At 45.3% G+C, this 143,123-nt stretch overlaps 4 protein-coding genes, 1 long non-coding RNA gene and 2 pseudogenes across 7 annotated transcripts in view; 2 read left to right on the top strand and 5 right to left on the bottom strand.

Moving 5' to 3' along the window:
* Jph2 (junctophilin 2) overlaps positions 1 to 42,087 on the bottom strand; it is a 73,920-nt gene extending 31,833 nt beyond the window's left edge. Inside the window, exons 1-2 of one of the 2 annotated variants that reach the window (XM_021239083.2) lie at positions 41,227 to 42,087; positions 18,489 to 19,275 (exon numbers count right to left, since the gene is read on the bottom strand). In XM_021239083.2, the coding sequence (XP_021094742.1) occupies positions 18,489 to 19,275; positions 41,227 to 41,605 (1,166 nt within the window). In that variant the 5' untranslated portion in view covers positions 41,606 to 42,087. The remainder of the gene's footprint in view (positions 1 to 18,488; positions 19,276 to 41,226) is intronic. The other variant, XM_004858199.4, reaches the window with a different exon arrangement.
* A 5,696-nt stretch (positions 42,088 to 47,783) lies between these two features.
* Positions 47,784 to 59,725, bottom strand: Oser1 (oxidative stress responsive serine rich 1). Of its 2 annotated transcripts, XM_087197858.1 has the most exons (4): positions 59,615 to 59,704; positions 58,946 to 59,034; positions 56,476 to 56,589; positions 47,784 to 49,050 (listed from the first exon to the last, which is right to left on the bottom strand). In XM_087197858.1, the coding sequence occupies exons 2-4, from the start codon at positions 58,987 to 58,989 to the stop codon at positions 48,363 to 48,365; spliced, it is 846 nt and encodes a 281-aa protein (XP_087053984.1). In that variant the 5' UTR covers positions 58,990 to 59,034; positions 59,615 to 59,704; the 3' UTR covers positions 47,784 to 48,362. The 2 variants fall into 2 exon arrangements, with proteins under 2 accessions (XP_087053984.1, XP_004858255.1); XM_004858198.4 differs by lacking the exon at positions 58,946 to 59,034 and having other exon boundaries at positions 59,615 to 59,725.
* A 7,980-nt stretch (positions 59,726 to 67,705) lies between these two features.
* LOC110344569 (uncharacterized) lies at positions 67,706 to 103,367 on the bottom strand. The gene is made up of 4 exons (XR_002387223.2): positions 102,359 to 103,367; positions 98,887 to 98,976; positions 83,747 to 83,925; positions 67,706 to 77,466 (listed from the first exon to the last, which is right to left on the bottom strand). It is a non-coding gene; the product is annotated as an uncharacterized LOC110344569 (long non-coding RNA).
* LOC101713532 (tumor protein D52 pseudogene) lies at positions 83,924 to 88,941 on the top strand (annotated as a pseudogene).
* A 286-nt stretch (positions 103,368 to 103,653) lies between the features above and the next one.
* On the top strand, positions 103,654 to 126,987 carry Gdap1l1 (ganglioside induced differentiation associated protein 1 like 1). Its single transcript, XM_004858193.3, has 6 exons — positions 103,654 to 103,833; positions 111,385 to 111,577; positions 112,459 to 112,632; positions 115,040 to 115,137; positions 115,854 to 115,968; positions 126,614 to 126,987. Exons 1-6 carry the CDS (start codon positions 103,654 to 103,656, stop codon positions 126,955 to 126,957), a joined length of 1,104 nt encoding a protein of 367 aa, XP_004858250.1. The 3' UTR covers positions 126,958 to 126,987.
* LOC106010528 (ran-specific GTPase-activating protein pseudogene) lies at positions 120,977 to 126,590 on the bottom strand (annotated as a pseudogene).
* A 9,188-nt stretch (positions 126,988 to 136,175) lies between the features above and the next one.
* Fitm2 (fat storage inducing transmembrane protein 2) lies at positions 136,176 to 142,208 on the bottom strand. The gene is made up of 2 exons (XM_004858192.3): positions 141,947 to 142,208; positions 136,176 to 140,032 (listed from the first exon to the last, which is right to left on the bottom strand). Exons 1-2 carry the CDS (start codon positions 142,117 to 142,119, stop codon positions 139,417 to 139,419), a joined length of 789 nt encoding a protein of 262 aa, XP_004858249.1. The 5' UTR covers positions 142,120 to 142,208; the 3' UTR covers positions 136,176 to 139,416.
* Positions 142,209 to 143,123: the final 915 nt, after the last annotated feature.

Here is a 143,123-nt window from a genome sequence, read left to right as displayed (position 1 = left end):
GGCAGTGATGACGGGAAAGGTGTTCTGACTTTGGCTGCAGTGAGACCAAACGGTCTTGCACGCTTCAATCATCTCCACTTTGGGAGGTGAAGAAAGCACCCCACGATGTAGGCCCAGTTATACAGGGCAGGCACACGGCCCTGCAATGCCCTGCAAGGCCTACAAAGGCACTGTCCAGCACAACTTGCAGCCGTGAGGGGAATGTTCTACATCTGTTGCTATCGAACATCTGAAATGTACTCCCACCACCAAGGAATGGAACTTCTCATTTATTTAATCCAAAGTGAAGGAGCCACATGTTGCCAAAGGCTCCCATACTGGACAGCACAGCAGTCTTTTTCTGCCCACATCCTGTATTCCCTCCGACCACCTCTCTACTACCCTGCTCCCCTTTCACTCCACCTTAGCCACAATGGTCCCCTTGCTGTCCCTAAAGCACACCAGGCAAGTACAAGCCCTAGAGCTCTTCCCTCTCCTGTGCTGCTCTTCCCAGAAGGCCCCCACTGACTCTTCCAACTCCTTCATGTCTCTCCCTAGACATCAATGAAGCGTACCCTGGCCACTTATTTATAAAGGCCACTTGCCCCCTCTCAGTGCTCCATAATTTATTATATCTGCTGAGTTGTCTCCCCAAACTAGGATGGAGATGCTATGAACGTCAGGGTCTTCAGGCTTTCTTCCCCAAGCATGGAACACTGTGGGGCACAGAGTCAACTCTATAAATATCTGCAGAATTTGCTTGAAGGCATACATAAGTAAAGCAGAGGGCACCTCTGTACACTGGTTTTTCCCAGTGTAAGATGACTGAAAGCTACCATCAGAGAGTCAACCTGCTTCCTAATGCCTCACATATGTCCTGGGTACTGTGCCAGGTGCTGGTACCCACGCCAACATGCCAGGAACACATAAAAGAGGGGACCCAGGCTAGAAAAGAGCTCAGAGCTTCCCTAAGGAAGAAATAGTTGAGCTGAGTGAGCCCAGATGAATGAGCAGGTGTTAGTGAAATAAAGGGAGGGGAAAGCATTTTAGGCAAGTGGAACAGCATTTGCAAAGGACCATAGGCAAGAAAGAGCATGGCCTTTGGAAGAACTGTGCTGAAGGTTTGAGTGACTGAGGAGACTGGTGTGAGACAGGGATGCTGGGGCAAAAGAGCCAGAGAGGAAGGGTCATGTGGGTCAAGGAGAGAAGGTGGAATCTCTCCTAACAGCAGACATCCCTGGTGCCCACATCATAACCCCTCTGCACATCCCTATTTTACCCACAGCTGTGGAGGATGGTTCCCTGTGAGGTCAGACTCACCCACCTCTGTCAGGGTCACCCAAGTACAGCTGTCCACTGTCTTCCTGGAGCCTACTCAGATGGCTGAGGAAGTCTCTTTATCCTCACCCAAGTGCAAGCACAATCCAGAAGTGGGGGATTTCTGCCCCAGGGGAGATGCTCGGCAAATGAAGGAATGAAGCCAAGTTCCATCCCTCAGGTGGAAAATCCTGGGGGTGCTGAGGTCCCAGCCAAGTCCTGTCTCTGTGGTCTCCTGTGTTGTGGCTTGTATATAGATGTTCCCCCAACGCCTCATGCACTCATAAGTGGGGCTTTTTGGAAGTGGCTAGATCTAGGGTGTATGAATATGGATTAAGGGTGTGTGATAATAAATTGATTTAGCACAGTTCTGGGTGTGGATAACGGAACCCCCACCCTGTGTGTGGGTGGCACCAATGAATAGACTTGTACCCTGGCTGGAATATAAACAGACAGAAAGAAAGCAGGCTCACTGCTTGCTGCTTCCTGTCTGCCCTTCCATGGACTGTTTCTCCTTTTTCATGTCCCTCTGGCATGCCATCCTGCCCTGGAACCAGCTGACTATGGACTTAAACCTCTACAAACTGTGAGCCAAAATAAACCTTTCCTCCTTTAACTTGTGAGTGTCAGGTATTTTGTCTCAGCAATGAGAAAAGTAACTAAGACAACAGCAATTACTCGATAACACAGACTTATGCTGTCTTGTCCTTCCCTGTCTTACCCTCAACATTCGCTCCCTCTCATCATCTCCTTCCTGGCATCACTTCCCAGATAAACTACTTGCACTGAATCCTTGCCTCAGGCTTTGCTTTTGAGGGAACCCAAGCTAAGGGCCACACAAAAGTTTTGACCACCTGAGCAGCATGGTCAGTAGGTCATAGCATCCCTCTGGATGCTATGTGGGAAAGGGAACAGGGTAGGAAGAGTGAAGAGCCAGGAAGTCCCCTGCAGTTGGCAGGGAGAAGGGCTGTAGTGGTGGCAGTGGAGGGAGAGGGCTGAAGACAAACAGGGGGAACTGGTTCCCCTTAGCACCAGTGACTCAACAGGCAGGTGATACACACTGAGACTCACCCCCAGCCATGCCTCACTGGGACAGGAAGCCTCATCAAGCTCCATCCAAGCCTAGCCTGGCCCCAGAAACCTGCTGCAAGGGGCTATTTTTAGAGAGCTGGGTATTTACTTGAAGGATTTAGGGCCTGGTTTTATTTTTAACTCCCTTCCTAATGGCAGGGACTTGCTGGTGTGGATTTAGGAAGGCAACCTCAGGAAGTTAGACTGGGCTTTGGAAACCTAGCAGAGCAAAACGGTGCCTGGAGAAGGCAGAGGAAGCTACTGGAATAACCAATTTGCACTTGCCTCAGTTTTGGGTAAGGAAAACTGGCCATGGGCTCTGGTGCTTGAGCACCGCAGAGTACCACAGTCACCCTCCACAGGCACCACCTCATTCCATCCTCACCATAATCCCAGAGCCAGGGCTGTTACTGCCCTCATTCTACAGACAAGGAGAGTGAGGCTCAGAGAAGATCAAGCACACGCAGTGAGCAAGTAACAGAGCAGGCAGGATTTAACCTCAGCTCCTTGATGTCCTCAGCCAGTGCGCCCAACTGCTCTGCCAGAAGAAAGTGTGCCCAGCACCAAGTACCAGGCCACTAAGGCAAGACAACGGCTTTCTCTTGTGACCTGGTAAAGATGAAGAGTCTGGACCAGAGAACATAAAGCGTGGCTGTATGAACTGATTTCCTCATTTGTGAAGTGGGTTGATATAATAAGCAGCTCTCACTCAGGGGGATTAAATGAGATGAAGTCCATACATGGAGCTTAACAGGTGGTAGTGACAGGAACATCATCAACAACCCCTTGCCCCATCCTGTGCCAGGCCCTGGTCTGAGCACACCACATTTATGAGTACCAGCTGGATCCCCTTTTATGCCCATGAGGCAGGTCCTCTCCTGATCTCCAGCCTAGAGATGGCATACAGAGGGACAGGAAGCCAAGGAGAAGTCACTGTCCCTGCCCCTGAGCTCTCTCATACTTGCCCTGAACCACCCCTGTCATTCTCAACACTAACGGTACTCCAACATTCTTGTGTCCAGGCCCTTCCAGCATTGACCCGAGTCCCTGGTGCCAGCTCAGATGTTAGCATGGCCTCACTGGAAAGAAAGTAGGGAAATTTTTGCATTTGGGATTAAAGTGACCTCTCCCCCCAAAGGTATTGCCCTGTGTGCTCTGACTCAGCTTGTTAGACTGAAAAATGAAGAGGGAAAGGCCCTGTAGCTGGACCTGAAGCACAGTCCTAGCCTGGGATGTGATAAAAATCCCTTTCCACTTCCCAGGGCTCTGTCCGCTATCTGCCAGATTTATTAATGTGGCCCAGAAGCCAAATGAGCTCTGATTAGCTCCTCGCCCTGTTGTCCAGCTGCACCCTTCTTGGCTGCATGGCCCTAGTAGGATCTCCCCGCTTCTAAGCCTCAGTTTCTTCACTGTGAAAAAAATCACACCAGACTCATTCTCTCTCCAGCAGCTTCCACTTGAGGGCTGACAGGAGCATGATGGGCCTTTGTTCTGGCTCTCTGCTCCCTGAGTTTGGAAGGCCTGACTCCCCCAGACACACTGTCCTCTAGTTCTAACATTTTCTGGCTGCCAGGGACTCCAGAAAGCTCTTCTCTCTCTCCCAGACCTCTCAGCCTTGGTATGCTAGTTGCCTCATATACGTCCTGAGAATCCTGCCCTGACAACTCAGGAAATGCCACTGAACGTCTTCTGTCACCAGGTACAGAGGAACTTTGTCCATTTGGTGACTCACAAGGAGGGACATGGGAAGGGCAGGAGTCTGGAGGCCTTTCTGCCTCTTCAAGCCCATCCCCAGATAGTTGGAACCCCATCTCCCGGAATGTTGGGAGGCAAGACAAGGACAAACCTTACCTCTGTGGGCACAGGCAGCTGCCTGGAGGGGTGCTGGCGGCCACTGGACTCACACACGATTGTCTCCAAATCACATGGCAAATATGCAGAAGATGAAATGGGCAGTGCACTCTCACACACCGTCAGAGGGGTGGAGGGGCACTTCTGGCACATCTTTTTGTAGGGTAATGGGTTCTAATAGCAGTACAATATGCATTCTTTTGACCCTGCAAATTTAGGTCTAGGAATTTAACCCATAAAGGTTTCTCTCTCTTGTAGCTATTATTCTTTAAATATTTGTTAAACATACATTAGAGGGATGGTGTAGACAGGGTTGTTCAGAGCTCCACCTGTTTCTCTGTGTAGGGCCCTCTGGACCTTTAGGAGAGTCCACTGAATTTACCTTGGACAGCAAATGTCAGAGCCTCAGGTGAATGAACATTATTCTGTAGTTCCCTGTTATCTGCAGTTTCACATTCCACAGCTTCAGTTACCCAAGGTCAAACATGGGCCAAAAATATTAAATGGAAAATTCCAGAAATAGACAATTCACAAATTTAAAATATCTTACAGTATATGCTTGTCATTGTTCTATTTTATCAGCAGTCATTATTAATCTCTCACCATGCTTAATTCATAAATTAAACTAGCCAGGCATGGTGGCACACGTCTATAATCCCAGCCTCAGGGAGGCTGAGATAGGAAGCTGGTGAGTTTGAGGCCAGCATGGGCTACACAGCAAGATACTGTCTCAAAAACCCAAAACAAGCAAACTAATTAATTAATTAAACTTTATCACAGGCATGTGTGTGTAGGGAAAATAACCAGTGCATACATGGTTTGGTATGATCTACAGTTTCGGGCACCCACTGGGGGATCTTAGAATGGATCCTTCGTGCACAAGGAAGGGGGAGCTTCTGTATTTCCCATATATTCCAATGATACTTGAGTGTCCCTGACAGGAAAAGTTTCCTGGTGAGACCATCCCTATAACCAGGTCTTTGAGCAAGGTTATGGGTCGAAGGATGCTCTCTGCAGCCTCACTTGTGAACATGAAAACTTGAAATGGTTTCAGTCTCCATCAAGAGAGATCTGGTTAAATAACTTATGGTACCCCAAAATTATGGAATATTATACTGCTGTTAAAAGAATATGCAAATCTATATATGTAAGATGAAAAGGTGTTAAAATCTATTACATCAAAAAGGCAAGCTGCAGAACATTATATAGGCAGTTCCAGTTACAGAAAAACAACAAAACCAGAGGGAGTAAGTGGAATAATTCTTTAAGTGAACTGTTAACAATGGTCACCTCAGAGGTGCAGATGGAGCCAAAGGAGGACAGGGAGGGATTTTATTAATTTTTAGTTTTTATTCTGACCTGTTTTAAATTTTAACAAGTATGTTGCTTCAAACAATGCTAGAAAGAGTAAAGGAAGAAAAAGGAGAGGGAAAAACTCACGGTATTTTAAGTGGCAGAACAGCATCCTGGCTGTTAAAGAACAGAGACTCAAGGGTCTGAATCTCAACTCTGTCACTTACTAGTTCTGGGACTCCAAGAAGGTTAAAAAAAACCTCCAGGTGCCTCTAGAATCAGATACGTTAACTCGGCTAAACACTTGGAACTGTGCCTGCCACACACTGTGTCCTCAGTAAATGTCATCAGATGGTGGCAGCCGTACAGGGCGTTGCATCTGTCCCAAGATGACCAGGCTGCGAGGTGCAGACTATGGAGCTCACTGTCTCCGGACTCCTGTCACAGCGCTCCTTCTGCTCTATCTGCCTTCCAGTTTTGCCTCAGTGGACTTCCCCTAGCAGAGGGTAAGGATGGGAGGAAAGAGGGTGTGAAGAACGAAGGAGTCTTGGTTTCTGACCCACCCGCAGATGATGTCCTGGAATGCGGAAAGAAGAGTGTGCCGCTGGTCCGGGGTTCCTGACTGGCCCTCCCAGTGGATCTCCTCCCACACACGCCCATCCTCTACCCACCTCCCGTCTAAGGTGCTCGCATCCCTGCACATCCCCAATTCGGCTAAGTGCCATGTCAACCCTCTCCTTCCTCCAATTAAAAACAAAATAAGAAGGAAAACTGATCCACTGTGCTAGGCTTCTAAAAACCCACAGCTCTGGCCAGGCCCTTCCTCCCCACCCCAGCAGCCCTGCCACATTTCAGGTTTCTGTCATCTCCTCAAGATCCATAAAGCAGCCTCCTCACTGGCTCCCAGCCAGTAGCCTGGCCACTGCCACCTAAGCCCTCATCTTCACAGCAAGAAAGAAGTGGTCAAGCTAGGCATGGTGGCACATGCCCATAATCCCAGCTACTCAGGAGGCTGAGGCAGGAGAACGGCAGATTGAAACCCAGCCTGGGCAAACTGGACCCCATTTCAAAATAAAGACAATAAAAAGGGCTGGGGATGTAGCTCAGTGCAAGACCCTGGGTTCAATCTCCAGTAACACACACACACACACACACACACACACACACACAAAGAATGATTTGGTCATATACATGTATGCAGGTCATTTCCAGCTGTCATCACTACCCACTGCCTCTAGAAAGAGCCCACCAAGGGCCCAGGGGCAGCATACAGCACGCACATAATTTTTTGGCCTACATAATAGTTCGCGTGCACCCATACATGTGTCTGTATATGTGTATGTGTGTATGAGCACATGTTCACGTGTTAATGGATTTTCATGCAAGTATGTGAGCACTCAGAGTTTAGTGAAAGAGGTACCAGGCTTCTCTCCCTGTTGCTCTAACCTCCTTCTTTTCTCCTCTCCTTCACCTCTTTCTTCTCTCCTCTTTGACCCCTCCCCTATTCCCAAACAAGTGCTCGGATTTGTTATGCAAAGTCCTTAGGAATCAGAAGATTTCCTATCAACCACACAGTGTGTGCCTCTCGACACGATACAATATGAAGTATATAGAACCATTTAGTAAGTGTGCATGCCAGAAAAAGTCAAACCTGATCTATTTTAGATGGAACTTACAGGAAGTACAGGAAAGACAGGAAACAGTTCAACAATACTATAAGGAACTAACTAGGCAAATCTAGAAGATGTCATGTTATTTAAAAAGGGAGGAAAAGGGTTCTAGATTAAAATAGAGTTAGGACACAGTTCCCATCTACAAGTGAAACTAAACAACTCTATGACAGCAGGAAAAAGAATAAAACTCAGGCTGGGGTTTTAGTTCAGTGGTTCCACCGCCTGCCTGGAAAGTGAAAGGACCCGGGGTTCAATCCCCAGTACAGAAAAAAAAAAAGAACAAAACTCATGAATAAATTTAATAGAGGAAATGCAAAATGTGTACACTGAAAACTACAAGACATCACTGAAAGAAATTAAACTGAGTAAATGGGAAGGTGTCCCATGTTCACAGACTGAGAGACTTAAATTTGTTAAAACGACAATATTCTAGGGCCAGGGATTTAGCTCAGTAGTTCTGCTGCCTGCCTCGCAAGCACAAGGTCCTGAGTTCGATCCCCGTACCAAAAAACAAAAACAAAAACAAAAAAATGACAACACCATAGAGTCAACACAATTTAAAACAGTATTTCAAAGGACTCCATCAAGAAGGAAACAAGGCAATCCATAGAATGGGAAAAATACCTGCAAATCACATATCTGACAAGGGACTTGTATTTAGAATATGTAAAGAACACTTACCATTTGTTAGTAAATAAAAGACAATCCACTTTTAAAACAAGCAAAAGGGGGCCGGGGATTTAGCTCAGTGGTTTCGCCGCCTGCTGCGCAAGCGCAAGGACCCAAGTTCAATCCCCAGTACCAAAAAAAAAAAAAACAAGCAAAAGATATGAATATTTACCTCTCCAAAAAAGAACTACGAATGGTCAATAAGCCCAAGGAAAGATGCTAAACATCATCAGTCATTACAGAAATGCTGATCAAAACTACAATGATACAACTCCTCATTTGAACAAATCATACATTACATGAAACTGAGAAAAAGTATTTATATGGATTATTGATATGCTACGTACAACAGTAGATTTAGGGGTATGTAGGAAATGCCCTTATATTTTAGTGGTACATTCTGAAGTACTTTTGGGTGAATTCTTTCATGATATCTAAAATTTACTTTGGACTATATCAAAAAAAGATGAAGTACAGCAAGACTGCTGTTAAATCCAGTTAATGAGTCTAAGAGTGTTAGCTATGTCAATCTCTCCACATGTTTAATTTTACCATAATGAAAAGTCAAAAAGGGGGAAGATTTATGTCAAAATACAAGTTTCTAGTTTTTCTTCAAACATCAGGAGCTATGCTTAAAACAGCTGAGTCCTGGGGCTGGGGATTTAGCTCAGTGGTTCCACTGCCTGCCTCACAAGTGCAAGGTCCCAAGTTTGATCCCCAGTACCAAAAAAAAACCCAGCTGAGTCCTTGATCCTACAGGCAGCCACGGGTGACAGCCAGGGAGTGGCAGCCCCTCCTAGCAGACTTAAGGAGGCGAGGTCCTAGGTCTGCCACCCTCTAGCAAGTGAGACCCAAGCCTCCTACCTGCTGGTAAAACACATCACCTGTAGTAATATTTCAGTTTGCGACATCGGGCTCCCACTCCTGCACTGAGCGCTTAAAGTTTGACCTAACCTGGTCCTGGCTTGAGGCTGCCTTGCCAGCCTCATTTCTAATCTCTCCTCCCGCCTCTCCAGCTTTCTCAGTGACTCTCTGATCCCAAAATACACCTGGCACACTCCTACATCGAGGCCGATGCCCATCCTAGGTCTTATCTGGAATCACCTGAACCTCTTCTCCACCTGCCAACTCCTGACCAGCAGTGGCCACCTGCAGGGAGCTCTCCGAACCCAACCCAGGGAAGGTGAGTTGCTGTGGGCCCTCCCACCTTCAGCTCCTTCCTCCCTCTGTTCCACACTGGCTGTGTCCATCCCTGTCCGTCTTCAACACTTGGCTGGGAGCCCCTGAGAACGCTGACCCCAAAATCCAGCACTGTGTGCCCAGTGGCTCAGCACAAGCCCTGTACAGAGAAGGTAGTGGTCAGAGTTTGCAAAAAGAAGCCCAGCTTTTGTTAGGTCACAATGAAGACTGTTCCTACACCAGAGCTCCTGGTTTCAGCTCCCAGCTGTGCCTTCACTCAGCTTTAGGACCTGATTGAGAACCTTAATCTGTGCCGGTTTTCCATCTGTAAAATGAGAACAGCAGTACCTCTGCACAGGATTGTTTTCAGATTTACATAAATTAATATGTAAGGTACACAGACTCATGCCTGCCTGGTTTCCAGAAATAAAGACTATAAATAAACAGATTTAAACATGGCAATTACTTAGATTCTCCTTTAAACCTCTTGCAGGGCCAGCTCTTCTTTTCCCAGGGCGGCCTGCATTCCCTGGTGGTACAGAAATGAGGATTGGCAGTGTGAATGACACCAAATCCATTCTTCTTTTTGAGACAAGGTCTCGCTGTGTAGTTCAGGCCAGCCTGGAACTCACTATGTAGCACAGGCTGGCCTTGAACTTGCATTGGCCTTGATCCTCCTCCCTGGCCATTCTTATCAGTCAAGGAAAAAGCTTCAGTTAGGTGCCTACAGCTCTTGTATACCCTCAATCTTTGGCCAATGTCTCTTTTCAATAAAAAGAGAACAGACTTCAGGCATGGTGCCTTTGATTCTCAAAAGCTTGACCTCAGACTTGAATGACATTGTTCTATTTTCAGAAGTTCCAGAGATAATAGGTTTCTCATTACAGCAATCATTAGAAGGGTTTCACTATGTAGCCCAGGCTGGCCTCAAACTCATGGTCATCCTCCTTCCTCTGCCTCCCAAGTGCTGGGATCACAGGCATGTGCCACCATGCCCAGCTAGAAGGCTTCTGTTATGACTTGTGTTCAGATGCCCCCCCCAAAGCCTCACACAGTCATAGGTGGGGCTTTTTCAGAGATGGCTAGAGCTTGAGTGTAATGCTGGAATTGATTCACGGTGCAATACTAGGCTCAAGGGCACTAGGATTAAGGGTGTGAGTGCTACCAGCCCTAAGTAGTCTGGACAAGATATAAGGGGCAAAGATATAAGGGGCAGACTGATGCTGTTAAGGTCGCTTGTTGCCTTGCTGACTTCTGCCTTTCAGTGCACAGTGACCCGAATCCATTACTATGAGCCTGTGGTGAAGCAGAATCACCAGGCAGATGGGCACAGCGAATGAAAGGTCATGGCAGTTCAGGCCACTTCAGCCAGGGAGCAGAAAGAGGAAGGGGCTGGCAACAAAATCTACGCTTCCAAGGCACACACTCGCAGTGGCCTACTTCCTCCAAGTAGGCCCTACCCCCAATAGCCCGTTCCGCTGCGGACTCATCAGTGAGTCCATGAATGAGGTCAGTGCCCTCATGATCCAGTCACCTCTCGAGCTCTTCCCCCTTGAGCTTTGTTGCCCTGGGGATCAATCCTTCAACCCTTCAGGGGACATTTCATATCCAGACCATAACAGAGACTGAACTCAGATTCAAAGCAGAGCTTGTCCAGTGTCATAGCCCAAACACAGCCAATGTACCACACAGACCTGCACACCAGAGACTCGGCCTCCAGCAAGCTGCAAAGCTAACTTTAGCCCCACACTCAATGTGGGAGTTTCCAGGGCCAGCTTGAGGGGGGCAGGGGCAGGGAAGGCATGGGAGGAGAGAAGGCAGACCAGTCCAGTGATGTCACCCCACTACCAACCCTGAGACATTCCAAACCTCAGGCACTAGGGGAGCTGACAACTCTCCAAGGGTATCCCCTGTGTGTGGGGGCTGTGAGTGGGGACACAGTGGCAAGAATACTAGACAATGACTGGAGCAGCTGACATTTATCCAGCCTTTCACATACACAGTCTGCTTTATCCTTCAGGAAAACACTTCCAGGTAGAAATCACTACCCTCTTTTTAGAAATGAAGAACCGAGGTCTGCAGAGAAGCAAAGGGCTGTCAAAGGCTTAGTCACTCACTGAGCTCCTTCCAGAAGGGAGCCATATATCAGGGGGATGGTGTGACAACAAGGGAAATCCAGGCCCTCCCGAAATTTTCCAGCTTTGCTCACGAACCCAGCATCCACGACCTTAAAAGGCATTACAAAAAGAGTTCTTCACCACAAAATCAGAAGGTGTGAGCCTAATCCCCTTCCATCACTTGGTGGTTGTGGATTTGTCTTTACTGCTTTCCATGCCTGTTTCACATCTTCACAGAGAAGGGGCTGGACTATCTCCTGGACCCAAATGAGCCTAGAACAACACTGGCCAGAAACAATGGAATGGAAGTCACATATGTAATTGTTTTGTAGTAACCACAGTCAAAAAAGTAAAATGAAAAAAAAAAAGAAAGAGATGAAATTATTTTGATACATTTTCCCTTAATTCAATAGATGTAAAATATGATTTCAATGTGTAATCAAGATTGTCAAAATTATAAACAGACCACACTCTTCGCACACAGTCTCTGAAGTCCAGTGTGTGTTTCACATCTCAGCTCGGACCAGCCACATTTCAAGTGCTCTGTGGCCCCTGTGGCAAGTGGCTGACACACTGGACATTGCCAGTCCAGAATCTTTCCTGATCCGTAGTCCACCTTAAGGGAATGACCTGTCTCGGCTTTCTCCCTTCAGTGTCCTGATCACAGACACTGCCACTTGTCACAGGTGGCCACCAGAGCACTTGAAATTGGCTGGTCCGAGCCAAGCTGTGCTGTGAGTGTGAAACACACACTGAATTTGGGAGATGTAGTATGAAAAGGTTATAAAGTAACCTATTCGTAATTTTTAAAATATTGATTACATATTGAAATTATTTTAGATTTACCAACTTAGAGAAAAATATATTGTTGGAATTAATGTCACCTGTTTCTTTTTACTTTTTAAAATATGGTTACTATTAAAAAAAACTTCTCTAAAGGGCTGGGGATTTAGCTCAGTGGTTCCGCCACCTGCCTCGAAACCGCAAGGTCCCGAGTTTGATCCCTGGTACCAAAAAAAAAAAAAAAAGAATTCCTCTAATTACATATATAATCCTTTCCTTCTTTCCTTATTGCATAGTATTGCTCTGGACTCTTTCAGGCCCTTAGAGACAGCCAGGCCCCTGACACAGTCCACATAAGCAGAGTCCTGAGCTAGAGGCCAGGATGTAGTTCCTCTGGGCTGGGAGGCTGCGGGCTGCTGGAGGCACTTCCTGCTGCCCTGCAGCCAAAGCCGTGGGAGGGGAAGAGCCTCTGAGGAAGACAGACAACCGAAATCCTGTGTTTCCTGCCAACCGAGAGACTCCCTTAATTGGAAATGCAGCCTGAGCTTGAACAGGGGCCAGGCAGCTACTCCCCACATGGCACCAGCCCCAGAGCACAAGGGCTCACACACAGGACTCGACATCTCTCCTATGCTCTGCTCACAGCAGCGCCGCATGCCAGAGGCTGGATACCAGTGTCTCACTCCCCTCCTCAGTGCCCGCTGCAGGGCTGGTGACCTTCTCAGTGAGAGCACAACACCTTCCTGACTCAAGGGTGCTGGCATCAGCGGGAAAAGCAAGGAGGGTAGGGAAAGCAGAGAGCAGAGAGAGGCAAGGTCTTGCCCCAGGAGGGAGAGCACCTGGGGACACATGCCCCCTTCCTCAAGTCTGCAATCAAATGTGGGAGATGGCTTGCACTGCGAGCTGTGGTGGTGCACACCTGTAATCCCAGCATTAGGAAGACCGAGGGAAGAGGTTCACCACAAGTTCAAAGCCAGGGCTATACAGTGAGTTCAAGCCCAACCTGAACTACATAGTGAAGCCCTGTCTCAGAAAACCAAAATACAAGAAATTAAAAAGGCTGGCTTGTGCTGCTGGCTGCTCTGCACCAGGCATTGCACAGGCCTAGCTCATTGCCTCTTCCTGACAACCCTATGAACAAACAGGATCCCAGGGCCAGAGTGGTGAAGCAACTCGGGTGCATTCACACAGCCAGTTAGTAGAAGAGGTATACAGAGCCAGAGGCTGGAATGCAGACACCCAAAGACCACCTAAAGCATGGCATCTCTGCTTTCATTTTACCTGCCTTGGTTATTACCTTAAAATTTCAGGGGCTGGGGATTTAGCTCAGCGGTTTCAGCGCCTGCTGTGCAAGCGCAAGGACCCGAGTTCGATCGCCGGTACCAAAAAAAACCAAAAAAACTTGTCAGGTCCCTGCTCTACTCTGCACATAGGCAAGTTAATCACCAAAGGCGTGTCTCGTATCATGAGGATTATTAGCCCTAAATTTACCCAGCATATCTCATCCTCCTTCAAGACTAAAGACACTAAGATAACTAAGTAACTGAAGTAATTTTCAGGGTTTGCAGGGACACCCAATTGACAGCTTTTACAAAGCCCAGTTCCAGACCCTCTGGAGCAATGTCCAGACGTCTCCAGTCACTGTCCTAAACCTGCAGTCACCTCATACCAGAAAAGCAGAGCCTGCAGACCACCCCATGATAAGGTCACCCCTCCAAGCAGAAGCAATCACCCCATGACAGGAACTGAGGCTGCTCTCTAAGCAGTAGCCGGCATCTCATCATGGGAACCCAAGGTCTCCTGAAGCAAGGATGGTTCACACAGGAACTCCTAGAAGCAATGCTGAGATGTTATCTATCAACCACATTGTGACCAGACCAGGACTACCTATGCTATGCAACACGCCCGCCCCCCCAGCTATGCCCTTGATTTCGTTCCTCTTTTCTATAAAACCCAAAGCTCCTGTCAGCCCCTCAAAGATAGATCTCAAACCTCTTTATGAGTGCTTCCCAGTGTGGTCATGCTGATTTTTTTGTTTTTTGTTTTTGAGACAAGGTTTTTCTTGAGGCTGGTCCTGAACTCACTGTGCAGCACAGCCTGGCTTTAAACTCTTGGTAATCTTCCCACCTCAGCCTCCTGAGTGCTAGAATTATAGGTGTGTACAACCACACCTGGTTTCGATTCCATGATTGATGTTATGGGACAGGTGGCTCAGCCTGTGGGATCCCCAGAGGAGAGGCTTTTGCCCTACAACTCTAGTAACAGAGCCAGGGTTCCATTTCATGGTCGTCAAATCCAAACCCTAAATTCTTACCCATTCCTCTCTGCAAGTCCCAGGACAGTACTGGCTTCTCTCTGTTGTGACCATATACATACATCAGTGTAGTTACTAAAAATGTTCTCTTTTTGGGCTGGGGAGGTGTGGTACAGTGGTAGAGTTCTTGCCTAGCATGTGTGAGGCCCTGGGTTTATAAATCAGTCAATCATCAAATAAAAATGTTCTCTTTAGAAAAAGGGACCAATGTTACATACAGAAGAATTTCAAATGATATATGTGGATATGCCCCCTCCAAAAGATGACGCTGAGTCCCAGACTTTCTCTTCTTGATTACGGGCTGACTTTTATACCTGGATTCCAAAGATCAGAGCAGGGAGAGGGGAAAACAGTAAGCTTACATCAGAAAGTCCTGGCAGGGGCCAGGGATTTAGCTCAGTGGTTCCGCCGCCTGCCCTGCAAATGCAAGGACCCAAGTTCGATCCCCAGCACCGAAAAAATAAAGAGAGAGTCCTGGCAGATGCCTCCTGAGTCACATGATCATGGGTAGTGAAAAGGCATGAGGGTTTCACAATCCCCAGTGTGACGTGAGGGTGAGAAGGGCACTTTACTTCTGTAGTCTACTCCAAAACCTATAACCTCAGTCATTCGGACAAAAATGTCAGGCAAATCCAAATAGAGGGACCAGTAGTTCTTCAAAACTGTCCAGGTCAAGAGAAGCGAGGAAAGGCTGAGAAACTGTCAGAGATCAGAGGTGACTACGGAGACCTGACAAGGCAATATGCGTTCCTGGAACAGTGGAAAACTAGTAGAACTGATATAAAGTCTAGAGTTTAGTGAGCAGTAATGTGTCACTGTTGACTCTGATGAAAGTCATATGGTAATGTACAAAGTCAACATTAGAGGAAATTGAATGGAAAGTATATGGGAATTATTTGTATTATCTCTGCAACATTTTGTGACTCTAAAATTACTCCAACGTAAGTTTTATTTTTAAGAAATGACCACCTAATTATAAGCCTGGCTCTCCATCTTAGTCCATTTGTACTGCTATAACAGAATACTTGAAAATGGTAATTTATGAAGTGTGATAAAAAAATAAGCTGAATGCTTAAATTTTGAAAAATTTTATTACACTGAAAGATACACCGACATTAACCTCCCCCACCAAGAATTCCCCTTTACTTTGAATACAGTAATCCCATTGTTCTTGCCACCTTCTGAAGCAGTTCTGGAAGTCCTCTTTCATGAATGTCTTTTTGTGAACACAAGTCAATGTCCTAAATCAATTCAAAATGTTTACAGCAATTTCTGTCAAATGAAAACATTACAGTGGGTCCTCATTCACCTTAGGCACCTGATCTGGTCCTGTGTAACTGCTGGTTCTTCCTCAAAGTCAAAATGACCGTGAAAGGTAAATGCTTCAAATTGACTCAGGACACTGAAGCAGCCATAAAAGACTTCCAGAACTGCTGCAGAAAGTGGCAAGAACAATAAGTGTGTTCAAAGTAACAGAAAGTATTTTGAAAAAGATTAATGGCAATGTGTCTTCCTGTTATAATTTATTTTTAATTTAAACATTTGCCATATTTTTCACTCACATCCCTTATAACCAACAGAAAGTTACCGGCTTGTAGTTCTGAGGGTTGAAAAGGCTAAGTTCAAGGCACCAGGAAGGTCAGTGCTTGGTGAGGCCATTTTTTTCTTCCAAGATGGTATTGTGAATGCTGTATTCTCTGGACGGGAGAAAGTCTGGATCCTCCAGAAGGTGGAAAGTCAAATAGGCAAAAGGGATCTAAACTTACCATTTTACAATGGCATTAATCCCACCCACAACGATGTAGTTCTCAAGGCCTAATCACTTTGTAAAGGCCCCACCTTTTAATGTTGGTAAAATCAATGTGAATTAAATTCCAACATGAGTTTGGAGTGGACAAACCATAGCAGCTTCAAGCCAAGAAGTCTTAAGAAAATTACCTATAGTTTCTTTCTGCCTTAATAACATTAACATTCATGGCAATTTTAAGTTCACAAAGTTTAGCAAAATGTATAGGTTAAAGCTTTGGAATCAGAAAGCTAAGGGCTGAAGCTTGGTTCCCCACTTGCTTGGCAGGTGGTGGTCTTGGGCATATTACATTTTTTCTTTATGCCTCAGTTTCTACAGCTGTCAAATAAATTCATTAAATGATGACAATAACTAGTGGTATTTCTTGAGCCCGTGCTTGGTGTCCAGCATGTGCTGTCCTGCTCCCCCCTCAGGACCGCTCTGCAGGGAATGTAGAGAGCTGTCCACCCCGGGTCATGCTCTTTTCCGGAAGATTGCCCGCATCCAATATAGATGATATAAAGATCCAGTTCATGCTGTACTTGAGACCACTTTAAAGGTCATCTCCGCCACAGAGCACCCCTTGAGGTTGGCTGAGCCCTCTGCAAAGACTGCACTTCTGCCCAGCATCTCCCTGCCTTGCCCTGCTTCCTGACCTTCCCACAAGTGTAGGTCCTGAGAGCACGTCCATGGATGCCCTGCATGCTGATCTCCATCTCAGAGTCTGCTTCCTGGGGAAGCATCCACAACAGGACTCAGAACCACTGGACCTGCACTTCTTTCTCAAGTGTTGCATAGATGAAACACTGAGGTTAGAGAAGAAAACTCAAGTGGCCAAGGATACACAACTAAACAATGATGACACCACATACTGGGGAAGCTGAAACTCATACAGCCAAGCTGATTTACCCAAGGCACTGAGCTATCAAAGAGAGTAATGCCAGGATTTGTCTCTAGGCCACTTGCACCAATTTTAGCCCAGGCTATTTAAAGCCTCCAAAAGGATCACTATAGCCACTGGGATAGGTAACTGTCTTTTGCCACCTCACACCACTTTCCCCACAGCTACTCCAAGTTTGCAAAACTCGAATAACAATACTTCTTAAGTGGGCAGCAAAAGGAAGGAGGAGCAACCCAGATAGAGAAATCAGCACGAGCAATAGCTCACTGGCAGGAGGAACTACAGAATGGTGATAAAAGGCCAAGGGGACAACCAGAAAGAGGGGAAAAATCCAAGCCCAGGATGTGAATGGTAGAAAAGGCCACGAGGGGAGGACGGAAACCAGATTATGAAAGGCTACTCACTAACTGGGTGACTTGGGGCAAATAACCTTATCTTTCTGAGCTTCATTGAACTGGCCTGTAACATGCCAATAAAATAGGACCAATCCTGAAAGGTTGTTGAGAGGAATACATGAGTCAATGTAAACCAAATTTGCCATGCACACAGCAGGTACTATAAACATTTGGCAACAACAACAACACTTTAGATGAAGTAGAATGAGAAGGCATGGAAGGGTATGAATGTAGATGACAGGGTGGATACTTAGTGGATAGGAGATTTTATATATGCATAGCTGGGTGGTTGGGAGGGTAAATGGCTGAGTGAATAGAAGCATGGTAGACTGTTGGATGAAGTATGGTTGGGCAGTAGAGGTGGCTGGGTGATGGGTGGGTGAATGCAGACGATGGTTCAGTGGATGGAAGTGTGGCTGGGTGATGAGGTGTTTGGATAAATGGAAGTAGATGGGTGAACGCAGACATGGTTGTATGTTAGGATAAGTAGCTGAGCAGATGGGATCGGTTGAGTGAATGCAGCTTATTGTGAATGAGTGATGAGTAAGTGGTCGAATGGATGTCTCAGTAAATGGACGGATGGTTGGGTGGGTGGACAGGTGGATAACTGGATGCTGGGTGAGTAAAAGGATGGAAAGGTAGACGAGTGGTAAGTGTGAACGAGTAAATGTGGGAATGGGTAGCCAGCTTGGTGGATGTTAGAGAGATTGAGTTACTGGGGTGGTTGGTTGTTTGGAAGGGTTGGGTAGATGAAGTTGTTCGGGTGGATGTTAGAGAAGTTACATGGATGGAGGGACTGAAGAGATGACCGGGTGCTTGACTGTGCGGCTAGGCAGACAGACGGACAACTGGATGGCCAGTTGGGTGAACAAAAGGCGGAGCGGGTGTGTGGGCACGGTGGGTAGTGGAAAGGTCGAGGGAATGTAAGAGGCCGATGCAGGGGTGGGAGGGACAAGGGTTAGTGGCAGCACGGCAGAGAGAAGGGACAGACGGACCAACTGGGGACACCAGCCGCCGAAGCCCCTCCAATGAAACCCCTAAAGGTCAGGAGAGATCCCTCCCAACGGAAAGGGGAGCAGAAAGGCAAGGCCTGTCCGGCTGCCCTGACCCAGGACCAGCCCGCACCGGCCCATCCCCTCGATGCCCACCCTGCGGCCCACCTGGAGGCAGCGATCTCGGCCTTCTGCCGGGCTATGGCGGCCGCGCGCTGGGCGCCCTCCACGCTGTGCTCCACCTTCTGACGGACCTTACTGCTCCTGAGCGGCAGCACGCGGCGCTTGGCGGCCTTGACCAGCACGTTGTGGCGGTACTTGCCCTCCTCGCGGTGGCCGTCAGGCAGCGTGGTGCAGCCGTAGCCGTGGCGCAGGTTGTCCAGCCACTCGCCCTCGTAGCGGAGGCCGCTGGAGCGCTCGCTCACGCCGAAGCCCGAGCGCTTGTCGTTCTTCCACTCGCCCATGTAGGTCTCGGTGGTGGTGGCGTCGATGTCCGCCTCGAAGGGTGCGGCCTCGTCAGCGCCCTCGGCGCCCTCACCCAGGCTGGCGGTGGAGGCCGCGTCGCTGGCGCCCGAGCTCAGGTCGCTCTTGAGGAAGCTGACGCGGCTGCGCTGGCTGCCCAGGGACGTGCGCGACTCCGCGCGCCGCAGCTTGCCCAGGAGCGCGCCCCGCTGGAAGAGGCCGCCGCCCTTGGCTGCGCGCGCCGTCTCGGCGTTGGCCAGCAGGCTGAGCGCGAAGCCGCCGCGCGGGATGGCCGGCGAGGGCAGCGCGGGGCCGTCGGGGGCCGGCGACGCTGGCGAGTCCGGGGCCACGGTGCCGTTGCTGTGTTCGCTGCGCAGGGATGAGAGCGACGTGCGCAGCGGCGAGCGCACCACCACGGCCATGCCGTAGGGCACGCTCTGGCGCACCCCGTAGCCGTGGCGCATGCCGTTGGTGAACTGGCCTTGGTACGTCCCTGCGGGCAGGAAAGGGCATGTCAGAGCGCGGCACCACGGGGCACGTTTGGGCAGTGACCAGCGTGTGTGCGAGGGCTGGAGCTGGCCAGGCCATCTGAGTGGCAGAGTGCACGTTTTGAGGAGTCCTTGAGGTTGCCAGTGTGGGAGAACACAAGCAGAGTGAACAAGCTAGGTGAGTCTGTGCAATGGTGTGACTCTCTCCTGGTGGGAACATAGCAGGATCACAGATGCACAAGCAAGGAGTCTGTGAGTCCCATCATCCCTGTATGAAGTTGTATAATTGATGGCTCTGAGAATGAATGAGGTTAAAGGAGTGTGCTAGCACAAGAGCAGACAAGCCAGAAGGAATTTGCCAAGTGGTGTGAATATTCCCAGAGAACATGCTGAGGTCACAAGTATGCAAGATGGAGCAAAGTGTGTGAGTCGGAGTGTTAAAGTATGAAGTTATCTGAGCAGATGAGGCTCTGGTTGAATATAAATGTGTGTGCACAGCGTTTGGATCACACTGAAGAGCATGACTACACAAACATGAGTGGACAAGACAGGATTGTGCAATAGCATGATTGTTTGCAGATGTGGGAGTGTGCAAGGCAGTGTGTGCACAGAGGGTGTCTGACTCCAGGTGAGCGAGGCACAGTAGGACATAGCATAAAGTTAGGAGAGCATTCGAGGTCTCAATTGTACAGAGAGAGGTAGAACTGAATGAAAGTGCAAGATCAGAGTGCAATGCGATGTGAACAGGCAAGGCCCTCCATCTCACTGCATGAGGTGAAGTACACATGCACAGCCAAACAAGTGTGCAAGAGGGTGTGAATGTTCAAGGCCATGAACAGGTCAGACTGAATTTGCATAGTGTGAGCGGAAAAGCATGGGATTGTGAGAGTGTTTGTGCAAGACTATGTGTGTAAGAGACCGGTGGGCATACACATCAGTGTCTTTTGACTGAATGAGATCATGAGTGTGCAGCATGTACACAGGAGGGGAGTGCCCACAGTCCCATGAAGGTGACATTATAAATGTTTATGAGGTTCTGAGTGCACAGGCACATCTGAGTGTCAGAGCACAAAGTATAGGAGGCTCTGAGCTGAGTGTGTGAGGTTGTGGGCATCAGTGAACTGAGACCACACAAGACCATGCGCATGCAGGATGGTGATGTGTACAGGTCCTGCATGGACACAGATACCTGAGCTCCCAGGAACAGGACAGTTTGTGTTAGTAGCCACTCAAGTCTCGTGTGAGTAGAGAGACAATGCAGAAAGGAGCTCAGACTCCAAATCCTGCTTCTCCCCTCACTAGCTGTGTGACCTTGGGCAACTGACTTACTCTCGCTGTGCCTCAACTTCTTCCTCTGTCAGGGACGACAATTACCTCTTACCTCTTAGTGTTTTTTTGAGGTTTAAATAAGTTAGTATCTCTGAAAAACTAAAAGATAAGATATGAATGTGATACTGTGATTCTACAAAGTTGTTCCCGTGTGAGATCACCTAAGTTGTACAAACAAGCTGCAGAAGGACTTCACACTGCAGCCCCAACCTCCTATGTGGTTCCTCCCAGGGCTCCATCCCAAGCCATGCCCCATGCTCCCTGGACAGCTCCATCATCTTGTTTCTTCACTGCCCTCCCTGTGTGGCCCTAAAATATGCACCCAACCCCGTCTCTGCTGCTCCAGATGTCAGCCTGGAGGTAGATGTCACACAGCCAACCCTTTCACCTCTCTCACACACACACACACACACACACACACACACACACACACGCGCGCGCGCCCCTCTGCTCCACCCTCTTGGTCATTCTCTCCTACAACAGCCCTGAAAGCCAGCTCTCTGCCCCGACGGGTAGAACAACACAGAGATACAATCTTCAGTCTTTGTTTTAAACACACACTGATCCTTTCCCCTGGCTAAGGAAAACCTTTGCTGTAGTTTGGATCTTAGGGTCTCCCAAATATCTGTGAAGTCTTGGTCCCCAGCATGAAACATTTAAGAGGTGGAGGAGGAGGTCTTCAGGTCTTTGGGGGTCCTCAGTGGACACTGGGATCCTGGGCCCTCCTCTCTCTCTCACTCCCCAGCTTTGCTCCACCACAAACTGCTTCCATGATGAGCTGCCTCACCGCAGGCCTAAAAGGCAGCAGGGCCAACTGATCATAGACCATTGGCCATGGGCCCAAATTAGCCTTTCCTGTCTGTAAGTCACTGTTGCTGGTATTCATTCTGTAGTAACGGAGCGCTAACTAAATGGCTGTCTTCCCAACCAGTGTTCGGCTGGGCAGCAGAACCAGCCAACCAGGGAAGGGCCCAGGCTCAACCCAACAGGCTGCTCTCCCCTAGGCCTTTGCATGGGCTGTTCCCAGCCACCTGAGACTCTTTTTCTTCCTTCCTTCCTTCCTTCGTGTTGTTACCTAATGGGGCCTACCTGACTGCCCTATTTAAAACTGCAGTCTTTCCTGCACTCCGCACAACCTTTCTCCCTGATTGACTTTTTCCCCATAGGCTGTATCCCCTCTTACTGCCCCTCTTGCTCTTCTCTCCAGGCCCAAATGGAAACTCCGTGAGGTCAGGGATCAATTCTCTTTTGTTCTCTGAGGCATCCCCAGAAGCCAGAGCAGTGCCTGGCACCTGGAGGTGCTCTGTTAATCTCTCCCAAATGACTGGCTGACCTTTCTGGAAACTCTTATCACACTGAGTGACCTTGCGCAACTCCCTTCCTTTCCTAGGCCTTCTTGCTCAAGCTGTCAATGACACATGGGGTGGGATGCTCTCTAGGGTGTGACCTAACACTGAGATCCTGGGGACTAGGGCACTGTGGCTCTAGAGGCGATACATATCCAGGTGTCTCACCCTGCCTGGTCCCTCTCAGCACAGGTTACTCCAGCTCCGGGCCCCTGCTACCCGGCCCTGGCCCTTTCTGCCTAAGAGCCCCGTGAAGGACCATGTACAGTGCCGAGGGCTCACTTAAACCTGTGAGCAGTCCTGTGAAATGAGTCCCTGACTGTGCCCAAGTCCAGGAGTGGAAGCAGATGGTCTGAGAGTTAAGCGCCTTGACCAAGGAAGCAGGATCCAAACTGTCTTCTACCAAGACTCATGCTTAAGCCCGTGGTTCTTAATCCTGGTGCACATTAGAAGCATCAAGAGAAATTTTGAAACTAGCTAATTCCTGGGTGTCCCCATCAGAAACCTGGGTTAATTGTGAGGAGGGTCCCTCTTGCTTCCAGCACTCTGTCCAGCAGGCAGGAGCAGCTAGGGGTGAGAGAGACCTCAATGCTCACCTCTGTACAATGAGCGACCATGGAAAACCAATGGTCATTGACTGTCTGCTGTACACAGACCAGTGAGAAGTGGTCTGAGATCCAGGATCTCAGGGAGGAAGATGGAAATAGGACCTCTCTTGCATGGGTAGATGGATGTACAGAGAGCATCTGTCCAAAGGCTTAGACCAAGGGAGGAGCAGAAGGGCAATTTGAACTGAGGTCCAGTTCAGGCTGAGGTCCAATTAAGTTCTGCCCCAGAACTCCCAACGCAGTAACTTCCCTTTGGCATCTCTTAGCACGGTTCTCTCAAGTCCTGACCTCATTCACTGTTGTCTTTCATGTTTCCCCTGGTAGTGGGCCACTACCAAAGCCACATTTTTCTCCACGTGGGCACATGGCAAATCCCAGCATGGGATTGTGTGGCAGGTGCAGTGAACAGGGAATGAGACTGTGGTACCACACATGAGGAAATGGGAGATGGAGAACGAACTGTCCCCTTTCCACCCTCATTCACATGTAACCCCACTGGACAGGAGGTGAGGGACAGAGTGAAGCGTGACTTCCAAGCTGTGGAACCCTGGACAAGATCTTTCTTTGAATTCTCAATTTCCTCATCTGGAACACAGTACTCTCCTTCCAGGGTTTTCTTGATGATTGAAAAGGACACAGCCAAAAAGGGAAATGACCCAACATCCTGGCATATGAATGAACTGCACTGCAGCCACCTGAGGGGCTACCTGTCAAAATTACAAGGAGGACTACTGTGACACCCCTCAGGAATGGGCCTCAAGATCGTGCCCAGTCAGTGAAGCCAGAGACAGAAGAGCACAGACTGTGTGACTCTTAATTACATCAAAGTCTGGAAAAAGCTCACTGAAGCGGCAACTTGTCTGCGGTTGCCGGGGGCCGACTGCACAACGTCCAGTCTCAATGGAGCTGGTGTCTGTGTATGTGGACATATGCATCTGCCGAGACTGTCCACTTAAAACGGATTTTGTTGCATGGAATTACACCTCCATACAGTTGATTTTTTAATTTAAATAAATAAGTAATATATGAATATGCTTTTTGAAAAAACAAAACCACCCAGTGTGGTGTTCTGCAACTATCCATCGGGACATCTTACACCTAGAATCCAGCCACGGCTCAGCATCCTCTCTTGCACTGGTGGTCAGAGCCACGGTTCTGACTCACCCGGATTTTCCTAACAGCCGCCACACTGGTCTCCCAGCCCGGCCCTGCCTTTGCCCCTCCCGGCAGTTCCTAACGCAGCAATCAGAGGGACCCTGCTCCAGCTGCTGGTAAGTCAGCTCTCACTGCTCTGCTCTTCTCACTCAGAGGAGAAGCTCAAGTTCCCAGTGACCCACAGTGTCCCACTTAATCTCATCCGCCTCACTCTGCTGTCCTTATCACCTCACATTCTCCTTTCCCTTCCTCCACTCTAGACACACCGGCCTCTTGCCTGTTCCTCCCACACACCAGCAGCGGTCCTGCTCGGGACCTTGGCATTTGCCCTTCCCTCTGCCTGGAGTGATCTTCCTCAGATACCTACATGCCTCGCCCCCTTGCTATTTTCAAGCCTTTACTCATCTTGTCAGTGAAATTTCCCTCGACCACAAGTTTAACATGATAATCCTCACACCCAAAGTTTTCCATCTCCCTTCTTTGCTTTGTTCTTCTTCATAGCAAATATAATACAACATATATTTTATTGACCACCTCCAATAAATGAATGAATAGCATGCATTCCACAACTGTCTATTCTCTCTCTGCTTTATCCATCTGAACACGGCTCTGTGAAAACACCTGGAGAGGTATTTAATGGTTCCAGTTTCACAGATAGGAAGAAACTAAGGCCCAGCAAGGATGAAGGACTCACTCAAGATGATAATGCACAACTCCCGTGCATGCCTAGTGATGCTGCTTCCCCTTCTCAGAAGAAAGAAGAAAACTCATGAAAGGAGAAAGTGAACAAGTACAGAGCACAGACAGTGAGCAAGGGGAGAGAGATGAGACATTTAATCTCTGGGTTGGAGAAGTTTGTGAAACTAAATGAATCAACCTGATGTTAGCTGAAATTTGGCATGAGATGGGCTGACGTGGTCCCTTTAAACCCAAGGAAATCTGAGATTGCAACAGAGAGCGGCTCTTGGCCCCCAGTTGAGGAGGAAACGGCCAGGCTATCTTAGGAAATTTACAAACAGGTGGCAAGAGGCACAGACACCCAGGAGAGGCTTGGAGTGACAGGTCCCTGAGAAGGGAGAGAAATCAAGTGTGGGGCCATCTCTCTAGGCCTGTCTCTCTAACACCAGACGGTCCTCCCTGGGGACAGAAGGAGCATAGCTGAAGAGCGACAGGAGGGGGAACCTGCCCACAGCCATCTGGCTGGGAGGGGCCCTCTGTGGAAGCAGTGCCTCCTCTGGCAGGACTGGGCTGCCCCTTACTTGGCCTTGTGATTCCCATAGGGCATCCCATTTTCCCCAGGGAAAAACCCAAGATCCCAGCAGCCCATGCTGGCTGGCACTGGGGGGGCCTGTCTGCCTCTCCTGCCTCATCCTGAACTGTGCTCTAGTGACACTCACCTTAGCACCCCAGGGCCTTTGCACAGGTTTTCTCATTTTCTTAGCATGCTCTTCTCCCTCTCCCTCTAGCCAAGTCAGTTGAGTCAAGCTTCGGCTTAAATGTGACTTTATCCAGGACAATGTCTTGATCCCCATCCCTGGAGAACTGCCAGAAACAACCAACTGCAGTCCTGTCCCCTGCTTAGCACTTGCCCCATGTGCAGTTAAGTAGTGATTGCAATCATTTGTTCGCTGTGAAACTTCCTCCCTGGCTTTGGCTCCCAAGAGGGAGGAAGCCATGCTAGTGTCTTCTGACCGTGGTCTCAGCAGCTCGTATAGTTCCCAGGCCCAAAGAAGCCCTCAGTAAACACAGGATGAACTTGTGACTGTCTTTTCCCCAGTGACACTTTTATGTCCTTCCATGGAGAGGAAACAGATCTCTTTTCCCTCCGACACAGATTGAAATAGGGGCCTAGTAGTGGGTAGCAGTGGCCGCCAGCCACGTTCAGATCTAGATTCAGCAGATAAACTCCTGGGAGTTACTGAGGTCCATTTAAGACTGGTCAAGGCTGTAACAAGAGTAAATACGTATTCCTGAGACAGAACTTTTGAATCTAATAAAACTTAAATATAGCCTGCTTTCCTGGTTTGGTATAGAACAGTAATGTGGATTTGAGGCCTGGGGCTGTAGCTCAGAAGTAGAGAAACTGTCTAGCATGTGCAGCAGTCCAAGCGAGAGGTGATGGTCCAGGTCTTCAGTGGCATAGAGGGGAAGGGTGGTCGGCTGAAGACAAGTGAACTACATAAGGGGTACGAGTGCTGCCACACAAGTAATGCCCCAGAAAGACTAGAAGACTAGCTGCTTTTGGGGGGGGGGTTGTGCTGGGGATGGAACCCGGGGCCTTGCCCGTGCTAGGGAAGTGCTCTACCACTGAGCTAAACCCCCAGCCCCCAAAAGCTAGCTTTTTGGCAGGTCAGTCTTTGCTCAGAAAAGCTGGCCCAGAAAGGATTAACTGTAAAGATGAAAAAGATCCAGGAAGGACAGAGAGAACTCAGAGGGACATAAAGATACCGGCTCCAATGTTCTGCCTCAGTGTGGTGGCTTGTCAGAAAGCACGCTTGGAATCCCTAGGTTTTGCTAGTATTCTCCACTCAGGATGAAGTCTCAGACCTTCTATCCTGGGAGGAAAAAACCTGTTCCACTCTGTTCATCTGCCTTTACATCCCTAAATACACACTGCAGATAGTTTCTGGAAATTACATCTATAGAACAAGATCCACCTTCCTGGTCAGAGATTATGATTTAGTTGGCATGGGCACTGCTGCTTTGAAAGCACTGATATGGTTTGAATATGTTTTGGGCCCCCCAAGGGATTAAAATCACAGTCTTCACAGTGGCGATTTTGGGACATGGAGCAATCTTTGGGAGAGGCCAAGTGGGAAGTCCTTAGGTCCCTGGGGGGTGCCCTTGGAAGGGACTCTCAGGCCCTTGCCTCTCTCTCTAACCTCCTGTGAGCTCTTTACACACACTCTTCGCCACAATGTGTGGCCCTCACCAGAAGCCAGATGAATGGTTCTGCCCAGCCTCAGACTTTGACCCTCCAAAGCTGTGAGCTCTAAAGAAAGAAAGAAAGAAAGAAAGAAAGAAAGAAAGAAAGAAAGAAAGAAAGAAAGAAACCACTTTTTTTCTTTATAAATAGCCTCCTTCAGGTGTTTCGTTATAGGGATGACAAGTTGCTTAGGGTTAAGAGTGCTTGCCTAGCCTGTGTGAGGCTGTGGATTCCATCCACAGTATCAGAAAGGGGGAGGGAGGGGAGAGGAGTGTAGCTGACTAAGTCCCTCAGGTGATTCTAATACGCATCCTCGGATGAGAGCAGTAAACCTCTCTTCTGACCTCCAGTTAACCAGCCCACTCCATTCCTGCTATAAAACCTGTTAATGGATGCCCTTCACACATGGCTGCTCCCAGCTGGTAGACTGTAAAATAATTAATTGACTTAATATCTCTTGACAAAGTATCTCAATAATTATATCTATATGGTAGTAATTATATATTGATTGCACACAGAAGCGATAATATTTTGGATAATGGTTAAATAAAATATATTATTAAAATTAATTTCACCTTTTAAAATTGTCTACTAGAAAAATTTTAATTATGTATTTAGTTCTTATATATATATATATATATATATTTTTGATCGAACTCATGTCCTTGCGCTTGCACAGCAGGCAGTGAAACCACTGAGCTAAATCCCCAGCCCTAGCTCTCAATTATATTTCAATTGGAAAGTGTTGGTTTAAGTCATTTGGAGTTGGAGTTTTCAGTTACCTGCAGATTGAAAGCAAAAAAAATTTTAACAGGTATAAGTATCATGATTATAATTTTACAGTTGGAAAAACTGAAAATAAGAATTCAAAGGACTTGCTCATGATGACACAATGTAACAGTTGCTAATGGTCACATTCAAGTGTCCTGACAAATGTTTGCCCCTCTAAGAATTTGAGAATATCCCTGCCAAATTAAAAATTTGGAAGTTCCCACTCAAATTGAAGAAAGCACAACTATTTATGAAAGCTAAGGGAAGGAGATCTAAGATCCACTCTGAGACAGGAAAAAGACCTGTGTGCCATCTCCTGCTACAGAATGGTCATGCAGAAGGTCACCCAATCTGGCCAGTAATACTTTTCTATTTCTAGGAAACTATCTCAGGTTGGACTGTCATTGTCTGGGGAACTGACCAGAGAGATGGAGAGAGAGGAACAGAATAGCTCCTTTCCAGGGGTCCTCATGGCCTCTGGATGTCCTTACCTAACAGTCCAGTCCCTCCACGACCTGGCCCACTCCCCTTGCCAGAATGGTCTGCCCATGTCTTTTGCACCCCAATGTCAGTGCTATGTCCTCAGGACACCACTTCCCCTTCTCCAAACTCTTATTGCCTGAGACATTTGTCACTTCTTCTCTCCTTCCTTGTTTGTATCTTGTCTATTCTGTCTAACAGCCATCCCTGATTGTTCCTCAGGTCTGCCTATGTAATCCCAGAAAGTAGCACAAGACTCTAGGATAGCCCCAAGGAAGTGTCATCCACCAATTTCAGACAGGGTATAAGATGTAGCATAGTAAATGTGGAGTGAGCATCAGAGGGTCCACAGGTCAGTGGCTCTTGTCCAAAGGACACCGAGGTCAGACCAAGTCAACAAGCCATGCATATTGTGGTGAACACATAGGCCCATATCAGTGACACTGTATAGATGCTCCTAAGCCAGCGGTGGCAAACCTATGGTATGCATGCCCAGGTAGCTGTTTGTTATCAATGAAAGCTCTATAAGGTTCGCCATCATTGTCCTAAGCAGAGGGGACAAATCCAGTCTTGGCTCTAACCCACCTTGATACAGACAATGAAGCCAGCATGCCAGAAAAGCAGATCAGGGTAGAGATAATCTTTGGGGGCAGAAAAAATAATGAAAATTGCATGTCCACTTCTCTGGGGCACAGAGTTGGCCTGAGATTGTGTGCAGGGATTTGGAAGAGAACTCTCGAGAATGCCTCTGAGGAAGGAGGTAGGATCTGGCAGTGGAAAAAGTTGGATATCATCAACAGAGGCCTCAGCTGATTCCATGGGATATCTTGAGTTGGTGTAGTCCTTCAGAGTCATCTGACATCACAGCACAGAGTCAGGTCTCTGTACCCCTGTACTGGCTATGGATGAGCCAGCTCCCATCCACAGAAGGCAATGCTCAGCGGGGAGCTATTGGCAGCTCACACTCGGAGCAGTTAGGGAAAAGAGGATCTGGGTCCTGAGGGAGTAACCAGAAGCTATCATAAGGGTTAAGTCCAAACTTCAGTGTGACCCACAAAGCTCTCAGGATCTGGGCTCTGCCAACATGTCCAGCCGCCCCCCCACACCCGCCCCGGCTCTGGCTGTTTCTGGAACTCAATATGCTCCATTCCCACTGTCCAACCTTCACATTCCTCTGCCCACCACAGTATGGTCTCCCCTACCACCACTCAGTGAACCCTAGGGTGACTGTTCTCCAAATTTATCTGAAGCTAAAGGGTTTCCCAGGATATGAGACTTTCAGGGCTAACACCAGGACAGTTCCAGGCAAACCAAGAGGTTGGGTGAGAAGGGCATTTCGTATTAGCACAATATTCAGCGATATACTGGCGAACTAGCTCTTCAGGTAAAACAAACCTGGGTCTGTAGCCTTAGCCAATGTCCACCACATGCATACTCCCACTCTGGCTGGTCAAGTTGCCAAGGGTTGAACAGGTAATTTGAAAATTTCCTGAAAATGTCACAGTGGGCTCTTATGAGCCAGGAGGGGCTGGTTCCAGTAGGCCGTACTAGTATGGACTGCCATATTCCTAGTGTCTGCAGATGTGAAACACAGGTATTAACAACTGCAACTCTGGAAATGAGAATCTAGCAGGAGTGGAGCTTGGAGACCATCTAGTCAAGTGCACAAGTAATCTGTAACATGGATCACCCCTTCCCCATCCAGTGTCCACGACAGACATTGCTAATCGGTCATGATGCTAACTCCTAATACAACCTCACAGTCTCCTCTCACCATGTCTCCAGGTAGCCACAGCCAGAAAGTTAGTGTTGCATGTAAGAAAAAGTGAATTTACCTTTAAGAGTGTGGTCCGGCCAGGGATTTAGCTCAGTGGTTCTGCTGCCTGCCCTGCAAGTGCAAGGACCCGAGTTCGATCCCTGGTACCAAAAAAAAACCAACAAAAAAAACCCCAAAGAGTGTGGTCCAGTCCTCTTATTATACAGATGAGATGCTTTGGCTCAGAGAGAGACCTGCCCACGGTTACACTGCAGATAGTAGCTCAGCTGGGACTAGAGAATAGATTCCCTGCCTCACTTGCTTTCTTATAAATACTGTTTGTGCCAGGTGTAGTGGTGCATGCCTGTAATCCCGGCACTCAGGAGGCTGAAGCAGGAGGATTGCCATGAGTTTGAGGCCAGCCTGAACTACGTAGTGAGAGCCTGTCTCAAACAAAACCAAATAAATAAATAAATACTGTTTGTGAGTTGGGAAGGGCACACTTTTTTTTTTGGTACCCAGGATCGAACCTGGGACCTTGCGCTTGCAAGGCAGGCAGTGGACCACTGAGCTAAATCCCCGGCCCAGGGAGCACATTTTTAAATGACAGAAGTCATACATGCTCTTTCCAAAAAGTTTCAAACAGATAGGAACATAAAAGAAAAGACCTTTGCACTTTCTCCTCAAGGGTGACACTGTTAACAACGCAAGTCCTTCCAGGCCTTCCTCTACAGACAAATGTGCACATTTCACTACTGGACTGAAAGGTTTGCTGTTTATCACTCTACGTCACCCCATCTCTGAGAACTGGCACGTAGTAGGCACTCAAGACCTATTTGTCAAGTGGCTTTTGTTCACTTAAAGCCTGTTAGGTTCCTTTCCCTAATGAGAGTAGGTAAGCCTACCTTTATTTTACTTCACTGCATGGTCTCATAAATTAATAGCTCCTTTAGTGAGCGGTTGGACTGCATTATGTTCTCCCATTACAATCCCAGGGCCTTGCTCTCTGGCTCGCCTACAAGGCTGGCACCAAAGTCCCTTCCCATGGCTTCCAAATGCTGCCGTCTGTCAAAGCTCCATGGTCTCTGATTTCCTGGGATCACCGAGAGACAACCCTAAGCAAAGCAGAGGAGCTGGCGGCATTTGTGACAGCTCTCAGGAGAAGGGTCAGGTTGCAGTGGGTGGATGACAAGTCCTCTTAACTGCAGGGCTTTACCACCCCCACATCCAGAGTCTGCTGCCCCGGATGACACCCCACAGTTCACACAAGAAGCTGAGGATTAACTGGGTGACATCACCCGGGTGCTGACAGCTCGGGCCTGAGGCCTGAGTGGAAGCCCCATTGCCAGGCCCTGGGTAAGCTCCGCACCCTGACGGCTGCCAGCAACTCTGAGTACCTTGGAAACCAGAACCCAGTGGGTGTGTGGAGGCAGAAAGGGTCGAGGGGAGAGGGTCTGGGTTCAGAAAGAGGCCCCTGCCGGTGTACCGGCCTGCCACCACCCTCGGGCCCACGGGCCTGTCCAACAGGCAAGGCATGTCTGAACGTGGTGTCCTACAGTGGACACCTGACTTCCCTCCTTAAACCCTCATCCAGTCTCAGTTCACAGCATCGACACTCTTCCACAGTTCACACCAAAACCTGGGACCAAGCTTGACCCCCTTCCTCTTACTGCTTCTGTCCAATCTTTCAGCAAAATCTACCAGTTCTTGCCTGCTTCACAAGCGCAAGGTCCTGAGTTCGAGCCCTGGTACCAAAAAAACAAAAACAAACAAAATCTACCAGTTCTTCCTTCAAGTATCCTTTCTCACCATCTTGACGGCTGCAAGATGAAGGCCCAAGCCACCACCATCTATCACCTACATTATTGCAAGAAACTTGCTAATTAGTCTCAACACAGTAGCTGAAGGGAGCCTTTTCCATGAAGGAATCCCTTTCAAGCAAGTCAAGTTCTATCACTTTTAGGGTCCCCATTTTTCTCAGAATAAAAGCCAGAAGTTTACCATGGCCTACACAGTGCTGGACAGAATACCTTCTCTGTGCCTTCCTGGCAAACATTCCATAGGTGATATCATGTCCCGCTCTGTGTGTCCCACGGTCTGTTTGTCCTGCCACTGAAGGTGTTAAATTTGACCGTGCAGTCAAGAAGGTATGCATTGAGGATTCCAACTTAATTAAAAATAAAAGCAGTGAGAGCTTGATGCATGCCAGACAGCATATCTTGCAGGCTCCATCTGCCTCAGGCCTAGGCATGTGGCCCCACTCCATGGCATGGGCAACAATGTGTAGGGCCAGGGATTTAGCTCAGTGGTTCTGCCGTCTGCCCTGCAAGTGCAAGGACCTGAGTTCGATCCCTGGTGTCAAAAAAAACAAAACAAAACAGTGTGCAGCCAGCAAAAGCTTGCAGGCTCAAGGTGCTCACACTGGCTGGCAGGGAAGCATCCTAGAGTCGTCCCTCATGCCCCTGGATTGCTCTGTAGATTCTGCTGGCGCACATCTGGACTGACCCTTAAATAGGGAGTGGAAGTCACACAGGAGTGAGGAGGACCAGACCTCATTGCCCACCTTCTCTGGGGCCCCAGCGTGGGAAGGGATAGGAGGGAACAAGGACGTCCCTCTGGTCCATTGCAGAAAGCAAGCCTGTCCCCCTCACCCCATACTGTCAGTCACAGCCCTCAGAAAATGAGACTAGACATTCCTCCCTAGGGTGTGGCGGGCAAGGGCTGGCCCACAGAACAGCTGTGGGGGCCCTGGAATTAGCAGGTCCTGGAAACAAGCAAGCTTCATGAATCCCAAGGGCCTGCCTTGGACTGGACATATCTACAGAGATCTGTTCAATTGGACACATGGATCACAGAAACAAGGCCACAGAGAGGAAAGACTTTCCACTTTCCAGTCTTGCTGAGGGGCGCTCTGGTCCCCTGGGGTCTCCAGATAATGCCAAGAAGCTGCTGAGACAGCAACACAGCCCACTGTCATGCTGATCCCTGGCTGTGAACTGGGACATGAGATTTTCAAGATGAGGTTAAATTATGCTGATTCTACATTCGAAATGGAATCATGCCTGGCGTGGGTTCCATCCATGCTGCCAGGACACAAGGAGAGAACTAAGCAAATCAACATCTTGGCTTTTTCACTGTTCCAAAGTCAAAAGCTAGTTTTGGGGCTCAAATATTATCCCAAAGTCAAGGACAGCTATAGTTCAGGCCATTCTGAACTAATTTACCTTTAGGGGTATGAAGAAAATAAAGAAAGGATAAAATATATTTTGTCATTTTTTACGTGCCAAGCATTACGCCATGTGCTTTATATGTATGATCTCATTTTCATTGTCTCAATTATATTTTGAGAAAGATTTTAACATTCCTAGTGGGAAAAAGGAAATATTTGCCCAGGTGCACATATTTAAGAATTGGCAAAGCTGGGATTTGAACCCCCAACTGGCTACTCTAAGGCCTCAATGTCTCCCTTTAATAAGTACCATATGTGTCCCTTTAATATCGTATTCTTAGGACCTCTAAAGTTTATTTTTGATAGCAATGAAAAAAAATTTGAATTAAATAAATTTTTAAATTTTTAAATCTGAAAACCAAAAACACTCCACTAGAACTAAAAAATGAATTGAGCAAGCTAAAATAATTCAGTCACCATTAAATTTCTTCTATAAACTAGCAATGAACAATTGGTAAAATGAAATCTAAAATATCATTTAAAAATCATTTTAAAAAATAGCAAAATATGTGGGAGTCGTTGAAAACTCCGTAGCATTGCTGAGTAGCATTAAAGAAGATCTAAATAAATCAGGATCTATACCATGTTCATAGATCAAAAGGCTCACTACTACTAAGATATCCATTCTCCCAAACTCATCTAATGCCATTGTAATCAAACCCCAGAAGGATTTTTTTGGTAAGAAACTGACAAGCTGATTTTATAATGTATATGCAAGTAGAAGTGATCTAGACTATTGAATCTTGAACAGGAAGTGAGAAGTTGGCAGATATTCTCTATCTGATTTTAAGGCTTACTGTAAAGCTACCGTAATGAAGACAGTGCAATATTAGTACAAAAATAAATAGATTAACAGAAAAGACATCCCTTTGGGGAGCAAACAAATAAATAAATATGGAAGTTAACTTCCTTCATGCTCAGCTCTGCAAGGATCACATATCATGGATTGAGAAAATATGACACCGAGTACTACTCAGTCAATTGTCATATCACTGAGCTCCCACATTCAGAGTCCATTGGATTGAAATGAGCCTAAGTCATTAGCTTTCAGCAGGAGAAATAACCTGGGCCCAGAGGTAAACAGAAAAGTCTTATCAATTCAAAATACAGTGGTTATAAAAAAGCTTGAACACATGCCAAACTCTGTTCCAAGAGCTTTATACATATCAGTGCATCGTTTAATTCTCTCAACAAAACAGAATAAGGGAGAAAGTGGCCAAAACTGAATATAGAAAGGGAAATGTTTTATGGATTTGTTTCCACTTTTTCATTTTTGTCTGTGGGTGTGGGTATGGAATTACAATGTGAAGTGCCTATTTTATAGTGTTTTTGCAATCATAAAAGTTCGAAAGCCAATAGTATAGTACACAAGAGAGATCTTTTTTGTTTTTGTCTTTTGAGATAGGATCTCAGTATGACGTTCAGGCTGGCCTTGAACTCAGTACGTCGCCCAGGCTGGCCTCAAACTCAAAATCCTCCTGCCTCAGCCTCCCAAATGCTGGAATTATAGGCATACATCACCATGCCCAGCTACCATTTTGAAATTCTTAAATGATTTTGAAGAATGAGCCCACACTTGCATTTGCACTGGGTCCTACAAATTATGTAGCCAATCCTGACTCTTTTGTATCATTGTGTACCATTTAGTAAAACATTTATATTATAAAAGATTTAATCATTACTTGTTATTATCAAGTTCCATCTCTCCCTCTTACTAGCTTGAATGAGAATATGTATGTGATCAGTCTCAGTTTTCTCATCTGTAAAATAGGGGTAGCAACAATACAGTACTTCCTCATAAGATTGTTGCAAAAGCTTACATAATACAACCAACATAAAGTGCGAAGAACAGGGCCTGGCACATAGTATGGGCTTCAAAAATGCTAACTTTATTATTATTAGCTTTATGAAAAATAGTCAATCTTGGGCCTTGTTTTTCCTATGAATATTTTGATGATTGAACTAATCAATGGTTCTGGAATTTATTTGCGCATAAGCATTGCTAATCCAATGACTATCTGAGAAAATACCTCTCAGAAAAAACACAGGCTTTCATGCACATAAGCACACACCTCATGAGCAGTATCAGGGTATATATGGGCCCCTGAGGTCGAGATCAGGAACCTCAGAAAACAAGGATCACAAATGGCCCTTCTAAAAGGTCTGAAGACATAGGGGAAGTGGGAGGGGTAGGGGAAAGAAAAGAAGGGAAAAGAAAAAATATGAGAAAAGGAAAAAAAATGGAAACAAAGTCTTTGTAAATAGGGAAGGGTGGAGGGGGTGAAGGGAGGGCGGGGGAGGGGGAAAAATAAGAACCCAGATACATCATGTAAGGGCACAAGATCCCAATGATGAATGTAACTCTATTCTATACCTAAAATGTACCAATAAACTTCATGGAAATAAACAACAACAACAGATGGCCCTTCTAGTGCTGGAATCCATGAGTCTTGGGGCGGTGGGGGTGGAAACAGCTCAGCGGCCGTGCAGCACATTACTCCTTCAGGCCTGGGGTATGTGTGCATGAGCTTTAAGTCAGCAGCTATTTTTAGCTTTGCTTTATATGGCCATGGGAGGAATGAGGGCTAAAGGATGCAGAGGGTGCCAAGAGGCTCGCAGCAGGGTTTGAGAGTCTGGAGCCCATTCCCTCTCGTCACACCAGAGCCGAAGAGTTTAACACTCAACCAAAGCAAGGGCTTAGAGGAAAGGGAAGGTCTATGAAGGTAGAAATGGCAAGGGCTTCGAAGAAGATGCTGGGTCAAGTCACTTTACTGTTTGTTTGTTTGTTTTCTTTTGGTTTTGTAGACAGTGTCTGCTGTATTTCTGACTGGCATTGAACTCATTGTGTAGCCTAGGTTGGCCTCAAACTCACAGCAATTCATGAACCACTAGGCCCGGACCTCAAGTCATTTTAGAACAGTGATTTTCAAATGTCCTGACCATGGCTTATGGTCAGAAATACATTTTACATCATAACACACTTAAACACAGATGTTTTTAAACACACCCACCCACACACACTCTCAGCTGAACAAATGTCTCAGGAAATAATACTTTGTCTTATTCTCTGTGAAAACTCTGATAGTTTCTATGTTATTCTGTTGCTAACCTTCCATTTTGAAAAAGCTAGGTCTTGACCTACTAAGTTGATTTCACCACCTCTTACTGGCTCGGTACCTGCAGTTGGGAATCCTGACGTTTTCCTTGGCTTGGAGCAGGCAGTTTGGCTGCAAGGCCAGCAGAGACTGCTTCTCCATCTTTGGATAAATACTAGCTTCAGCTCTGTCTCCTGGATGAACAGCACGCTTTGGCCCTCCTGGCCTACGTGGACTTCGTTCTTTCACCCTGGAGTAGGTAGGCTCACTCCACCAAGTCAGGGCACTTACTCCAGGAAGCCACCCTGAGATCCTAAGTCTGACAGTTTCCCCCGTGCTTCCTTGGTCCCTTGTCTGCCCCTGCCTAGTCTCCTGTGCTGTCCTGCATGTGGTTTCCCCTGAATTTCCCAATGAAGTCAGGGACATGCATGCCATTTCTACACTTCTCAGTGTAGCACAGTGCTGGTTTGATAATAATCATGCAATATGTATTTTCTAAATGAATTAATCATAGGTAATAGTAATAATAGCAATTGCCATTTATTTTGTGTCTGTTTATCCTGTGAGAGATCTTATGAGAGATTCAGATAGGTCCATTTTATGGATGAGAAAATTAAGAATCAAAGAGATTGCAGAGCCCAGTGACTGACTCGAAACTGCTCCTAATCACAGGATCTTATTTGTTCACATTCCCGTCAATGCTACTTGGGATAGGGCAAAGGGCAGGTGGGGGGTGGGGGTGGGGTGGCTGATGACAGATTGATTAAAGAGATTTTCCAAAGCAGTGTCCATGTCTAATTTTGGAGAGTTACACCTCATGTGTGGCTTGGAAGAGAATCCATGAGGTTTCCAGGGCCCCTAGATATAGGGCCATCTCACTTGGGAGAAGTCTGGGCCACTGACAAACCAGAGTGGCAGGTCTTCTAGTTACCTGGGCTCAGGAGCTCCTGGCACCTGGGATAAAACCCAAGGCCTGTCTAGCTAAGGCACAGTTCTGCATGCCTCTAATTCCAGCTACTCAGGAGGCTGAGGCAGAGCACTACAGACTTGAGTTCAGCGTGGGCAATTTACTAAGATCCTGCCTCAAAATAAAATGTAAAAGGGCCTGGGGATGTAGCTCAGTGGCAGAGCACTGGCCTAGCATGTGCAAAGCCCTGGGTTCATCCCTAGTACTGGAGGGGGAAAAATCCAGGCCTGCAAAGCTTGGGTGATCAGGCCGTGCCCACAATTCCAACTTGCACTCCTGTCTGTAACCCTCATACACTCAGTTCCTGCGATGCCTGTGGTCTCGCTGCTCTTCAAGTATGCCAAGCCTGGCCCTGGAGCTCCGTTCTTCTGCCTGAAAGGCTTTGTTTCCTCTCTAGTCTTACCCATCTTTCTCTGAGACTGCCTTATCTAGAGGCACTATACTCTTGTCTCTCTCCTTTGTTGCTGTAATGCTAGTAACTTCTGGAAATTATATATACAGAGTGCCCGAAATATATGGTGAATGTTTAAATTTTAAAAATGTATCACAGTAAAAGACACATTGCCATTAACCCATCTCAAAATACTGCTTCTAGGGCTCGGGATTTAGCTCAGTGGTTCCAGCGCCTGCCTTGCAAGCACAAGGTCCTGAGTTTGATCTCCGGTACCAGAAAAAAAAAATAATGAAGTCAAAATACTGCTTCTCGCCCTGAACACACTTATTCCATCATTCTTGTCACTTTCGGTGTTTTTTTTTGTTTTGTTTTGTTTTTGAGACAAGGTATCACTATGTAATTCAGGCTGGCCTTGAACTCACGGATCCTTCTGCCTCAGCCTCCTGAGTGATGGAATTACAAGCATGTGCCACCATGCCTGGCTACTTGTCACTTTCTGAAGCAGTTCTAGAAGTCCTCTCTCCTGGGTATCTTTACACGGGTTGATCAAAAATATGGTGAATTCTGCTAAGTGACATCTAACAAAAAGCCAGGCTCATGAAAACATTACTGTGCGACCTCCCCCACCTAACCACCCAATCTGGCACCATACAACTTCTGGCTCTTCCCCAAAGTCAAAGTGACCATGAAAGGTAAACATTTGGAACTGATTCAGGACAACAAAGCAGCCACAACAGTGCAACTAAAGACACTCATGTGAAAGGACTTCTAAAACTGCTTCAGAAAGTGACAAGAACAATGGGATGAGTGTATGATAAGTGTATGAGAGATGTTTTGAGGGGGACAAATGGCAATGTGCCTTTTACCATAATAAATTTTAAAACATTTTTCACATTCACTATATTTTTTATCATATTGTGCATGAGTGTTTTCTGGTTTATTTCTCTCTTTTCCACTAGACAGGAGGTTATACTCAGACCTTACTATGGGACAGTGCCTGGAACAGAGTAGGTCTCAGTAGCACATGCTGTGTGTGTGAGTGAGTGAGTAAGTAAGTGAATGGGTTTTCCTCCTTTTAGACATTTTAGGAGATCAGCCCACTGGTTCCCATGCTCATGTCAGGCCAGCAATGTGTGTCCCTGGTCTCACATGAGTGTGTGTTGGTTTATCCTTGGTTTGGAGAGAAAGGAGAAGGGAAGGAACACCGGGCAGGCCTACCACCTGCCACTGAGGCTCGCTCTCTGCTGTGTCTCCAGTGCATAGCACACTGCCCAGCATAACCACCTGCTGAGCAGAATGGTACCACATTGGAGAAGGTCAGCAAGAGGCTCAAGGTCACCAAACTACCAAGCGGTAGAGCCAGAATTTATCCTTAGCACTGTCCAACTCCAGCCAGTGCTCCGTAGCTGCCACAGAAACTCAGGGACACAACCTCACCAACATTCAGACACACAGAGGGCAAGTCCTCCCCCAGACTCCAGCCCACCCTCACCTCAGGCTGCTCTCCAGGGTCCCAAGGGCCTTGGCTTGAGCAGATCTTGCAGGCTGAGGGCTTCTCATGCTTCTTCCTGTCCTTCCCCCATTCCCAGAATGCCCACTTCCTATATTCTACTATAAAGAGGGGGACTAGTGACCAAAAATAATGTTTTACAAATTCCTTCTATTGCCCAATAGAATTATTTTTAATTAGCCAATTAATTATTTTTTAATTTTTTTCAGTCATGCAACACAGTAGGAAGATGCCATAGAATTATTCTGTGCCAGAAGGAATCTAATGACCGTTAAAAGCAGGACCAACTTGGGCCGGGGATGTAGCTCAGTGGTTCTGCCACCCACCTCACAAGCGCAAGGTCACCATTTTGATCCCTGGTACCAAAAAAAAAAAAAAAAAAAAAAGCAGGAGCAACATTTCTGTTTTACATTTTTTTGAGACAAGCTTTAGCTGTGTAGCTCAGGCTGACCTCAAACTCCCTATGTAGCCCAGGCTGGCCTAGAACTCATGATCCTCCTGCCTCAGACTCCCAAGGACTAACAAACTGTTTCTGTGAAGAGTCAGAAGGTAATGCTTAGGCTTTGTAGGATCACAGGCCAAATGGAGGACATCACATAGGGACTACCACATAAATTTCACATGTCATCAAAAATTGCTTTTCTTTTGCTTTTTTTCCCCCAAACAATTAAAAATGTAAAGCCACTTTCTGCTCCTAAGCTGTACAGAACAGGCAGCAGGCCCATTTGGCCCATGATCTATAGCTTTCTAGCCCCTGATTTAAATCAATACTTTTCTGCCGAGCGTGGTGGCACACACTTGTAATCCCAGCACTGGGGAAGCAGAGGCAGGAGGATCACATAGAGTCCGAGGTCAGCCTGGGCTACATAGTGAGCCCTGACTCAAAAAATCAAAATAAATAAATACTTTTCTTTGTTGTGGTGCTAGAGATGGAACCCAGAACCTCACTCACACTAGGCAAATACTCTGCCACTGAACCACACACGCAGCCTCCCTCCATTTTTCTTTTTCTTTTTCTTTTTCTGAGACTGGGTCTCCCTCTGTTGCCTAGATGGGATTCAAACTCCTAGGCCTAAGTCATTCTCCTGCCTCAGCCTCCCCAGTATCCCAGATTATAAGCATGAGTCACTATACCCCAAAAGCAATACTTTAAAAACTTTAACATGTTGGGCCGGGGATTTAGCTCAGTGGTTCTGCTACCTGCCTAGCAAGCACAATGTCCGGAGTTTGATCCCCAGTACCAAAAAAACCACAAAATCCCAAACTTTTACATGTTAAGATCCGCCTGATGAGCTTGTTAAATCACTCTTCTGGGCACTCACTCAGAGACTGATTTAAAAAGTCTGGGTGGGGCCTCTCGATTTGCATTTCTATCTGGAGGGCAGGCGAAGCCACTGGTCCCTTTCTACTGGCCACATTGGGAGCAGCATTCCTGCCCTAAAACACCCCCCTTTTTTTTTTGTACTGGGGATCGAACTCGGGTCCTTGCACTTGCACAGCAGGTGGCGAAACCACTGAGCAAATCCCCGGCCCCTAAACACCCCATTTTTATAGATGAAGAAATCGAGGGCCGGGTAAGTGTCATGTCCCGAGTCTCACCAGTGGGTGAGGTTATGACTGCCCTGCCACTTTCCAGGATGGCTTTGCTCTAGAAAGCTCTACGTTTCCTTAACCCCTGATCAAGCTCACACCCCAAGCCTCTGTACAAACTCCTCTCTCTGCTGGGACGGAGACCGCCCCTAACTCCCACTCTCACAATCACACTTCACGTCAAGATCTCACCCAAGTCTTACTTCCTTCAGAGCATTCCCTCCCCGACCCGGGCTGCGCTTTCCTGCCACAGCGCTCTGCACGTGTCTGTGTGTACCACCTGCAGGCTTATCTTTGAAGCCCGGACTGTGTGAGACTCCTGGTACCGTGCCTGGCAAATGGGAAGTACCAGGGAAATGTGCATTGAAGGACAGAGGGCACGTGTGAGTGGGTGGGTGGATGCGTGGGCCAATGGATGAACGTGCCTCTTGATCTATCACTTGCAAACAATTTTAATGGCAAAGTGAAACCAGACCCAAATTCTGCTGGAATACAAGCTACAGTCTATTCCACGGCTGTTTATAAACCGAGCATGCAAGCAGCAGCAGTTACATTTCGCTGAGTGTGTCTAGGGTGTGTAGGGTATGGCAGACCTTGTGCTAAGCGCTCCTGCCCTTTACTGGCCCTGTCTTTGCTGACAAGAAAATGGATGTTCAGAGAGGTAGAACAGCTTGCCCGAAGCCACACAGCAAATCACATCGTAGCCTATGGGCTTCTGTGCCAGCTGCCCTGCCCTCCGCCCTTGCCCCTGGGCCCCTCCCTCGCCCCCCCCAGCCTTGCAGGCCCCAGGCTGGGCTCACCTCCGTCTGCATAGGTCTCGGTGCCATACCCGTCCTGCAGACCATTGTTCCAAGTGCCCTCGTACTTGGCACCGCTGCTGGAGCTCTGCCGGGTTCCATAGCGTCCCTTGAAGCCATGCGTCCACTCCCCCTTGTAGAGCCAGCGCCCCTTGGTCTCTATGCCCAGCCCGTGGCGTTTGCCCTGGCTCCAGTACCCCTCGAAGGTGTTTCCGCTGGGCCAGGTGTAGACGCCCGCCACTTCAAAGCCAAAGTTCCAGGAGCCCGAGTACTCGCCCTGGCCCTTGGGGCCGGTGCACAGGCCGTGCCCGTGGGCCTTGCCCCCCGCCCAGCCCCCACAGTACGCGCCGCCATCGTCAAAGTCAAAGCGGCCCCCGCTCATCTCATCCTCGCCCCCCACAACCTCCCCGTCCTCCAGCTTGGGTGCAGGGCTGTCGGGGAAACTGACAGACACTCTCCAGGCACCCGCAGGTCTGAGCCCCAGACTCACCACCTCGCCCCTGGAGGAGGGAAGCAAGAGGCTGGCAGAGGCTGAAGGAGCCCAGGAGCCAGGTCAGCACTGGGGGCGCTGGTTAGAGCCATGCCGGGGGGCCCCTTCAGTCAGCCAGAGGGAGGCTGCCACTGGCGAAGGAAGCAGGCGGCGAAGACTCAAGTCCCCACAAAACGCCCCAAGTCTGGCTTCCATGGTGTCGGAGGGAAAAGGCTCTGACCCCTTTAAGAAGCACAGTGAAGAGTGTTGGGTAGGGGGGTCCCAGTATCAAAGAGGGGCAGCCCCCCGTGGCAGCCCCAGCCCAGGCGGAATTCCCCAAGGCAGCCACTGGCCCCCTCCTCCTCCACCCCCGTGGGTGTGCAGGCTGTGATCGCCGGCCGCTGCCCCGCCCCTTCTCCAGCCCTGCCCTCCTCCTATGACAGAAAGGTCAGTGTTGCCCTAACAAGGCCATTGGATCTCAGAAGCTGCTCCCAAAATAACCCCCTGGCCAGCCTAGCCTCCTTCAGAGCAGGAGGGAGGGGTGTTTCAAACCGAGCTGTGGCTGCAGACCCAGGCAGGGGCTGGAGGGCAGAGGAAGGGAGCTAAGAACTGAGTGCAGACAGCCCAGGCCACCTTCGTGCCTTCCCTTCCCATGGGTAGAAGCTGCCTTCTGCTCTTGGAGTCCTCTGCTCAGGACAGGGAGGAGGGAGGGGACACCAAGTCCCCAGCCCTGGAACACTTCAACTCCCCCAGCACAACAGGCTGGCAAACCTCAGACGCCCCACCACTGGCACCCCCTAACAGGCCCTGGGGCTCCAGCACCACTGCCAACGCCATCAAGGAAGTGGGTGACCTAAAGAGAAAGCAACGGGGGACGGTTTCCCATGTGCTTCTGACTGCAGAGGGAGACTCAGGAAGAGAGGTGAGGTCCTGGCCACAAGAGTGTGGAAGATGCAGACAATGCTCATGCACAGCCCCAGGCCCTCTCAATCCCATTCAGGGCTAAAAGCAGGGTCTACTTGCTTCCTTGCCCCCCACGGGACAAACACCACCCTGAAGGAGAGGAGGCTGTCCTCTCTTTACTCCTGAGACACAGAGTTGCAGGTTGTGTTGGAATGAGCTCCACTAAGAAATAAATACTCAAGGATTAAGGATCATGGCGTTTGTTAAAACTTCCTTTCCAAACTCTCTCTGCTCTAGTGGCCTCAGAGCCCAAGGCCAGGCGTCAGAGAGCTCTTGGGACAGGGTCAAGAGCTAAGGGCCTGGGTGGATTCCCAGTGCTCAGGTTCCCACTCAACTCCAGTAGAAAGAAAAAATAAATCTCTGCAACCAAAAGCTGTGTCTGGGGTAATGATTGTAAATTCCAACCAAGCCCAGGGGTAACGGTACAGAGTACCCCTGGAAAAGATAAGAGCCTCCAAGATTAGGAAGCGCCGTGTGTGTGTGTGTGTGTGTGTGTGTGTGTGTGTGTGTGAGAGAGAGAGAGAGAGAGAGAGAGAGAGAGAGAGAGAGGTGAATGGGTTGGGGTAGAAATCACCAAACTAAGCAAAGCCATTAGAGACCATTAAACCATTATCTGACTTTGGATGTATCAGATATACTTCTAAATCCCATGGTGATAAGGTCAGGTAAAGTCCTGGCAGTTTTGTTCTTATTTCAGAAATGGGCAGAAAATGTTCTCTCCTTTCTGCCCCACTGATCACCATTTCTTACGACTTGGTTCTTTCATGTGCACAGCCCCATTTCCATGTCAGCACTTCACCACCTGGAGGAGACCTCAGCCTCCCTCGCTGCAGAGTGGAGAAAGAACAATCATTCAGCCCAGCAGCCTGCCCCTCGACCAGGTGGACAACAATTTCCTCCCCAAAATCGCCTCTAAGGACACCTCCGTGCTGCCTCCAGGGCGTTCTGCATTCCCACTGGTCCCTGAGGACTTGGAGCAGCAACTTTGCTGTCAAGGGAAGATGGAAGAGCATTCCAACCGGAAGGGAGTAAGAATCTCCTGAATTCTCCATCCAGGTAACTAAGCGCCAGGCCAAGCCCTGTAATGGTGTTCTAAGGCCTCAGAGCAGCTCCAGCCATGTAAATGTAGCCGCCATTGATCCACAGCAGCTCCTTGTGACAGGTCCCTCGGGGTGGGTACACATAAGACTCACGTAGAGAATGTAAACCCTAATGGAGTCCAGAGCCCCACTCAAGATTGTGTGATTAGACTGTCCTGGGAGAAGACTTGGGTCACTGCACTCTTTCTAAACACTCCCCAGATAAATTTTGTCCCTGGTTAAGAACTACTTAAGTTTTCAAGTAACAAGTGTCTTAATAGCATTTATAAATCTCAGATCCATTTATTTCCTACAGGCTGTGTAGGCTAGGTAGTTTTGGAGTTACGTATATGTTCGAATCCCAGTTCTGACCCCACAAGCAATTGATTTTTGTAAACGTTTAGGTAAAATTCGGATTGCCAAGTTTGGCCCTGGCCTTACCTGCCCAGCGGAGTCGTCGCTTACTTTGTCCCTACTTTAATTTTGTCCATTTCAAGGAAAGGGGGCCCTCTTGTGGCCATATGTGCATTACAGCAGATTTTCCTTAGGAATACAGTTCTTAAAATGGGATTTACTAAACTTGAAATGAATTTTAAACTGTTTAAAAAGGTAGCTGTCACGCTGTCTCTTCTTCTCAAACCCCCTTTTCATTCTCTTGATCTGTTTTGGTCAGAGGTGTTCACTTCCTCCCGCTGTTACCTCCTTGACTTCTTAAACCGGGCTGCCTCCCGGGAACCCGTGGAGAGGGAACAAAGTTCCGAGCACAAGAGGACTGCGCCCAGTCTGCTTGGGTTCTGAGCCCCTGAGCCCCGGTGAAGAAGCTGCCTTTCCCAGGGACCTCTGCAGACTTGTCTCCAGGCTGGATCAGCTGCCTTTGCCACAGGCTGGCTCATTCTCCAAATCCTGAGTCACTTGAGGTAGAAATTTTCTTCTTCCCAAAGAAAACAGCACCTCATCTTGGGTGGGCCCTGGCTTCCCTGTCTGCACACACTGGGTGCCTCATCTCTCTTCTCAGCAGCACGGGAAGCACAGGACTCCCTTCTGGAAAGGCTTTCTTGGCTGATTTCTAGGATGGACCCTCCCTTGGTTCTGCCCTTGCTTCACTGGTTCCTTCTCAGTGCCTGAACTTTGTACCTCAGGAATGTCCAGAACTTGGTCCTCTGACTTTTTTCAAACAAGCTATTACTATGTTGTCCAGGCTGGCCTGGGACTCATGGGCTCAAGTGATTCTCCTGCCTTAGCTTCCCGAGTAGCCAGGATTTCAGCTGCAGGCCACTGCACCCAGCTCCGACTTCTTTATGTACCGTCACTGCCTAGGTGATCTTCAGTATCATGGCTTTCAAAACATTCACATACTCATCACTCCTACATTTGTCTCTCCAAACCATTATCCAACCACGTACTCAACATCTCTGCATATCTTGAGCATCTCAGACTTCACAAGAACAAAACTCAACTCCCCATTTCCCTTCCGAAATCTTAAAAGCTTTGGGCTCATCCTTAATTCCTTTCTCGCACCCTACCTATATCCAACCCACCAGTAAATCCCTTCAACTCTACCTTCAAAATCATTCCAGATCACAGAATAGCTTCTGCACTGCCAAGTGTCCAGCCACAAAACCATTGCCTGGTCCACTGCAAGCCTCCTGACTGCTCTACTTGCCTCCCCTTAGCCCACACTCGGCAGCTGATGGTCCTTTAAAAGGTTAATCTTGTAATCCCAGCAGTCAGGAGGCAGAGGCAGGAGGAACACAAAAGTTTGAGACCAGCCTTGGCTACACAGTAAGTTCAAGGCCACCTCTTAGGTCTCATAGCAAGATCTTTTCTCAAACAAAGTCATCTCTCTTCTCTGCTCATTTGCTACGTGGCTCTTTACCTCACTCCTACTGCAAGCCAAAGCTTTTAAAACTCCACTAGGCCCTCCACATCTGGCCCCACCAGAACCCCTGACCACAGCTGCTCAAGCTGTAATTTTTGTGTTTCCTTCGGCCAAAACTGCAAAGGCCTACAGGGCTCACGCCCTCAAGGTTTCTCCACTTTATCACAGAAACTCCACTGGTGACCGCAAATAGTAGAAATCCCACCCCCTCCTCTTTCTCCTAGTCACTTCCCCCTCCATACCACTTGTATGTTCATCATCTTTCTCCACCAAGGACAGGAATATTGTTCTGCTTACTTTTCTACTTCTGGTACCTAGTGTGTTGGTGTATTGGAAACACTCAAGAGATATTTGAATAAAAGAATGAACTGAAGGTAGAAATCAGGATGGCATCCTTCAGAACATCAGAATATAATTTAAACAATTCCTCAGTCCACAAACTGAATCAATTTTCTAGTATGTATTGAGAGTAAATCACATCCACAAATGAGTCAAATATTCTAATGTGAGAAATTAACATGGAAGCTGGTCCAGTTTGGTCTGAGCAATTTTTAACTGAGATTTCACCGAAGGGCTGGGGATTTAGCTCAGTGGTTCTGCTGCCTGCCTCACAGGCACAAGGTCCAGAGTTTTCTATCCCTGGTACCAAAAAAAAAAAGATTCAAGACATTAGTAACCCACAATGTAACCCCATGAATCTGGAATGCCTACACTTTCACCCTAGTTGATTTCAACAGGTTCCTAGGTCATTGGAACTTTAATCTTTTCAATCCTTACACCCCACCAACCTTGTATGAAAAGAATGTAGTACCACTCCTCATTCTCTGATTTTGTGTCAACAGACCACTTTTTGAAAACAAATGAAAAGGGCTTAATAACTTAAGACCTAATCTTAACTGTATTTGAATCAGGTAGCTCATTACTTAATTACAAGTAACTCCAGTAAAAAAAAGTGAGACAAAATGCTAGCTGTGCAGGTGTGGGTTGGGGTAGTACCTTTTCAACCAACTTACATGGCCTCTATTTGTGAGGGTGATCTAAGAACCCCTGAGGGTTCTGAGACATTTTTAAGGAATCTGAGAAGTTAAACTAGTTTCATGGCACTAAGACATTCTTAATTCTCTCCAGTGTACAATGGAGTCTGCTGGAGATGTGATATCTTGAGTGAATACAGGAGCAGATATGAGAACTTCTGACACCAAACATTACAGACTTGCAAAAATGTGAAACAATGCCACTCTTCCCATCTAGTATTTGTTTCAGAATCGCTATCTTTAAAAATGTTACTTATGTTAGCTTGTAACTGGTTGTTTTGTAAACTTCTTAGCTGTAATTCCTATCTGGCAAATGAGTTATTATCCACATTAATTCTTTAAAGTGCTGAATTTGTATGTGTAAAGGACAACCAAAGTTTGAGAATTGCTGCCTTTGACATACAAAGCAGTAACCTTCTATCACTAAGAAATAAGTCAGTTTTTAGAGCTATGATGGCATTTTGCTCACTTGCTCTCACCACAGCCTTCAGCGCTACTACATCCATACTAGAAACTAGCAAGGGTCTTTACACTTCCTACCTGTCCCAAGTACAAATTACCCGAGACCCCTCTGTCACAAATCAACTATGAAATGAGTGGGATGTTTCAGGGAGTAGGTAGTAAAGGCTTATTTTGTAATCTAAATAAAATAAATTTCCTATTACTGAATTTTGTTGGCATACTCAGGATGGTGTGAATACAAACTATGTGGCATACACAATGTTCATGTTGCAACCATCTGAAAAAGATAAGGACTCATCCTCCAGCTGAAAACCACCACTTAAAAAAAAAACTTTGGCAAGAATTTTGGGCAGGCCGACTGGAAATGCATTAGGATATAGCATGTAAAAAATTATCTTCAGAGGTTGTGCAGTTCAAAGAAATAATGAACATCTACAGCATTTGAAACTGAAGTATGAGACATATACTACAACTTACTGCAAGAAATAAACCAAATAAAAATGCCAGAGGTCAGTGGTGCCGCCATCTGCCTCACAAGCTTAAGGTACTGAGTTTGATCCCCGGTACCAAAAAAAAGAGCCAGAAAGGGAGAACATGTATGAAAGTTTCAAATATTGTATTCCCTTCTTCCAACTGACAAAGCGTTGAGAAACTTCACAAAGCACATCTCAGGATGAATAGCACCAGCAGGGGTTTATTTAATGATGGTTAGCCAGTCAAACAATACAGAAGGCCAGCTAGTTTATTCAAATTGAATCTAAACCTCAGATTTCTGGCTCAACAACAATATAAGAAACCTTTAAGGACACAAATCCTATGTTAAATCAGAGATGGTTCATATCAGTCTTACAGCTTCTAATATTTTGAACTGGCAACTACATGACAAGTATTTGATCCAGTTATAAAACTACACTTGATTTTCCTTGGTTACCAAATCTTAAACAGATCTGAAAAACTGCTGTTTACAAAGGCTTTCACTGTAAACCCACTGCTGCCAGTCTCCAGTAATTGTTTCTTCATCCCCGGGAATACTGCTAGAGAGACATTTTCTTTGATCTGCTTGCCTTGGCGAGTATGTAAGAACTCATAGTGTAAATTTAAAGAATGAAGTTTAATTGAGATGCCCAGAAAAGTTTTTATTGCAAGCACAGTGAGAAGAGATGTCTTCTCACAAAGTGGCCACAAAGTCTGCCATTAACTAAATCTCTGACAACCCTTCATTGGTTTAAAGCATACAAGTTAGCTTCTTGCTATCAGGTGTACATCATTTCTGCCATGTGAGACATTTTCTTGGGGATATACAAGTAATACTCCATGTAGCCTGATAGGTCCTCAATGGTCACATCATCCACATAGACTCGAGCTTGCTCAGAACAGGAGCGAGGAGAGCCGGACAGAGTTCTTGTGTGCAGTGACTGGGAATAGTCCTCAAGTGTGGAAATTCGTTCTGGGGTCAGGGGAGGGACATTCTGCAGGCCTGAAAAGGAATACACTTCCATGTCATGCCATCTCTTACACTGGCACTCCTTGCCTACACAGGCACATGGCTTGCCCTGGTTTAACTTGGAAACAGATCGAAAGTCAGAGAGATTATTGGCCTTGAGACTTGCTTGAGAGACTTGAGTAGTATCAGAAAAGTCTTTGGTCTTAATCTCCAATGGGAGCCTTGGAACTGAAGTTCTCAAAGGCTCAATAACTGCCCCTGTACGATTAGCATCAAGAGATGTAGAGCTTTCTGCTGCACTGAACTCTTTAGGGGTTGAAATTCCCAGCCCACTGCTGCCATCAGGTGTGTCAGTTTGGCTTTTATGCTTGAGCTGGCTGCTGGAAGGAGATGCTAAGGTACTGCAATGTATGAACTTTGGAGGATGAAGGACAGGAGACTTAGAACGTCGACGACGCTGGGTTCTCACTGCTCCTCGTGAAGACTTCCTTGTAGACCTAAGACAGAAAAATATACAAGATGTTGGGATACAGAGCCCTCCGAATAGATTCCTTATGATAGCTGGAAATGTACCACCTCTCTGCTTTGTTAAGTTTGAGATCACAAACGTTCCCCAAAGAGATGTACATGTCTCCATTTCCAAGCTGCCTAAGTTTGTTTTGTGTCTCAAAAACTTCAATCTCCTCTTATTAGAAGTTACAGAAACAAGTAAGAAAATGGAATCACTTGGACCAAAGATATGGTGTGGAATACCTGCCTGGTCTCCATCCTAGGGTTGGGAACCTCTAACCAGTGGGTGTGGAAGAACCACCTTGTGCAGACAGATGCTATAAAGCCTAATGTGCCCTAAGCCTAAATATAACCGCAGTACAGGGAAAGCTAATGCTACTACAAATAGCCATTTTGCCAGTATTATTAAACAGTATCAGATTTATGATGTTTCTTATCATTGGTAACAGTTCATAAACAAAAAAGGATTTAGACTCCCTGAGGTCTTCAGATACTAGGAATTATCAGATACAGTATATAAGATAACTAGTGATAAAACATTTAAAAAAGAAAATTAGACCCCCGTGAGCACAGAGGAGGTGAGCCAATCCCAGCGCACAAGAGGAGGCTTCCGGGCCACCATACCCCACCGCGAGCACAGAAGAGGTCAGCCGCTCCCAGCGTACAAGAGGAAGCTTACGGGCCGCCATACCCCCCGCCCCCCAGCACAGCAGCCCCCCACCCCATTTGAAATGAGAAGACATGTAAACAAGTTTCAAAACCAGACTTCCAGATCACCTAAAACAACTCCAAAGGGAAACAAGATGGAACATATGATACTCAACCACCTGGACTCCCTGAACTGGCAACAAAAGAGGATCTGGAAAAAATGAAATCAGAAATAACTTCCGAGATAACAACAGAGATTGTGCCCATAGTGCAAGACATGATTAATAAATCTAGAGAGGAGCTCACAAACATGATGGAATCCCATAGGAAACAAATGGAATCCATAAAACAGATACAAACAGATTTCCAGATTAAAAACTCCGTTGAAAGTCTATGCAGCAGAATGAACTGATGTGAGGACAGAATTTCAGATATAGAAGAGAAGATTGCAATTTAGTGACCAGGAAAAGAAAAATTTCTTTAAAACTGTAAGGGAACACGAGAATTCAATTCAGCAGCTGCTAGATGATGCAAAGAAGAATAACATAAGACTGACTGGAGTCAATGAAGAAACAGAAGAAAGTGCAGATGACATAAAAAAACTGTTCACAGAAGTGATGACAGAAAACTTCCCAAGCAGGGGAAAAGAACTTGACATACAGATAAGTGAGGCATATAGGACTCCAAGTAGCTGTGATCAAAAAAAATCTACACATAGGCATATAATACTTAAGACTCCAGAAACCCAACAAAAGAACAAAATTCTACAAGCAGTTAAGAGAAAAGAAACAAATCACAAAGGAAAGCCCATCAGAATCACAGCAGACTTCTCAACGCACACCCTCCTCAAGGCAAGAAGAGCTTGGAGTGAGGTATTTCAAGCCCTAAAAGAAAACAGCCTCCAACCCAGATTGATGTACCCTGCAAAATTATCTTTCAAAATTGATGGAGAAATAAGATACTTTCATATATTCATGACAAAGAGCACCTTAGGAACTTCATGAATACCAAACCAGCACTCCAAAAACTTTTAGACAATATCCTAGGAAAAGACAATGAGGATCACAACCCCAGGAAGCCCAGCAGAACGAATCCGTTGGGTGCAAATTAAAAGGAAAGGGGAAGAATCCAACAAACAGAAAAAGTCATGACAATAATAAGTCAATACGTATCATTTATAACCATCAATGTTAATGGTCTCAACTCACCAATCAAAAGAAATAGACTGGCAGAATGGGTCAAGAAGCAAGATCTAGCAATATGCTGCATACAAGAAACACATTCAATTCAGAAAGAAGCTCATAGTCTGAAAGTTAGTGTGGAAAACAATACTCCATGTGACAGGAACACCCCCCCGCCAAAAAAAAGCAGCAGTAGTCATCCTCTTTGCAGATCAAGTGGATTTCAAACAAAACTCTGAAACACTCTGGTCCCAAGAATTTCAGATAAGGGATAGTCAACTTGTATGTACAAATCTATTGTGAACATGTGTTTTCATTCCTCGCAAGTAAAAACTTAAGAACAGGCAGGACTGTCAGTTCTTAACAGTAATATAAGAAATTTCTATATTGTTTTCCAAAATGGTTTTGTCATTTTACATTCACATTAGCAGTATTAGAAAGTTCTAACTGGTTCACACCTAAGCTGATGTTTGTTCTTTTAAAACTTTTAACTTCACCTCCCTAATGGTTGTATAATTCAATCTTATTATTGTACTGATTGGTATTTTTCTGATTCTAGTGTTGCATACCTTTCCTGGTGCTGTACTGGCTATTTATCATCTTCTTGTGTCTACTTTTTAATTTGGTTGTCTATTAATGAGCTGTAAGAGTTCTTTATATATTCTGGTCATAGGTTATATGCATTATAAATAGGGTCTGTTTAAGGACTACTTTTCATTTTCTTAACGATGCCATTTAAAGTTCTAAATTTTGATGGAATCTCATTTATCATTTTTTTTCTCTTATACATCATGTTTTTTATATCCTAGGAAATTCTTCACTACCCTAAATTCATAAACATTTTCCCTTATAATTTCTTCTTAAAGTTTTATAGTTTTAGTCTTTCATATTTAGGTTCATAGATCCTTTCAAGTTATTTTTATGTATGGAAATAAAGGGTTGAGGTTAATTTTTTATATACGGATACCAGGTGTTCTAGTGCCATTTGCTAAAAACAGTATCTTTTCCTCTGCTCTTGAATTGAGTTTATGTTCTATAAAATGTTAATGTTAAATAATCTTTCAAAACTCAGTGGACCATATATGTGCGGTTCTATTTCTAGATTCTGTTTTATTCCAATGATCTATGTCTTTCCTTACACCAACACTGCCTTGATTACTGAAGCTTTAGAGGAAGTCTTAAAATCAGGTACTAAATGTCTTCCAACACTGTTACTTTTTTTTCTTTTTACTTTTCTAAGTCCTTTGTACTTCTACATAACGTTTAAATTTCAATATCCAATTCTTCACTTATAGCAAGTATACACAGACCTGAATTTTTATATATACCTTGTGTTTTCAATCCTGCTAAATTCAAATTCAAGTTCTAGGGGCTCCTAGAGATTTCTTCATATTTTCTCTGTAGATGATCATTTCATCTACATATAAAGATTTTACTTCTACCTTGCCAATCCTATCCTAATTGTGTCATTTTATTGCCAGACTATTTTGGTTTGGGCCTATGTTTCAAAGCTAAATGGACAGATGAAGAGTAGGCATATCTGGCCATGTTCCCCACCTTAGGGGATCTTCTCCATTCATATAAGGCATTTTTTCTGGAAGTATGGAGTACATGTCTTTGATCTGTTGAGAAGGTTCTGTTCTATTTCTAGTCTATTTCTAGTCTCCCGATAGCTTTTACCATGAACAGCTGTAGAATTTAGTCCAGTACTTTTTCTCCAACTACTGACAGGTGTCCATTTAGTTTAATTCAAAATATAATTTTATTTATTCATTTGGTAGTACTGGAGATTGAACCCAGGGCCTTTACACTAAGCTACATCCCCAGCCCTTTTTATTTTTTATTTTGAGATAATGTCTTGCTAAGTTGCCCAGGCTTGCCTTGAAGTCATGATCCTCCTGTCTCAGCCTCCAGAGTAGCTAGATATACAGACATATGCTACCACACCCAGCTAATTTTCTTTTCTTTTTCTTCCATTAAGTTTATTGGTACATTTTAAGTATAAAATACAGTTACATTCATCATTAGGATCTTGTACCTTTACATGATGTATCTTGGTTCTTATTTTTTCCCCTTCCCCTGTCCTCCCTTCACACCCTCCACCCTTCCCTATTTGCAAAGACTTTGTTTCCGTTTTTTCCTTTTCTCATATTTTTTCCCTTCTTTCCTTTCCCCTACCCCTCCCACTTCCCCTACTCCTTTAGACCTTTTCTTCCTATTACACAATATCAATTATACATTTTTAAAATTACAATATCAAGATCTAGAAGACATTTCCACAGATTTTACATAATTTAAAAGGATATAGAAAGCATATTACAAAAATCTTTTTTGAAATAAATTTGACAACTTCTAAGAAGTACCTTGGAAGACAAATTAATGAAACTAATTCTGGAGGAAATAAAAATTTGAATAGCAACTATTAAAGAAAGTATATTCCTAGCTTGAAAACCTACCTATATGACAACAGCAGGCTCATAAACATTTTAACTGATAAATTATATCAAACATTTAAAGCAGAAAAAAGAAGGAACACTTCTCCCCTCATTTTAGGAAATCAACATTGTGCTAATCCCTAAAACTGGATAAAGATAATAGAAGAAAAAAATATGAACACAGATAGAAATTTGTTTAACAAAACAAACTATTGGAAGTCAGATCTGGCAGGATGTAGAAAGTGGTTTTGTTATAGGGATGGCAGTGTTGGTTCAGCATTGGAAGATCCACCCCCAAAAGTCATCATTTTAACAGAGGAAAGGAAAAAGCCATATGATCCTGTCAGTAGTTGGAGAAAAAGTACTGGACTAAATTCTACAGCTGTTCATGGTAAAAGCTATCAGGAGACTAGAAGTAGAACAGAACCTTCTCAACAGATTAAAGACATGTACTCCATACTTCCAGCAAGAACGCCTTATATGAATGGAGAACATACAATGCTTTCTCCCTAAGGTGGGGAACAAGGGCAGATATGCTTACTCTTTATCTGTCCGTTAAACTTTGAAGCCTAGTCCCCACCAAAATAGTCTGGCAATAAAATGACACAACCTAGGATACGATTGGCACGGCAGAAGCAAAATCTTTGTATGTAGATGAAATGATCATCTACAGAGAAAATACAAAGAAATCTCTAGGAGCCCCTAGAACTTGAATTTGAATTTAGCAGGATTAGAAAACACAAGGTATATATAAAAATTCAGGTCTGTGTATACTTGCTATAAACTTGATATGCCAAAGAAACCGTAGAAGAGAAACAAAACAGATCTTAAAAGCAAAAATAGATCTCAAAAACAAAATAGATCTTCAAAGCAGCCAGAGATAAGACAGATTTCCAAAAAAGCAACATTTAAATTCATAGTAGGCCTTCTAATATCAAGTAGACCATGAATAGTATTTTCAAGTGCTAAGGAAAATAACTGTCAACCTGCAAGTATGATTTCAGATGCTGGGGATTTAGCTCAGTGGTTCTGCTGCCTGCCTCACAAGTGCAAGGACCCGAGTTCGATCTCCGGTACAAAAAAAAAAAAGAGAGAGATTTCAGGTATATCAAGTCTATCTTTCAAAAACAAAGATGAAGCCACTGGTGGTGCATATCTGTAATTCCTTGTACTCTTAAGAGGCTGAGGCACAAGGATCACCAGTTCAAGCCCAGCTTGAGCAATTTAGTCAAGACTATCTCAAAATAAAAAAGTGTGAAGGTCCTGGGTTCAATCGCTAGTATTGGCATAAAAAAAAAAAGAAAAAAAGAAAACCAAACTATATTTACCAACAAAAATGAGACAAACTGTAGAAAATAGTTCATTTAGTTAACTTATGAGTAAGGGAGCTAGCTCGGGGAAGGGCCTGAGATAGAGTTGGCTAAACAGCCATATTGATAAGAATTAAAATAAGAATATAGACAGTGAAAATCTAGGTGTGGTGCACCGATCTGTATTCCCGCACTTGAGAGGCTGAGGCTGTGTAACTTAGGTCTTAAAATTTTTTTAAAAAAGGGCTAGGTATCCAGCTCAGTGTTAAGGCCCTAGGTTCGATTCCCAGCATCTATAGATCTATAATATCTATAGATAGACATATCTAACTATCTAGGCTAACTACTAAAAGAATGACTAGAATCTATATACAATTTCCAAACCACTATAAGGAAAAATGGCAGAGGGAAAAAGTAAATAAAACATTTCTAATAACTTTTTTAAAGATGAGGGGAGGGAAGGTTTAAAAAAAGGGAGAAAAAAAGCAGAATAAAACAAAGGAAAATGGTAAAATCAAAATAACAACAATGATCAAAATAAATGTAAAGCACTCAGCAGATAAGAAGGTCCTAATGATTATACTGAATAAAACACAAATAGAACCAAGCCATATGTTAATTTATTTAAGACACGCTTAAAATTTGTTCTTTTTTTTTGGTACCAGGGATCAAACTCCGGTCCTTGCGCTAAGCGGCGAAACCACTGAGCTAAACCCCCGGCCAAGACATGCTTTAAATAAATAAATAAATAAATAAATAAATAAATAAATAAATAAATTTACTTATTTACTTATTTATTTATTTATTTATTTATTTTGACATGCTTAAAATTTAAAAGCACAGAATGGTTGAAATAGCAAAAGACATACTATGCAAACACTAAAAGAAAACTGGACTAGCTATATTAACTCCAGACAATTTATATTAAGACAAAAACCATACACAATAATACCTCAGTTTACAAATACCTGTTTGCAAACAATTTGGTTAGTAAACAAATGGTCAGAAAACTTTTGCTTACATTTGCAAACTCCACATCAGGTGACAAACATGACCATGGCCATCTTTTCCCCACAAACACAAGCACAGCCGTCTTCCCCCAAAATCATAAAACTAAGTTCATAAACTGAGGCACCACTGTAATGGTTTTATTAAAACCACATAGTAAAAGTTCCAATTTTTCTAGGAATATTCTAAACTTGAATAAACTTAAGCTTTATGAACCTAGCAAAATAATCCCAAAATTACATAAAGCAAAAATATAAAACTTAAGAGTAAAATAGACAAATTCATTCCTGTGCAGGAGATTTTAACATATCTCTCAATTACTGATAGGTTGATGACCAAAAAAGAAATAAAATTTCAAAACCCCACCCCTTTTGTAGTACTAGAGATTGAACCCAGGACCTCATTCATGCTAGTCAAGGGATCTACCACTGAAGCACCTGCCCCTTTAAACTTTATTTTGAGAGAAAATCTTCATAAGTTGCCTATTTTGGTCTCAAATTTTTGATCATCCTGCTGAGTAGTTGGGATTACAGGAATGTGCAGCCATGCCCAGACTCAAATAACAAATTTAAAAGTCTGAATGGACACAGAACTCAAGAACATTTAGAGAAGAAGCATTCTTCTCAAACACATATTTATTTACAAAAATTGACACTGAACCAGCCATAAAGTTTCAGCAAACTTATGAGTGAGAAGAATGAGTCCTCTTAACTATTGTGCCTTAGGTTCCGTATCATAGTATATTTTTTTTCCTGGATACTCAGGAGAAAATCTTGTAATATTTTAAGGTATTAGGATAAAAATCAATAATATCAATAAGAAGCTCTTACCCATGCCAACTGTCTTTAGACTGACATGTGGCTTTAGGTTTATTATCATCTACTGCTGCTCTGACTGACGCTCTGATACTTGTGGCTTCTCCAACGGACAGCGACGCAACAGACCTTAAGACAAGAACAAAAGAAAGTTCACTGCTATAGAAAACTGTAAATGAGGAGAACGTATTGCTCTAACCCAAATATCACTTTTAGCAATATCCTTATTTTTTCTAGTTTACATTTCTGAAAAATTCATCAGACTGTAGTATAAATTTTCCTCCAAAATTAAATTTAGAGGATCACTAAAACCCATGATTGCAAAATCACAAACCAAAGAATGATTCTTAAGTATAGCCAGCAGCAGGATATAAACAGACTTTTAGGCTGTTTATCTGGGGCAGATCAGGCCTCACTTTCAGAGAGAATGCTAATGACATCAACCATTTATTTTATGCAGGCAAATCAGAGCTGTGGGACCTAAGTTTAAGATGGGACTAAAACCTTTAGGAGCTCAATCCAACTTTAAAATAAGTATACATTTAAAACAGTATATAACTTTTTAAAAATATTCTAATTTTTGAAAATTCATAAACTTGAAATATCCAGAATTAAATCTTTAGTTTAAAAGTATACACGTGAGGGCCAGGGATTTGGCTCAGTGGTTTCGATGCCTGCTGAGCAAGTGGAAGGATCTGAGTTTGATCCCCAGCACCAAAAAAAAAAGTATACACGTGATATAGTTTCCATTAACAAATTTAAAAGAGAAAACAAAAAGAACTATCCATAATCTCACAACCTAGAACTACCAACATTCACATTTTTTTTTTTTTGGTACTGAGGATTGAACTTGGGTCCTTGCACTTGCGCAGCAGGCAGCAAACCCACTGAGCTAAATCCCCAGCCCAACATTCACATTTTTGATATAAATTCTTCCAGATTTAATACATACACAGACATACACCAACACACACACACGTACTCTTGACTCCTTCTACACATGCTATGATACTAATAAAAATCTTTCAGAAAAGAAATTCATCTAAACTAAAAAAATGTTCACTGAAACATAATTTAAAATAAAAACTGGCAATAACCTAAATATCCAACAACAAAAATATCATATTACATAAATTATGGCATATCTATATGACAAACCATTAAGAATATATTAAAAATTACTTGTACAAAAGAACTTTTAATGATATGAGAGCATGCTTATAATACAGGAGAAAACAGCATGTAATACTTACACGTTATAATCTCAGCTATCTAGAAAAAACTATATGGTACTACGTACAGATAATAAAATGGGTTATGATAAATTATGACTTTTAACTCTAAACTTTGTTTTTGTAAATTTTCTATAATATACATATATTATTTTAGTCAGATATAAAGGATTATGTTGTTTTCTCATAAACATATAGGTATTTGTCCTGATAAGACAAACACCTTAGGAATCAAAACCTGTTGAGCAGGATCATGCTAAATTCCTGGCAAGACTTGGTTCATTTATGAGTCAGTCCCTCAGAAGTCCCATTTATAAACTAGCAACAAGATGAAACTAAAAATGTATGGTACACTATACAAATTTTATTTTGCTTAGTCATGCTAATGATGAACCCCTTCTACTCTGTTTTTTTTCCAGTGTTCTCCAGGGCTCTTTCTCCTCTTATAATTTCACTTAAGGCAGATCACATACTACAAACACACAATTTTCACCCATATATTGTACAGATACTTTGAAGATATTTTATAATGGTCCAAGTAATTTTTAGCACCACCAAAATGGCTTAATTTTACATTCTTATTTCTTACAACATTAACAAAAAAGACTGTATATCAAAAATTACTTCCTTAACACACTAAGGGCTTGAATGCATACCTGTGTGTGTATTAATAGTACTTTCCTAATTTTTAAAGTTATTTTTATATTAGAAATCACAGAAGAATACACTACAACCACAATCTAGAACTATCTGTTTTTCTGCTTCATTTCCATTTCACAAACTAGCTTATCAAAGTATTGACAGAAATGGCAAGATGACCACAGTGGGGAAAACAATGGAAAAATGTTATCGTTTTAAAGTATCATGAAAGCAAATGTCAACATCTACAGTACTGTGCAAATCTATTAACATAAATCTCATTTGTTAGGTCAAAAATAGTGCCAGCAGTAGGCAGATAGCTTTAATAACAACTTCTATTTACTTTTTACTTTATGCTAGGTGTTTCTTCAAGTACTACATAAAGAAATGACTAAGAGGATAGGTTCTGGAGCCAGACTGTGTTCAAATTTTGGCTTCTGTCACTTCTTCCAATGTGACCAACAGGCAAGTGATTAATTTGTGTTGTGTCTCATCTGTAAAATGACAGAAGTATCTATCTTCTAAGGTGGCAGTGAGGATTAAATAATGTGCACAAAGTACTTAACCTAGTATTGAGAACCCAATGAGAGACAAGTATTAGTGATTATAATTACTTGTTGTACAGTCTTCTAGTCAGGTTCCAGTGTTTGGTTTCCATTCATAAAAATTCTTATATCCACTGAAATTGTGAGATTTCTTCTGGCTGGGGCAAAGAATAGAAGCAACAAGAGGCTTGCACAGAACATTTTGCAAAGGGTGAAATATTAACATTCAGACAGCAGCTGGTCTGCAGGTGCTCTAATTAGTCTGACCAAAGGGTCCAAGATTATTGATCTCAGTCACAGAACCCTACTGAATAGAGGTTTCCATAGTGATAGGCTCAGCAAGCAGAAACCATGAAATCAACAATGTCTTCATAGATTTCTATTGGACTAATTCACTTTTGGTGAAAAATACTGTGATTCCCTTGAGAAGTATGAGGTCATCTTTGATGGCATATTGCTTGATAATCCTTGAAGTGGGTTACCTCCACAAAGCTAAAGAAAACCAATGCACTCAACCTTAGGAGTACAAGTGAGCTGCTACTTTCAAATTTAATAGAAGGGTTTCTTTTTAAAGTAAAATGACATGGTGGAGAATTTGGTAGAATGTCACACTATTAAGGTTTATATTGTCTATGAATAAATAATTAGGAATGTAAAAATGAGAAGCTTACTAAGGAAAAGGACTAGTTAAATCTAGTAAACAAATAACTCCAAATAATATATTACATATTTAATTACCCTGATGCATCCACTCTTAATTTCTTGAAAGCAGTTTGTAGACTCTCCTCCTCTCCATCCTTGGCTTCAGATTTCATTGTGAAAGTTTTTACACTTCTATAGATGTTCTCGTTAATACTAAAAAAAAAAAAAAAAAAAAAAAAAAAGATAAAAATAAGATGAGCAAAGTGAAAAGAAGTAGCATCAGAAGTATGTCCTCTATTAAAAAAATCTATACTCCTGGCTGGGGATATAGCTCAACGAAATAGCTCTTTCCTAGCACATGCAGGGCCCAGGGTTTGACTTCTAGCACTACCAAAAACAAAACAATAACCAAAACCCCACCTACATTCCTGATATCATTAACACAGAAAATGATTATGCACCATAGCAGAATTTAAACTGTCCAAATACTTGATACCAACACCCTACTACACAGTTGCAAACTAGATCACCTAAAATCTAGCTGCAGTGGTGACATATGCCTACAATTCCAGCACTTGGGAGGCTGGGCTAAGACAGGAGGATTGGAAGTTTGAGACCAGCCTGGAATACATAGTGAGACCTTATCTCAAAATAGTGTTTTTTAAAAAGTCTATGTTTTACTGTACTTTTTAACAAGAGTGAAAATACCACCATTGTAGGTATCTATGGACAAATTAACCTTTACATCAGAAAAAAGAGAAGAATTAGAGAAAAGCTCAAACTATAGCACTTTGATGTTTTAAAATGCTATTTGTCTAGTTTAAACCTAACAATTCTAGTTAGGTATAACTTCATGACACATAACCATTTCTCCAAAGCAATACTGACCCAGACATCAATATGCATGCAGACATATTTGAGAACAAGGCATTATAATCATTGTTAAAACAGATTACAAACTTATTTCAGTGATTACTGATCATGCCATATTCTACTTATAAGTTGATACTTTTTTAAGTAGCTTTGAGTACTGTTATTAAAGCAAATAAACTACATACTTGCAACTCAAGAGATACAGGTGGAACTTTCCTTTAGTTAAGAGCTAAAAAAGTAGCAAGTAAAAAACAAACTACTGTGCCTTTAAATAATCTCTGCTTAACTAGTTTGATTAACCAAAGTTCTTCATTTCTTCTATCTTGATTTTCATATTTAAACAAAGAGGAACGAAAGCCCAACCAAAACAACAAAAGCCTGTTAAACTCTTGAAATCTAGTCTTCAAATTGTTTTACTAAGGGTAAATAGTACCAAATCTTCAAAGACAACAACTACATAAAGCAGTATCCAGAAATAAAAAGGTAAAAGAAAAAAATTTTTTGAAGGAAAGGATATTCTTTACCTTTTATTTCTTTCTCTTTTTTTTATTTACCTTTTATTTCTAATTTGATAATCCTAACCCCACCCCACCCCACCCCGAGGTGCAGTGCACCTTTACCAATCCTAGGATTCTCTCTAATTCCTTATCTGGTCATTCCCCAAGGGTGAATTTGATGGTATTGTGAGATCTCTACCATTCCAAAGGTCAAATGTCATAATATGTCTAATGTAACCAAGAAGTATCACAAAGCAGTGGCATAAAGCAGAAAGGAATCAAGACTCTTCATTCACTTATTTACGTGTAGAAATTAAGGTATTTTAGCCAGATCTCTCTGGAGAAAACTGAAAACATTCTCAAAAGAATGACTAGCTTTCCCCTCAATTTTATAAAACAAAAAATATAAATATACACTCCATATATATTTGGCCGTTTATTTAACCAATACACAAGTATGAAGGAAACATTCATGCAATTCCACATTTTACTGGTCTCTAATTCTCAACTTAGGGTAGGATCCCCCCAAATACACAATGGGAGGGGGAGGGGTGCACAATGCTCACATATTCAGAAGTTCCACAGCATCTAAATATACCTGAAGCTCCACAGCATCTAAAAGGGTGCTACCATAGGTTGTAAGTAAATTCTTCCTGCTGTCAGAACTAAATTAAAAGTTTGAATTATAGTTCTCCTCAGTCACTTTATGACCAAACACTCAGCCTGTGGCCCCTTACAGAATAAATTATCTAGGCCAGTTTCTCCAACTCCGAAGACCCCACACAAACCCTCTTTTGGGCTTCTGTGGAAATCAGTCAATATTTAACTCTACATAACATCTAAGTCTACATTGCTGAATTCTACAGGCAGAAATTCATTCCTTCCACAAATATTTATAGAATTCCTACCATGGGCATGGCACTATACTGGATGCTATGGATAGAAAAGAGTGAACGTGAAATATAGGGGGCCTGAGATCTCCATTCTCTAAAGACTAGAATATCATTCCCGTCCTCTAGGAATTTATAATATAATACTGTGCTAAGAAGCTCTGCATGATATAACTCTTAATTACACAGTGCTGACTTAATAGCTGGGCAGGTGACCACCTTAGGTGTTAATATAAACTTAACATTCTTGTTGACATACTAAAAGACTATCATCTAGGGCTGGGGATTTAGCTCAGTGGTCCCATCGCCTGCCTCGAAAGAGCAAAGACCCGAGTTCGATCCCCCGTACCAAAAAAAAAAAGAAAAAAAGACTATCATCTAAAAACCAAAACAGACCATATAAAAATCTAGATACAGATAAAACTTTAGGAATGAAGTCCTGTGTAAACTATTTTCGGGTTTCCAGCTTTTAATTATTCACCTTTTTCTTCAGTTACTTTAACTCAGAGCCAAGGTGTCTTAGGTATGCTCTTAAGAGCTAGCGCTGAACATGTTTGCAATTAGAAGTTTATTTGTGCTTCTCGTATTTCTAGCTTCCCATTTACTCACAGCAAGAGTTATACAACTAGCTCTGTATAACTGATATAACTGGTTTGCCCTTCTTCATTAGTATTAAATTTGAGGGAGACATTTCTGCCGTTTTCACCGAAGTGACTTCGTGAACAATCCCCAAAGCGATCAAACTTGTAAAGACTTATTAGAAGTTACTTTGCATTAAGTCAAATCACATCTCAGTTTAATTTTGCCTCGGATTTTCCCCAAAACTTTTAAAAAATGGCAGGTAAATTTCGTGTAAGTTCCTCCATCAAAAGGGAAATTCCTGGTTTTTTCTGACTTGAACGAACAGCAAGTATCACAATCTTGTTTACATCTTTACATTTTAACAGAGACCTCCTTAAACCTCAAGCCTAATTCCACATTTCCAGGACCCGAAAACAATCACTGCGGGACCCGCATAAGCTTGTCATCACAATGTTAAAAGATTTCGAAACTTTCCTGGACCACAGGAAGTGTGGAGCCTGAGGAAGAAAACCCTGTCCAACAACTCTCGAAGCAAACAAGACCCCAGGACAAAAACACATCCACGCCTCTCTGCACACAACCCCCACAATCGCACGGCTCCAGCAAAGCACCCTGTTAATTCTTTTTAACCAGTATCTGGGCCTGTCGTGGTTGAACAGGTTGGGGGAATGAATGGTCAGGACCGGGAGGGCTACGAGCGCGGGGAGAAGGCCGCTCGGGTCTCCAGCTGGAAAGCTGCCTCGTAACAGACTCCCCGAGCCAAAACGAACGGCTGGAGTCGGGCGGAGGCGCGAGGAGGTGGGAGCGGAGCCGAAGGGGCGGGCAACGAGAATGGTGCCCGGAGAAGAGCGGGAAAAGGCGGGAAGGGGCAAAGGGCGGCCGACGAGGGGGAAAAGGGGAAGCTACGGCTGGACGGGAGAGCGCAGAGGAGCAGGGCGGGGGCCGCGGGAGGAGAGGAAGGCGGGAAGCGGCGAGAGCGCCGAGAGCGCCTAGCTCGGGCAGGTCCAGGTCGCAGCGGATGAGGAGCTGCGGGAAAGGCCCAGGCCGAGACGGGCCCAGACGGTCGGCGCCGGGAGACGACCCGACGAGAAACCGGCGGGCCCGAAGGAAGCCTCCCGCAGCCAAACCGGACCTGGAGGCCGGGACGAGGAGCCGCGGCCCCTCCCTATCGCTTCTGGGCTCCTACCTCCCCGCAGCTGGGGCGCCCTGGCGATCCAGTCCCGTCAGTTCAGACCGTCTCTCCCCGACCGCCGCGCCTGACTGACCCGGATCCAAACCCGCGGGGGCGGTGCGCGCCTGTGAAGTCGCACTGCGCCTGCGTCATTCAGCCACGCGCTCCGCCCCCTACTCGGGCTCCTCCCACCGCAGTGACTCGGCAGCGCGGCAGGCGACGGTTGCGCAGGCGCAGGGCGATGGCCGCGCCTCTCGAACGCCTAGTACCCGCCCCTCTTGGAAGCACGTGCGCCTTACGTCATTTCCTGTTATTCTTTTCTCTCCCCTTTCCCTCCTCCTTGGGCTCAAAACCGTCTTTTGGGGCGTGCCTGCTTCCTCTTCTGTCAGGTGAGTGGGTGGTATTCTTCGCTGTAGCAGAAATCCGCCTCCACTTTGCTGGGTCTCCTTGTGCCCAGTCCTCCACCTGGAGTCGCCAAGGCAACAGGGTTCCGCGGTGGTGAGGGCGGGGTGTGGGAGTTTTAGTGCCCACGGAGCCCCCTCTGGCGCTTGGCGGAGTCTCCTTGATGCTGGAATCTGGACTGCCTGAGACAGCGCCTGGGCTCGCACCGTAACCCTCTAATCCTGGGGAATCTTTAGGGGCCGGGAGAGAAGTGAAGAAATCCTGGACTCAAGGCCGGAATTGGAACTGAAATGCCTTCACTTTTAAATGCCTTCACTTTTGGTGTCCCTGTAGTTTGACTTGAGGCAATCGCTTTTTCTTCTCTGGATCTCTGTTCATATAGTGAGTGAGAAAGTTGGACAGTAACAGCGAATGTAGTGTTTTCGGGCTTGGACTCTTTAAGAATGTGGTGAGAAGTACAGACCCTCTTGCCAGAGAAATGCATGGGGGTTTTTTTGCAAAACGTTTTAGGCAGTTTATCCAAATCGGTGGTTTTTAGGGATCATTCCATCTTTATGATTCTGATGGTGGTTCAGATAGCAAGCAGGAAAGGAGTTAACTGCAGCACCTGCTACCGCCTCCATCGCTGGACTGGCTCAGTAGTTCTAGCTAGCAGTGCCTCTCCTCGTCTGGCACTCCTCAGCTCCACTTCTCAGAACCTCGTGGGAGGGCTGGGGATTTAGCTCAGGGGCACCGCGCCTGCCACGCAGCCGCAAGGTCCTGAGTTCCATCCCTGGTACCAAAAAAAAAAAAAAACACCTCGTGGGAAAAGATAGCTTTCCTCAATAGAGTTGTTTCTGGCCCAGTTCTGCAATGAGGGCTTTGCCCTGAACCCAGACTGGCCGCTCCCACCCCATTCCCCTGTACCACAGGGTGTAGTCACGTAGCTGAGTAGGTGGCTGAAGTCAGTTGAGCTACATTCAGTGTAACTACAGCCAACCAGTGGAATACTTGGACCATGTCTGAAAATGAAATGTACAGTTCGTTGTACAGGCAGTCCCCAACTTAGGCGGTTTTTTTTACTTTATGATACTGTGAAAGGCATATGCGTTCAGTAGAAACTGCTGATTTTGAATTTTGATCCCCACCTTGAGCTCAAAATACCCTGTGATACTCTTATGATGCTGGGCAGAGGAAGCAGCTGCAGTCAGTCCTGGTCAACCATGTGATCACAAGGGTAAAACCATACTTTCTAGAATACTGTATTATATGTAGTTTTGACTTACTGTGTGTTCAACTTATGATGAATTTCATGGGATGTGACCCCACTGTAAATTAAGGAACATTTGTATAAGGTTGTTAAACATAAAGTATGTACTGAACCCTAAGTAAAACATTTAAATTCCCCTTCATACCAGAGGCCCAGTAACTGACAGCTAATGGGTTAGTTGTAACCCTATGATGCTAATCATAATGGCTACCCGCTACTGAGCAGCAGTTTTGTACATTTTCCCTCATTTAATACTCCTGTGACTTTACACGGTCTACAGATGAGGATGATTGTTCCAGCTCCCCTTGTTCTGTCTCATAGTGCTAGTAAGTCAGAGTTAAACTTTCAAAAGCCTGTGAATCCACAGTTGGTCTTCTCATGAGGGGTTGTTTTTTTTTTTCTCAGAATTGCCAAATGAATTGCATCAAGATGTTTTTTGCTACCATTTCAAAATATTGCTTGAGGTAAATTTTGTTTTGTTTTTGTACCGGAGATCGAACTCGGGTCCTTGTGCTTGTGCAGCAGGCGGCAAAACCACTGAGCTAAATCCCCGGCCCTGCTTGAGGTAAATTTTTATACATCCTCGAAGGCAAGGACTGTGTCTTGAGTACTATTGAATTTCCAGAGATTAACAGAATTTCTGGGAGGTAGTAGATCCTCAATACAATTTTGATGAATTCTCATTTTGCCTTATTTCCACCCCTTACAACATTAAATGCTAAAAAACTAAAAATTAAAGTACCCCTTTTAATGGGATTAATATGAGAAAATAGAAAAATAGGAGCAAAATCTTTGTAAATAGGGAGGAATGGAAAGGTTGAAGGGAGGGCTGGGCAAGGGTGAAAAATAAGAACCAGGAGAGATTATGTAAAGGTGCAAATTTCCAATGATGAATGTCATTATAGTGTATACCTAAAATGTACCAATGATTAGAATGAATAATCGATAATGCAAAATAAGAAGAAAAGGTCCAAGGGGTAGGGGTAGTGGGAGGGGCAGGGGAAAGGAAAGAAGGGAAAGGAAAAATGCTGAGAAATGGAAAAAATGGAAATAAAGTCTTTGTAAATAGGGAAGGGTGGAGGGGATGAAGGGAGGGCTAGGAATGGGGAAAAAAATAAGAACCGAGATGCATTATGTAAAGGTACAATTCCCAATGAGACGTGTAATTGTGTTGTATACCTAAAATGTACCAATAAAAGAATTTAACAGCAACAACAAAAAAGTGCCCCTTTTACTTAAGTACAGCTCTGTAAAGTTAGATGCTTTCTGAGAACATGACTCATTACCCAGGGAGTACTTGGAAGGGGAGAACCTCTTGGGAACACTGAAGTCTGTTCACTCACACTCATGATATGGCCTCAAGTTTCAAGTTGTTATATATAGGACTGGCTCACCATGTGGGACATCATGACTTGGAATGAGGTCACAGAACATGTAATCTGAGTGAACAAAAAGCCTGTCCTGCCCCATACACCAACAAGATCTTTTTAGCCATGGAAAAAACTGAATTTGTATGTGGACCTTATATTCAGGAAATTTTGCTTGGTATTAACATAATGCACATGGTCATTTAATAAGGCTTGGGCCGGGAATTTAGCCCAGTGGTTCCGCCACCTGCCTCGCAAGCACAAGGACCTGAGTTCGATCCCTGGTACCCCCCAAAAATAAATAAAATTAAAAAGGCTATATGGTAGGTATAATATTCCTTAACAGTTCATCCCCCTTATTATAGGTGTTATAAGTGATTAAACGTGGGGGGACTTAATTCCATAAATTATACTGCAAAACAACCACTTTATATAGGAGGATAACATGTTTGGTTTTTGGGGGGTTTTTGGTTTTTTTTGCAGTACTGGAGATTGAACTCAGGACCTTGTGTTTGCCAGGCAGGCGCAGCGCCACTGAGCTACATCCCCAGCCGCTATAACATGTTATTTTAAAAACCACCTTCAGAGAGGCCAGGCATGGTGGTGTACACCTGTAATCCCAGTATGTGCGAGGCTGAGGCAGGATTGCCAAGAGTTCAAGCCCACCCTGGGCTACGTAGTGAGTTCAAGGCCAGCCTAAACTACAGCATGAGACCCTGTCTCAAAAAAAAAGGAACTTTTGAGAAGGCAAGTTCAAAGTCATAAAAAATGTATTTCCCCTAAGCTGGACTCAGTTGAATATCATATGCTTTCCCTTACATGAAAAAACTAAAATATAAATAAAGGAGAGGTGAGGGCTGGGGATTTAGCTCAGTGGTTTTGCTGCCTGCTGCACAAGCGCAAGGACCCGAGTTCAAGCCCTGGTACCAAAAAAAAAAAAAATATGGCCAGGAGAGATGATAGAAGACTGGAAGGTAGACATTTGGAGATAGGGAGAGAATTAGGGGAAGGAGTGGGAGAAGGGGATAAAGGGATTGAAAATGAGGGTTGGGGATGGAGCTCCGTGTCGCCACACTTGGCAAGTGCAGTGTCCTGAGTTTGATCCCCAGTACTGGGGAAAAAAAATGAAAACGAACAAGTTATGTTACATGCATCCGTCAGTTTCCCAAAATGACGTCACTATTTAGAAAAATGAACTAATACATATGTGTATATACATATAACAAAAAGTTTATTCCTCTAATGATATGGCTACCAGTTAGTAATCCAGAAAAGTAGTCCTTTGTTTTTGGTACCAGGGATCGAACTTGGGTCCTTGCGCTTGCTGCACAGCAGGCGGCGAAACCACTGAGCTAAATCCCTGGCCCAAGAAAAAGTAGTCTTATATTTTTAGGCTCAACTAAATTAATTTATTCCTTACCTTGATACAATTTTTAAAATGATTGCCAGGTGTGGTGGTGAATGTCTATAATCCCACCGCTCAGGAGGCTAAGCCAGGAAGATGGCCTCAAGTTCAAAGCCAGACTGGCCTAGTGAGTTTGAGGTCAGCCTGAACCACAAACCAAGACCCTGTCTCATAAATAAGTAACTTTAGGGTAAAAGGTGGTGATAACTGATTGTTTGTGTCTTGATTGGCAAGTGCTACCCCTTTTAATTTTCCAAATCAACTTGTAAGTCGGTGTTTTTACTGTGTCCTTTTTACAACTGAGCAAACCAAGGCTCAGAATAGTTAGATAATTTGTTGAAGTTTACAAAACTTACAAGTGGAAGGATGAAGATTGAAAACTACGTGATATGGTTCTACACCCTCCGTCCTGAGAGTTGTTATACTTTTCTTGGCCTCCCCACCCACTATGGTTACCTAACTAGACCAAGGATACCTGCTTTCACCTGGGAAACACCGCTGGGCCTGAGGAGATGGGACTGTGTCCCACCTGTACTGTACTTGCCTTGCCTGTCCTTAAAGCCCTCTTCAGATCTTTTGTATTTGATGAGGCCTCTGCTGGAACATTGCTTATCCACCACTCATATCTTAACAAGTCCCTGCTCATTTCACTTCCCAAAGGGGCCTTCTCTAGCTACCCCAGCAGCTCCTTTCACTGTATACCCCCTTTCCCTGTGTTATTTTTCCTTATGGTACTTATCATAATCTGTCAATGAATATTTATTATCAGGTCCCCTCTGTAGAACAGAAGATACCTGAAGACAGAGACTGTCTCTTTTATCACTGCTTTTTTATTGAATCTAAGATGTATATTTTCCCACAAATTACTACTCAGAAAATCTGAATATATCTTATAATTGGCAGTGTATCCTAGTTTAATTGGTAGTAATTTTTTTTCTTTTTAAATTGCACCTCCAGTAAATGGTGAGCCTTTAAAAGTGACAAAATCTCAGAGTAGGTGAAAATACAGTATATTCCTAGGGCCTGAATTCTTGGGTGGCTCACAGTAATTACTGGCCAAAGGAATTGAATGTTTACTATATTTCAAAGCTATTTAAATATTTTTCTAAGCCCCATAATTATCTTGTTACAAAGTACTTCATGTTACCAAGGCAGTATGGTAATGAGAACTGGCTGTGCAGATCATTTTGGACGGCTGCAGGAACCGAGGGAGCTGCACCAGTCTCTGTGGAAGCACCATGAGACCATGGCATGTCAGGGTCTTGTAGCCTCCCTTATTCAATGCCTGCTGCTTGCCCAGTGCTGTGCAGGCACTCATGAGAAGCTCATGGCTCATTGGAGAGCCACAGAATCTGCAGAGGCACAGCATGCCTCTATTGAATTCTCCTCCAGCAAAAGCCTCCTGAAAGGGAAGGGGTAAAAAGGCCAATTAAAGACACTTGAAATAATGTGGGGCAAGGCCAGATCTGAACCCACACCTGAAGAGTGTGAGGAGGCAACAGGCTCTGCAGAGATTAGGAGGACTGAGTTGCCAGACAGAGGTGTCTGACTTGAGTAGAGCCAGTAGGTGCCACCATTCACTAAGGGAGGAAGACCATGCCTGGGGAGTAGAGGAAGTTTTGGGCATAAGGAGTTTGAAGTGCAGATGAAAGCAGGAATCAGGTCATCCAGGATCTTAAAGGTTACCTAAGATTACTTCGAAGCATTGTGGGAGTTACAAAAGAGAAACAGCCAGGTGGATTTTAGAATGATTATTTTGGTTTCAGCACAGCCTGGCGCTCTGAGCTAGGCCCAAGGAGGCAGTGGTCTAGCAAATGGCAGTTTGGAGAGCAAGTTAATTGCGAAGTTGTGTAGATCAGGCTTTGGGAAGAGATATGGTAGCATGTGAACAGGAGGGGCAGTGAGAGAAAGATCACTGTGACATTTGGCTTTCTAGTTTGACAACTAAGTGGATGTTGTTACCTGTCTCTAAAACCTGTTGAATTCCATTGACAAGGAACAGAGGAAAATAATATTTAATAATAGCTAATATTTGATAGCTCTTACTGTATGTCAGAAAACTCATTTTAATTCACAAAACAATCCTATAAGATTATCATCTTCATTTCCAAGATGAGGAAACTGAAGCAAAGATCACTTAAGCAATTTGCCCAAGGCTCATGGGAAGAAGGTGACAGAACTGGAATCTGAACACAGGTGTCCATGCTCTCTCTTGATAACATGTCTCTACATGATGAGCTCAGTTTGAACATATTGAATTTCCAAGATCAGTGGGCCAGCCATGCAGAGGTTTCCAGAGGTGGGAAAACGTGTGTCTGAAGTTCAGGCAGGAGATCGGGACTAGACCTAGAGATTGTGGAGAAAGCAGGGGGTGGGCATTGGATCTGCAACACAGGGTGAGGACCCCCAAGGACAGGGGAGTAATAGGAGAGAAGAGAGGGGAGCCCTGGGAGGCATATATTCCCATCTGCTAACTAATCAGTTGGCATCTGGTTTGTAGATCACCAGTCAACATTTTTTGTGTGTGTGTGGAGGTGAGGGGAGTTTTATTGGAAGTAAGAATAGCTCATGGATTTTCCAGGAAGAGTCCTGAGTGGTGACCACATGACCTCTCAATCCAGAGCTAATTATAGATAAGCAGAGCACAGGAGTTGATCAGTTGTTTAGTGGCCACTAAATGACCAATGGGAACTAAGGCTTCTAATCCAGTTCTTCAGTATTAGGATTTATAGGAAACAGATTTTAGAGAAAATGAAACTGGCTATTTACATTTTAGGCTCCTCTGAATTCAGGAGCTTAGTAGGGAGGGTTGGCTGTACCTCCTAGAGAGTGGGCTGCAGCTCATGTTGCTGCTCAAAGAAGCTCATTCTTGGTCCAAAGTCCTAGTTCACTGTCTGTTCTTATTTTAATTCTTACCAATATAGTTGGTCACTCACCTCTTATCTCAGGCTCCTCCTTAGCTGCCTTGCTCATAAACTAACTAAATAAATTACTCTACATTTCTTCCCTCTGAAGAAGTATCCCTAACTGCCATTAAGGGAGAAGGGGCAAAGACCAAATCTGGCTTCTTTGAGCTGAGAAGGGTTGATCTAGGGGAGACCGAAGTCGAGGATATTCTCCAGAGAGCTGGTCTAAGGTGCTTTGGATAGAAGTCATGTTGGGGTTCAGCAGTTACAGACTCTTCAGAGGGGTGATCTAGGGGACCTCAGTAAAAGAAGTGTGGCACATTTATCACTGGTTCTATCTGTATGACCGTGTGGAGTTTGACAGCCTCTGGGCAAGAAGAAACATTTCAATGCATGTCTCAAACATAAGAACCAGAGTAAAAGATAGATTGGGATGAGTAAGGGAAGGAACCATGTCTGGACACTTTTTTTTTTTGGTACCGGGGATCGAACTCGGGTCCTTGTGCTTGCGCAGCAGGCAGCGAAACCACTGAGCTAAATCCCCGGCCCCTTTTCTTTTTTTTTTTTTTCCTTTGGTACCGGGGATTGAACTACTTCGTAAGAAATTAGAGTAAGGATCATAACTAGCTGGGTCTTAGACCTACCTGCTCATAGATGTTATCTTTAAAATCTAATAATTTTTTATTGTCTTAAGGTCTTCTTTCACCTGATGTTATTTATCCAAAGACAAGAAGTTTCATTCACTAGTGTACAAGCCTCTTCAATATCGGGCATAAGAGGACCGAGGGCTCTGCCGTTTTGAAGGACAATTTCAGTTAAGGAATTTAAAGATTCCCGCTGAGCTTCTATAGTTGCCACTATGGCTTTCTAGCCTCACCGAACCATGATAGTAAGAAGAGGTATAGCTGGAGACAGCCAGCAGGGCCAGTGTAGTCATTTATATCTATCCTCTATTACTATTATTCTTTTAGATATCTTTTTAATTATACTTTGCCGCTGGGTATCTAAGACCAAGTTAAAGTGAGAAATGTAAAAATTGACCTGTCTCTATCCAGATCAGTTGAGGCTCTTCAGGGGTTACTTTTGGGACCATGTGTAAAGCCTCCACACCTCTGTCAGTGTCCTCTGCTAGGATGAGTCACGGTCTTCCTTGAGCATATAGCTTCTCTTGGAAGCATGGGAGACATTTCCCTTTTTGGTGACCCTCCTTTGAGCGCAGTGTACCTTGGTTGACTCCTGACCTGTGGGATCCAACAATCTTTCTGCTCAGGAGGTTGGGTGACTCTCCTAAGTTGTAGAATCTTTTTAGAGCCTCAGGTCCTGGATCCTCATTGACCTTGGAGGGCCAGGGCCAAAATGTTGGTTGTCCTCTTAGCCCAATTATCTTTTTTAGATGTGGTCTTCAAGCCTCAGTTGTTGAACCTCCACGAATTCAGTTATGCCAGTATTGAAGTGGAAGAAGTAGGTGTAACTATCATGATTTTATGTGGATATCAAGCACTTTAAAATATAAAGTATGGCCAGAGAACTTATTTCTTTACTAATCATGGTTGTCTTAGAAGTCAAATTTCTGTTGAATGTTAACAGATAACAACTATAAAGCTTTACAGGGAAAATTTGAGATTAAGGAAAGCATAGCATTGTAACATATCATGATGACATTACTATATTAGAACCATTAGAGTTTTATCTCAAAATACATTTAAATCCTCATTTTAGTATAAAATAACTTTTTAGTCAGGTGCCTTTATCGAATTACAAAATATTAAATGACATGAATTTTTACCTAAATTTGTTATCTTTTGATAGCGTGCCATTTAAAGTAGAATGTACTGGGCCAGGTATTTAGCTCAGTGGTTCCAGCATCTCCCTCGCAAGTGAAAGGTCCCGAGTTCGATCCCCGGGAACAAAAAATAAATAAATAAAGTAGAATGTACTTGTTTATAGATGCACTTTTTAAGTTATTAATGCCTAATCTGTAATCATTAGAGTGACGTCTGGACTGCAGTGTTTAGGTACCTCTTAACTGTTATAGCACAATCATATAACAGTCACACAAATGTAAGCCTAAGTATTCACATATCTGGCTGTCTCATACTGGATTGGCATGCACTTTTCATCACAAGTAACTGGAACACAAGTAATGGAAAGTCAGGTGCTTGAGTCTGAAAAAGTTTACCACCATAAACACCTTTAGTCCAGAAATCACCAGTATGATAAAATGTTTAAGTGTTGCATCTTTGAAGGCCTGTAGGCTTGGGAAATATAAATACATTTAATGTATTTTGAGGTTAACAATAATTAGTGTCATAGCTATATAGAAATCTTTATATATATTTACTTAGTTTTTACTCTTGGCAAAATTTAGGCTCCTTTAACAGGTTTACAGGCTATGACTACTCACAAAAAGGACATCTTTAGAGCCCTTATAAATTTAGGAAACAGTGTTAATAACTGCAAATAGACTTATTACCCAATAGATAAATGTATCTCACTTGTAAAATGCTTGTTTAATCAAAGCCACTAAATGTAGATAAAGTTTTAAATGGCAATTTAAATGAATTTAAAGACATGCCAAATCTTTATCATTTTACAGTGGTACCTCAGTTCATGAACTTAATTTATTAGGGCATGAAGCCCTAAGTTTGACCTCCAGAATCAGAGAAAAAAAAACCGTAACTGGAGACTGTTGATTCCTTCAGTTGTTGATTTGAGCAGCAGGGCCTTTCACTGCTGTATCTTTATTTTGCAGTAGAAGAGGTAAAAGGTAGGCAAATAGAGATTAGCTGCTTGTGAGGCAGGTGGCCGAACCACTGAGCTAAATCCCTGGCCCTACAAAGTATAATTTAAATGGTGAATGGTATGACTTAAACAGTGAATGTTTAAATTGAATCCCCAACTTGAAACTATACTACAAAGCTGCTCTGATAAAAGTAGCATGGTACTGGCAAAGAAACAGACCTGAGGATCAATGGAACAGATTAAGAGATGCAGGAACAACTCCGGACACACTCAGCCACCTCATCTTCGGCAAAGGAGCCAAACACCCTCACTGGAGGAAAGATAGCCTCTTTAATAAATGGTGCTGGAAAAACTGGGCTTCAACTTGCCAGAGATTAAAACTAGACCCATATCTTTATTTAGCCATGCACTAAACAAATCAAAATGGATCAAAGATCTAAATATTAAAACAGAAACACTAAACCTGCTGGAAGGTAGGGTAGGTAGAACTCTTGAAGACATTGGCATAGGAAAAAATTTTATGAACAAAACCTCATTCGTATGGGAACTAGCATGAAGAATCAGCAACAGTGGTTTCATCTTATTAAAAAGCCTCTGCACAGCAAGAGAAACCACCAACAGAGTGAAGAGACAGCCCACAATGTGGGAAGAAAATATTTACCAGCTGTTCCTCAAAGGACTATTATCTAGAATATATAAAGAACTTTAAAAAATTAGATCCTCCCCAAATTTAAAGACCCAGTCCAAAAATGGGCATCTGAAACGAACAGACATTTCTCAAAGAAGTAGAAACTGCAAATGAGAGATGCAAATGAAAACAATGCTGAGATTCCACCTCACTCCAGAAAGAATGGCTGCTATCACGAAATCGACCAATAACACATGCTGGCGGGGCTGTGGGGAAAGAGGAACCCTTCTCCATTGTTGGTGGGAGTGTAGACTGGTGCAACCACTGTGAAAATCAGTGTGGGGATTCCTCAAAAAACTAGGATTAGAAGTCCCATTGACCCAGCTAGTCTCCTGCTGGGTATCTTCCCAAAAGAATGAAAAGCATCATACCACAGCAATATATGCATGTCCATGTTTATAGCGGCACTGTTTGTAATAGCTAAATCTTGGAAATGGCCCAAATGCCCATCAACTCATGACTGAATAAAGATGTGGTTTTTAAAAATAAAATGGAGTACTACTCAGCCATAAAGAATGATAAACTTAGAGAAATTTATAGCTAAATGGATGGACCTTGAGACAGTACTCTTAAGTGAAATAAATAGGACACTCATGTGAATACCGAATTGTTTCTCTGGTGTGAGAAGCAAAGTATAAATGAGGACCAAAATGTATAATTGATATTGTGAATAGGAAGAAAAGGTTCAGAGGGGAAGGGGAGCTGGGGGAAGAGTGGGGGAAAGGAAAGAAGGAAAAGGAAAAATGGAAACAAAGCTTTTAAATAGGAAGGGGTGGAAGGGTGAACCAAGATTATATCATGTACAGGTACAAATTCCCAGTGATGAATGTGATCATAATGTGTACCTGAAATGTACCAATAAACGTAATAAAAAAAGAATTTATTACAGTAAAAGACATTGCTGTTAATTCCCTTAAAAATACTTCTGCTTGCTCAGAACACACTTGACCTATAATTCTTGCCACTTTCTGAAGCAGTTCTGGAAGCCCATTTATGTCTTTTTGTGGTTTCTTTGATTTCATGGTCATTTTTTATTTAGGGGAAGAGCCAGAAGTCTCATGGTGCCAGGGCCGGGGATTTAGCTCAGTGGTTCCAGCGCCAGCCTCGCAACTGCAAGGTCCTGAGTTTGATTCCTGGTACCAAAAAAAAAAAAAAAAAATGCTTGCATCATGGTGCCAGATCTGGTCGATGAAGTCACACAAAAATGTTTTTCAATGGTACCTTGGTTCATGAACTTGATTCTTTTATGATCTGGTCACAAACCGAATTGGACGAGAACTGAATCAAATTCAGTGGTTAGGTTCAATATTGACATTGTCCTTATGGGGAAATTTGATCCAGTTCTCGTCGAGTTCAGTTTGTGACCAGAATTATGCAGAGAATTGAATTCATGAACCAAAGTACCAGTGTATTTGATAGAAATTGTGGTAAATGTTTTGAATCAATTCGGGACATCCAAGCAGCTACAGAAAGACACTCATGAAAGATTTCCAGAACTGCTTCAGAAAGTAACAAGAATGATGGGATAAGTGTGTTCAAAGAAGAGGGTAGTATTTTAAGGAGAATTAATAACAATGTGTCTTTTAGGGTAATAATTATTTTAGAGCTGCGTATGGTGGCACATGCCTGTAATCCCAGCACTTGGGAAGCTGTGGCAAGAGGATTGCCGCGGGTCTGAGACCAGCCTGAGCTACATAGTGTATTGGAGATCCTGTCTCCAAAACATATAATAATAAAATAATAATACTTTAAAAATTTTTTATTTAAAACATTCACCACACATACCTGCCATTCTTTTCATATCCTCCAAAGGATATGAAATATCATGTCCAGATATGATACTGTAGTCCTTTATTTTTTTTGTAGTCTGTAATTTTGTTTTTGTTTTTGTTTTTGGTACAGGGGATTGAACTCGGGACCTTGTCCTTGCAAGGCAGGCGCCGAAACCACTGAGCTAAATCCCCGGCCACGTAGTCTGTGATTTTAATAGCTGATTTCCTGAAATGTTGAGGAACAGACTATGGAATGAAGGGGAATTTTGTGATGCCTTTACGAATGACCTGGCCTCACACCTGGAGCTGGACTCCAGTTCATTCTCGGAACACCAGAAGGGCCCTTTTCCTGGTAGCTACTGATGGCCAGCAGGGGGCGCACTATGAGCGCAACTTGAAGAGCCAAAGGTTCTTGAATCCCATGCCTTATTCAAATTTTTATTCATTTGATAAGGATTAAAATGAATAATTGATAACTTGAAATAGGAAGAAAAGGTCCAAAGGGGTAGGGGAAGTGGGAGGGGAAGGGGAAGGGAAAGGAAAAATTATGAGAAAAGGAAAAAATGGAAACAAAGTCTTTGTAAATAGGGAAGGGTGGAGGGGGTGAAGGGAGCACAGGGAAGGGAGAAAAAATAAGAACCAAGATACATCATGTGCAGGTACAAGTACCCAGTGATAAATGTAACTGTATTTTTTGTTGTTGTTGCTGTTGTCGGTACCAGGGATTGAACTTGGGTCCTTTTGCTTGCGCAGCAGGCAGCGAAACCACTGAGCTAAATCCCCAGCCCAATAAATGTAAATGTATGCCTAAAATGTACCAATAAAAGAATTTAAGGAAAAAAATTTTATTCATTTGAACTTTGCAGTTTAAACTACATGGTAACATCAGAAAGATTTAAGGTGGAAAAATAGAATAAAAAAGTAAAGCTACAGAAGAATAAAGAGTCCTGTGTGTTGGAGACTGCAAGGTTGTATTGATAAGGGCTTCTGGGGTTCTGGTAATATCTGTATCTTAATCTATACTGGTTATAGAAATGTGTCCAGTTTGTAAAACTCCATCAAATGGTAATGTATATGTACAGTTTTCAGTATGTGTATTTAAGCTTTAATAATTATTTTAAAAATCTTTGAAATAAACTCTGTATGCCACAAGATAGGTATTGGGTTAGAGCAAGCTGATCTTTTTTTCCCCTATAATTCTTAATCATATCTGAGTGACGACTCCCTGAGAATGTCACAAACCCCAAGTAAAGAGCTTTGACAGCCGCAGAAGAAAAATGAGCAAAGAATACAAACCAGTGGTTTGTAGAGAAGGAAATACAAATGACCCTAAAACATATGGAAAGATGTCCAGACTCACCATGTGTGGGTAGCATGTGCCTGTAATCCCAGAACTCTGGAAGGCTGCAACAAGAGGATCATAAATTTGAGCTCAGTTTAGGAACTTCGTAAGACCCTGCCTCAAATTAAAAAAAGGGCTGGGGAATGTAGTTTAGTACAGATGCCTGGGTTCAGTCCCCAGTTACACACACACACACACGCATGTACATGCACACACAAACACCTCAGCCTGTCTTCAATAGAGGTTAGCAGGGTACTGTGGCTGGTACCTATAATCTCAGCACTCAGGAGGCTGAAGCAGAAGGATCACAAGTTTGAGACTTGCTTGGACAATTTAGCAAGATCCTGATTTGAACCTCTTCTCTCCCACAAAAAAAGATAAATGCTTATTGAAGGTGCACTAAGATAACTATTCTTAACCTCTCAGATTGGCAGAAATCTCAATGTGAGAATGGGGTGGGAGGCAATGGCAACAAAAACATCAGGACACAAGGAAACATCAGGAGCTCTGGCCCCATCTGAGTTTCTTGTTTATTTCTCCAGTGTTTGTTTATACAAGTACAAGGGGTACAAATATATATTCTTGTAATAATATATATTTAGCTCAGTGGTGCTGCTGCCTGCCTCACAAGCGCAAGGTCCTGAGCTTGATCCCCGGTACCAAAAATGAACAAATATATATGCTTAGCTGTCCATCTTGCTTTTTTCACTGACACTCTGTCTTATAGCTCTTTCCTTATTACGTATGTTTCCTCCCAAGTTTTTTCAGTGACACAGCATTTCAATGTGGATGCCCCAAGCTTACCCCCTTTACCCCTGGCAAAGATGGGCAGTCGTTTCCAGTCTTCTGCTTGCAACCACTGCTGCAATAAATAACCTTTTACCTAATGTCATCTGTGGGATAAATTAATAGACTTGTAATTCTGATAGATATTTCCAAATCAACAGGGCTGTGCATTTCACAGTCCTACCAGCAATGTCTCAAATTGGCTCTGTTCGTTGTTGTTTTGAGACAAGGCCTCGCTATGTAGGTCAGGCCGGCCTTGAACTCACTATGTAAACCAGGCTTGTCTTGAACTTGCATCGATCCTCCTGCCTCAGCCTCCCTAGTGCTGGGAATTACAGGTGTGTGCTGCCACACCTGGTGGTGTGTTCTGATTTTTGAAACATCAAAAATCTGTGCAAAACAAAACAATTTGAAGAGACCCTGCTCTAAAGGCTGTGCTCAGAGCCCTTGGGCATTCCTTCATGCTTCTTAGAACTGCTCCAGTTTTGACTGGTTGCGTGGCTTTGTTGCAGTACTTGGGATTGAATTTAGACCCTCATGCTCTACCACCAAACTACAATCCCTAGCCCTGGATTTGGTTTTATAACTTGAATTAAGCTGTATCTTAGTAAGAGTCTTCAGCTGATTCCACACTTGACAGGTTTCTGATTCAGCTGAACTCCGAGAATTCTTGTGTGTTTTCTAAACCAGTCTTCCCCCTTCACTGTTGACACTCAACCATAATTTTTCAAGCATTTCATTCATATATTTACGTATACGTGTGTGTGTACATGTATGTATATATAACACCAAGGGAAAAAAGAGCAGTTTTCACCCAAAAGGTGCACCTGTGTCCATGGACTCCTTACACAGGAGATCCTTCTCCGTGTCTCCACATCTTCCCTCCTGTCTGAGACCAGACCCTGCTCTGACATGACTTGAATTTCCCCCAGGAAACTCATGCTGTTTTGTGTACATGCAAATACATCATGTCTTCTCTCATCTTTTGGGGGTTTTTGTTTGAGGATGGTTGTTTTAGTTTTGCATTTCTCAATTGGCTTTATTTGTGATTCCAGAATAGGGCAGCAGCCTGATCTAAAAAAGGTTCACAGTGCCTCACTCTGCCAGGTAGACAGGATTTATTTATAGCTATGGAGCTTCTCGTATCTTTTTAAAAAACAAAACAAAATTTTAAAAAAAGGCAAAACTCAAACTCACAAAGCCCTCTTTCTAATTTCCTGTAAAGCTCCTGTCCTCTTTTTCCTCCTTAGAGCCGTAGTCAGTGTCTGCCTTCTCCCCACTCCCTTCCTCCAACTGGAACCAGACTCCCCCCTCTGGAGCACTTCTTGCCGAGGCTGTGTTAACCTTGCTGTGGAACCCTGTGCCCCTGGACGCAGCCTCTTCTCCACTCTCCTCTCAGCCTCTGTGGTCACTGCAGCGGGGCCCTTGTCTCCTCCTTAGGCTTCTTTTCTGCTGCCCATCTGCAGATCTTTAGGGACCCCACATCCTCTTTCCCATCTTCATTCCCTCGGATGGATATAGAAAGCCTCTCGGACTTGCTTGAGTGAAAGGAAGTTACTGCAAAGCTACCAGGAAGCTCACTGAAAAGGGACCTGTCTCCTCATTGTCTAGACCCTGGGACACTGCGCTCAGAGCTAACTGTGCCACACTCCATCCTGGTGTTGCCCCTCTGTATGAGCCTCTGCAGCAGGGGCAGATCCTACCCACTCATCCTCAAAGGTGTGAAACCAGTTCAGCCTCCTTCGCATTTTCACCTGGTCTCGCTTTCCTCAGTCTAGTGCTCTTCCAGCTTGAGGGGTTACTTCAGCCCCCTTCGGGCACACAACACTCTGTTTTGTATATATATGAGATGTGTCAGGGTTTCTTTTCTCTCTCTTGCATACTCCTGGGATGAGGTCTGGATGCGTAAGAGGGTGACAGGTGAGCTTCATGGCTCACATACTATCCCCTAACCTTGGCTGGTCTTCACTGTCATGTGGCCACTCCAGACTTGTCCCTAGATGTCATGGATTATGAAGGAACCCAGCAAGACAGGATTGACCTGATTTAGATCCTGAGCAATGCTTTGACCTCCTTAGGATCCTGAAAATTGCAAATGTTTCTAGATTCAATGTCCTCGTGTGCCATATCCTTCACAGCTTGTTGGCTGGACTCTTCATCTTTTGGTCTACTTAGGACACTACTGGGGTATTTACACCTGCATGACACCCACAGTTCAAGGGGAAATGGGGAGCTGGAACTGTCCACAGCATCTCCCAAAGCAGCTTTTGCAGCTTAGGTCCAGCTTGGCGTATGGCATGGTCATTGGGTGGCTTAGTGCTGTCCTTGGCTGTGCTTGGGGATGCAGATACCAGAATCCTCTCGGTCTGCCTTGGTGCCTCAGCCTCACATGGGGAATTTGACCTTCAGGGAGGCTGGACCAGAACACCTGCATCCGAACTTGTCTTGCTTTTCTCCTTGGCAGTGCCAGGAGGCTCTTCCCCTTCCTGCTCTGCGGAAACCTGTCTTTAATGTTACATTGTGTCATCTGTACCCTGTGACTTACAGAGAACCCCTGTCCCCTCACCCCTAAGTTGATCTACAAAGGAAATGTTTCTGAAATTAGTAAACCTTTTTCTCCCTTAGCAAAGCCAGATTTTAAGATTACGGTGTATTATCTCATTGTGGACTCAAGAATATCACTTTCTAATTTTAGAGCTGAGCAATGGCTCCTTGAGGGACAAACGTCATTGATTGAATGGCTGGGGGAGCTGCATGCTAGTCTAGCAATTAGGAATTATCAACAACAAAAGTATGAGTTTTTAATCTTAAGGAATATTCTCCTTTACACCTATCTTGACAGATGTGCCCCCTTTTTCAGTGGCAGGGCACTTTGACAACTCTGGGTGAGTAGTTCCCCTAAAGAAGACGTGGTTGCTGTATTATCTGCCGGCTGCTGATGCCACATCTGTATCTCTAGCCCATTGTCTCCTCAATGCCACATCTCTGTGTCCAGTATCCTCTTAGCCAGTTGTCCCTAATACCTGGTGAAACATGACATGTTTCCAGTTGAACAGGTTCTCCTTCCCTCTAAGCCTAGTCTTCCAGCCTTTGCAGGTGCCTTGCAATTTAACTGAGTCAAATTTGGACTGATCCACTGCACCTCTCTAGCTGGCTCTGAGGTTACATAAGACCCTCCCCTTGGAAATACTTTTGGTATGTTCATGTTTTATAATTAAAACTAATATTTTGCAGTAATAGGAATTGAAACCAGGGCCTTCTACTAATGCATCCCCAGCCCTTATTATTTTTTTAAATAATTATTTTTAATATGAATTATTATTTTAAATACTTAATATTTTAAATGTTGAGACAAGGTTCTGCCTGGGCTGGGCTTGAACTTGCAGTACTCCTGTTTCAGCCTCCCAGAGTACTGAGAATATAGGTGTGTGTCAGTTAAAACTAATTTTTTTCTGGTACCAGTGATCAAACTCAGGACCTTGCACTTGCAAGGCAAGCACAGTGCCACTGAGCTAACTCCCCAGCCTCAGTTAAAACTAATTTTAACAAGAGAAAAATATGTCTCTATTGAAAATTTAGGAGAGGCAAAGAAGAAAGTCACATGCCCTTTGGCCCCAGCCCTCAAGGATGACCAGGATCAGCATTTTGTCGGAGTGTTGTAGAGGGCTGGAGAGCGAGAGTGGCCCTGTTAGAAGCTCCACATCGAGATGCCCACCCCTCTGTGTGCCTTTGGACACACTGGCCACGCCCCTGTGCCTGTTTACTCTGAAAATGAGGATGCCAAGGCCTCCCTGAGGGCTTGCAGAGATTGAAATGAGCCATGTGATTGAACACTGCCTGGCTTGTGGCATCCAATGAGTTTTGGCTACTGCTGCAATTGTTATTATTATCTTAAATGTGTATATGTTATTTGCTGATAAACTGTGTAAGGCTTATATCCTGCTTTTTTCATTTGCTATTATGAGTATTTCTTCATGTCAAATATTCCTCAGAACATTTTAATGGTTGTGTAATACTCTCATTTAAATATATTCCTAATTTATTCTGTAGTTAACTGTTCCTCTACTTTCACTATAATGAACTGTGAGTTGCAACTCCTTGTGTCACTACAAATATATAAGAATATGTGAATATGTACATCTATATCCACATCTGATGATGAAGCTGATGATTTTCTTAGGCTGGAAGTTTACACCTGGAACTCCTGGGCAAGAAGGTATGTGCTATTTCCAGTGTCCGGTGCACACTGAAAAACTGCCTGACGGAACAATTACCACGTGCACGCTGAGCAGCGGCCACCACGGGCCGCCCCACCACCCTGTCTCTCACGGTGAGATGAGCCTTCTCAGTCACTCCTGCTGCCATTTCTTTACAAGCTGAGTTTTGCCACATTTCACTGGGATAGTAGGAGTTGGTCCTCTGCTCACAGTACCTACTCCTTTATTACTTCTTATATTAGTAAATTTGCATAGCAGTCTCCAAAACCCTATATGACACAGTAACCTGCTTCCTGCCTGGTGTGTCTTGCTGTGGGTGGAGTATAATCTCCGGCGCTGGTTTTTCTTGTTTCTCTGTTCTCACTGCCCTCAGTGTTCAACACTGAGGCATCTCTCTGGTGACACTTCGGGTTCCCTAAGCCCATTAGTAGGTTCTAAAGAAACCTGACTGGGATAAGGAAAAACTGAGATGGGCTGACCCGCTCTCTGAACTCTGAGTAGCTTTCCCCACATTGTTGGCCAGATCAGATTTTTTCCATTCAGCATCGTCTCACTTGGGGTTTCCCTACTAGTTTTATTCTACCTTCCCAGAATGAGAGCTGGCGGTTTGTTTGTTTATGACAGGGTCTCACTCTGTAGTTCAGGCTGGCCTCAAATTTGCAGTGATCCTCCTGCCTCAGCCTCCCAAGTGCTGGGATTACAGGCATGCACCACCACACCCAGCATAGAGTTTTAATTTGTAAAACCAGCCACTATTGTAACATGCTTTATGTTTTAGAAAGTGCATCACACATACTCTTGCCTAGCTCCCACAGTCAGTTGCAGGAGGTAGGCTGCTTCTCTTCAGGCGAGCTCCAAGAGGGAAGCTGCCATGGAGTAGGAGCAACATCATCCCTCCGAAGTCCTTGATCTTTATAAAGCATGTTGCCTTGAGAAAAGGATATCCAGAAAGATACAGGTGACTTCGGAGAGAGAACACCAGGTTTGTGTAGTGGAAGAAAAGCTGAGAGAGTTGGAGGAGTCGAGGCCCAAGGCCTCAGACGGGATGGGGATGGGTCCTTAGGTTTTCAGCCAGTGGCTGGACCTGGCCCCATTCCTGGGGGTGGCAGTGGGGACTCAGAGACCTAGGCTTCTCCATCTCTCCAGGGCCACCACTTCCTGTGGGCCTTTAACAAGTCACAGCACTCTGAGCTCAGTGTCCCCAGCTACAAAGTGGACATAACTTAGCTCTCTCTACCAGATTAGAAGAATTGCTTTGGAGGTCTGCTGAAACGGTTTGTATGATGCTGAGAACTTACTGTGTGGAGTACCCACGACTCATTAAACTGGGCTTACTCACCGCAGGGGAAGGGGACGGGACTCCAGTGAGGTTTCTGTTCTTTTCCTCCTTTTTTGCTTTTCTACCTCTTATTTAGGTTTATTACTTTACAACATTCTTGGAAGATTACGTAAGTGATGATAAAATAGAGCTGAAAAATTCCACGTTCTCCCTGTTCTGCTGTCTTACTCTGCAGGGGCCTGTGAGGGAGACAGGAGAGAGAAAGACAGTTGTGGCTTCATATACCTCTTTCCAGGCTTTAAAAAGTTCCTGTGTATATACATCTTCAATACATATACACGTATACATTTGTTCATACAGTTTTGTTCTTGAAATTTTTTAAAATCTGGGCTGGGACACGGAGGCAAGCCTTGAAACCAGGAAGGTATTCTCAGTGAGCTTGCATGGTGGTGCAAAGGGAATAAGGCCAAAGGGGCACGAGACTACAGAGGGATCTCAGGCAACCGACAAGCCATGTATTCTGCTTCTGCCTGCAATGGATCACAGAGACACGGACTTAGCTGAAGACTACCAGTCCTCGTTTGATTTCGATTCAGGGGTGAACAAAAACTACCTCTACCTGTTCCCTAGGGGGAATTTGTTTCCACCTGGATGACCTGACCTGCTCAGAAATTTGGTTTACTGAGGACAGACTCAGTACCTGAGGAAGGAGAAGATGTGGCAGCTATGCTCAGTGCCACCAAGATGCTCTGAGAAGAGCAGGACGAGCTGAGAAGAGAGCTGGCAAAGGTGGAAGAAGAAATCCAGACTCTGTCTCAAGTGCTAGCAGCAAGAGAAGCATCTAGCAGAGATCAAGTGGAAACTTGGGATCAGTTCACTTGGGAGCTAAAGTGGAACATTGCCAAAGGGGGCAGGATGACAGCCACGTCTGCATACAGGAGGACTTCTGAAACCTTATCCCAAGCTGGACAGAGGCTTCAGTGGCCTTTTCATCTGTTGGCTGTGTCATCACCAAAAAGCTGGAAGCTGTAAAAAAAAAAAAACTCACAGACTTTCAAGTCACTTGAAGAAAACATCAAAAAGTCTAAAGTAGGAGGAACCAAGTCTGCTGGCAGTGATTTTGGAGAAGTCTTGAATTTTAACTGCAGATGCTAGTGCCACTGCCACGGAGCCACCTCCAGAACAGACACAGGAGAGCTTGTGAGATTGCTACCTTTGCTCCCCTACCCAGTGCCAGATGCTGCAAGCAAGATCCAAGCATATCTTGTCAGGATTTATTGTGATGGATTTCTACCAGATGTGCTTTTATTTAGCTTTACATATTTCTTTGACCAAATAGTTTGTGAATTAAAATTAAAATATCTTCACCTCTACCCCCAGGAAACACCTTGCATGTGCATTCAAGAGTCAGGCATATTGGTAGCTTGAAATATGAGTGTTCTCATCAATATTCAGTTCAGATACCTGAAGTGTTTTAGGTCTTGATAGCTGTAAACTTAGTAAGATCAGTCACATTAGGGGAAGCATAGCTGTCAACATTTAATCTATTTAGCACCTTTTAAAATAAACATATAGTTATAACTGATATAACTTGAACATTTTTATACTAAAGTGTTGGTGATAACTCCTTAAGGTGTAATTTATTAATAAAAATCAATTCATTCTCTACTTGTTTGCAATGTTAGAAATGCTACTGTAGATATTGCTCCTACTTTGAAAACTGGGTGTCCAGGCTAGTGAATCAAACCTTCTGCATAGAGGCCAAGGTCCTCTAGTACCTCTAATAACTACTGATTTAGCACCAGCAGCACCATTTCCTTGTGCTATATGTTTATAGCCTACAATGTTATCTGTTATTTATCAAGTTGTGATTGTTTTATTGTTTATGCCAAATGTTAATTGCCAAGCTTGGAGTGACCTAAAACAATTTTTAAAAGGATGACTAGATTTACTTGAAAATAAATTCTTCTGAAAACCAAATTTGAACAGCCACAGTGCTGATTGTTATAAAATGACAAGCTGCCATTCTTGATTGCTAGAGCTTTTGTTAGCACTTTGGATGCAACTGAAACTATGCTCTATTGCATGTGCAAAGCTTAATAAATTCTGTAGATCAGTATAGGTCTCAATAGTTATTATGAAGCCAGTGATCTGGAAATAGCTTGTTGTATTAAAGAGTCATCTAGAGCCAGGGATTTAGCTCAGTGGTGCCAACACCTGCCTCGCAAGTGCAAGGTCCAGAGTTCGATCCCCGGTACCAAAAAAAAAAGTCTTCTAGTGTCTGTACCACTGAGCTAAATCCCTGGCCCCGTGTCTGTACTTTAAAAACAATATTTTACTGTCAGTTTTAAATCACTGCTTAATGAAATCAGGCTAACATTTTAAATAATTTCCTTCTAGGTGCTTAAAGCAAAGGTTGTTGACGTTTTGTCCCAGAAGAGCAAATCTGTAGAAATTTGTCACTTTATAGAAATATTGTAGTTATTTAACATACCTGTTAAATTAGTTTTTCTTTCAAGGTGGGTTTTTTGTTGTTGTTCTAACATCTTCTCTTCATCATATTGTTTCTTGGGTGTCCTGCTCTGTCCCTATCTATCAACAATGGCAATTTATTTAGGTAAGAGAAATATCTTCAACTCTTTCTGTACACCATAGGAGGAAAAATGATAAAAATAGGTGTGGGAAGTGGGTTGGGTCTCTGTAGGTGAGAATTGGGGATAGCTGTAAAAGAAATGGGAAACTCCCTTTCTTAGACACCTTCCTAATATAAAATTATTTAATCTGTTATACAGTACTCTGCTCTTAGAAGTAAAAAGAGGATGAATTCAGAAAAATAAATATGGATTCAGAAATATTATTCACAGCGTTCTTTGTGGCAGATTTAGTATTATGAATTCAGGTATTTAAGAAATTTGAAACAGTGATTAGTAGGACTACCGGAAAGTAACCCTGGCTACTCTTACAGTTTTGTGTTTAACATTGTAACAAAACAGGAAAGAGAAATCTGATATTTATGAAATCTCAGATATTTAAGGACTCAAAAAGTGTAATCGACGAAAATACCTCCTTACATAAAGCAGTCGTCTTAAATTATGGAGTTTGTGGGAAATAAGCTTATGAGATCAAAATAATCATGATGACAACTCATTAAGTGGATTATCCTAGCAACTCAATTATTGAAACATAGAAGAAACATTTACTTTGGATCATTTGTGGATCTGTTAAAATATACATAGTGTATTTTTGTATAGTATTTTAAAGCAGTAAAAATTCTATAATTTGGGAAAAAATAATAAATTTTTTTTAAGAGTAGGAAAATTTATTGAGAGAAAGATAGCTTCTAAGAGAGACAGAAGAGGGACCAGAAAATGGGTTGCCCCCTCACCCCATTTTTCAAAGATATTTTATACAGCAAAGCCGTGTGGTGAGGCGGGTACAAAGTGGGACAAAACTTTTAAGACCCAATGGAAATTTACAAGGTGGGCATGAGGTGGGACAAAACCATGACCAACCAGTAAGATTACGAGTACAGTCACCCAGGTAATACTGATTAAATGGGGATCCAATGGAGAAACAAGTCATGTAGCAAGCATACAAGGAATGAGCAAGGATTTTCGGTGGAAGGGTTGGGTCAGGGATCTTTCTTGGAAGATTTTTGTCCCCCACCCAGGTGATCGATACCTATTTGGAATATCAGTCACTGCTATTCATCCTACGTGGATGTGGTGATTTCCTTTTACAATTCTGGCCTTCAGTGAATGTGTCTTGATCTCCATGTTGGCTCCTTCTGGGCTGGCCCTGTCTAACTGTCTACAAATATCTAATTAACTTGCCTATCTCCAATATTCCCCCCTCTGAAGTAGTACGCCTAACTGCTGTGAGGGGGCAAAGGACCCTCTTTGGACCCTCTTCCTCTGAGGAGGATCGTAGTTGCAATCAGCAGTTAAAGTTACTCTGCAGAGGGTCTATCTAAAGACCTTCGATAGGTGCCTGGCATTGTCATCTTGGTAGCTGTATAGCTTCGAGTCTGGAGGAGACAAAGCCAAAGAAACAGTTAAGAATACATGGGCCAAATTATAAGGTCAGCAGGAGTGCTATGAATATAGCCAACAAGTGTTTCCACTGGGAGGAAGTAGATAAGGAGCAGGTCCAGGAGACTTCAAAATACAACATAGAAGCCATATCGTATAGTTTAGCAGTTATAATCTGTTTACGAGGTTGATCTGGTGGATTCCGGTAAAAGAATTCTAGCACATTTGTCATGGTTTCATTTGTATGACTGCTTGGAGTTTGGCAGCCTCTAGGCAAGAATAAACAAAACTTTTAAGAAATTAGAGCATGTATAATCTAAGCATGAGCACACTAGAATGGAAGGGCAGGTTGGGGAGAAAGTCACACTTAGAAATTGAAATAGTGATTGTAACCTGGTGGCTCTTAGATTCTTTCAATGATAAAGGTTATCAATAAATGTGATAACCTATCGGCAAAGGTATTTTTCTCCCCTATGCAGATAAATGATGAAGACCATGCATGCGGGGAGAAAAGATTCAGGTAGCTTTTAATCTATCGAAGATTCAGGGTTTTTTACAGTTGTCTACAGGTCTATCTTAATAGTAGTAGAGAAAGCAGTCCAAACCTGTAGCTCAACTCTATTTATTTATTTATTTGTTTGTTTGTTTGTTTTTTAGTTTATTTTTTGGTGCTGGGGATTGAACTCAGGACCTTTCACTTTCAAGGAAGGCAGCAGAGCCACTGAGCTAAATCCTGGCCTATAGTTCAACTCTTAACAGAGCCTTAAGAAAGAGCTCTGATGGCATTGTTTCAGAACACTCTGAGACAGAGGATGTCTGATGATCACTGGCAGAGTTCCCCTTTCACCTCACTAAGGAGTCCAGATAGGGACAAGATGTGGAGATTTTCTGCTGATTACCCAGATGGGCTGTCGGGAGCTAGTTTCTTCTGAGGGACCTTTGGGTATCTGCCAGAGAGTAGCCCTGGCCATGAACCCTCAGTTGTCACCTCAGTTTCTGCTAGTTCCATGCAACCAGAGATCTGTCTCTGAAAGGAACCCAATTACCTATCTGGTCAATGTTCCACCCACCATTGGTGTCAGTGGGAGTGGCGATTCACCAGAGGACAACTGGAGAAACCTGTCCTCTGCTTTGAGAGTGGCAGCTGCCCTAAAGGTACTTACTAGCTGGCAGAGTAACCACTGTTTGGGATTCCATAAGGGACAAATAAAACCCTGAACTGGCTTTATCTGAGATGATTTTATAAGAAACCCATTTTACAACATTTTTAAGCAACTGAGTCCAAAATGCAACATATACAAAACAAGAATAAAATGTAATTTTAACAAAAAACATTGCATAAGAAAAACAAGAAATTTGCAAATATTTAAAACATACAACTTAAAATTAAGACACTTTTGAAACAAAAGCTGAAACAAAGACCAGAATGTATGTATGTATGAATGTATGTATGTATGTATGTACGTATGTATTGTGTTTTTTTGATACTGGAGATTGAACTTGAGACCTTGAGCCTGTGAGGCAGGCACCAGAACCACTGAGCTAAATCCCTGGCCCGAAACCAGAATTTATGAAGCAAAAACCAGAATCTATGAAACAAATAGCCACAACCTATGAAACAAAAAGTTACAATCTATGAAGCAAAAAGACGAAAGTTAGAACCTATGAAAGAAAACTCTTTCCTCCGACCAGTAATCTCGGTGGAAGACCTCCAAAATGATATAGGGGAAAGAGATGTAACTCCCAAACCTACTAGATATCTGAAACACGAGTTCATGTTCTCTAAAATCAAAGAATGAATTCTAGGAACAACAGAGGTTAAGAACAGGAGAAATTCATTGAGAGAAAGAAAGCTTCTAAGAGAGACAGAAGGGGGACTGGAAAGTGGGTTGCCCTCAAAATAATAAATGTTTTAAAATGCCTCCTTGCTTTGAGCCCTTTAATAATTGCATCTTGAAGACTTCTCTGCATCAGAGCTACCCAGTTCTTTTCTATGTCTGAGCATTTTGCATATGCATATATCGATATGTATAGATATCTCCAATTACCTACCAACGTCATTCATTTTAAAAATTAAAATAATAAAAATGATATATTAAAATGTTTCTCAAGTTTGTACTCTGAAGTGAGGTTGCTGATGACACACATGTTAATATTTGCCAGATACACCAGGCTGCCAGATTCCACGCCCACAGATGTGTTGGGGCGCACACTTGCCTACAGCAGCCCTCCTCTCGGCAAGAGGGAGCATTTGGCAGTGCTTGGAGAGAGTACATGGTGGCCACAACCTGGATGCTAACTCTCCTATAATAAATAGGACAGTGCCCCACAACAGAGAATTAGGTCAATAGGGCCAATATTGAGAATCTTGGCCAGTGCTAGATATTGCCATTCTTTTTATTTATTTTTATTTTTATTTTTGGTTTTGGTTTTTTGAAACAGGGTTTCATTATGTAGTTCAGGCTGCCCTTGAACTCACTATGTAGCCCAGTGTCGTTCTTTTTAATCTCACCAGTGTGGTAGTTTGAAAAATGAGGCCTAATGTCATTTTATGCCTCTTTAGGGTAACAGAGTTATTTTTACTTCTTCATGTATTATTTGAATTTGTTATAATTAGCATGCATTCTTTTTGTAATTCTTTCAAAAAGCCTTTAAAGATTTAAGACTCCACATGTCTTGTCTTTGACTATTCTTTGCAGTCTGTTCTTACAATTTGATCAAAAAAGTGCCTACTTGTTTTCCCTTGCAAGGTTTAGAAAGAAGTTCTCAGTGCGGGCCTCGCACTGCTTCTGGTTCAAGACTCCCTTCCTCTGGCCCTCAGAGTTTCTCTGTTGCTCTTCCAAAGCACTTTCTTTCTCCCAGTGGCCAGCCAGACCCAGGAGCCAGCTCTCAGAATCATCTCACCCCAAAACTACACCCACCACAGACCAGAACTCCAAATCAGAACGTATCCTGTGGCCAACCTCAGGGAACTCAGAACACCTACCATAGACTAATCTACCCAGACAGCAGGTGAAGATCTTTACGCTCATTTCTCAGCTTTGAAAGCTGAGGTCCAGGCACTCAATGAATTTCCTAAGCTGTCACAGCTGAGCTGAGTCCCCTGGTGTTTGCCCAGAGCCTAGAGCTGCTGGCACAGGCCCGAGTGGGGCACGAACATGCTCTCACACTCCATGGCCTCCCCTCGGGACCATGGATGTGGCTCGAGAGTGGGACCCAGTCCTCACCTGCCTAGCACAGCCGGTGTCAGGTTGATAGCCTGACCAGTCACCAGGGGATGCCTGGTTGCCTGATGAGGGGACAGCAGGGCATTAAAGAATAATATACAAAGAACAAGAAATAGGGCCGGGGATTTAGCTCAGTGGTTCTGCCACCTGCCTCACAAGCACAAGGACCCGAGTTCGATCCCCAGTACCAAAAAAAAAAAACAAAGAACAAGAAATAATAATGAACAAGAGTTTATTATTTCGGGGGCTGGGAATTGATTTGAGGGTCTCTCTTGGCTAAAGACCACCTGATCTTAGCTCTGTCATGGGTAAAACCCAAGCTCTAGATCAGTCAGTATTTATGATTGTACAACAAGAGGGCATGAAGGCACATTTAAGGAACAGCAGAACTAATGCACTTAATGAGCCAGGCTTGGGAAAAGGGGAGTAACTATGTATACTCATGAAGGACAGGTCACAGTTAATGAGCCACCTGTGCTATCTTATAGATCATAGCTAATGAGCCACCTGCATTATCTTAGCTAACATTTGATCTTTGAGAATGGTTGCACAGAGTTGTAATTCCTCAGCTCCAGTGTTCCTTGCTATAGAGACTCACAACCTCATCGATACATTGAGACCTCAATTGTGGCTATTGGCACAGGGAAGTCTATCTCCCAACACCAGCCGAAAGGTCAATCAGCAATTCTCACTTAGGCCTTGGAGTGACTCATAGTTTTACTTAATAGCCAAATTATAAACCAGATCAATAATATTTAAAGCCTGCTCAGTGTGGTTTTAAACTGGTCTCCTGCAGCCAGGCTCCTGGAGTTGCCCTAGTCCTTCCACCTGGCTCTGAGCAAGCTAGAGCCAGCCTTGAGGAAGTGTCCATGGAAGACTTGAGGACATGACCTGGATGTTCCCAAGGAAATGTCTCCAGTGGCAGGAATGGCACAGTAAATGCCATGGAGCAGAATCAGCCAACAGCAGACTTGCAAAGTGGGCTGATGTCTCCTGGCTCTGATGCAACAACAGGACTTCTGCCAGCGGTTCTGAGCATCTGATCTGCAACCCAGTGTGCTTTTCCCAGAAAGCAAAGGGATATGGCGGTGGCCTGGTCGGACAGCTCTCTCCGCTTTCCTGAATCCTCACTAACTAGGCCAGTGGAATGGAGTGTCCAGGATAAATGAGACATGTCAGGATGCTTGAGACTTCCTGCCATTGCTGATTTAGAGGGCAGCAGGAGGCTTTTGGTGGGAAGGACATGAGTGATAGCTCACCTGACCTCCTTGGGCTGCAGTTTCCTCACTAATTGGTGATTGGAAACGTTTGCTTTCATTTTCAATCTGCAGTTTTCCAAAAACATTGCCAACTAGATAAAGCTGGCTAAAATGATTTAGGGATTTAGAGTTTGGAATAAATCCAGTTTTTGTTAGCTTTTATTTGTAAGTAATAAGTGCTCATAACAGTGAGGAAAAGGTAGAGCCAAGCAAAAAGCAATTCATAAAGAGCACCTGTGATTCCACCCACCTAGACACCATGCTGTTGGTATTCCTCGGTTGGGTTCTTCCAGATAGGTGTTTCTTCCCCTGGATTGGTCGATGTGCTTTAGGGACAGGGAGCCCTTGTACCCACTAAAATTGTAGTCTTGGGTTTTATAACTCTCAATCTGTTCTCAGGCTCCTGACTCTCCTCCAAATAAGAAACACTGTCTTGGTTTTTTGTTTTTGGCTTTTCGTTTTTGTTTGTTTGTTGGCAGTGCTGGGGATCAAACCCAGGGCCTTGCACACACTAAGCAAGCGCTCTACTGCTCAGCCATATCCCTGGCCTGGTCTTAGATATTTTTAGGTGTATATATTAAACTTACTTTTAAACGGGATCTTACATTACAGGCTGTTTTGCAACATGCTGATTTCACCTACTAATATATGAGCTTGTTTCTTAATACTCTGACAATTTGAGGAAGCTCCCTGCCTCCATCCCAGGCCCCTAGGGCAGAGAAGCTCAGCCAGTCCCAGCACCCAGAAGGAAGCTCCCCCACCGTCATCCCAAGCTCCTAGGGCACAGAAGGTGAGCCGCATGGGCGCCAGAAGCACCCCCCACCCTGTGGAAATGAGAAAACACATAAGCAAGCCTCAAAAACAGAGTTCCAGATCACCTACAGCAACCCCAAAGGGAAATGAGATGGAACACTCTGATACTCAACCACCTGGACTCTCTGAACTGGCAACAAAAGAGGATCTGGGAAAAATGAAATCAGAAATAATTACTCAGATAACAGCAAAGATTTTGCTCATGGTGCAAGACATGATTAATAAATCTAGAGAGGACACAGATAAAAAAACAGAGGATCTGAGGATCTTGATGGAATTCCAACATAGGAAACAAATGGAATCCATAAAACAGATACAAACAGATTTCCAAGAGATTAAAAACTCCATAGAAAGTCTGCGCAGCAGAATGAACCAATGTGAGGATAGAATTTCACATATAGAAGATAAGATTGCAATTAGTGAGGAGGAAAAGAAAAATTGCTTTAAAATTGTAAGGGAACACGAGAAATCAATCCAGCAGCTGCTAGACAATGCAAAGAAGAATAACATAAGACTGATTGGAGTCAATGAAGAAAGAGGAGAGAGTGCAGATGACATGAAAAAACTGTTCACAGAAGTGATGGCAGAAAACTTCCCAAGGAGGGGAACAGAACTTGGCATACAGATAAGTGAGGCATATAGGACTCCAGCTAGCCTTAATCAAAACAAATCTACACATAGGCATATAATAGTTAGGATTCCAGAAATCCAACAGAAGAACAAAATTCTACAAGCAGTGAGAGAAAAGAAACAGATCACATACAAAGGAAAGCCCATAAGAATCACAGCAGACTTCTCAATGCAAAGCCTCAAGGCAAGAAGAGCTTGGAGTGATGTATTTCAAGCCCTAAAGGAAGACAGCCTCCAACCCAGATTGATGTACCCTGCAAAACTATCTTTCAAAATTGATGGAGAAATAAGATACTTTCATGATAAAGAGCACCTCAGGAAGTTCATGAATACCAAACCAGCACTCCAAAAAATTTTAGACAATACCCTAGGAAAAGACCATGAGGATCACAACCCCAGGAAACCCAGCAGAATGAATCCATTGGGTGTGACAAATTAAATGCAAAGGGAAAGAATCCAACAAAAAGAAAAAGTCATGACAAGGCTTTTAAAACTTTTAACTTCATCTCCCTAATGAGTGTATAATTCAATCTTATTATTGTACTGATTAGTATTTTTCTGATTCTAGAGTTGCACACCATTCCTTGTGCTATACTGGCTATTTATCATTTTATGTCTACATTTTAATTGGGTTGTCTATTAATGAGCTCTAAGAATTCTTTATATATTCTGCTCATAGGTTATATGCATTGTAAATATGGTCTGTTAAAGGACTACTTTTCATTTTAATGATGTCATTTAAAGTCCTAAATTTTGATGGAATCTCATTTATCAATTTTTTTCTTTTATACATCATGTTTTTTGTATCCTAGGTAGTTCTTGCCTACCCTGAATTCATAAATATTTTCCCTTATAATTTCTTCTTAAAGTTTTATACTTTTTGGCTTTCTTATTTAGTTCATAGATTCCTTCAAGTTATTTTCATTTATGGAAATAAAGGGTTGAGGTTAATTTTTTATATACGGATACCAGGTGTTCTAGTGCCATTTGCTGAAAACGCTATCTCCTCCTCGGCTCTTGAATTGAGTTTATATTCTATAAAATGCTACTGTTAAATAATCTTTCAAAACTCAGTGGACCATATATGTGTGGTTCTATTTCTAGATTCTCTGTTTTATTCCAATGATCTATATGTCTTTCCTTACACCAACACTGCCTTGATTACTGTAGCTTTAGAAGAAGTCTTAAAATTAGGTACTAAATGTTTTCCAACACTGTTTTTGTTTTTGTTTTTGTTTTTAACTTTTCTAGGTCCTTTGTACTCCTACATAACTTTTAAATTTCAATATCCAATTCTTCATTTATAGCAAGTATACACAGACCTGAATTTTTATATATACCTTGTGTTTTCTAATCCTGCTAAATTCAAGTACAAGTTCTAGGGGCTCCTAGAGATTTCTTAGTATTTTCTCTGTAGATGGTCATTTCATCTACATATAAAGATTTTGCTTCTGCCATGCCAATCCTATCCTAGTTGTGTCATTTTATTGCCAGACTATTTTGGTGGGGACTAGGCTTCAAAGTTTAACGGACAGATAAAGAGTAAGCATATCTGCCCTTGTTCCCCACCTTAAGGAGAAAGCATTGTATCTTCTCCATTTATATAAGGCGTTCTCGCTGGAAGTATGGCGTACATGTCTTTAATCTGTTGAGAAGTTTCTGTTCTACTTCTAGTCTCCTGATAGCTTTTACCATGAACAGCTGTAGAATTTAGTCCAATAGTTTTTCTCCAACTAGTGACAGGATCATATGGCTTTTTCCTTTCCTCTGTTAAAATGATGACTTTTGGGGGTGGATCTTCCAGTGCTGAACCAACACTGCCATCCCTATAACAAAACCACTTTCTACATCCTGCCAGATCTGACTTCCAGTAGTTTGTTTTGTTAAACAAATTTCTATCTATGTTCATACTTTTTTCTTCTATTATCTTTATCCAGTTTTAGGATTAGCACAATGTTGATTTCCTAAAATGAGGGGAGAAGTGTTCCTTCTTTTTTCTGCTTTAATTGTTTGATATAACTGATCAGTTAAAATGTTTATGAGCCTGCTGTTGTCATATAGGTAGGTTTTCAAGCTAGGAATATACTTTCTTTAATAGGTGCTATTCAAATTTTATATTCCTCCAGAGTTAGTTTCATTAATTTGTCTTCCAAGGTACTTCTTAGAAGTTGTCAAATTTATTTCAAAAAAGATTTTTGTAGTATGTTTTCTATATCCTTTTACATTCTGTAAAATCTGTGATAATGTCTCCTAGATCTTAATATTGTAATTTAAAAAATGTATAACTGATATTGTGTAACAGGAAGAAAAGGTCTAAAAGAGCAGGGGAATTGGGAGGGGTAGGGGAAGGGAAAAAAGGGAAAGGAAAAAATATGAGAAGAGGAAAAAAATGGAAACAAGGTCTTTGCAAATAGGGAAGGGTGGAGGGGGTGAAGGGAGGGCAAAGGAAGGGGGGGAAAAAAACCAAGAGACTCATGTAAAGGTACAAGATCCCAATGATGAATGTAACTGTATTTTATACTAAAAATGTACCAGTAAACTTAATGGGGGGGAAAATACTCTTGACAATTTGTTTCATTGCTTAGCTAACTTTGATTTAACAATCCCTCTTTAGTGGGATATTTAGGATATTTTTGTTGTTTTTCTCTTACAAGGAATGAAAAGTAGATACAAGCTGTAGGAAGAAGGAAGTAATGAGAAAAATGAGAAGAAAAATATGGAAAATATAAACACCTGAGAAAAATGCTTTAAAGGGTACAAAAGCAAACCAGGTTGTCTACAGTGCACAGGAATTACCAGTAAGAAACACACAAGAGGGGGCCGGATTTAGCTCAGTGGTTTCGCCGCCTGCTGCGCAAGCACAAGGACCTGAGTTTGATCCCCAGTACCAAAAAAAGGACACAAGGTATTAATGCTAATTTTCAGCTCATTACATTTAAGTCAACAAATACATATTGGGCAGCTGCTGTTACAAGGCTGGACTCAGCACCTAAGGCTGTGGACCCGACAGCAGCCCAGCTACTGGCCTCACAGAGCTTGTGAATAAGGGAGCAACATGGGACTGTTTAATACACACGCAATGATTTGAGATTAACAAGCTGACTTGACTGACCAGCTCTGCAGTGGTAGCACCCTGAGTTACCACACTCCCTGTCCCCTTCTGGTTCACCATGGGACTTTCTCCCTGCCTTTGAGGAGGATGCATGTTTCAGCCTCAGTAGAGGTCAACTTTAAGCTCACACTCAACCCAGTGCTTGCATTCAATGTCTCTGAATGAGGCATTCGACTCTTCAGTCTCTTCTAGAAACAAGAAGCCCATTACTCTCTGACTGAGCCCTTTCCTGCTTATTTGAAAGTTTTCCTTATCCAACTGCTACCCCCTCTGTGTCTTCCTCTGATTGGTTCAGAACCTCACAGAACAAGTCTGTCATGTTCTACAGCCTGCAGATCTAAGTAAGACCTGTTAGATCTTCTTTGGGTGACACACCCAGTCCCACAATCTGCTCCTTCAGTCTGTGATGACCTTCCCTGGCAGGAAGGGCCTGGGAGCCCCTGTAGATTTATCAAACTAAGCACACGCGCAGACCTTCCCACAGAGAACCCATGGACAGATGGCCACAGCATGAGGCAGCAAGGCCCAGGTCTGTGAGGACAGACCGTTCTGGTGACACCGAAAAAGGCTGTACAGCTCCCAAAAGTGGGCAGGGATGGAGAGGAAGATGGACCAGCCAAGGGTGGGGGACCTAATCTTCTGTCCTTCCAACATGAGCCACTGTGCCTTAGAGCAAAGTTTCTAGCACCGAAGCGCATGCTGATCACTTGGGAATGTGGCTGGCCTAGGGGTTTGCTCCAGTAGATCCTGGGTAGAGCCTGAGACTGTAAACCTAGTGAATAATTTAGATGTCAACTACCATATACATATTTCAAAGACTTTTCTTACATTCTGACAAATTTTTCACCTAAAAGACTAGGCAAATCCACAATGTCTTATCTGAAATGGATTTTGGAATTCAGATTTCATGAAATTTTAGAAATGTAATACAGGGTTATACTGTATAATATGTATCATTCCCAGCAAGGAAAGCAGGATAAACCAACTGAAAATAGCTTCATGTCAGTTCAGGTCAGGTCCTATCACCAAATGAATTTGTCTCACACTTACAGGGTAGATAGAGAAGGGAGACTTTGGTTTCATAATTTGTTGGATTTTAGAATTGCAAGTAGGGAACTATTGGCTCCTACAACTCTTAAATCCATAGTGAGCTGGGCCTTTATGGCTGCTTAAGATAGTATTATGGGGACCAGGGATTTAGCTCAGTGGTCAGTGGTTCTACCCCTTGCCTTGCAAGCGCAAGGCCCTGAGTTTGATCCCGGGTACCAAACAAAAAAAGATAGTATTACAGTTTGGATCTCAATTGACTTCCCAAATCTCATGTACTAAAAACTTGGTCCCTCTTAGGAGGCGCTGGAAATTCTAGGAGCTAGAGCCTCACTGGAGAAAGTGGGTTATTGGTGGCAAGCCCTTGTTAAACCTATCTCGTCCCAGAACCAATCACTGGAGCAAGCGAGGGTGGGATCACCCTGACTGGCTTCGACCCCTGGAGGCAGGAGTAGGGAACAGCCCTCCTACACAGGCTGCAACCTGCTGGGCAGTGGGGGTAGATGAAGAGATTATCCCAGTGTTCACAGTGCCCATTTTGCTATGAATTGCTTGTTTACATCCTCTGTCCTTTAAAAAAGTTTTAACTGGGCCGAGGATTTAGCTCAGTGGTTTTGCTGCCTGCTGCACAAGCGTAAGGACCTGAATTCGATCCTCAGTACCAAAAAATAAATAAATAAATAAAGTTTTAACTACTTTTGATTGGTTTGTAAGAGCTTTTATATATAATGAATATTTCTCTCGTGTAAGTTGTGACTATTTCGCCTAGTCTGTTGCTTATCTTTTAACTACATTTCATGATGATTTTCATGCAACAAAAGATGGTGAGCTCTGTGTGTCAAATTCACCATCCCTTGCTCAACTCCTTTAATCCAAGCAAGAACTGAAATGTCTGGTCAGTGAGGAGGGAAATGAAATTGCAGTATCCTCCGAGACTTTGGAAATAATGTCACGGTTGAGAATTAGAGCTATGCTCAACAAATGGGACGAGTGTTCTAGAAACAAGAATCAAGAGACTAAAAACGTGGAATGGAAACTTCAGAGAGATGGAGAATCTCTTAATTGTCTCAGCCTTCATTACCTTGTTAAAAATGACAATATTGACAGGCCCAGGATTTAGCTCAATGGTTCCGTCTCCTGCTTTGCAAGTACAAGGTCCCGAGTTCGATCCCTGGTACCAAAAAAAAAGACAGTATTGGGTTGGAAATATAGCTCAGTGATAGAGAGCTTGCCTAGCTTGTGCAAAGCCCTGGGTTCAGTCTCCCACACTACAAAAGATGAGGAAAGAAAAAGAATGGTGATCTTTACTTTCTTGGGAAAACTGGGTCTTGAGGAGCACTGCATCTTTTACACCCTCTTTGGAGATACCTCTTATGCCCATGGTTAAATCATATGAGGCTTTGTCGAGGACCTTTTTAGATAGACCTTCTGAAGGGTATCCCTGACTGCCAACCACAACTACAATCCCCTTCAGCCTGAAGTAGTCAAGTGGTCATCGTCCCTTGCCTCCTCAAGGCGGTTCAGGATACTTTTTCAGAGGGGGGAATATTATAGATAGATGAGCTAGGTGGAAATGTAGGGCCAGGCATTTAGCTCAGTGGTTCTGCCGCCTGCCTTGCAAGGCCAAGGATCTGAGTTCAATCCCCGGTACCAAAAAAAAAAAAAAAAAAAGAAGTATTATAGGCAGTGAGACAGGGCTAAGTCCTGGAGAAGGCCAGGACAAAGGTGAAACACATCACAGCACCACATCAGTTAGACTTCCTGGCTGTACACGCAGGGACAGACCAACCTAAGCCAACAGGATTTGCTGGAAGGGTATTGGAGGCTCTTGGTATTGCAGACAGCTAAGTTAGTTATAAATATTACAGCCGGTTATACAAGGCTGGGCCTTCAGCACAGAGGACAAATGTGGCCCAAGGCACATCACTGAAGGTCAGAATTGTAAAAGGAAACTACACACCCTGTGCTTCCCCTGGGGATAAATAGCAGTGACTGATATTCTAAATAGGTATCAATCACCTGGGTGGGGGGTCAGGGTCTTAACCCAGCCTCTCCAGGAAATATTCCGGTTCCCGACCCTTACGGAAAGTCCTTGTACACTTGCTACATGGCTTGCTTCCCAATTGGACCACCGTTACCTAAGTGACTATGTGTTTAACCTTATTGGATGTTCATGGCCGTGGCCCACATTGTTCCCACGTGGGTTTCGCCCTATAAAACTCCTCCTGCCCCTCAGGACCTTTCTTATCAATAAATATCTTTCTGGGCCAGGGATTTAGCTCAGTGGTTCCAACGCCTGTCTAGCAAGCACAAGGTTTTGAGTTCAATCCCCGGTACCAACAAAAACCTAAACAAAACAAAACAAAAAATATGACATATCACAAAATGTTTAGGGCTGGGGATTTAGCTCAGTGGTTTCGCCACTTGCTGCGCAAGGACCCGAGTTCGATCCCCAGCACCAAAAATAAATAAATAAAATTAAAAATAAATAAATATCTTTCTACTTTAAAAAAAATCATATGAGGCTCCCTGGCTTGGAATCACAATAAATGTAGGTGCACCTTTGCATATTTGGACTTTTACATCTAAAATTATTTTTGTTAAAGAGCTCTCACCCTACACAACTATCCTATTGGTATCCCTGGGAGAGCTTGACTTAAAAAGAGAAAGTAAGAAAGTGAATGCTTCCTTTTAGTACGCACTCTCCCAAGAAGAAGAAAGCTCTTGCACGACTCCTCCCCCGCTCCCCTACATCTTTTCCTCATCCCAGCCACAGCGCTGAGCACACTGCACTATAACTGCCAGGATTCCCAAAGGAAACACAGGCAATTCACTGGGCAAGAAATTAAAATGACTTTTAAACATCTGAAAGGATGGTCAATTCACTTATAATTAATGCAATTCAAGTAAAGAATGCCAGCTAAGAAACGCAGATGAAAGAACGAAATTAGAAAATCATCAACCCTTGATCAGGGACTCAGTCCAGGTTATCAGTGGTTAAGGGCCTGGATATCTAAAGAAGTTAGCCAGAGAGGAGAACTGGACATCTACCAGGGAGGGATGTGTTGTCACCGTAACCCCACATTCAAACTTGGCCTTATCAATAGTGGGACACCAAGGCCTTGAGTGTGTACTCCTGACGGGGCATAACTTGAACCTCACAGCACCACCAGGAGGTGTCCTTAAAATTCTTGCCCCCATAATGTTTAATCCATCCTAGTTTGTAAGAAATAATAGGAGGGCTGGGGATTTAGCTCAGTGGTTCTGGCGCCTGCCTCACAAGCACAAGGTCCTGAGTTTGATCCCAGGTACCAAAAAAAAAAAAAAGAAATAATAGGGATGGGGGATGGGGGTGTAGCTCAGTGGTAGAGTGCTTGACTAGCACATTTATGGCTAAAGGACACACACTAAAGGAGTCAGACAAATCTTAGAGTGGGACATTATATAAGAACTGCCCCTGGCTCCTCACGAGTCAAGGTCGTGGGGGGAAAAAGAGAGCGAGGACCATTCTAGATTTAAAAACGCTTAAGGAAAAACAAAACAAAACACTTAAGAGATGTAGCATGGCGGAGGCCCTGGGTTAGTTCACCAGCACTGCAAAAGACAAAACAAAATTAAAAATATGCTGTGTTGGCGAGAGTGTGGGGAAATAGGCATTTTCCTAGATTCTTAGTGGGAGCATTAGTTGGGACATTTGACAGAGACATGTCCTTTGATACAGCAATGCCGTGTCTAGGAATTTAACATGCAGGTTATACTCAGATGTGTTCAAATATATTACTAAATCACTGCAGCTTTATTTTTGTAACCGAAGATTAGAAATAGCATGTATGTTCATCAGTAGTTGTTATGTTAAACTAATTTTTAGGGTTCATCCATATAGCAAAAATGTTAGAAGGTATGGGTTAGATCTTTTGTGTTGTCAGGAAACTCAGATGTATTGCTAAATGAACAAAGCAAAGGTCAGGCCAGAGTCTATCTCTGTATCAGACACTGGCCCATGGTTAACATTAGTCAAGGGACTGGATACACATATGAACGTGACTGCTGTGAGTCAGGCTTTCTGGAAGCAGTCAGGTTCAAGGTAGAGAAAGAGGCCAGATTGTGCACCTCTTTCAGATGTCTAAGGTCATACTTCCTTGGATTCATATATTTGTACCTTCCCTCAAGATGCACCATGTCTTGTAAATTATTGAACAAGACACTCTGAAGAGACAGAATAAAAAATTTCATAAAAGAATGACAAAGAGGGCCAGGGATTTAGCTCGGTGGTTCTGCTGCCTGCCTCGAAAGCCCAAGGTACCGAGTTCGATCCCTGGTACCAGAAAAAAAAAATGACAAAGAGAATTTGCTGACCCAATGTAAGAACTGGGACTTAATAGAAAATGTAGCTCCGAGCTTCCTGGCAGCCAAGGCAAAAAAGGAAACCCCTGATTTACAGAACTTTTGTTACCTAGTAGAAGGAAGGAAAGATGCTAATTCCTTATGAGCCACGCTTGCAGCCTGGGAGGTGATGTGCTTAGGAGTCCCTTAAAGCAAACTGAGAAGCTTACCTTCCTAGTTACATTTACAGTCACGTGTTGCCATAGGACAGCCACTCAACAGTGGACCACATAGGGCCGGAGATTCAGCTCAGTGGTTCTGCAGCCTGCCTTCCAAGTGCAAGGTCCTGAGTTCGATCCCCGGTACCAAAAGAAAGAAAGAAAGAAAACAATGGACCACATATATGATAGTGGTCCCATCAATATTTCTCATCATGATGTTGTAGTTACCTTCAGTTGTATAAGTACACTCTGAAAGGATTGCACAATAATAGCATCACCTAATGAAGCATTTCTCAGAACTTATCCCCTCTTTGTCTACTGTCTCAAGAACTGTGCTTGCTCAGTGGTAAATTAAAGAATGGTGCTTTAGTAAGGGAAGCTTGGGTGTACGGAGAAACTTGATGTAAAATTCCCATGAATTTTTAGGGTAGCCCAAGGTGAAGACATTATAAGCTTTCTTTGGGCCCTTTGATTAGGTCTCAGTCTCCTGGGTAAAGGGGTGACCCTGGACCAGTCACATCTCTGGGCTTCATTCCCCCCATGGGGAAAAATGATTATCGCAGATAAAATGAGTTGACACAGGTAGATTGCTCCAGCGGATAAATGCTTTTGCTAGCTGCTATTGACATTATCATCATGTCAAGACCTTAGGGCTACACATACACTGACTCTGGAGCCAGATTGCCGGGGTTTGCATCTCAGCTCCACCGCTTAGTGGCTGGGTGACCTTGGGTAAGGTCACTTAGTGTCTGTGCCTTAGTTTCCTCCTCGGTAAAATGCAGGCTAAATGGGCTGAGGACCGTAGAGCCTACAGAGCAGGGCCTGGGCACACAACATGCGCCTTGTGCTTATTAAATATAGCCTGGCCTGTTTCCTTCTACCCTTTGAGGCCTTTTAGAAAAAAGAAAATGACAGACTCAAAGAAGACCGGCTATTTCCGACACTAATTTTTTAAAGGTCTGGATCGCTGTGATCTCAGCCATCCCAGGAAGACCGAGAAGCGCCAGTGTGTTTCAATGGTGGCGTCCGTGGCAGGTGACCGCGGCAGGCGCTCCGGGGGGCGCGGCCCACTCCCCGGTTCCCGCACCTCCCTGGAACCCGCAGCGAGGTCCGGCGCGCGGGCGAGGGTGGGAGGAGCGCGGAGCTCCCGGGATCCCCCCTCCCCTCCCCCACCGCCCAGTGAGTAATGACATTCGCGGGGGGGCGGGGGGGGGAGAGGGACAGGCTCGGCGAGGCCATGTGATGCTGGGCGAGCGAGCCGCCGCCGCCGGAGCCGCCTTCTTCCTCCTCGGATCGCGGCCGCCATGGCGACCCCCAACAACTTGACCCCCACCAACTGCAGCTGGTGGCCCATCTCGGCCCTGGAGAGCGATGCGGCCAAGCCGGCCGAGGCCCCCGACGCGCCCCAGGCCGCCAGCCCCGCCCATTGGCCCAAGGAGAGCCTGGTTCTGTACCACTGGACCCAGTCCTTCAGCTCGCAGAAGGTAGAGCCGCGCGGGGAGACGACCCGGGGGGACCCGGGGCTTGGGGTCCTGCGCGCCGGGGAGGGGTCCGACTGGCCCTGCCTGGGCCCCAGAGCAGAGCCCCCAGTTCTGGGAACGTCCATTCCGCCTGTTCCCTCCCAGGAAGCGCCGGCGCATTGGGGGCTTGGAAGAGAGACCGAGACAAGGGGAAGGGAAGGGGCGCCGCTGGGAGCCTCCGGAGGGAGGGGAAGCGCTTTCCCCAGGGTCCAGCCGTCAGCCTTCCCTCCGCCGCTGTCCGGGACACAGCGGCCCCCTTGTCACAGCCCCTCTGTCCTGGCTGGGGCTTTCTCTGGCTGGCGCTGGGAATGTCTGTCCCCAGCCGTGCCCCCTTCCCCTTCTCTGGAGGTGCGAAGGCAGGAGTTAACGCCGCCCCTCGGGCCAGTCCCGCTCGCCCGGCGGATCCGCGGTGCTCTGCGCTTAAAGGCACAGACCGGATGCCCCTGAAACCCTCTGGGCCCAGGGGAGCGGGGGCGGGGAGCAGTTGGAAATCCTGCCTGGTGCTAAGCTATCAGGGTTCCTGCTTCCGTCGAGTGAGCCCCAGGACCGACCATCTCCCACCCGGTCCTTTCTCTGGAGCACGCTTTAGCACCATGGCCAGAGCCCAGCGGCCGCTCCAGCTGCCTGACCCTCGGACTTTCCCTCTCCTTGGAAGAGCCTTTTGTTCCATTCCCTCGTTTTCCGGATGGAAAGACAGATTCCGTGCAAAGAAAGGGCTTTGGAACCTAAAGACTTGTTTTGGATTCTTGGTCTAGGCAGTTTCATCGTCCAGAAAATAGGATGATGCTAATGATAGTAGCCGCTTCGAATTCCAGCCCTCTGGAGAGGGCTTCGTGTGTTGAAGGGGTGGCATAACTTGGTGCTCCCAACGGGTCCTACTCACACCTGAGCATGCATTAGAATTACCCAGTGCTCCCAGGTAAGACTCTGCCTGCTGGATTTGGCCCCAGAGGTCCTAGTTCCATGGCCTGGTGGTCAAGGCACTGCCTCTCCAACAGGACCCTGGGTGATGCTGAGGAAACTGGACCACTGGGCACCTCTGATTAGCTCGGTTTAGGGTCGAGACTCTGAGGCCAGAAAGACCCCAGTGGGAGGGCCTCTTTGTGGAGCTGTGCACAGGTCACTCTGCCTCTCCAGAGCCTCAGTGGCATAATCTGTGCCATGGGGCCAGTGCAGTCACTTCCACAGAGGGCTATTATGAAGGTGAAATGGCATGGCACACAAAAAGTGCTGCTACTGCTGCTGCTACTACTGCCTGGAGAGGGACACAGCTCTGTTAATAATGGGTGTTATGCACGCCTGCTTCTCAAGTGCAAGGTCCTGAGAGTTCGATCTCCAGTACCAAAAATAAATAAATAAATAAATAAAATAACGGGTGTTACGATGTCACTAAAGTGCTAGATAGTGGGGCCGGAGTCCAGCTCAGCATAGAGGTCATGGTTAGCATGTGCAAGACCCTAGATTCAATCCCCAGTGTGTGCATGTGCGCACACACACACACACACACACACAATGCTAAGTAACCAAGGGCCAGCATCACTCAAGGTCATCCTGGAACTCATCCATAACTCTGCACATTCTTGCTGAGCACCTGCTGCACACCAGGCCCTGTGTAAGGCACTGGGCATTTTCAGATTAATCAGACTGACCTCCAGATTCCAGAACCTCCTTCCATCCAGACCGTCAGGAATCAGCCCCCAGTTGTTGGGCCTGGACGGGAGCAGGGAGAAGGGATCTCCCATCTCCATCCCCTGAGGGAGCCTCCTGCTCTTCCCTCACAGAACATTTCCTATTCAGTCTGAGCTCAGGGCTCGAGTGGTGCTGTAGTCGGGGATGGGACCGCCCACTGCAACCCTACTTTTGACAATGTCTCCACCAAGCTAGCCTAGACATCCTCCTACCTCCCCTGCCTGGGTCTCCCCTGCAGGAATTCCAGAGGCAGTGTCACCTGGCAAAAAAGACATAGGCTCAGCACTCACAAGGCTTTGGGTTCCAGTCTCATCTTTGCTGTTCACTGGGTGAATGACCTAGGATAAGTCACTTCATCTGTCTGAGCCTCATCAACTTATCTGGAAAAGGGGACTTTGCATTCTTCCCTGCTTAATTCCTGGGGATTTTAGAGAACACAGGCAGATATTAAGCACCTGGCATGCAGTAGGAGCTTAGCAGGCAAGGTTCTTGCTTTCCCTCCTCCTGGAAGAGGCTTGCTCACATGCATATATGCTCCCCATTGTGAGAAGCTTGTCCTGAATGGCACATGAGCTATTAATAGCACTAAATAGCTCACCTGCAGGTGAGACGGGCAGTGTGTTAGGTATCTGGGGGCTGTTCCAGACCCAGAGGGCATCAGAACAGTGCAGGGGTCCAGAGCCCCAACTTTGGGGCCAGATAAGCTGGGCTTCAAGCTTAGCTCTACCACTGACCAGCTGGGTCATCCTGTACAAGTAGCTTAAACTTCCCTGCTTCTGTTACCCAGTCTGTAATTGAGAATAACAATACTGCCTCCCAGACAGGATCTTTGCAAGAATTCACAGAAGGACACAAGCAAATCATCTAGAATAGCATGCAGTAGACAGGATATGCTCAGTAGGCACCAGTGCGGGTTATAACACATGGGGTGAGGGATCGGCCAGACTTGAGGCCCAGCCCCACCCTGCTGCTTCTCGGCCACATGGCCATGTATAGTATCTTCATCTCTCCAGGTGTCACTTTTCTCGGCTGGGAATGGCAGGGCCTTTCCTGATCAGAGGGTGTGTGAACTGAGTGACATCATCCACGGTCACATTCTAAGCATCACACTTTACACAACAGCTCCTTAACAGTGAATTTGCTCTTTTTTTTGAGACAGGGCCTCACTTTGCAGTTTAGGCTGGCCCTGAAATCACTAGGTAGCCCAGGCTGGTCTCGAAGTTGTGATGATCTTCCTGCCTAGCTGGGATTACAGGCATGGGCCACCGTGCTTTTAACAGTGACTTTCCAAGCACCGTGATCACAGGTGACAGTTTGGGGCCACTGGGTCTGCAGGAGGCTCCAATGTGTAGTGTTATGTGAATGTGCTTCCTGCCTCGGCCTTCTTTACTGCTGGGAGCAGGAGTGAGGTGAGAGGGACAAAGATGCTGGGAATCGAGAACAAGACTGTAGGGCCGGCAGCCCCACTACCTGGCTGTGCGATCTGGGCCATGTGATCTGGGCCATGCGATCTGACTCGCTCTGCTCCTTGGGTTCTTCAGTGGGAAAACACACTTGAAGCCAGGCATGGTGGTGCACACTGGTAATCCTAGTGCTCTGAGACTGAGGCAGGAGGATGGCAAATTCAAGCCCAGCCTGGGCAAATTAGCCATATCCTCTCAGTAAAAGAAATTTTAAAAGGGCTGAGGATGTAGCTTAGTGTGAAGGGTATGGATTCAACCCGTAATACTGCTAAATTGGTTAATTAGGTACTTAATTAAATGCATTAAAAGGAAATGCACTAGATTTGTGATATAACCTGCCTGGCTGCCTCTCTCCAAGCATGGAAACGGCCCTTGCTGTCTGTTTCCCCTGCCTTTTGTACACCCTTCTGTCCTCACACTTTCCAGCTTTTTAGGAACCAAGATTGCTCCTTGCTAGCTGTGTGACTTTGAGCAGGTAACTTGCTGTCTCTGCCTGTGTCCTCTTTTGTAAAATGAGGATATTGGTAGCTGCTAGTACCCACGTCACTGGGTGTTTGTAGGGACTAAAAGTGAATTCATTAAAGCTCTTGAGAGTGTCAGGCAAGCAGAAGTGCTCTGTGGACCTTAGCTGTTGATACGTTGTGATCTCCACCAGACTGTGTCTCTCAGGGCATCCCTGGCTTCCTGCAGCAAGCCTGGCTCAAGGTCCCCTAGCCCCATTCCATCCAGTTCTGCCATGGTCTAAGATGGACCTGTGGGAGCCCCTCATCCAGCCTTCAGCCCCCAGGGCAAAGAGACAGAGCGAGGTCTGGTCCTGCTAAGGACCAATCCTGACTCCCAGGCTGCAGGAGAGCAGCAAGAGGTGGAGGCTGACCTCTGTCTCCCACCTCTGCCTTGCCTGCCACACTCCTGGGCTGTACCTCCCAGCATTGCCCCTGCTACACTGTCCTCCCCTGCCAAGAAGAGGCCCATAGGTGAGAACTGATAGGGCAGTGCCAGCCACCACTCTCCTGCTCAGGAGCCTGCAGTGGCTCCTCAGTCCCTCCAGGAAAGCACCAGGGTCCCACAGTGGCCCTAGGCCCTACTGCAGGTTTCTACCCTTGGTTGGATCAGGGCAAAGTCTGGGAGAACTTATAGGCCCTTCTCAGAGTGTCTCTAACTGAGTGAGATATAATGCATAGGACGGTGAGGAAAAAAAGGAAACTAACCATATTGAAGTACAGCTATCGAAATATTTTAAAAACAAATGTGTTACATAATGACATGGGTGTTTCTGCGTTAACCCATTATATAACAAGATCTAGCGGCAGGTCTGCTCACTGCTGGCACGCAGAAGTCGAGATGAGTGTACATATTTGGAGGCAACTGCAGCAACTGTGAAGTGGGGCTGACACTGCCGTACTTTGTCGCTCACATCTGTAGCAGAAGAGCAGGCCTATGCCAGCTTCCACTACTGAACGTGGACATACAACCTCCCAGCCCAGTCCACAGACCACCTGAATTTCCTCAGGAGGCTCTTGGTCTGGTTGAGAGTCTTGATTAAAAGCCCTGGTGCATGATCCCTTCTCTTTCATTCCTGCAGTCCTGGGGATCAAATCCAGAGCTGCTCTACCACTGAGCTACATCCCCAGCCCTCTTCATTTTATCTCACTTAGATCCCCAGGCTGGCCTTGAACTCGTGATCCTCTGCCTCAGCCTCCTGAGGAGCTGGGGTTGCAGGCCTTTGCTACCACACCCGGCTCATTGTCCTTTCTGAGTCTGTTTCTTCCCATCTCCCAGTCTCCCATCCTCTCCCATCTGCCCCGCTGCAGCCACGGTGCCTCCTACTCCGGCTTGCCAAGGGCCTTTCCAATGGCCTTCTCTCTGCCTAGAACTCCCCTTCTAGCGCCCTGGGTGACTACTCCCTCACCTTGCTCAAGCTTTGGCCCAAATGTTGCCTCCTCAGAGAGGCCTGGCCTGACCAACCGCCCTATTTTAAGCTGCAGCAGACAGTTTCTCCCTGCCACTCTGCCACTCTGCCACTCATCGTGCTCTATTGTTTTATCATTTTAACTGCTTGTTACCTGTCTCCCCACTGGAACTCCAGTCCCCTTGGGGCAGGGATCTGAGTTTCTTTCACTGCAGCCTCCATTTCTTAGAGCAGGACCTGGCACATAGTCAGCACTCAGTGATTAAGTATTAAAAGCGATGCATTTGTAAGCCAGGAGGTGTTACATAAAAAAGCTATTTGAGGGCTGGGGATGTAGCTCTGTGGTAGAAAGCTTGTCTAGGATGCCCAAGGCCCTGGATTCTATCCCCGGTACTGAAAAGGTATGGGGTGGGGGGTGGGTTGCTTGATTATGAAATTTACAGCTCCTCTTAAAAAAAAAGTTGCTAAGTTTTTTGGGAAAAAATTATTTGTGATAAATAAACTAAGGCTCAGAGACTCATAGTGACTTTTATGAAATCACACAGCAACTACATGTCTGGGCAGAGATGCCAAAGCAGGGCATTGTGTAAACAAAGGCTTGGCTGAGGGGGGAGAGCACCCGCATAACAGTGAATCACTGACGGCAATTTCCAGGGACTCACAGGGAAGTGCTTCCTCGGCGATGGTCAAATCTGGTCACTTGGGGTGGTGACTGCCTAAGTCTGCCACTAGGAGGCAGAGATGGCAGATGGCTTTGGTGGCAGCATGCCCTTCCCTCAGGCTTGGCTTCCTCTCTAGGTTCCCCTCCCCTGGAGGACGGCACATGGCCCTGGCCTGCAGCTCAGCTAGAGGTGAATGTTTCCTTGGCTACCTGCCAGGGTGACTGGGAGCTGCAAGCAGGGCTGCTGTGCTTCTGAGGACAGTCCCCCTGCCAGGCCGCAGTCACACCTACCCCTTCCTGGGGCCGAGGGCCCTGGCAGGGCAGGAGGCTGACCATGTGACCTGCCAAGGGCAGAGACCCAGGTCTCTCCACCCATGCAGAGGCCCTGCATGGCCAGGTGACCCGCAGAGCCTGACTGGATGTCCCTATGGAGCTCAGGGGGTGGCTCCAGCCCCTCTAGCCCTGTGCTCTGGGGCGTTGGCAGGGCACACACTGCCCTGGAGCCAGGTGCATGCATCTATTCACACTCTTGCTCATGCACACTCACATCCACACAAACACATGCAGTACTTGAGCACCCACACTTGTGCACTCATCCATGCATACCCACACTCCTCACAGCCAGACCCAAATGGATGCCGCCCCGGGCTGCCCCCTCTCCGGGCAGCACCCTGTCCCTGCCCCCGGGCAGTCCCACAGCAGCACCACAGGGCACTTTCCGAGGGTGGCTAAGCCCCTCCTTTGGCTGATGAGGAAAAGGAAGCTCAGAGTCGGGCAGGGACAGCTCCAAGGTCACACAACATTGCATGGCTAAGCCAAGATGCCGAGCTGGGTCCCCACCAGCAGCCCAGGGGCTCTGCCCACACCAGGGACCTCACCTGTCGGACTCTCTGGCTAATGGAGAGAATAAATCTGTAGGTGCTGTGTATTCAGGGCCAAATTACCTCTCCCTGCAGTCTGCCAAGCCAAAGGGGTTGTTCATGGTAGCTGTGATGTGTTAGCACCAACCAGGAGTGTGTGTGTGTGTGTGTGTGTGTGTGTGTGTGTGTAAGAATAGTGATGTTAGATGTCAGGACCTGCGTACTAACCTCCTGTGCTGTTCTGCCCTCCCCTGGAGGTGCAGTGAGGCAATCAGGTGGAAAGGTGTTTGGAGGACATAATGGGCTCAACTAATGTTGGCAAGTTATTTTGCACCTTACTTTGCTTCCTACACAATAGGAGAAATATAGTTATTGATTCTGATGGTGATCAGAATTTCTGTGAATTTTCCTGCTTCCCTCCACCCCTGGAGGCCAGGCTGAGTGCCCTATCACAATAACGATCATCATGAACTGAATGCCACCTAAGCGCCAGACATGGAGTTGACACTATTAGTACTCTCAATTTGCCAATAAAGAAACCGAGGCCCAGAAAGTTGCTCACATTCACAGGGCCTGTCTGGCAAGTGCAAGGTTCTGAGTTATATTCCCGGTACTGGGAAAAAATTTTAAAAATCAATCAATAAATAAACTCACAGGGCCAGAAATCCCATCCCGCGGGTGTCCAGCTGTAAAGCCAGCCCCTACCCACCAGACAGCACTACCCCTTGTTGCAGCGCAGGGCTGAGCTCCTCCCAGCGCCAAGTACATCCCCTGGGACCTGCTCCCCTCAGCCGGGTGCCCGAGAACCGGCTGAAAGCAACCATGTCCCCCTGTGTGTGACCTCTGACCTCCCTCCCTGCACGCCCCGCCCGCCCGGGCAGAGGGTCTCCTGTGTCCGCCCGCCTTCCCCCGCTCTGACCCTGGCGCCTGCAGGTGCGGCTGGTGATCGCCGAGAAGGGCCTGGCGTGCGAGGAGCAGGACGTGAGCCTGCCGCAGAGTGAGCACAAGGAGCCCTGGTTCATGAGGCTCAACCTGGGCGAGGAGGTGCCAGTCATCATCCACCGCGATAACATCATCAGCGACTACGCCCAGATCATCGACTACGTGGAACGCACCTTCACCGGAGGTACGGGCGCGCCCGCCGCAGGCAGGGTCAGTCGGGGTCCCTGAAGCTTGGTAAGCCGGCGAGCTCCACGGGGGCCAGGGGCAGGGCCCAGGCTTCCCAGAAACAGCCACGGGACACAGGCCGGGCTCCCTGCCCCAGGAACCACAGAGCCACGGGCACAGCCAGACCTTGGGCCCAGCGACCTCTGACCCGGGGCTCTGGGGCTGTGGCCCCTTCCTCAAGACCCCCGAAGTCACAGGCACAACCACAGACCCTCAAGTCCTTTGAGTCCCCACAGGCAGCATCCAGCTCTCCCAGGGGATTCAGCTCCCCGAAACCTTGATGCACAGTTGGGGCCAGACTCCTGGGACCCCGTAGATATGGTCTCAGACACCGCAGAACCCCTCAGACAAAGGCAGGACCCTGACACCCTCAACTTGCAGGACCTGCTGTCCTCACCTTCTGCTTGGCTGGCAGCCACTGAGAGGGGTCCGTTGGCAAATGCAGGGTGAAAGAAGGTGAGGGTGGGGCTGGGGGCGCTCACCCCACTCTCCAGGCACTGACCGGGTCCATCCCCACCACTGCAAAGGAAAAAAATACAAAGAATGTGAGTCATTTATCAATGATCCCAAACCAAAGAGACTTAGGTGTTTTTAAACTCTAGGCTTCCAGTCTCTTGAGATCAGGTGACACTGGTCACAGACCCTACTTGGCCATAGTCTGAGTCAAGAGCAGCTGGCCCTGGGGGACAGGTGGGCACAGCCCAGAGAGGAGAAGCAGCCAGTGGGCCACCCGGGTCCCCGCTCTGCAGTGGCTGAGTCCGGGAAGTGAGTGTGCCTGCCTGGAAGCTCTGGGCTTGATGCTGTGGGGTTCTGGGTGCTAGCGCTGGTGGTTCTCTGCAGAGCATGTGGTGGCCCTGATGCCCGAGGTGGGCAGCCTGCAGCACGCACGGGTGCTGCAGTACCGGGAGCTGCTGGATGCGCTGCCCATGGACGCCTACACACATGGCTGCATCCTGCATCCCGAGCTCACCACTGACTCCATGATCCCCAAGTACGCCACGGCTGAGATCCGCAGTGAGTGCCAGGGGTGGCGGGAGCCCCTTGCTCTGTGGACAGGAGTCCCCTCTTCTACACCCTGTCCTCCCGTGTCTCGTATCCTTGTTGTCCTCCCCTCCTCCCCCTCCTCCTCTTCCCTTCCCCATCCGTCTTCTAAATCCTGTTGCTAACCGAACGTGCCTCTCTCACTCTCTAGCAGTCTCTCTCTCTCCCCACCCCAAGATCCTGCTCTTGTCCTGTCACCCTATAGAGGGTGCCGGGCTGTTGGTTCTCCAGAGGCTTTTGTTGTCCTGAGGATCTAAGGACCTCTCACAGTAATCCCAGAGCTAAGGAAGCTGAGACAGGAGGATTGCTGCAAGTTTGGGGCATAGTGAGTTCAAGGCCAGCCTGAACTACATAGTGAGACCCTGTCTCAAAAAAAACAAAACCAATTTTTGCATCTAGTCCAACCAGTGTGATCAGGGCCGCATGGAGGCTGTGGACCACTGAAGATGCCCATCCCAGCCCATGGGGTCATGGTGACATCCAAGAACGAGGTCAGAACCATGTCAGGCTCTGGGCTGGGGAGCTGAAGGACATGACTGGTGGCAGTGTAGCTGAAAGGGGTGGCAGAGCATGTATGTGAGATGGGTAGCAGGTATGGCAGAAGAGGGATTTCATCCAGAGGACAGTGGAGAAAGCTTGCTGGGCAGTGACAGTGCAGATCTGCATTTTGCAAAGAGTGGACCGAGCCACTGGGAGGCCCTAGCTGTGATCCAGTTGGGCAGTGATGGTGGCCTGGCCTGGGGGGAGCAGTCTCAAGTGCTTCTGGGCTGGGCGCTCCCCTTGGCCTGTCCTGAGCCATCCGAAGAGTCTCAAAAGGGAGAAGGGTCCAAGGCAAGCCCCACCCTCTCCCTCCTTTGAGAAAACAGAGAGAATCTCAGGACTCCAGCCCGGATGACAAGGAGAGACTTGGAAGGGAACAAAGGGGGCAGGAGCCGCTGCAGTGACCCCACCCTAGTTGGCCCGAAGTCTTCCTTTGGCCTGGCCTACCCTCCTGAAGTCCACAGAGAGCCGTGTGGGCAGCCCCAGGGGACAGGCAAGAGGGAAGATGTTACACTTGGCCTGCACATTCATGAAACATCAGTGACACTTAATATAGCCCCAGAGCTGGGAGAAGCCGGGAGTTGTTTACCGGGAAGTGTATCAGGCCAGGCTGGTGGGTGGTGAACCCCAGAGGGAAGAAACTAAATGACCACAGCATCTCACTCCCTCACTCATTCCATTCCTTCCCTCAATACTCACTGCACTCCTGCTTGGTGCCAGGACTGTGTTGGCCTTTAAAGGGAACCTAGGTGAACCTGACAGAGCTCTACTCTGCAAAAGCTTGCATGCTCTTGGGAGAAATACGCATCCAGAGATGACTACATTAGCATCAATTTCCCTGTTCAGCAGGAGTACAGGTCGTGCACTGCAAAGGTGCAGGGGGACTTTTTGCCAGACCCCAGGTGAGTGGAGTTGTGCCATGGCAGCTGTAGCTAGGGTGTGCGCGCTTTCTTTGGCAGAAGTTTGTAGAGAGTACACTGGAAACAAAGGCACTGAAGGTCTGATGCCCTCGAGGGTCAGGGAGGTTTCATGGAGGAGGTGATCATCAGCCGGACTTAGACGGAGGTTTGGGGGAATAGAGGATATGGCTGTCTCCGGAGGAAGAAGCGGAACAAGCAAAGGCCTGGAGTTTTGGAATGGCCTGGCACACTCAGAGAGCAGGAGCATTTGGGGTGACAAATGTGCCATCTGAGGGCAGGGACCACTGGGGAATTTGTGGGCCAATGAGAGGGGAAACACATATCCCGCATGTCCCTTGGAGGCACATGGAGAGCGGTGACGCTGTCTGAGGGAAGGGGTGGCTGGGGTGAGCTTCCCACAGTGGGGGCCAGGCTGGGGGTCTGTGAGGAAGGTGACCCACGGAGGTGGGAGGGAACAAGTGAACAGAGGTCTGCACTAAGTAAGGACCAGAGGCTTGGAGAGGAGGAATGAGAAAGACAAGGAGGGCAAGTGCTGGGGACCTGGGGCTGAGCCTAGGCGAGGAGGAGCTAAAGACAACCCTGGGCTTGGCTTGGCTTTGTGGGGGGAGGGGGAGGCTTCTTGCCCCCTTGCACTCCAGGTAGCAGCTCTCTGGGTCCCACAGCTTTGTGTTCTTCCTTACCGATGATCATCAGTGTCATAGGACTTCATCATGGGTCTGTCTCTCCCACTAATGAGTCTGAGCCTTGGGCAGGCGGCCTCTCTTCTGTCCCGTGTTACAGCCTATGGTGCTTGCTGAATGTTGGCTGTGGACACTTACTTCCGTGACCTGAGTTTGGATGGACTGACTCACAGCTGTGTGGGGGAGGGGAGACAGAGGCACCGGGTATCCGGGATGGAACCTTTCCTATTCTCTGCCCAGGACATTTAGCCAATGCCACCACAGACCTCATGAAATTGGACCATGAAGAGGAGCCACAGCTCTCTGAGCCCTACCTTTCTAAACAAAAGAAGCTCATGGTGAGTGTCCCCACCTGCTGGTCTCCATCCTCACCCTCCATTCCATGGAAAGGGAAAACTGGGGAAGCTGGCAGGAAGTTGAGAATCAGCTGAAGGTTTGTGGTGGAAAACCATGGGCTTGCTTTGCCTATTTTGTCTCTTCTGCTATTTACTGTCACTTTGACCTTGGGCAAACCACTGTCACCTTGGGGCCGCATGTCTTAGTCTGTGTCTCTGCAGACAGGGCATTAGACACAGGTTCTTGATAAGAATGTATCAAGAGAGTGCTCTGAGGATCTCAGTAAGGACAGGAGGGACAGGCAAAAGGAAGCAACCAAGCCTTAGCAGCCTCATGGAAAGTTCTGGAGCATAAAAGGCACCACACAGTGGGTCCACCTTGTGGCCACATTGGCTGGCATTGGCTGCAGACTGCCTGTCAGGTAGGAGGTCACCTCCCCCATGTTTCTGAGCAGGGAAGCTCCTCATTGGCTGCGAGCAACTCTCTGGAGAAGTGCAGCTGTTGGTCCCCTAGCAAGGGTGCTACCTGCAGCTGGAGATAATGTGCCAGCCCCATGGCAGAGATCTGAGAAAGGCCAAGCTCATCAGACAGGCATAAGCACCAGATGAAGGCACTTTTTATTTGGAGCCTAAGCTTGAAGAAAGGAGTTTAGGCAAAGTTTCCTTCCTGACTCCAATGAGGCCAACTCAACCTTTGATCCCTGCCTGTTCTGCTGCAGGCCAAGATCCTGGAGCATGATGATGTGAGCTACCTGAAGAAGATCCTTGGGGAGCTGGCCATGGTGCTGGACCAGATCGAGGCCGAGCTGGAGAAAAGGAAGCTCGAGAATGAGGGTGGGTGCCAGCCCTGGGGTGGGTGGAGCTATAGCCTTCCAGCATACTCTATCCTGTCTGCCCAGCCCTAACCTCTTTTTTCCTCAAAGAGCTCAGAAGATCTATCAGTTGGGATACGGGGTCAGATAGATGTAGGTTCAAGTCCTAGGTTGGCCACTTACTAGCTGAGCAACCTTGGGAAAGGTTCTGATCTTTCTGGATTTCACTTTCCCATATATAAAGTGGAGATAATAATAGGACCTTCCGCAGAGCTGTGGAGGCACTGACATACATGCAGGGTGCTTAGACCCCAGGGCTTAGTATATAGCAAGAGTTTAATAAAGGCTGCAGGTGAGGATAGTAGTGGTGGTGGTGACACTATCCACTATACCATCTCACCTTGCCCTGTGCAAGAATGCATTGTGCTTCCTTTGTGCTGCAGCCAGACATCCAATTTCACCCAGACTCCAGTGTTGGCTCTTCCTGCTCTTGAGCAAGTCCCTGATCAGACACCAGTTTCCTTCCCACCCCACACCTTGGTTCCTGCAGCCCCTCCAGCTGAAGTCCCTGTTCCACTCCAATCTGCTCCATTTGCCTGTGACGCCCATCTTTGCATCAGCCCTTCTTCCAGTCTTGCTCTGAACATTTCCAGCTTTCTCTATTTTTGGAGCCCCATTTCATCTCCTTGACATGGCAAATGTTTGTAGCACAGGCAGCATGCATGGTCACACTCCCAGCTTCCTGCATGGGAGCTGCAGAGCAGTGTCTGAAAACAGGGGTCTAGGTCAGACATATTCCTGTAATTCTAGCTATTTCAGAGGCCTTACTCCTTTCTGGAAAACGCATGGTGTAGCAATCTCAAGGAAGAACTTTCTGATTTCTATCAGAGTGCGCTCAAGGGCACCATTAAGAAGCGCTCTCAAGGAACAAAAGTGTAGAGGGTCCAAGGCTGGCCTTTGAGGTCAAACAGAATCTCAGCTCCATCCTTCTTTGGTTGGTTCACCTTGAACCTCAGACTTATGTTATTTCCTTATGTATTAGTTTGTCAGGGGTGAAAAAACAAAATCCCAAGGATGGGTGGCTTAAATAGCAGAATCCTATTGCTTCACAGTTCTGGAGGCTGGAAGTCCAAGTTCAAGGTGTCAGCAGGGCTGGTTTCATCAGGGGTCTCTCCCTGACTTATAGATGGTACCTTGTCACTGTGTCCTCACATGTCCTTCCTCTGTGGTCCATATCCTGGTGTCTCTGAGTGTCCCGTTTGTTCTTAGGAGTACATCAGTCAGACTGAGTCAGGACCCACACTAACATCTTCATTTTGAGTTAATTACTTCATTACAGGCCCCATCTCTAAATACTGTTACATTCTGTGATACTGAGAGTTAGGACATCAATATGTGAATTTGGAAAGAGAAAAAATTTAGCTCTATCTATAACTATATAAAATTGTTTAGTAATTTTATTGGTTTATTTGTTTTTGAGATAGAGGCTTGATAAGTTGCCCAGACTGGCCTTGAACTCACAATCCTTCCATCTCAGCTTCCCAAGCAGCCAGGTTACAGATGTGCACCATTGTGCCTGACACAATTTATGTATTTAACAATACTTACTGTGTGTCAGATGCTGTTCTAAGCTTTATAGATTTCAACTCTACAGTTTTTTTATTTGTTTGTTTCTTTTTTGGTACCGGGGATCGAACTCAGGTCCTTGTGCTTGCGCAGCAGGCAGTGAAACCACTGAGCTAAATCCCCGGCCCAACAGGGCTTTTTTTAACCTCCATTATTTTTCATTCATTTATTCAAATATTTATTGAACACCTACTACGTGCCAAATCCTGGAAGTAAAATTGTGAGCGAACACAAGATACTGTTCTTCTTGGGTAATTTGTGATCTTGGGGAAGAAAAAGACATTAGTCAAATAATCCCATTTGTAAACACAGAATTACAAACAGCAATAAGTGTTAAGATCAAGAGTAAATGGGCAAAGGTCAGGAGTGTAGCTTACAGGTGGAGCGCTTGCCTAGTATGTGCAAGGTTCTGCACCCAACCTCAATACCAGCAAAAAGAAGAAAGAAAAAAACAGAGTAAGATAGGCAGGACAAATTGCATAAAGCTTGACAAGGTCTGACAAAGTGACATTCAAAGAGACGTGAAGGATGAGAAGGAGCCAAGGGAGGGAGCAACCACCCAGACAGAGAAGATGCACGAGGGTGGCAGAGAAGGAGGGCCTGTGGAGCTACTGGGCAGTGCATGGTGAAGAGAGGGGCGTGAGCGAGGGCAGAGCCTGCCGGTGAGGCCCAGATGAGATCACGGGCTGAACCCGTATTACAAGGGTTGTGTTTACGCTGGGAGCAATAAGATGTCCTTAGAGCATTTTGAGAAGGGGATTGTGTCTGTTAGCTTTGTGGCACAATAAACCAGTCCAAGTCTGAGTGACTTAAAAGAAGAACTATTTTTTGGTTCATGATTTATGGCTTGGCAGTTGAGCTGGGCTTGCCTGGGAGCCTTGTCTGTCCCCCTTGGAGTGACTGGCTCCACTCCTACAGTTGTGAGCAGGAGCATGAAGTGGGCTTGCTGGCCTGGCTGAGGTTGGCTGGTACAGCCTGGGCCATGGATGTAGCTGGGCCACCTTTTGTGCCTCATCCAGCAGCTAAGCCAGGCTCCTTCAGGCAGTGGTGGGCACAGAGTCATGAAGAATGGTTGGAGCCCAAAGACCAGATGTCTAAAACTTCTTGCTGCCTCTGCCACAGTTGCAGTTACTGAAGTCCCATGGGCTACAGCAACTGACCTGGCAAAACCCAGATTGAAGGGGTTCATCAGGTCAGCCTCCTGGGGTAGACAGCATGGAGAAGGGGGGATCTAGAAAGGCACATGGAGACACAAGGCTTTGGACAGGCACAGAGGACTGCAGAGAGATTGACCTTGGGGTGGGCTGGCATCAGTGGGGTGATGGAAGGCAGAGGCATGAGCCTGGGCGTTTTCAGGTTTTGTGGTGGAGACTGAGTGTTTTTTGTCTGATAGCTGCTATTTTCTTTCTTTCTTTTTTTTTTGGTACTAGGGATCGAACTCAGGTCCTTGTGCTTGTGAGGCAGGCAGCAGAACCACTGAGCTAAATCCCCAGCCCAGCTGCTATTTTCTGAATGAAGCATGAGGTGATGTCATTAGCTGAGAGGGATCTAGGGACATGGTTTGAGAGGTGTAAGGAAAAAACATAAAAAGATATCAAAGTATCTCTGCAAGGAGCGAGGAAGCGGGCCTACTGGATAAATGTAAAAGGATCCTGCAGTGCTCAGTACACTTGCAGGCTTTGCTGTCCTGAATTTACAATAAAACTGGATGGTTCCATGGCGAGAGTCTGTTGCAGGCACAGCTGGCAGCCTGAGAGAAGTGGCAGGTGTGCTTCATCTGGGCCTGCGCCTTTGCAAAAGGGATGGCCAACTGGAGGAGAGGAGGGGTAAGTCGAAGATATCAGGCTTCTGGAGCTACACCGACTGCTGCCCGGCTGGCACACATATGTGGTCACACAGAGTAGTACCTGTCATATTTGCCTATAGACACACACACGGGTACTCCCTACACATATACATATCCCATGTCTGCTGGAGAACAGCCAGATACACACCATGTGTTGCACTTACACAGGTGGTAAACCACACTAGGTGGACACCATGCCCACATGTCCAGATACCCACAGGCATATGAACAGTTGGTGCACGGACCTGTGCAGGTGACCCAAGATAAGCACACAGACCAGGCAGGACAGACACATGGACAGCATGCACCTTGAAAGGGCATGAGTAACGGTGGAGACACTTCTATGTTCACGCTCATCTGCATGTGAAAAAGAGCAGCATAAGGTATTAGTTTAGGAGCACAGACTCTGGAAACAGAGGGCTTGGATTTCACTCGAGGCTCTTCTCTGCCACTCGCCAGCTGCATGGCTTTGGCCAACTTACTTAACCTATCTGTGCCTCAATTTCCTCATTTGTAGAATGGGGCTAATAATCACACCTACCGGGATTGTTGGGGATTAAGGGAACAATACCATACTCTAGGGTGTTTTTCCCTCTCCGGCTGTCCCTTCTCTCCTGGTCGCCTGGTTTTTCCTTGCTGCCCAGTCTCTAACCTGTGGAGGGCCACAAGGCTCACATAATCGTGGCCCTTTCCTCAAGCCTGTGTACACTTGCTCCCTTGCCGACACCATGCAGTCCGCAGCTGGGGAAGTCCACGCCTCAGTCCTGGCTCTTCCCACTGTCCCCACCCCCACCAAGCTCACCTCCCCAGTACCTCGAGGAGTCCCCTGATCATCACCAGGAGCAACTCCTGCCTGCCCCATGTCCCCGGCCCTTTTCCTGCTTCATGCTTACATTGCCAAACCTCAGGCCCAGTTAAACCCAACACAGCATCCATCCAGTGCACCTGTATCTCTGACCATAAGATGGCTGTGAGTATGGCTGGGGGACTCACAAGGATGCTGACTTGAACTTGTGACACGGGCCTCAGGTGACCTTAATGCTGACTCAGCCCCCCCCCACTTCCAGGTAACTCCTTTGTCCTTCACCTCTACCATTTCCTCCAATCCGCTCTCATAACTGATTCTTCTCTATGTCACTGAGAAAGTCAAAGCATTAGGAAGAGGTCTTCATAACTATCCACCACCCTCAACTACCCACCACCAGTCACCGAATACACACACACACTCACACACACACACACAGTGATTTAGAAACTTAAAATGCATCTTTGTTAAATCACATCTTGATATCTCTGAAATTGGAATGTTTCTCACAACCAATAGTTTATCTCTCTGATTTTTGGGTGGGTGTCTTATATCTGATGGCAACTTAGATTGAATGACACAGAGTAGTATGTTACCAAGGATGAACTGTCCTTGAGCTATCTAAGACCAGTCCTTTTTCTAGTGCACTGGGCCCCCTCCATGCTCATCCATGCAATGACACATTAGGGATTTTTGCCACTCTTTCCTATAGCAGTTTCCCCCTCTCCGATGGACCATTCCCATCAACATGCATTTTCATTCCACCCACTTTATTTATTTATTTAATTTTATTTTGGGGGGGGTACCAGGAATCGAACTCGGGTCCTTGTGCTTGTGCAGCAGGCAGTGAAACCACTGAGCTAAACCCCCGGCCCTCCACCCAATTTATAAACATGCTCTTGACCTAGCTCATGCTGTTGGCCCTATCCTTCCCATTCCAGCAAAACTCCTGAAAGAGTTATCTTTGCCCACCATCTCCAATTTCCTTTTCCCCTTTCTCTCTTGAACTCCTTCCAATCAGGCTGTCATCATCAGCATTCTATTCCAACTGCTCTTGTCAAGGTCACCAGTCACTAAATGCAATTGCCAGTGTCTCAGGCCTGCTTGTATTTGACCTTTCTGTGATATCTGAACATGGCCAGGCACCCCCTCCTCCCTGGAATACCTTCTTAACTTAGCTTTGGAAACACTGGACTCCTTAACCCCTTTATACTATGTGTTAACATTGGCCCCTTTGATTGAATATTTTTGATTAGCACATACCCTTGTACATGATGATTACATTCATTGTGAGGAAGAGTAAGACATGCATTTAACATATCTTAATTCTCTTTCTTTCCCTTTCCGTCTCTTCTCTCCTCCTTCCACCTCGAGGTGCCCTTCCCATTTATAAAAGATCTAGCTCCATGTTTCTTATTGTCTATACTTTCTTTTGGACTCTAAGTTATTCATACTTTGGAGCCAGGCATGTTGGTGCATACCCGTGACCCTAGCATTCCGGAGGCTGTGAAAAGAGGACAGCAGCAAGCAGCCAAGGCCAGCCTGGGCTACCAAGTGAGTTCAAGGCCAGCCTGAATCACCTAACGAGACCCTGCCTAAAAAAGCAAAAGATATTTATACTTTGAGTTTCTTATGTAAGAGAAGTTATGTGATATTTAAGGTTGTGTATCTGATTTATTTTACTTAACATTATGGTCTCAAGGTGCATCCATTTTCCTACAAATGACTCAAATTCATCTTTTTTAAAGGCAGAGTAATACTCCATTGTGTATAACACCACATTTTCTTTATCCATTCATCCATCGATGGGCATAGAGGCTGCTTCCAAGATTTAGTTATTATGAGTTGTGCTGCTATAAGCATGGGTATTCATGTATCACTGTAATATAATGTCTTTAACTCTTTTGGGAAGATGACTAGAAGGAGAATAGCCAAATTGCAGTTTCTCTGTTGGTTGTTTCTTCTGCTGTACAGAGGCTTTTTAATTCTAAATAATCCCATTTGTTGATTTTTGATGTTATTTCTTGTGCAATCAGGGTTGTTTAGAAAGTCCTTACCTGTGCCTATGTCTGCAAGAGTTTTATCTACTTTATCTTCCAACTGCGTGTTTTTGTTTTCATATCTAGGCCTTTGATCCACTTTGATTTTATTTTGGTGCATGGTGACAGATATAGGGCAAAATTCAATCTTCAGTGTAGGTGTAACCAGTTTTCCCAGCATCATTTGTTAAAGAGCCTATCTTTCCTTTATGTGTGTTTTTGGCCCCTTTGTCAAAGATCAGATGGCAGATGTGCTTGGGATTGTTTCTATATCCTCCATTCTGTTCCATTGATCCACGTGTCTGTTTTGGTGACCGTACCATGCTATTTTTATCATGTAGCTTTGTAATATAATTTGAAATTGGAATTGTAATGCCTCCTGCTTTGTTCTTATTGGCCAGGATTGCTTTGCTTTTCTAAGTCTCTTCTCGTTCCGTATGAATTTTAGGATTATTTTTTCTAGTTCTGTGAGGAATGCTTTTGCTATTTTGATTGAGATTGCAATATATCTATATATCAATCTTGGCAGGATGGTCATTTTGATAATATTGGTTCTACCTATCCAGGAATAGGAGATATCTTTCCATTTTCTGATGTCCTGTATTGAAGTTTTCATTATAGAGATCTTTCACTTCCTTTGTTAAATTAATTTCAGTAAATTAATTAATTTTAGTAAATTAATTTACTAAGTATTTAATTTTTCTTAAAGCTATATGAATAGTATTGTTTTCCTAATTTCTTTCTTAGTGAGTTCATTATTGGTGTACAAGAACTCTGATTTTTGTGTGTTGATTTTGTATCCTGCTACTCTGCTGAATTTATTAGTTCTCGGAGTCTTTTGGTGGAATTTTAGGGTCTTCCATGTAAAAGCTTCCATGTCATCTGCAAATAATGATGGTTTGACTTCTTCCATTCTTATACAAATTCCTTTTATTTCTTTCTCTTCTTTTTTTTTTGGTACTGGGGATCGAACTCAGGTCCTTCCACTTGCGAGGCAGGCGCCGGAACCACTGAGCTACATTCCCAGCCCTTCTTTCTCTTGCCTGACTGCAGCAGCTAACCTTTTGAGTATTATAATTGAACAGGAGTGGTGAGAGTGGACAGCCTTGTCTTATTCCTGACTTTAGAGGAAAAGTTTTCAATTTTTCCCCATTTAATATGATGCTGGCAGTAAGTTTATCATAAATGGCTTTTATCAGATGGAGAGAAGATCCTTCTATATACTGATTTTCTGTAGAGGTTTTATCATGAATGGATGTGGGATTTTGTCAAAGGCATTTTCCTGCAACTATTGAGATGATCATGTGATTTTTGTCCTCACTTCTGTTTATGTGATATGTTACGTTTGTTGATTTGCATATGTTGAATCATCCTTGCATCTCTGGGATGAAGCCTACTTGGTCATTATATATGACCTTTTTGATGATTTCTTGCATTATTTCCCAGTATCTTGTTTAGGATTTTTGTGTTTATGTTCATTAAAGAGATTGGTCTGGGCTGGAGATTTAGCTCAGTGGTTCTGCCGCCTGCCTCTCAAGCGCAAGGACCCGAGTTCCATCCCTAGTACAAAAAAAAAAAAAGAGAGAGAGAGAGAGAGATTGGTCTGTAGTTTTCTTTTTTGTTTGGGTCCTTGTCTGGTTTTGGGATCATAGTAATGCTAGCTTCCAGGAATAATTTGGAAGTAGTCTTTCCCTTTCAGTTTTGTTAAAAAGTCTGAGTATTGGCATTAGATCTTGCTTGGAGTTATTGTAGAATTCAGTGGTGAATCTAACAGGTCCTGGGCTTTTCTTAGTTGGAAGGGTTTTTGTATTCTGCTTCAATTTCATTTTGGCTCCTTTCTTAAAAGCAGAACAGAACAAGTTTTGGGCTCATTATTTTTGTGGGCAGTAGTGTCCAGGCGAAACTTAATGACATCTGTTTCTGTTATGCTTCCTTTTATTATTTCAGAGAGCTTATGGGAAATGACATTGTTCATTCAAGTTATTCAGTGCAGATTTTTTTCAAGTGTCTACTGCGTGGCAGGTTCAGGGCACACAGCAGCAAACAAGCCAGATCCACATCCTTGTTCTCATTGTAGGAGAAGACATCAGATTATAACAAAATGAATCTGTAAGATACATGGAGCCGCAATCGTGATAAGTTCTAAGGGGGAAAAGAAAGCAGGGGAAGGGGTGGTGACCGTTGGGGTTGGGGGCTTCAATTTTAAGTCAGTGACCCATGAAGCTAGCTGAGAAGATGCTATTTGAGCAAAGACCTGAAGACGTGGAGGAAGGAGACCTGGGGCTCCACCAGGCAAGCAAAGCAGCAAATCCAAAAGGCTTGAGCTGGGCACGTGCCTGGCGTGAGGACTGCACGGAGGCCAGTGTGGCAGGGAAACACGGGAAGATGGGAGGTCTGGAAGGGACCTAAGGACCACCCGCCTGGAGCCTGGGAGGGCTTGAGGGGCTTGGCTTCTCCTCTGACCATGGCAGGACATCTTAGAGAGCTGTTCATCTTGTAGGTGGCTGTTGTTATTGTTTTGTGGTGCTGGGTATCAAGCTCATGGCCTTTTACTTGCTAGGCAAGTGCTCTGCCACTGAGCTACATTCCCAGCCCTTGATTTAAGTTTTGTGGTTTTTTTCAGGTTTCAAATGCATTTTTTATTTACTATTTTTGATGACCATAAAGAAGTGTTTCCACTATGGAGAAGAAAGTTAGCACAGTACATTTTCATGACTGGGGAATGGATTTTCAGAAGTCATCTTCAATGGGGTAAAAACTTAGAAAACCAAAACAAAAATGGCCTGAATGTTGAGATTCAGTTCTTTTATATCAAGTCCCTTGATATAAAAACAAAACAGAATTTAAAATAAAACAAAAAGAAGGGGGAGGGAAAAATTTTAAAAAGAAAAACTGAAAGCAAAAGGAGAGAAGTTAAGAGGACTCATTGCTTTTCTGACTTCTCTTCGGTCTCCTCTCCAGGGTCCTTGTTCTCCTCCGCCTCAGAGAGAGCGTCTAGCTTTTCAGCGACTTTTTCAGCATTATCATTTTTGCCCATTCCTTTTTTCTCTCTCTCTTCAATCTCTTTCCTGCATTCTTCAAACTTTGTTTTAAATTTTTGTGCTTTCTCGGCATTTAGGAAGCGGACGGCAAGCAGCTCCGGCTTGGGGTACTCATCAGCGAAGTCAGCTTGGGTATTGCAGACCCAGGCACGGCCACTGCCAGCGTTTGGCTTTAGCTCCATCCTGGGCGTGATATAGCGGTTGGCACATATCTGCAAGGTCTTAGCCCTCCTCCTGAGGAGGCCGATGGTCCCCTTATCCTTATGCTTCAGGAGCTTGACGTCACTGGCGGGTGCCTCATTCCTTCCATTCTGGACTCTCATGCTCTGAAGCAAATCGGAACAACTTTGCTCGCGTTTTTAAAAGTTCCTCCTCATCTTCCTCCAGCGTTTTAATTTCTTGCTCAGGAAGAGAAGCTATTGGTTCAAACTGGGGGTCGCGGTTGGACTCGTCTGCCTTCTCAGTAGAGGGAGGTATCGCGGTCCTCGTGAGTCTCCTCGGCGGCCGCCAGGAGGGCGCGGTGGTCGCTGACTCCGCGGCCCCTAGGCGGCTACTCGCAGCTCCTTTCCTCCGCGTCTAGCCCCTTGGTTTAAATTTTAACAGGATCTCTCTGGCAGTGTGCTGAGAGACGGGACTGCAGGGGCAAAGGGCCAAGAAGAACTTAGAAGGGACTTGGGGATGATTTGGGTAGGAAATAATGGTTATTTTGACTGGAATGGTAAAAGTGAAAATGACATCAAAGTTTAGATCTATCTTGAAGATAAAGCTGATGAGAATTGCTGGCAGGTTGTGGTGAATGAAAGAAAAAGAATTCATGGTGGCACTGAGGCTTTTGGCCTGAGCAATGGAAAGGCTAGGGTTGCCACTATTGAGACAGGAACAAGTATGGGTGGGCTTAGGGGTGAAATCTTGAATTCTGTTTTGGACATGTCAGATCCGAACCTCAGAGTGGATGCCCAAGTAGACCTGTCAAAGAGGCAAGCGGGTGTGTGGGTCTGGAGTAAAGACGTATCTGCACTTTAAATGTCAGAGGGCTGGGGATGTGGCTCAGAGGTAGAGCACTTACCTAGCACAGGAGAGGCCCTGGGTCCCACCCCCACCACTGAGGAGGGGGAAAAAGCAGCTGCTTTACAGAAAATTAGAGATAGTACATGCAAGGATAGGGCAAAAAGTGGTGGAGGGATGAATGGTACAGGGTTAAAGTGGGACAGGGATGAACGACCTTCAGGGACACGGGCAGGCAGACCAAAGTCCTGGGCTGATGGGATAAAAATGAGTGTGTGGCATCTCCTCTTCTCCTTCCTCTTCAGGGAAGAAATGCGAGCTGTGGCTCTGTGGCTGTGCCTTCACCCTGGCGGATGTCCTCCTGGGGGCCACCCTACACCGCCTCAAGTTCCTGGGACTCTCCAAGAAATACTGGGAAGATGGCAGCCGGCCCAACCTGCAGTCCTTCTTTGAGAGGGTGCAGAGACGCTTTGCCTTCCGCAAAGTCCTTGGGGACATCCATACCACCCTGCTGTCAGCTGTCATCCCCAACGCATTCCGGCTGGTCAAACGGAAACCCCCGTCATTCTTTGGGGCATCCTTCCTCATGGGCTCCCTGGGCGGGATGGGCTATTTTGCCTACTGGTACCTCAAGAAAAAATACATCTAGAGCCAGGCCCAGGGCCTGCTGTCGACTGTCGGTGTCTCTGTGCTGTGTGATTCCTAATGACCTCTCAGTAACTCACTGACCCACGAACAGTGGATGGCACTTCCCCCCTTGTTCTGAGTAATTCTATCATCAGTGTGAAAACATTCCATAGTTTAGAAGTAGACGTCGCCAATGCTATGACTTGAGGCCACGGCTCTACTAGAGGAGAGAAAGAGTGAGGCAGTGAGTCAAACAGAAACGAAACAGGAAGGCCATTTCTCTGCATTCAAGGTCTCAAGATGGAACTGTGAGGACTGGTTAGGATCTGAGGTGAGTCCCAGGATGTTCCAACCACCAGGGCCCAGGTTCTGGGAGGTGCTGGAGCTCAGAGGGCCTGACCCCTCGCCTCCTCTTCCCTCTTGCCAGGGAACTCTTCCACAGGACAAAGCCAACACCAAGACTCGACTCTTCTAACCGGTACCTCTGGCTGGGGCTGAAGAGCCAGAGGCCCCTGAAGATCAGAAGGGGCTTCGTTCTTCTCCTGGACATAAACTGAGACAGCACTGGCTCAAGCCAAGGCAGTGATACCCCAAAACCTGGCCATGGCTGGGACCAACAACATGAGCACACCCTCTCACTCCCCTCCTGATCTGGCTGGTGTGTTCGGCTTGGCTCTTCAACAGAAACCCCTGAAGGCTGCATCCACCATCCACTTCCTACCTTGAGTTGAGTTTTCCCACCCTGTGAGGTGGGACTTTCAGCAAAAGCCATGTTGACCTTCTCGGAGAAGGTCAGTCCCAGCTCAAGTGCAGGGGTGGGTCCCTCTCCACCTCCTTTTACACCCACCTTTCCCATTATTCCAGGGGCTCCCTCATGCTGCATGCACAGGGAGTTTCTGCATCCATGCTGACTCCCTTGGTCAGGTCTCACTTTCCTGTGCCTTTTGCATGCTGGGAAAGGGTCTGGGTATCACTGCTGCTCATGCATAGAAACCAATGAAAGCCCCCAATAAAGCATCCAGGAGGAGCAATTGCTTTTCGTTTCTAAAGCTGTGTTGTTTACCCAGCTCTCATTTCCAAAGTTGGGGCCAGAGGGCTGGGAACACAAGGTTTGAGAAATGGGACTTCACAAGGGCAAGCAAAAGTGGAATTCAGGTCCCCAGGTGCTGGGTCTGGCCAGCTTCTGGATAGCCTTTCCAAAGCTCTGACCTTGACACAAACCCACCTCACTTGGGCACAGTGTTTCCCAGTTTACAGAGTATGTTCACTACCATATGCTTACATTAACCTTCAGGGTGTACCCAGGGCACATGCCCTTTTCCTGAATTTCCAAGTAGGAAAAACGTTAAAATGCTCAAAGAATATTAAACCAGGAATATAAGGCATAGTTTTATAAATTTTGAAAAAACTATAAAAAACATATACATGTTTTCATCAAGGTAAAAAGTAATAAATAGCCAAGACCAAGATAATACCAGGGTAGAACTTGAAGACCACACTGTCTACCCATTGGGTTACCCAAACATCTATGCAGACTCTCCCTACTCATAACCAAAGAACACCTACATTGCACTTAGCCTACCTAGCAGGATCAACTGCCCTTGTAAAATGAGGACATGCTTATTCTCTCTCCAGAAATGGGACTCACAAAGCCCCGTCAGTGAGTTACCTCACTCTGGAGAAGGTGGGATTCTCTTCTCATTGCTCCTCAGTTTCAGATATCAGTCGTACCTCAACATACTATAGTATACAGATTAAATTTAAATTTAACCATCACCAGCATCCCTTCTATTCAGTGTGCACACACATGACAACAAAGAAGAAAACCTTTTTGGCTGCTATATTCCTCTTTCTGAAATTGATCTCAAGGTTATTGTTGACATTCCTAATCTCTCTTTTTTCCATTGGCTTTTCTATGTTGTCTTTGCCTCAGATAGCACTGCAGCTGGCTGGGGTAGTTTAAACTGGTAAAATGACTCCGATATAGGTGGTCCTTGAGTTGCTGTAATTTTCTAGTAGTTTTTTACTATTGGATGTGCAAACATTATGGGGCACTCCAGAGAATTCTGTTTCCACACATAGTCTTTCATGCTACCCACTGTATAGGATCAACCCTTGTGCTCTTGGTAATCTGCATCAATTCCCTCAGCCAGTAGATACCTACTTCTTTGCCTATAGTTTCAATGGTATGACCAGGTCAAAATGGCCAAGCAACGGTCTAAACTTCAAATTCAATTGAACCATTGATGTATTCCTTGATTGAGGCATTTCTCCTTCAGTAACTATAATTTCAAAATCCCAAGTTTCAGGTTTGGGCAGCAATAGTTTTATGAATGAGTCATTAAGTATAATGGAGTAGTTACATTCCCTTCCACCTTAGCACTGCTTGACCCACATTTTCTGGTCATGAGAGAAATAACTGGTTGGCTCAAAGCACAGTATACACTGCTCCCTCTAGGGCAGTATCCAATACTGTAGTTTCTTCCAGCTGGCACTGTAACAAACCCAGAAGTAGCCCATTCATTGTCCTGGTAAGTCCAGTTGCTTCTAGATAAGAGTATATGACAATTGCCAGGGATTTAGCTCAGTGGTTCCACTGCCTGCCTCGCAAGCACAAGGTTACGAGTTCGATCCCCAGCATGAAAAAAAAAAAAGTATATGACAAGACCAGAAAATTCCTTAGATACAAGCACACCACTGCATTTCTTTTGCTGGGATATCAACCCTTTGTTCAGAAGTAATATCATGTGGTATGGTAAGACTGCAACCAAGGTAATCATAAATGCATGCATGCAGTGGTCAAAGAAGGCAAATCCACTTAAAGAAGTAGTACACACTTCTCCCTCCATAGTGGAAGTGGTTCGGTGTGGCCAATCTGCCCCTGAAATGGCTACTGTTTACGGTGAATGGTGTCATATCAGGAACTCTAGGGAAGTTGGCTACTCAACTTAATTAGCTAAATTGGTCTTGATGACAGGAAGTCCATGTTGTCCCGTCCATTATAATTGTAGCTCAATTACCATGTCCAGACTGTATATGAACCTATTAGACAAGCCATAGGTGGATGGGGAAAAAGAATGACTGACGTCCACAGAAAATACCATCTTGTCTGTTGGTTTCTTGGCACATGGTCTCTGCAATGAGCGCTTTTTGTAGAGTATTGATATAGTGCACAATTATTCTCCCATCCAGTGCCCCTTGTTAGAGGTCCATTCATATAGCTTGCCCTACAGACTTCCTTATTACTAATCCTCCAGTCTTGTTCTTTCCATGTTCCTGATCATCCAGCCAAGCCTTCCATTCCATGCATATGTATAGGTTCATATTCTGGACTTCTGTATCCATCTTGGTAAAGCGAACAACCAGATATACTGCTGAGAACTCTGCTCACTGAAAGGATTTACCTTTGCAGAGTCTTCCAGAGCATTTCTATAGTGATGTGAGTACCTACTTCTACTTGGCGCCAGGCCTGAGCTTTTTCTTCCTGCATCAACTGATTACAGGGACTCCACCACCAGAAGACCTTAGGTGTTGTCTGAGGAAGAGGCAGCAATGTGGCAGAAGAGATGGCACTGTCTGCACATATCACTTTCACTTGATAAAATACTGCTGTATATGCATGCTTAGCATATGGCTTGATGAATCAGGTGACACCCAGGTCATGATGGAGAGCTCAGGTTGCCAATCACTTGGTGTCTCATGGCCAGGTGTTCAGTCTCTATCAGGGCCCAGTGGCAAGCCAGATGCTATTTCTCAAAAGGGCAACTATTGTTTACAAAAGATGACATAATGTTATTCTGTGTAATAGTGGGAGGCATTGAGATTTTCCTCTTAGGGCTTGCTGGAAGCTCCAGAGTGCATGCCTGTCTCATAGATAATGTCAGTACCACTGGATCTACTGGGTCATAAGGCTCAACTGGCAGAGTATCTTATATGGTCACCTAAATATGCTCTGAGACCAATTCAAACCTGGCAGCCCTATGGGTTATTCAGTAAATGGTTTGGAACAGCACATACAAACGTGTATATGTTTCCTCCCAAATCCAAAGAAGGCCACCAATTTTGTCTTTTTTCTTTTAGTGGTAGTTGAAGCAACTTGTCTTTCACTTGGAGGGAATGTTTTCCATCTCCAAAGGATATTTTAACCATTTCATTTCCAGAGAGAAGGCAGAGATGACTGTCTTGGCGACCCAAGAAGTTGAGCTTGGAAGAATGTTACACATTAGTCTCTTCTGTCTGCTGAAGCAAGAGCAATGGCAGAAGAGGAAGATCCCTGGCAGGAGGAGGATGAGGAGAAAAATCCATTTACAAACTCTCCTGAGCGCCTACCCTGGGCCAGTCTCTAAATAAGACCTAGTCCCCAACTCCAGGGGAGTTGTGCTGAAGGAGAGAGCAACATTGTTTGCAGGTCAGGAGAACTCTAGCAGCAGGACTGGAAGCAAATGAGCACAGTGTGGTAAGTGAAGGCTTTCCCTGGCTTCTTGGGAGAAGGGCTGGCTGATCAGCAGGAAGAGGGGGAGGTTTGCTGATCCTGCTGAGACTCAGATTTAATTACTCCTAGCAAAGCCAGAGAAATTCTGTTTCAGTTCAGAGGCAGAGAAGGTTTTCATCTGTAAGAAGAGCTCATTGCTCTACTTAGAACCTGAGGAAAGACTGCTGCACAACTGAGCTGCATCTCCACCAAATGCACAACACACTGCAGTTTTCCTAAAGGTATCTGCATGGAGACAGCAAGGAATCCAGGCCTGGAGAAGTGGAAAGAAACTAGATGGGGTACAGGAGGTAAAGAATATAGAATTGTTAGGGTGAATGCTGAGCTGTTTTAACAAAAAGAAACCCCAAGACCTGGAAGGGTAAAGGTTCAGTTATCTTCCATTAACAAAGCGAGTGGGATACATTGGTGTGGAGCCTACTCCCTGCCCTCATTCTTTCCATGCTGTGGCTCCATTTTCCAATGCCCTATCTTCACCTACATGGTCAAAACTCAGTTGGAGAGGCTGGGGTGTAGCTCAGCAGCAGAGCACTTGCATAGTGTGTATGAGCCCCTGGGCTCTGCACCCAGCACTCCTCCAGGAAAACTAACAAACCCTCAGTCGTGGGAAGGCCAAGTTTTATGTGATATGATAGGGAAGGAACAGTGGGGGAGCAATGTGAGGCCTAGACTTGAACGAGCATCCTATCACTACTGCCCACTTAAGCAAGAACTTAATTACAAGGCTGGGGGCTGGGGATGTGGCTTAGTGGTAGAGGGCTTGCAAGGTCCAGGAACTTCAGACCTGTGCTACAGCTTGGGGACACGGTTTTCTACATTCATTGCACAATTTACCTAGGAGTCGATCTAAATTGAAAACATGGCTTCAACATATGGTTTTGTGGGTCCCCCCCTTGATAAAGTGAGTGACAATAACAGAGGCACATTAGGACTTACCGTGTACTTGACATTTATATCATGCCTTCCATACACTAGCCCCTGTTCTAAGCACTTTGCAAGTATTAATTCATTTGATCCTCATAACCTTGTGAAGTCAGTTCTATTTCCTGTTTTACAAATGAGAAAACAGAGGCACAGAGAGGTTAAGAAATTTACTCAAGGACACAAAGCCAGTGTGTATGGCACAGCCAAGATTTGAACCCAGGCTGTTTTCATCTTTTCAGTCCTTGGCTTCTCCAAGTGCTTTATGAGCTGTGACATTGTCGGGGTAGGTTGGGGGACTCTGCTTTTGATGCTCAGGACACAGTTTGGAGCTGCTTGCTTTGTTGTCTGTACCCACTGAAGGTAGATCCATGTCTCTGAATTAATGTTGTGCCCCCTGTGCCTAGCACAGAGCCTGGCACACTGCGTGTTCCTCAACTACTATGCTGGTGACTGTGCACTGAGGTGAGGCCGTAGCAATCCCGCCTTACACCCCAGAAACAGGCTCAGAGGCTGACCCGGTTGAGGACACACAGCCTGTGCCCACCTCTTTCTGCCTCCCAACGTCATGCTAGATATAATATTGCTCATTCTTTGAAGGGACTGTCTCAGATTACTACATGGAGTTACTATAATTTATGTGACTGACTGGCATTTGGGTTCTTGACAATTTTTCACGTTTGCAGACAACTGTAATCAAATCTTTCTAGAAGTGTTTCCCCATGCAAACTCCTACACTGAGACTGTTGGGTCTGCGCATTTGACGTCTGAATACTACCAGGTCACCATGTAAGCAGGTGGTACCCACCTGCAGTCCCTTCCCCTAGGGGAGAAAGCGCCTATTCATTGCTCTCGGTGTTCAACTTTAAAAGCCCTCTATGAGAGGTCACTGGGGAAATTTCTAATGATGTCTAAACTATGGGGTTCTCTTAACAGAAGCTACCTCTTTTGTTTTCTTTCTTTCTTTTTTTTTTTTAGGTGGGAGATGGGACTCAGTCTTGCCCAGGCTGATTGGAAACTCCTGGGTTCAAGTGATCCCCTTACCTCAGCCTCCCAAGTGCTGGGATTACAGGTGTGTGCCAATGTGCCCAGGTAGAACTTATCTTCTTGATACCTATTACAATGTTTTGATTTCAGAGACTTTTAAAAAGACCCCTGCAGCTCACCCCTCTAGGAATTAGGTTCATGTCCCATGTCCAATAAGCACACAGAAACCCATACAGTCGGTCCAAAATACATTAGTGTCCATGCAGAGAAAAAGGAGGTGGCAGTGATAAACTGCACCTGAAGTCAGCTCGCCTATCTCTCACTGAGAAGCCAGCTGCCACCTCAGCCCTGAGTGGGAGTTTCTTTTCATGTTGTTCTCCAAAATAAAAGCCATAATCAACTTGGGAAGAACTTTTTGTCAAGCAGAACAGAGAATAAGAGTGCAGAGGATTAGAAGGCTGGTGAATAAAAAGGAAGGCTGGTGAGACTCTAGTCTATCTACACTTTATCAGATGAGACTGAGACTCGGAGATGTTCAGCGACTACTTCAAGGTCACAGAACTGCAGAAAAAGCAGAGGCAGAACCTAATCCAATCCAGGTACAGAATCCTACCTTCTAGCTGAGAGCTCCTTGTATTGTGGCAGGGCACATTCATGGTCTCCACTGACAGCTCTTTAAGTCTGAGATTCTTCAATCTTGATGACCTTTAAAAATGACAGGAAAAGCTGGGCACAGTGGTACAAGCCTATAATACTAGCTACTAGGGAGGCTGAGGCAGGAGGATCACAAATTTGAGGCCAACCTGAGCAATTCAGCAAGATATAACTAAAAATGAAATTTTAAATAAATACTGGAGATATGGCTCAGTGGTGGAGTGCTTGTTTAATGTATGTGAGGGCTTAGGTTCAATACACTATACCATCACCTCCAAAGGAAAGTTAGGTTTCCCTTGGAAAGGGCTATATGAATAAAAATATGAAAGCTGTCTATGATGTGCCTTTGCATGTGCTATCCCCAGTGCCTTGGCTTCCTTTTCCTACAGAATTGCTTGGTCTCTTCTTTATCCTTCAATACCCAAAAGAATTGTCACTTCCTGTGAAAATCATACCTGTTTCTCTAAGGCACTGCTTGTTCCCTACTCTATGTCCCCAGGCCCTGACTGGTACTATATTTGGGTTCTGAGAATACTTAATGGTGGGACTGGTTCCTCTCCATGAGAGTAAAATTCTCAAATCAGAGATGTGTTAAATTCATCTTTGCAAACCTAGATGTGATGGTTGATCCTGATTATCAGCTTGATTGGATTGAGAAATGTCCAGGAAATTAGTAAAGCACACTTCCAGGTGGGTCTGCAGGTACCCAGAAACAAATGCATCGTGAGGGCTCCAACCTCATCCGTGGATCAATACACTGATGAGGTCATAATTTGATGGCATCATTGGGAGGTAATGGAAACTTAGGAGGCAGAGCCTCACTGAAGGGAGTGGGTCATGGGGACATGGCCTTGCGGACTATATCAGGTCCCTGGCCCCTCCCTCTCTGGTTCTTTCCCCCCTCCCTGCTTCCTGGCTGCCAGGAGGTGGGCTAATATTCTGCCTCACCTCAGGCCCAGAAACAATGGAGCCAGCCAACCATGGACTGAAACCTCTGAAACAGTGAGCCAAAATAAATCTTTTCACCTTTGACTTTTCTTCTCAGGTATTTGACCACAATGACAAAAGCTTACTAACACCCGTACACAGCTTAAGCTATGAAAGGATGGGCTTTGGAGCATAAACTCCACAAGGGTGGGATCTGATCATCTTACCCTAGTTCCTAGCTCATAACGTGAACCCAGGAAGGGGTTGTTGCTGCTGAAGGGGTGTGAACAGGGAAGCTGTGCAGCGTGAATCAATTCAAATTCTGGAGCCAGGGAGATTTCAACAGACACTGCCTAGAGGTGCCAAGCTGGTGAGCCTGGCAAGTGAGAGAGCAATAAAAGGCACAAGAAGCTGTCATGGTTAGTGGCCTCCAGGGCCACAGACCACCTGCAAAGGGGACCTCACCCCAGTGAACTTTGTCACTGCTCTTCAGCCTTCCTTTTGTGAGGTTCACCTCTCTTCTAACATGGCTGACTCAGCCCTCTGGATCATAAGACAGAGGGAGGAAGGAAGGCAGGCTAAGAAATAGATATACAGATCTACAGAGTCCACCAAAAAATGTATACACACTTCAGGAAAAGAAAAATATTATGACGTTTTTTTCAACGAATGGTGTTACCTTCATATGGGGGACCCTAGAGAATGTTATCACAGAAAACCCACCACACTGCTGGCCCTTAGAGAAGAAACGGAAAATGCATGTGGAGCAATCTCAATGACCAAGGTTACCCAAGCAGCAGTCCACCATAGTAATGAATGTCTGGAAGCTAATGGCTACCATTTTGAGCACCTCTTGTAATTGTAGAGGACAAAGGTAACTTGTATTAATCTCATGATGTCTCAATAAATTTAGCATTAAAATATTTATACAAGTTTTTCTTTTCTTTCCTTTTTGGTGTGTGGTACCGGGGATCAAACTCAGGACCTTACGCTTACCAGGCAGGCACAGCACCACTGAGCTACATCCCTGGCCTATACAAGTTTTTCTTTTCCTGAAGTGTGTATATATTTTTTGGTGGACTCTGTAGATATCAAGACTTAGGCGAGAGAGAGAGAGAGAGAGAGAGGAATACCGGCCATGATATATCCTATATGTAACAAATAATTCAAGAAAGAAACACCTACTCCCATGGTCTTTGGTTTGCTGGGCCCTGGACCTCCTTAGGGTGTTGGAAAGGAACACACACAATGCTGGAATGTAGGGTTTGATTGTCTCCATTGTGTTTTAATTTGCTTGTTTATACATGGGATCTGTGTGTATATAACAGTGGCAGGAGCCATTCTCTAAATACAATCTGGTACCCAGACGATGACAGATGAATGTGGAAATGAGGCGTCAGTGAAAGAACCTTCACATAGAGGAAAATAAGCACGGCAGAACCCTATAATCACTTATGCTCCGAAACCTCTAGTTGAGCACCTGGGGACAACAGATACTTTTCAGAAGATGAGACTATTCCAACAGACCCAGACTCTGAGTGGCCCCCAAAAGATGTTAGTTTCTCTGCCTTCTCTAGAGGAACCAGAACATTCCCAAAGTCATCGAGAAGCAGTGGCATGGAGATTATCACCTGTTAAGTACATATGCTCAGCACTTTCTATGCATCATCTCCCTTGATCCTAATGGTGCCATCTCCACTTTAGAGATGAGGAAGACAAAGTGTGGGCCACAATCGTATGGCTATTGCAAATGGGGCCAAGATCTGAACCTACATCCCATGTTTGCCTGAGCCCAAACTCTCACTTATGCATGATTTTTCTGAAGAAAAGGCAAGGTGCTAACGGGGATGGGTGTAGTTCAGAAGTAGAGGGCATGCTCAGCATATACACGGGCCTGGGCTCCATCCCAGCACTCCAAAAAAGAAAAAAAAATGGTGCTAAGAATGAGCAATTGGTGGAAGCCTAACCCATACAAGGCTGGATAACTGACATTTCCTATATATAATGTTAAGCCTAGATCAGACCTCATACGAAAAATGTTTGGAGACTGAGTTGTGACAAGTAAACTTCTGATCACCCTGTGCCCTCTGGTGCTGATCACCCATTCTCTTCTGGTGCTGAACATGGAACTTAGGGGAGACTTCAACCCCTTCAACAAGCCCTGGGCACCTACCCCAGCCCCACTCCCAAGCCTCCTGGACTGATGGAAACTTGAGTGTGGAATGCCCCTCTCTAGTCCACTTGTCACATCTTCCATAGCACTGTGGTGACACCTCACTGCCTGTGTTTCTCCCCGTTTTGGAACAACATCTCACATCTCCTGTTTTGATAAAGTTGGCCCACAGCTCAACAGCATATAAAATACATATTTTAAATATATTTCTTTTTCTTTTTTTTTTTTTTTTTTGGTACCGGGGATGGAATTCGGGTCCTTGTGCTTGAGGAGCAGGCAGCAAAACCACTGAGCTAAATCCCCGGCCCCTTTTAAATATATTTCTATATAAAAAAATTTACCCTGAAGATGTGCCAAGCTCCTAACAACCTTGGGTTGAGTTAAGCCAGTCGAGTGTAGAGCTTATCAGTTAATGGTATTATCCAGCGTGACTGGGGAAGGGGCACCAAAGCAGCTTCAAGGGCAGTTATTTATAAGGCAAGGGGCTCAGTCTGAAAGGCCTAAGGAGAAGAGAGGGGACATCTTACAAAATGTGGAGCTGTGTCTTGTGGGATGGAGGTGACAGGATTTCTAGCCCTCCCCAGCATTCTTACCAGGAAGGCTGGAAACTGAGAAGTACTGCAGAGAAGAAAGAAAAGATGAGCTGATTCCAAGGCCAGTGAACAGGCCCAGGTTTTGCACTGGTTTGTTGGTGGCGCAAGTAAGAGGGCATGGGGCCAAAGTCATGGCACCATCTAATAAGGATGTCTTCGCAACAAGGCTGGCTTCCGGCCACTGGAGGGAGACTTGACTTCACTTCTGAGATATTATAATCATGTCCAAAGGTGAAAATGACTTGGCCCACACCATAGGCACTACTGCACTTGTCCTGTGACCCTGAAACGCTCTTCTGTCTACACAACTGATATGTGGTCAGGAAAGTTTCAGTCCAAAATAGACATTTTGCAAAATTACTCTGACTCAGTTTTAAACTCACCAAATTATTAGCCTGATTTCTCATTTCATTCTTATTAGAATAACCCCATGAGGTGAAATTTAATACTATAAGCCAAGAGTCTGGTTTATAAAAAGTAAATTAGTGTTCTAGGCCGGGCATGGTGGCTTACACTTTAATCCCAGCCCTCTGGAGGCTGAGGCAGGAGGATTGCCCTGAGTTCGAGGCCAGCCTGGGTTCCATAGTAAGTTTGAGGCCAGTCTGAACTACAGAGTGAGACCCTGTCTCAAAAAAAAAAAAAAAGAAAAAAGGAAATCAGTGTTCTAAAAACAAAACCCTCAAAACAATCTACATGTGCCAAAGTGGAACACTGGAGCTCAGTCATTTTCAGGAGTTTTGTCAACAAAGAACAAACGCCATAGTTGTTATTAAAAACTATAAAGCAGTCACTAAAAATAGAGGAGGGAAAAAAGGGTAAACCTTATTGCTCCAAAATCCAACATACAACAATAGACAACATGGACAAAAATTACCATTGTTCGGTTCGTTAAAATCACCCAGTGCTGGGGCCGGGGATTTAGCTCAGTGGTTTCGCCGCCTGTTGCGCAAGCGCAAGGACCTGAGTTTGATCCCCGGCACCAAAAAAAAAAAAAAAAATCACCCAGTGCTCAGTTATAGAAGCACTGCAGCTTAATGGCTCATTTTAGTGGCTGATCACAGCCAACTTTGATATTCAACATTCTCCTGAAGAAACAAATACCATAACCAGAGAGTGTCTTTCAGGCACTGGGGTGTTTTATACAGAACCCTGCCAGAAATAAATGCTTATGGCAAAACTGACCAGAGGGGAATACTGTTTAAAAAACAAAAAACAGGGCCGGGGATTTAGCTCAGTGGTTCTGCCGCCTGCCTCGCAAGTGCAAGGACCCGAGTTCGATCCCCCGTACCAACATCAAAAAACCAAAAAAACTCCCAGAAAACAAAAACCAGCATCAATAGCCACTGAAATCAAAAGACAACTAGAATCAGGACGAGGGCAACTGAGGAGTCCTGAGGTTCTGGCCTCTCCTTGAGCCACGTCACAGAGCGCTTCATAATTCTGTCTCTTCACTGAGCTTTCAGCTTTACCCTCTAGAGACAAAGGGTGTTCCAGATTAAGATCAAGTCTTACCAGGGACAAAAACAGTCTGGTGGGAATGATGGTTTTGGTGAAACAGGCAATATGCCTAGAAGAATCTAAGGACTGAACTCACACCCGAGACTCCACCACCATTCCCCAAAACTGCCCAGTAAGCTTCCTCTCTCAAGTGGAACCATTAATTCTGCCAATCACTAAATAAATTAAGTGGAAAATACATTAGCCATCGTCCTGCCATCCCACCTTTTGTTTCTCTCATTCCTTGTGACTGTCTTGCCTCAAATTCAGGGAAGAGCTCTGGGGAGGAAGTCCTGGAGAAAAGGATTTCTGATACCAAAATCTGTATGTCCCATACCAGCCCAGCAAACCAAACAAGGTGCCAGACACCTTCTGGGACACATCATGGAAATAAACGGCTGTGCACAGAAACATCCACATCCAAATGAAGGTCAAGAGGCCCAGGGCGACGACCAAGGTGGTAATGGCGGTATGGAGGCAGTGGCTCCGATCTGTCTTCAGCTCATGAAGCACGGCCATCTCCTCCACAATCATGAGGGCGCAGAAGGTCAGCAGGAAGGAGTGGCCTGAGACGTCAAAGCCATGCCAGAAGCCTCCTTCCCGGTGGCAGTGCTGCTTGCTCCGGTGCTCCTCTCTGACCCCCTCCAGGGCTGGTGAATGGTAGCAATTGCCTGTGTAGTGCTCGATGTTGGAGAAGAGGGCTGTGCAGATGTACCAGATGGCTGTGCCCACAAGCAAGGTGCTCAGCCGCCGTAGGACCAGGCTGGCCTTGCCTGTCAGGTGGTAGTTGGTGAGGGCAATGAAAGGCAGGAGGAGACAGAATGTCCAGGCCCAGGCCACTTTGACAAAATACCTGACAGAAGAGGAAAGTAGAGTGAAGAGGGGACATGGTGGTGAGAAAACAATGTTATGACTTGGGTCTCTGGGCTTCCAAGAGAGAGAAAATGAGAAAATGTGGCCAAAACTATAGATCCTAAGAGCTATTATGTTAAGTCCTACTATGTGCTTCACTTACTAAGTGAAGTTATTTAGTCTTTAAAGGTATGAGGTAGGTGCTATTACGAGCCCCCTTGTACAGATAAGGAAACTGAGGCACAGAGAAGCACACTGCCAATATGGAGGTCTTAAGTAAGGAGCTGGGTTCAAACCCAGTCTTGTTTTTAATACTGTGTTATTTGCTCAGGGGGCCAATAATAACTGAGCATCGACCAGATGCCAGGAACTTTTACAAACATTTACTTGCCACAGGACACTCATAATTGCCTAGAAAGAAACATGCAGTATTGTCTGTTTCATTTTAGCCCAGAATCTTGAGGCTCAGAAAAATGCAGTTCCTTGCCCAGGGCCATGCTCACACACAGCAAACACAAATTAAAACATGGGCAGAAAAAGTCTTTGAACACGGAGCTTTATTTCAAGTTTGAAGACCCAGGATTTGAACCTGACTCTGACTTCACTTTGCATACATCTCTCTAGGCATCAGTTTCCTCTACAGGGAAATCAAGTTGTGGGGACCAAATAGATTCCAAGATCCCTTCCAGATCCAATGACTCACCACTAGTTTCCTCCCATTAATTAACACAGTACCTTGGACCAAAACGCCAGAATCCATGGCTACCACCAAACAACAGGGACTCATTTGCCACTCTGCTTGGCTCCTAGCTTGCCCAGGCTAGATCAAGCAGTGGTTCTCTTGTCTGTCTCCCCCGTGCTCATGAAAGGTGGCTGACCTGGGGGCTAGCTGCAGGAAACACACACAAAAGAGACTTGAGGCTACTGCCACTCTCATAATCTATTCTTAGCCCAACAGGGGAGGGTGGGTGAGGACAGAAGGTCGGGCAAGGACAGAATGCCTCTTTCCTAGGTTCCAACAGTTTCTCAGCCACCACCCAAGAGCCTGTCACTAAAGTCTTCACTGGCACCGATTAGGAGGTGCTCGCCAGAGCCAAGGCTTGTTGGGCATTGGATGGAGCTGCCTGGGAGAGAAACTAGGGTTTAAGTAGATAACCAAAGTTGGACTGACTCTCGGGGGATTCTGGAGACACTATTTCTGAAGAACTAGGTTCATATCAACAGAGAAGTTTCATCTTTAATTTTCCTTTATTACTGCAACAGTGTTTTTGTGTTATAAATTTACAATCCAGGAATTAAAAGAAGTGGGTGGGTGTAGTAACGACGTGTCCCAAAGAGCCCTGCTGGGATTGCTTTTCTGGACCATTGCCATCCACTTTGGGTGGCTGAGAAAGTCCAAGGAGATCCAGGAGAAAGGTCAGAGAGTGGCGGGTTCCACTCCTCTACCAGTATCTTGGAGTGGGGATTCTGGCACAGGCCCACGAAGGATTCTCAAAAGGGCTGGTGGTGGCGGTGGGGTCTTTAAAAGGTGGTGACTGGATTCTGTGAGCGAGGATCTGAGACAGGCAGGCAAGAGGGAGGTGACCTATCCCAAACAGGGAAGGGACAGCTCCTCGTTCCAAGGAGAGGTGGGTGAGGCTGGTTCACCCTCCCATCCCACTCCACACTCCTACATACACAGACACTACGCACCCCTGCCGTCCTGCCTGCCCCGTCAAACTCAGGCTGCCCTCTCCGAATCTACAAACACGAAATGCCAATGATACTAGCTACTCCCGGGTCTCCGAGTCGCGACAGCCACGCAGATGCCGCTGTCACAGTTGGAAGGCTCGCCCGTCACGGGAGCTAACCCCAGCTATTCGGCCGAGGCCACCCCGAGGTTGTGGAATAATGGGAGGACCCAGGGCGCACTCACACGTTCAGGACGTTGCGCTTGTTGCTGAGGTAGCTCTCGGGCAGCGGAGAGAGCTCTTTGAGGAGTGAGCCCGCCAGCATGGAGGTCACCAGCGCCCACGGCAAGTAACGTCGCACGGCCGCCCGCACTAGGGTCCCCCGGAGGAACCACTCGCAGCGCTCCAGATGCTCCATGCCGGACCTCGTGGGCCACCGTCCTCCTCCGGGTCCCCTCTCGGCCACCGTCCTGCCCTTCTAGGCTGGCCCCACCACCTCCCTTCCAGCGCATGCGCGCCATTCGCGGGCCCCACCCCTTGCAGAGCGCTCAGGTTACGGAACCTGCCCACGCCCTCTTGTGGCCATTGCGGGGCTTTGCAGCGTGCTTGAATGTGACTGAGCGCCCCAACTCTGCCGCTTCAGTGTTGCACCGCCAGACGTCAGGCTTCGGCTGCTGTGGTTCCCCTTGGTCTCTAAGTCTTGCCCAGATGTGGGAAAAGGCGTTTGTGTTTGCTGGAAGTTGAGGAAGAATTAATGTAACCCTGAAGTAATTGGAACAGTAGTTACAGCATCATTTAGCATCTCTGGGAGACTTGGAGAAAGTGCCTCCGTGTGCGCCTTAGTTTTCTCATCTGTAGAAGGGGAGACAAGAGATCAGCTTTTCCCAAGAGCTAGTTTATGAACTCAGGGATTCCTTAGGGTCGTCTAGGTATAAAGGGACATGAGATGGAATTTCATTGGAAAGTAAATCTGTAAACTAATTAGTAAATTTTAAAAAATTAAATGTATTTTCTTTTTTGAAATTAAATTAAATTTATTTATTTGGTTCCGGGAATCAAACTCAGGACTTTGCGCTTGCCAGGCAGGTGTGGCGCCATTGAGCTACATTCCTGGCCCTAAATGTATTTTCATTTAAAACAGTTGTGCTTATTAATGAAAATGCTGGATCCTGGGGGTTAATGGAACTGACACAAGGGTGTTGGTGACTCCATTCACCACAGAGATAAACCTTCACCCCCTGGTAACTTGGGACATCTAAATCAGGGTTTCCCAATGATGAGTCAGTCATTCCTTTGCCTTTGCATTCCTTTCCTGTGGCGGCTGTAAAAAATTACCATAAACTTGTTGGTTTAGGACAGCAGAAACTCTTTCACAGTTCTGGAAGCCTGAGGTCCAGAAACCAGGTGTCTGTAGGGTGGGCT

The sequence above is a fragment of the Heterocephalus glaber genome, unplaced genomic scaffold, assembly GCF_053883595.1.
Source record: "Heterocephalus glaber isolate CG9 unplaced genomic scaffold, H.glaber_assembly_v1.0 deba00001673, whole genome shotgun sequence".
In the NCBI taxonomy this organism is placed as follows: Eukaryota; Metazoa; Chordata; class Mammalia; order Rodentia; family Bathyergidae; genus Heterocephalus; species Heterocephalus glaber.
This window is presented reverse-complemented; position numbering and strand designations above follow the sequence as displayed.

What these genes read in the sequence shown, in the direction of transcription:
- Fitm2 (XM_004858192.3), bottom strand. Translation starts at nt 142,119, where the DNA reads ATGGAGCATCTGGAGCGCTGCGAGTGGTTCCTCCGGGGGACCCTAGTG. An exon ending in AAGCGCAACGTCCTGAACGT is followed by an intron (nt 140,033 to 141,946) that starts GTGAGTGCGCCC and finishes CTCTTCTGTCAG; the next exon opens with GTATTTTGTCAAAGTGGCCT.
- Oser1 (XM_004858198.4), bottom strand. Translation starts at nt 59,691, where the DNA reads ATGAAATCTGAAGCCAAGGATGGAGAGGAGGAGAGTCTACAAACTGCT. An exon ending in TTAAGAGTGGATGCATCAGG is followed by an intron (nt 56,590 to 59,614) that starts GTAATTAAATAT and finishes TCTTGTCTTAAG; the next exon opens with GTCTGTTGCGTCGCTGTCCG. An exon ending in TCTAAAGACAGTTGGCATGG is followed by an intron (nt 49,051 to 56,475) that starts GTAAGAGCTTCT and finishes TTTCTGTCTTAG; the next exon opens with GTCTACAAGGAAGTCTTCAC.
- Gdap1l1 (XM_004858193.3), top strand. Translation starts at nt 103,654, where the DNA reads ATGGCGACCCCCAACAACTTGACCCCCACCAACTGCAGCTGGTGGCCC. An exon ending in GGAACGCACCTTCACCGGAG is followed by an intron (nt 111,578 to 112,458) that starts GTACGGGCGCGC and finishes GGTTCTCTGCAG; the next exon opens with AGCATGTGGTGGCCCTGATG. An exon ending in CTAAACAAAAGAAGCTCATG is followed by an intron (nt 115,138 to 115,853) that starts GTGAGTGTCCCC and finishes GTTCTGCTGCAG; the next exon opens with GCCAAGATCCTGGAGCATGA.